The sequence below is a fragment of the Eschrichtius robustus genome, chromosome 1 (genome assembly GCF_028021215.1).
Source record: "Eschrichtius robustus isolate mEscRob2 chromosome 1, mEscRob2.pri, whole genome shotgun sequence".
In the NCBI taxonomy this organism is placed as follows: Eukaryota; Metazoa; Chordata; class Mammalia; order Artiodactyla; family Eschrichtiidae; genus Eschrichtius; species Eschrichtius robustus.
This window is the reverse complement of record NC_090824.1, coordinates 122,067,307-122,211,485: the sequence shown is the minus strand read 5'-3', so window position 1 is coordinate 122,211,485 and position 144,179 is coordinate 122,067,307. Positions and strand designations below refer to the sequence as shown.

Sequence of the window (144,179 nt, the reverse complement as noted above, 5' to 3'; positions counted from 1 at the left end):
AGAACAATTAAGAACTAAGAAAAGAGGAAAGGAGAGACCATTAAAGAAAAATGGAAACATTTAAGACGGTAAAAGAGCACCAATTGTATCACAAAAAGGGAATTTACAAGGAAAAAAAATTGTAGCCAGTGAGTACTTACTCATAGTTCTGTACTTTTTAACATGCAAGATGTATCAATCCTTGGTTGTCAAGGAAAGAAAAAAAAAAAAAAAAGCTATTGCAAAAGAATTCCTATTAGCTTTAGAAACAGAAATTTTAAGAGGTAGTTTTTCATACCTTCTTCCAGTCCCCAGCCTCATTTTGGGTTAAATCTTATTCAGAGGAAAAGCACTTGGTTTAGAAATGTCCTTTCTCATTTTCTCAAAATCTCTTCTAATGAGATGAATTTTAGTGTTGCTGTGTCTATTAAGAAAAGAGGTGAAGAAATAGAAAATCCACTTTTGGTACCGTTGCACTTCTTGGGACTAAGGCTTCCAGTACTGTATTTTCAGAAGTTAATTAACAGAACATTATGAAGAAAAAAACTTTTATGCAATTTGGGAGGAAAATGCAAATGTAATGAAATTTAAAAAGAAAAAAGTCAACTATAACCCCATCATCCTAAGATACTCACCGTTAACAAGCCTTAAAAACAGAAAATTATTCGGCACATACCTCATAGAACCCTAGCAGGACCATGAGGCTTCCTCTCATTTTTCATTTTGTGACAGCTTCTGGAAATTTTCTACAGATACATGGGTTGAAATCTTTACTGGTGCCCTAGAAGGGGAGATGATCTTTCAACATTAAACATCTTAATCTCCTCACTGGAAATTTTCTTTTCTTGAGGTGAATAAAAAGATATGTAACTTTTCTTCTTTATATTACTGTTACTATGACTATCAAGAAACTAAGAAACTAAGAAAGTCCTTTTCTGATTTTCTGTGTCATAGCGGGAATCCCACCCTTCATAGACACAAGAAAAACTCACCTTAGGTGAAGCCTTAGGTGAACTGTATCTTGTTCACCTAAGACCCAAAACTATAAAGGCAGAGATTCTCTTTCTCCAATAATTTTAAACGATCTTCTTTCTACATAATCTTGGCCACCTTTTAAGTGGAAAGAATGCAATATAAGAGATAAAAGAACCTCTAAAAACAAAAATTAGGGGTGGAGAAACTACTGTTTAAAGAATAGGCAAAGAAATCAGTAGAAAACCCGGAAACATAATCTTGCATTTTTAAGAATAGTCTTGAATATGTTTATACAGAATACGTATAAAAACTGTGCAGAAAACAGTTGACAAGTGGTGCCAGGATAATTGATGGTTTATTAGGAAAAAATATATTTTTTCTCATACCATGTAACAAATTAAGTTCTAGGTAGATTCAAGAAATATTATTTTTGAAAAATCGATTAAATAACTAGAAGAATATATTTCTGCATATTTATCTAGTCTAGATGGGTAAAGATTTTCTATACATTAAAGCAATGGAAGAAATATCAGGGTAAAATGCCAATAAACTGAAATATAGAGAAATATAAAATTTTTATACCTCAAAAATAATCGTAACAAAATCAGAGGACAAAAGCAAACAGGCAAGAAGATGTATTTTTTTCAAAAACTGGGGCACAAAGAAAGCTAATGACTGTAGTTTATAAAGTGTTACTACAAATCAATGAGAAAATGGACAAAGGTCATGAACTGATCATTCATAGATGAGAAAATACAAATAGCTTATTATATACTAAACAATTTTTCAGCCTCACCCGTGAATACAGAGTTAAGTAACAGGGACCTGACAGAATAGCAGAGATTTTTAAATGACATCAATCAATGCAGCCAGAGCTTCAGGAAGACATTCATGTACTGTGTTAATGTAAATTGATACAACCTTCCTGGTAATATGTACTAAAGACCTGAAAAATGATGATATCCTTTGATCCCATATTTTTCTGCTTCTAGTAGATTATCCTAAGGAGATAATTTGAAATGCTAAGATTTATTCACATACACAAAGTATTTATTTAAGTATACCCTAGATGTCTAATATTAGGAAAATTATTAATAAATTATGGTATAGTCATATGGAAGATGATACTACCATTAAAATAATATTTAAAGAATTAATAATAGCATGAGAAAATATTTTTGGTTGATTGAACAAAAACATGGTATGTGAAATTCTGTGTTAAGAATGATCTTAATTATGTGAAGAAAAAAAGAGCATAGGAAAAAATACTGGAACCATTCCTAGATGTGATTGCATGTGACTAATAAGATAAGATTTAGTCATGTTTTTGCATGCTTCTTGTAACTTCTATATAAATTCCAAATTTTCTACCAAGTATATGTCTTATTTTTAGGAAGGAAAAATTAAACTTGAATGGGATTCAGAGTATGCCACCCCAAAATATGCCACTCTGGCATAAGGCTTATTTTGAGCTGAAAACACAATTGAGAAAAAGCAGACACAAGACAAACTCTATGGCCTCCCTCTCACTACCAGGAAGGGCAGGCCAATCCTTAACCACCGGAGACAGCTCTAGACTCTTAACCAGCCCAGAAACTGCACCAGAGGACTCTACTCTGCAATAGAGGACTCTATTGCTAAAACAATCCTTATTTTCCATTGGTTTTCCCCATATATTTACCTTCCTACAGTTTACCACCCTTGGAAGCCTAAAACCCTTCTCCTTTGTATTGTCACTTCTCCATAAGTTTATTGTTCTTTGCCAAGATGCCATAGAAGCCCAAGTTGTAAGCATTCCTTTGAGTTACTCATCACTGAGTATTCTATGTGTTGAGTTCATAAACTTGTTTTTCGCTCATTAATCTGCCTTTTATCAGTCTAATTTGCGGGACCCCAGCAACGAGCCCAAGATGGGTAGAGGAAAAAGAAATTTTTTCTTCCCCTACAAATTACCACAATAATAAAAAAAGAAGAACCGATGGTCGGCATCCTTCTTCAGCAATCTTAGATTGCGTTCTGCTTGAGAGTAGAGATAACTGGATACTTTCAAGCCCATAAAGGTACTCCTACCTCCTGTGAGTCAGTTTACTGCGAAGGGCAGATTGCTAGGTGACTTGGGGGGGTGGCTACTTTCCCTTCTTCTGCTTTGTCCAGGTTTAGTTTCTGCTTCTCTTTTACCCACACTTGATCCAAGTAAAAGCCAGGGAATATGAGCACCACACCCCTCCCCCTTTCCAAGAGTGGCGAGAGAGGGTTGTTTCCATCTGTCCTTCCCAGCCTGAGAAGAGAAAAGTGAAAAGGAGTGGTCTCTGTAAGGACCTGCACGAGCTTCTCTGCCCTCCTTCTTGTAGACCACTTCTAAGTATACAGGAACATGCTTCCTCAGGGAGTTTATTTGAGAAACAGGCACAGGGAATGTTTAACCTAAAAAAATATATATTTTGGTGTTTCAAAATGGTGACTCTTAAAGTGATAAACCCGATGATCACTACCGCTATTAACAGCATTACAACCACAGTGAGAGCCAGATCTGAAAATAAAGAAACTGAAAATGCAGTCAGTCATACCAGAGTTGACTTGGGTAGAGGAAGGGAGATGAAGAGGCTCAGGATTTTTCTCCAGACAAGTCCAAAGTGAATTGGGTTTATTTTTTTTAATAAATTGATTTATTGATTATTTATCTTTGGCTGCGTTGGGTCTTCGTTGCTGCGCAGGCTTTCTCTAGTTGCGGCGAGCGGGGTCTACTCTTCGTTGCGGTGCCCGGGCTCCTCGTTGGCGGTGGCTTCTCTTGTTGCGGAACATGGGCTCTAGGCGCGCGGGCTTCAGTAGTTGTGGCACGCGGGCTCAGCAGTTGTGGCTTGCGGGCTCTAGAGCACAGGCTCAGTAGTTGTGGCGCACGGGTTTAGTTGTTCCTGGACCAGGACTCAAACCCGTGTCCCCTGCATTGGCAGGCGGATTCTTAACCACTGCGCCACCAGGGAAGCCTGGGGTGTTTTTTTTTAGTTGAAATTAAAAGCAAAATGCAGATTGTTTCTGTTTCTAAGGAAATGGAGGGCCGAGTCTCTGATTCATTTCTGTGATGCCACGCCACATCCTTGAATGAAAGCATCGCTGCCCAAGAAGCCGTGAACGCTTTTGGAAAGCCTTTGAACCTGTTCTTTTCCCTCTAAATCTTGTCGTTGCATTCTGATTGCAGAAAACATATTTTAAATCAGTAGGGGCAAATGTAATTAAAATCTGAGTACACAGATTTTGGGTGTCTGGCCAGAAACACCTTGTCAATGATCACAACTTCCTACAGTTTGATTATATTATTCATCATGTTTTCTTTATGTCTAGAACCCAGGAATTAGGAAAACCTAGCTTTTTCATCTAATTTCTTTGGATTCAAAGCTCTCTTTTCCCCCCTCTCTCCAACAACAGCAACAAAAATCTGATTTATTCAAGTTGGACTAAAAGACATAAATTCAGCAATATGCCACCATCACCCTAAGGTTTAATGTTCTCTCCCCTGAAAATAAGTAAAAACAGCACATTATCCTCAAGCTTGGTGGTTAGGAAGAGAAAAATATGGGAAGAGTATAACCTAACAGCTACCCTTAAGTTGCAATTTGAGGGCCACACTCATTTGCATCCCTCCACCTGCCCTGAGGCAGCACCCCATGTGCAGAGTTCTGGACGTGGCAGCTTGGCTGGGATGACAGAAACCATTACACCATTACAGAGAAGCAGAGGGCCAGGCCGTGCTCCATGGGTTTCATTAGCTCACTTGTTGTGTAGGATGCAAACGATGTCTGAAGGGCTCTGGACTTGCTAACCAAAATGTTCATCGCTTAGAAACAGCGAGAAATTAGTTAGTGAGGTGTTTATCAAGTACCTGGAACCAGAGCTGACTTTCTGTGAAACGTCACTGTGGAATCCAAGCCAAAATCTCTCTCTTCTGTTCAGTTGAGCCTGAAATAAAACATCGTGTCAGAATTAGTAAGGCAAACAACAAAGAGAAGGGAATGAAAACAAGCTGATATTGAAAAGGGCTGCGGGGAAAATACCTGAGCTACAGTAATTACAGAAGATCTGAGATTCTGAGAGGTTAAAAAAAAAAATTGGTTGCACTGCTTCTTTCAGAAAGACAAATGTCTCAAATACAGAAGGGGTATTGAGTTTCTCAGGTGGGTCAGGGAGAGGACTGTGGTCAATAGGGTGTGATCATGAGGTGATGCTAAATGGTCTCCTTAAAATTCAGGTTGAAGTGAGTTTTAATGGGAGAGTACGTGTTTTGTATCTTTGTTTTTTACTTATTATGAAAGTAATAAACAATTACAATTATTTCAAAAATAAAATATATACTTTTATATATTTTATAAATGTATAAATAGAATAGAATAGAATAGAATCAAAAGACACCAAATAACCCTATAACTAGAAAAAAATAAAATTATATCAAAATTTTTTAAAAGTTAGGGGTATTTTTCATGTTTTTAAGCATATGCTAACATATATTTCAGTGTGTGTGTGTGTGTGTGTGTGTGTGTGTGTGTGCTGTGTGTTCAGTGACTACTTCTTTGCCTCTAAGAGCCCCTAGAAGTTTCCAACTTCCTAGCCATGGGGAGAAGGAAAGAATATCTGAAGATCATTGGTAAATAATACTTTGAATCTCTCTGCGGCTTATGAAATTGAATTTTAGTCCTATTTAAAGAAAAGTTCCTGTGGTAAAAAGTCTTTGTGTGTGTTTCTCAGGCAGGAGAAGGACAGAAGAAACTACCCACAAGACTTGGGTTAGGCAATGATTTTAATCGTGGTTTCTATTAATTACTCGGCAATTTCAGGCAATTCTCCACTTTCACACCATCGTTTTCCCTTGTGTAATGGGAAGGGTGATAGAAACTCTGAACTTGGGGACTCGGTCTCCCAGCACTGCTACAAGCTACACCTGTCTTTTGGCCAGCTCTTCTCAGCTGGGGTCTCACGTTCTGCCAGCTCACAGGAGCCAGGAGGCTTCATTACCCGTGGTTTCAAAGACCTCTGAACTCTCTTAGGAAGGGGGCTGTTGAAATGCAATGTCATATTATCCAGTTCCTGAAGCATTCATTTTAGAGAGAGAGAGGGAGAGAGGAAGAGTACAGAGATTGTGCTGTGCTCCAAAGGAAATTTAGGAAAAGGTTTTCTATAAGTTTTAAGTTGAAGAAATGCTTCCTGGTTTGAGAAAAGTCACAATAGACTCCCACACAAATGAGATGCTTCTCGGAAATTAAATCCTTAAATTAGCTATTAATTTAAGGTCATCGAAATTCAAGCTGGCGGTGTTCACCTTCTCTTCCCTTTACTAGAAGTTGCTCTGTGATTATCTGTTACCAGCACAAACCTGTAAGATGTGCAGCGTTGCTGCAGGGCTTATGCTGCTATGGCACACCCTGGCTGGGTGTGCTCAGATCCCAGGGCCAGCACCACACTTCGACAGTTTCCACAAAACTGAGAGTGGTACATTGGAAGGCTGCCAACTTTATTTAAGAAGTATTATTCTTTTTTCTAAGACTGTGTCCTTCCTACTTTGGGGATATTCAAATGTTATTTTCTTTTATGAATTAATGATCATTGAAGATGGCAGTTGTGGTATTTTTAACATTCTTATTTGATCGAATTTAAACTTGGCAACCATATATTGATCTTCTCACAATTTCACAATTTCCTTTTCTTTTTACATTTTACTGCTCTGCAAAATCCAAACTCTGGAAAACATCAGTCTGTGGCTAATTCTGTCTGTATGGTAATAGGGAGAATGCAGATAATCACCATTTTCAATCCAAAGTATCAAATTCTTCCCCTACTAAAACATGAGCTTCAGCTGATGGTAAGTAGGACACGCAATGTGCTTGAATTGTATTTCTCCCTGCACCCTCTAATAGGGTTCCTAAAATTAAGCCACCAAAAGGTCAAAAAAGAAGGAAGCAGAGGCAAAAATTATCTGAATAATAAATAAACCGGCTGAGTAACGGACCCAGTGTTGATTAAAAATGAATAAAAATATGTTCTATGTAATGTTTGGAACATACTTACACTAAAATTTTATTCACTGTTTATTTTTAATTCAGATCTAACTGAATATTCTGTATATTATCTGGCAGCCCTACACCCAACACTTTCTGACCCTTTAGAAAATACATAGATGGTAAAACATGACTTCAAGTAGCCTGTACATATAAATGGCTATTAATGAAATACACTTAAGTGGCTATTAATGACATACTCTTTTGGTTATCTTTATGTTGTCTAGTTTTCTCATCTATATGTGAAATATTTAGATGATTGGATTCTCATAAAACATAACAACCTTCAGGGCTTCCCTGGTGGTACAGTGGTTAAGAATTCGCCTGCCAATGCAGGGGACACGGGTTCGAGCCCTGGTCCGGGAAGATCCCACATGCAGCGGAGCAACTAAGCCTGTGCGCCACAACTACTGAGCCTGTGCTCTAGAGCCCGCGAGCCACAACTATGGAAGCCCACGTGCCACAACTACTGAAGCCTGCGCGCCTAGAGCCCGTGCTCTGCAACAAGAGAAGCCACCACAACGAGAAGCCTGTGCACCGCAATGAAGAGTAGCCCCCGCTCGCTGCAACTAGAGAAAGCCCGCACGCAGCAACGAAGACCCAACCACAGCCAAAAATTTAAAAAAATAAAAAAAATAACAACCTTCTATTAAATCCAGAGAGGAGTAAAACACGTTAACTTGCCCTCAACTGGCTTACCTTGCAATGAGCTGATAACCAGTGTTTACAGGCAGGTGCTGCTGAGTAATTCCCTTCAACCCGTGTGATGTTTCAGGATCTGAAAGTTTGTGTGTGGGAAGTGAGGTGGAAAGCCAGGATCCTGTGCGGTGCTCTTCCAAGTACTCAGCATGCAGCCAACACACTCGTTCTTTGTTTTGCCCTCTGATGTTAAAACTAATACAAAGTTAAAAACTCTGCCTTTTGAAATAATGCCATTTGCAGCAACATGGACAGACCTAGAGATTATCATACTAAATGCAGTAAATCAGACAAAGAAAGACGAATACCATATGATATCACTTATATGTGGAGTCTAAAAAAAAAAAAAAAAACGGATACAAATGAACTTATATACAAAACAGAAATAGACCCACAGATATAGAAAACAAACTTACCGTTAGCAAAGGGGAAAGGGAGGGGAGGGATAAATTGGGAATTTGGGATTAACATATACACAATACAATATATAAAATAGATAACCAACAAAGACCTACTGTATAGCACAGGGAACTATACTCTATATTCTGTAATAACCTATAAGGGAAAAGAATCTGAAAAAGAAATATATATATTTCTTTGCTGTATGCCTGAAACTAACACAACGTTGTAAATCCACTATACTTCAATAAAAAAATAAAATTAAAAAAATTAAACTCTACCTTTTTTCACCAGACTACCTGGCAAATGTAGAGTTCCACACCTCAGCCTGAAACAAAAGTAATAATAAAACTGTCCAGTAGTACTAGTAACCTGTCTGGTAATATTTGCAGGGAAATTGCTTTCCATCTGCAAAGTTGACACCTATTTTCTGTTAGGGAAATAAATTGATATGAGCTGGAGATTGGCACTGAAGTAAGAGTCCAGGTCAGATACCTGGTGTATACATTTCATTTAAACGAGTGTGAATGTGGGTAGTATTTTCTTTTGTTTTTCCCCCCGGCCACCTCAAGTTTATTGTGGAAGTAATGTGAGGGAAAGAAAATATATGGTGAACGGTGCTTGATATATTTGAATATATTCAAATGAATGTAGAGTCAGAGCCAATTTTGTGGTCAGTCTCCAGGTGAGTTGCTGAGGACTGGGAAAGGAAAGCTGGGTTAGAAGGCCCCATCCTGGCTCCAAAGCCATCTACCCAGGTGACTCTGGGCATATCACGTTGTCCTCTGGGCATTAGTTTCCTCCGTTCTCAAATGAAGGGATCACAGAGGTTAATACCTGCTGTCCCTTTTAGGCCTGATCTAAGGAGGTACAGAAGAGAGAAGGAATTCCTACGTTACAAGTCAGTGAATAGGACTCACCTGCTTACCTTCTGGGGGTTCAAAGGCTGTAGATTTAAAATAGCAAAGACACATTGCTTGATCTCATGTTCTGACCTTCAGATGTAGAAGTGCAGCCATTCTTCATGCCTTCCTCTGCCCACTCTTACCTTGTCAGAGGACGATTGGTTGGACCGTGTTCTTGGTCCTCCTGGGGAACCCTGTGAGCTCTGTCACTGACGGTCCCTCTTGACTCCCAAACACACAGGCCATTGTTATCTTTCTTTTTCAGGGCTGTTACTTGGGTTGGATGAGAAATAGGCAGAGTTCAACCATTGTAATTATTTATATAGATATACACAGATGACACATGCCACTTCAGTTTCTAAATCATACTCTGGATTCAGAGTTTCTTTGCCATATGCTTTCCAGGCCTTTTCCCACTGGGCTTGTTCCAGTCAGAATCTATGAAACACTGCCCTTTGGTCAGCATTTTTAAGCTGGACTCAGATGGGAATATATATATATATACTTTTGGAGGTAATCAGCATATACTACAATTCTGTCCTTTGTAACCATGTAGAAAACATGGTGGATATTATCCAAGATTTCAGTGGGGTCCTTTCCATTCTGAGCCCAGAAGCTCATTTTTCTTCCTGCTTCCAAAGATCGCTGTCCTTTCCTAGTACTAAATCCTAGAGCAAAAATCACATGTCTTCATCTTCCATTTTATATTTCTCACTGAGGAGCATTGACTTGAGTGCCCTTTCTTCTCCTTGGGTTTATGCCAACACCAGAGAAGTTAAACTGGGAACCCCCTTTACTTCCAGGAGCTTTTGTGTTATTCTCATTCATGGGGTACATTCTCAACTTAAAAAGACGTTCCTATGGCCCCCAGCCCTCCCTTGACTCCACTTATTCCTTATCCCCCACTTTTTGACTATGAACCCTTTTTGGCCTTCCCAAGGTGGAAAACTACTGGATCGCCTCTACCTCTGTGCAGCCCACACCTAGTACATTGCTGGCGTTTGCCCAAATTATGCCACCCTGTTTGGGATCAGCTGACACCATTGTGATCAGTCTCATGACCTGGCAGCATTCCACTGCCTGCCCGGGCCATTGCTCCATCCCAGTGCCTCTTCCAGGGCTCATGGATTTTCTCGCTGTCTCATGTCTTGTCAGGCTCATCCAACATCAACCCTTTTACTTATTCAGCAAGATAACTTGAGTACCATTATGTGTGGGTCATGTGCTCTGCCGGGGTGAATTAAAAAATACAGTCCTTGTCCTCAAGGAGCTGAGACTCTAGTGAGAGAGACAGACAATAAAGAAATAAACAATCAGTATAAACGTTGACAAAGGCTATGAAGAAAACAAACAAGGTTGCTGAGAGTGACAGGTGGAGCCTATTTTTAACAGTGTGGTCTACAGGGAGAAGCCAGCCCTGAGAAGAGAGGGGTTGGAAATGCCTTCCAGACCTTGGGCTCAGCAGGTAAGCAGACCCTAAGGCAGGAAGGAGCTGGGTGAGTTTGAGAACTGAAAAGGGCCTCTCTAAATCCTCCCTGCTTTTCCAGTCCTTTCTTTCACATAGACGTTGCTGACTTCACCCACTCACGCTGATTAATCCATCTCCTAAGCTGCCACAGGTCATTCTCCTGGCTCCCCTTATTTGACACATGCCGTCTTTTGTTATTTAACAGTGTGGAAGATCTTTACAAGGCTTGGGTTCCATACTTTATCTCTCCAAGAGCATCGATCGGGGTTCTATTTGTATCGAAGGTGCTAAAGAAACACTTGAATTCTGGTCAGTTCATTAACCATTCAATCAAAAGCCTGGTCTATGCTAGGTGGTACATGCTAGGTATTTTGCTCAGTGCTGGTGTTTAAAAATGAAGAAACCCCAGTCTAACATGATAGAAACCCCAAATTGAACAACATTCTACAGCATACCTTACCAGTATGCCTCAAAACTGTCAAGGTCATCAAAAACAAGGAAAGTTAAAGGAACTGTCACAGACCAGAGGAGGCTAAGGAGACATAATGACTAAACATAATGTGGTACTTGGATGACATCTAGAATAGGGAAGGACATTAGGGAAAAACTAGTGAAATCTGAATAAACTGTGAAAATTAGTTAATAGTAACAACCTAGTGTTGTTTCCTTAGTTGTAACAGATATACCATTGTAAAGCCAGATGTTACAACCAGGCAAGGGGTATAGAACAACTCTCTGTATTATCTTTGTATCTTTCTTTATAAATCTAAAACTATTCTAAAATAGTTTATTTAAATTCAAAATAAATAAATAATTAAGACATAGAACCTGCCTTCTGTGAGTTTACGCTCCCGTCAAGAAAACACACATCTAAATAAACATCTGCAATACAGCATGTTAAGAGCAACAACAAAATTATGTACCAAGTACAGAAGTAGCCCAAATGAGGCCATGATTGTCACTAAGAATTTAAGGAAGGATTCACTGAGGAGGGAAATGCCTGGAGCTGGGTTTTGAAGGATTATTAAGAGTTTGAAGAATGTGGAAGACAAGCCTGGAAAGGTTTGTTCAGGTCAACTCCTTGACAAGGCATGGAATCCTTTCAAGCAGTTTGGCATTGACAGAAGAGAAATAAGGAAGAAAAGGGAAGAGCACCACTTGGGTATTTGCTGACCAGTTTTGGTAAAATGGTTGGTAACCTCATTATTTGTGGCTGGGGCTTGAGCTCTGTCCACCAGAATTCCCTCCCATCACTCTCCACCCTACTGTGAAGGCCACCTGCTTGGTCACCTTGGACTCTGTAGTACACTGGGCCAAGTTTCTGGAGGTGGCTAGAAAACCAGGAAAAGGCATGAGTGCAGGGAACCACAGGTGCGGTGATGCAGGGACTGAGACAAGAGCTCAGTGGTCAGTCATGGTCATTGTCTCCAAAGTGGACGGGCCAGAATGTCTGCCACCCCCATCACTGCAGGTCAAGGAGGTAGAAGGTGAATGCACGGAGAGCAAGGGCTTTGTGCTCTGTTGGTGCTGCACCCCCAGCGTCCCAGTGCCTGGTTTGAGGTCAGTGCTCAGAAACAAGTTTCAATGAGTGAAGGAGAAGACTTAACCCCAAGAGGCCTGGTAGCCCTCAGCCACAGGGCAATGAAACAGAACGGGAACCTGACCTGGGACAGCCCACCCTCGGGTCCGGAAGTGGCTGGCCACCAGTAGGGATGACCTCTCACGTTCTCTCTCATCGGAATAGACGGGACGTCTGAAGAGGAGGAGGCCATTAGGAGGCAGCTGAAGCCCAGAGGAGAACTTGAGGTGGAGGAGGGTCTCCAAGGACCGCCCTTGAAGGACTTGAGCAAGCAAAATCAATGAGTGATCCCAGTGGGCAGTGAATAAGCCAACTGGTATCAGAGAAGCAAACATACAGGGAGAAGCTGCAGCCCTGAGGGATACCATGTTGCCCAGGGGAGTGAGACTGAGGGAGAGGCACGTTTTCCATTTACAAGGGCCCCGTCGCTCCGTGGCACCCGGGACCTCTGCAATGTTCTGTAAAATGGGGGTAATGGCAGCGACAGCGTCATGGGTTTGTGGTGGGACTGAAGTGACATTATCCGAGCAAAGCACTTGGCACAAGGCTTAGCACCTAAGTGCTCCATGTTGTTACTTTTGAGATTGTTGCTTTATTATTCTTATTAGATTCTCATGAGAAATAGTCTTATCACTCCACATATAACCTTGTGATGAGCATCCCATAGCTCGGTGGGTCTTTGTTCCTTGCAACCCCCAGAAAACACAAAACCTAATTCCAAAATTATCACTGGTCAGACTTGCAGCAAACGTTTGGCATAGCCCAGTGGGGGTCCTAATCCCTAGGGATCATTTCCCCTGTCAGTCCTACAGGGAGGGTCCCTGCATCCTCAGATCTATGTTTGATGGATCTGGTGCAGATCAGGTACTTCCGGGTTTGGGGACTGTTAGCTCAAACAGGTGCCAGGCTGACCCACCCTGAATTGAGCTGTGGGCAACCAGGGAAGTCAGAGACTGGGAAGCCAGGTGTTGAGAGGAACATGGGAGAGCTCTGAAGACACACCTCATCCAGCCCCACAACCCCCAAAATGGTAAAAGTTTCATTATTTTACTTTGGCATTTGATCAGTGGTTTCACACACATTAACATTATTTGTTTAGTTTTTTTTGAAAAGGTCACATGGGTACATGATACAGCATTCAAAAGGATATAAAGTAGAGGTAAACCCTATCCTTTGGCCAGTTGCCAGTTTCTTATGCAGCCTTCTAGAAATCATTCATTCTATGGGACTTCCCTGGTGGTGCAGTGGTTAAGAATCCGCCTGCCAGTGCAGGGGACGTGGGTTCGAGCCCTGGTCCAGGAAGATCCCACATGCCGCGGAGCAACTAAGCCCGTGCACCACAACTACTGACGCCGGAGAGCCTAGAGCCCGTGCTCCGCAACAAGAGAAGCCACCGCAATGAGAAGCCCACGCACCGCAACGAAGAGTAGCCCCTGCTCGCTGCAACTAGAAAAAGCCTGCACACAGCAATGAAGACCCAACACAGCCAAAGATAAAAATAGTTAATTAATTAATTTTTTTTTAAAAAGAAATCATCCATTCAATGAATATATGAGCATGATGAATCCAAACATACATATTCAAATATATTTATACATATATACACACACACACTGTTCTGTGTATTGGTCCTTTTCAATTAACACTGTATCTTTAGAGCTAATTCTGTACAGTGCATACAGAGCTGCCTTATTCTTTTTAACAACTGTGTGATACTCCATTTTATGGATACACTAGCAGTTATGTAATCCCCTACTAATCAACTTTTAAGTTGTTTTCAGACTTGACTGATACAAACAGTGTTGCAGTGAATAGCCTCGAGCATATACCATTTTGTACATATGCAAATAGATGTACAGGATAAATTCCTGGATATGGAATTGTTAAGATAATGGGAAAGATGCATTTGTAATGTCAATAGATACTGCAAAGTGGTCCTCCATAGAGATTTTACCAGTTTACGTGCCCACCAAGAATGTATGTGAGTGCCTGTTGCCCTGCATCCTCACCAACCCAGAATGCATAAGTTTTTCATTTAGAAAAAAAGAAGATTTGGTTTTGCAGCAAATATAAACATATGGGCAAAAGCCTTTTGCCCAGTTTTTTTCTGAAGCCCAGTCTATCTCTCTGAATGTCTGTCTCTCTGTTCTCACCTCCTGTGCAGGTATGTGCACTGACACAATACCTTGCCCTCACCCTGCTGCAGTTTGATTTTAAAAGCTTTAATTCTTTCTTTTTCATATTGCAGTGGGTTTTCATCTTTGGTGGTTTCCATTTGCAAGAAAAAGAGAAAAGTAATTCTTGGGTGAGTGTTTTCACTGAGTCCTACATTTCCCAATGCAGAGGGTCTCTTAATTTTTCCAGAAGCGACTGCTGCTGCCAGTATGCCAGGACCCATTTCTTCATTAATTTTTCCAAAGCCCTGATAATACTGAGGAGACAGATACTGGGGCCGATAATGCCCAGTAATTCTCAGTAGTTACAGAGCTTCTTTGTCGGAGATCTCAAAGCACTTGACAGCATCAAATCATCATTCCCTTGGCTCTCTCAAAAGCATCTTTGAACCTAAATGGGTGATGCACAGAAATGAAAACTCTGCTTTCTAGTCAGATTGTCTGAAAGGTGACCAGGAAGAGAATACAAACGAACCAGTATAGTTTCTACCATAGCAGCATGTGATTTTGGTTACTCTAATGTTTTTTACCTTTTGTGGAAGCTCTTTCAGTGAATCGCCTGTGTATAAGCAGCAAATAGAAAAGTCTCTCTTCCATGCATGTGGTAAAGGGGTTAAATGATATCTGGGGGGTGAGTCCCTGCATGCAAAGAGAGGTGTGCTCAGGCCTTCAAGCCACTCACATTCCCTCTGGTCTGAGTCTCTGCTTGTCTTTTCTATCTGAGAAAATGTGTAAACATGACAGAACCCAACTTCCACTGGCCCAGAAAAAGAAAGAAAGAAGAGAGAGACGGAGGGGGGAAAAGAGGAGTCAGGCAAGGTGAGGTGAGGGCCTAATTCAGATCTGATGTTTTCATTGAATGTTGGACTGTCCCTTACGAACAGAAAGCCCAGCCTGGCCTCATGCATTACATTGGATCCCACAAGTGAGTAATCGTCCTCAGAAAGAGATTTGCCGTCACCCCACCATACCCCTCCCCACCTTTTCCCACCCCCTAGTCTCCACAATCTCCATATCCTACACACATCACACACAGAATATCAATCATAGAGCAAGTAGTTTAGTGGGAAAATGTTAGCAAATATCATATTTCAGATACAGAAACCAAGGCACAGAGAAGCTGTAATTTACTTAGTGACAAAGATTCTATGTTAGGCACACATACCCCAAACTGCATCTACTGAGTCAGGAATTATCCATCGATAGGGTTAACTTTTTAAAAATTAGTACACAAATAACACTGAACATGGAAATGAAAGTAAACATCACTGCAATCTCACCACCTCCAACCAATCATACTGCTTTCATCCCCCCTCCGTGTCCTTTGAAATTCTTAGTCCACATGCACATAAAGTAGTAACCAGAACCTAGAGAGTATAAAATTGTGGGCAAGAGCCCAGGCACTGGAGCCACGCTACTTGTGCTTATATCCAACTCCCCTGTTGAGTCGCTGGGCCTTAGTTCCCCTGTCTGTAAAATGGGAATTTTAATAGTACCCACCTCATGGACCTGTTATGGGGAATCTACGAGATGCTCATGTTGGGTAGTTAGCAAAGTGCCTAGAAATATCGTCTGCACCTGGTAAATCTTAGCTGCCGCTGCTGCCGCTGTTATTATTAAATTTTGCTTTCTGCTTTTTAAAATGTATTAAAAACAACTACAACAAAATTGTTGGATAGATCACAAACCCTTACTAAGCTGACTGCCCACTCCTGGTGGCACTGCTTCCTCTAGGTTCCTGCGGGTGGGCCCTTCCACTGCAGAGAGACAGGCAGCATCTTTTAGCCCCTTTCCTTTCAGACCCTCTGCAGACCACACCTGCTATGAGCTTCACTGCTATCCTGACCCTCTCACCCTACAAATCTCAAGGTTTTAAGAAAAAAGAATAGGGTACGGATATTGTACATCAACTATACACCAATTTTAAAAAAGAACAGGGTGGGGAAGTGAAGAAGGAACCACAGAAGACACTGCACTCCTCCACACTGTTCTCCATAGTGGCTGTGTCAATTTACATTCCCACCAACAGTGCAAGAGGGTTCCCTTTTCTCCACATCCTCTCCAGCATTTGTTGTTTGTAGATTTTCCTTAAAAAACTAAAAATAGAATTACCATATGACCCAGCAATCCCACTACTGGTCATATACCCAGAGAAAACCATAATTGAAAAAGACACATGCACCCCAATGTTCATTGAAGCACTATTTACAATAGCCAGGTCACAGAAGCAACCTAAATGCCCACCGACAGACGAACAGATAAAGAAGATGTGGTACATATGTACAATGGAATATTACTCAGCCATAAAAAGGAACGAAATTGGGTCATTTGTAGAGATGTGGATGGACCTAGAGACTGTCATACAGAGTGAAGTAAGTCAGAAAGAGAAAAACAAATACCGTATACTAACACATATATGTGGAATCTAGAAAAATGGTACAGATGAACCAGTTAGCAAGGCAGAAATAGAGACACAGACGTAGAGAACAAACATATGGACACCAAGGGGGGAAAATGAGGGGGAGGGAGGAATTGGGAGATTGGGATTGATATATATACACTAATATGTATAAAATAGATAACTAATAAGAACCTGCTGTATAAAAAATAAATTAATTAAATTAAATTAAAAAAAAAAAAAAAAAAGAAGACACTGCACTCCTCAGAGTTCCCAAGGCCTAGGTGGGTCGCTGCATCAATCTGACCAAATTGTGTTCTGAATATTGCTTTTTGGAATGATGGTAATAAAAGGCTTTGTCATTCTGGTAGTTTTAAAACTAATTTAGTATTTTTTGTACTTTAAATTTTTTAAAAACTTTTTGTGTTGGTGTAATTTCAAAGTTATAGAAACTTGCAAGTGTAGCACAAATGCCCTTTATCCAGATTCACCAGTTGTTAACATTTTGTCTTCTTTGCTTTATCATTCTCATTCTCTCTCTGTCTCTGCCCCCCCATATACGTGTGTGTGTATATATATATGCCCCCCATATACAAGTGTGTGTGTATATATATATATATACAAATATATATATGCATATATGTGTGTGTGTGTATATATAGAGAGAAAGAGAGAGAGGGGGTATTCCTCTTTATGCTTTCTCAGACTAGATTTCCTCGGAACATGGTCTTTCTCTTCCGTGACCACAGTACAGTGATCATAATCAGGGAGGGTAATGTTCATACAATAACTGTTCTCCAACCCACAGTCTGTTTTTGTATTTTTAAAACCTCACTTGAAAAAGCAGGTATGGGACAAAGAGGGTAAATGTACATCACAGCCTAATTAGGCCACTTGCTCAGCTGGTGACCTTCTCGCTGGAGTCATTCTTCAAAGCCCAGCTCTAACAAGACTCCCCAGCAAGCCTTTGTGGCTTCTCTCCCACCTGGCAGAAAAAAACTTCTCTGCCGGGGGGCCCTCTGTGCAGCCACAGCGATAGCCCTTCATAACACATAGCTACCGTTTATACTGTCTGTCTCCACACCAGACTATGAGCTTCTCAGGGTTCCCAGGGCCCCCTTGTGTAACTGACAGATAATCGATGCTTAGGAAATGTTTGTTTAGGGGATATATGTATACATGCAGCTGATTCACTTTGTTGTACAGCAGAAACTAACACAACATTGTGAAGCAATTATACTCCAATAAAAATAAATAAATAAATATTAAAAAATAAAATAAAAAAATGAAGGAGCAAATAGACAAAATGGAAGCCTCCGGTGAGTTGAACTTGTTAAAAGAGTTAGATTATTTCTTTAAATGTGTGAGCTGAAAATTCAGCTGTACGCGATACCGTGGGTGAGATTATTCATTGATCTTAGGAACATCTTAGGGCAAGCAGAAAAAAGCATACATGGGATCTTGGCTCATGGCCTTACTGCCACTCCCTCAAACTTTTTTCTCCTCCCTCTGCTCCAAAATATAGTATCTGCTGAAAAGAATACAGTTATGTGCCGGGGACGTGTATAGACTAGACTCTCCGAAGAGCCGTGCCTGTGAGCATAAGAAACGCAGCCCAGGATTTCAGCACTTGGCAGCCCTGGGCTTTCCATCGTTCCTGCCACGTTAGCACGCAGTAACTTTCCGTGCCGGCTCCGGGCCGGGGAGGCGGGGGCGGGGCTCCGGGCCGTCCCCCTCGCCGCGGGAGCCACCATCAGCGGGCGCCAGGGTGCCCGGCAACCCCTCCTCCTCGGGCTATCCCGAAAAACCACATGTCCCCATCCAGGGAGCGCTCCAGCTGAGTTTGTGGCAAAACCTGGGAACTTCCAGGGCCCTTGAACTGGAGCATGGAGCTTGCTGTGTTCGCAAGAGCTGCTCCTTCTGGAAGATGCTGTCACCAACCAGCCCATTGGTCCTGGCAGCCGCTCCATCCCAGGCCCGTGCTGGTTCAAGTGTCTCAAAACAAAGACCTTGGTTGAGTTCAGCCTTTACTGAGCAGGCACTGTGGTAGGTTTTGGCATTGTGATGGTATTTCATTTTCATTTTCATGTTAACAAATGCCTCTGTGGCGTTTGCTGCATGCCTGGCACTTGTTTTACAAATATGAACTCATTTAATCCTCATGACGGTCTATGAAGTTGGTACTATTATTGTTTCAATTCGGGGGCACACAGAGAGGTTAAGTAACATAAGAGGATAGGACTGGGTTTCTGCCTTTGTTTAAACTAATACTGTGATGTCTTTTTTCTCTTTCACATTTTCTACACTGTTTTCACTTACCTCCTTTTCCATTTGAGAATGATCTCATCAACCTTGTTGTTTGAATCAATCTATAAATATACGTTAATACTTCCCATGCACTCCAGAGAAGTCTGAAGGATATTCCTCACTTTAAATGCAATAGAGTTTGGTTAGGGAGGTGAAAGAAACATCTACACTTTAGCAACAAAGGGAGAGGGTGAGAGATGCTGACCGTGGAGCTGAAAGGAAGGGGAGAGTCCTCCCATAGGCAGGAATGGTTGGGAAAGGCCTTTGAGAAGGTGGATGGAACTCTTTGAAATCAGATCAGCTTTGGATAAATGGAACCGAGAGGATCAGCCTTGGGTGGACCATGGCTTCCTGGGCTTTGACACCTGAAAATACAGGCAAAGATGCTATGTACCGTCTGCAGAAAGCGTCTCAAGTAATGTCTGTGGTTCTACACCTGAAAATCGTAAAGCCCTAAAATCTTGGGTAGTTTGCTTGTTCTGCCAGCTCCCGAGCCCTAGTGAAGTGTTGAAGATGGCTGATCCCTGTGCTACAATCCATCGCGATTCATATGATGAGGTGATGATACAGAGAAGCGTGGGTGAGAGCAGAGCTCCAACTTGAATGTAGACAGATTTCAATGCTATGAGACCCATGAAGTAGGAAAGCAGTTAATGTGTTTAAGTTTCCAGGATTGTGACTTTCTCAGTTTCTTTATACGTTGTGGTATTCTTAGGCAGTAAAATTTAAATTTGTTAGCAATTAAAGCAAAAACAAATATTTTTCAAACCCGCTAATTACAAATGCACCCAAAAGGAATCATCATGATACATCATTTGTGATATGGGGTGGCCATATTGGTAGCCCCAAGATACCTTACACCAGAATTGGTCAAAAGAAGCTGAAATGACTGCTGACAATGCAAAACACTAAATTCGATCCTCTATAATCAGAGGACTCAGAACTTACCTTTGTCTCCAAAGAAAGATAATCTACTGAAGAAGATGTGTCAGTTTTTGTAGTGGTCTTATTACCATAATCATGGTTTAAATCAAAGAAGCCATTACTGTGTATTAAATTCTGGAGAGTGCACTTTTCATTATGAAACGTTACGGTAAGCAGCATATGTCCGACATGATTGCAATTAGAGTTTAGTGAACCACAAGAAGGGACAATCCATGTAGGATACATCCGTGTAAACTCCTTTGCCAGGAGCAAGTTTTAACCTTCGTACAGCTGTTGAGGGAAAGTTTTCCCTGTGAGAATATCTGTCAAGTTTTCATTTGAACAGGGAACACCTAGTTTATGTTTTCAAAGACCACTCCCTTCTTAAGCTGAGCGCCTTTGGGTGTGTGTCAGCAGGAGGTGTTGGGAAAGAAAAAACAAAAATTGCACGAGCTTCAAACCCAGCAGAGTAGCAAGACTTGGGGAAATGGCAAGACAGAAAAAAAATCCAAAGATTTTGTCCATTCCAATCTCATATATGTAAATTTGGGGAAGTGGTATTTGGAGAGTTATTACAGGGGCAGTGAGGAAGGGATTGTGTTTAAAAACTAAAATTCACAAGAAAGATGACTTTCTGTTCTCTTGAAATGAGAGAGTAAATTATTTTTATTTTTGTCACCAAGGTACGAAGAACATATTACCTATGTATCCTGACTTTCATAAAGCTCTTTTATGGACAATAAATACGTGAAAAAAGTTTTGTCCACATAATTTTATAGTGAGTTAAAGCTTGGTAGGGTCAAATGTAGCATGAGTGGGTACCCTGCCTCCTAATATTTTAATCCAGTCATTCAACATTTGACATACAGTTGGCCCTCCGTATCTGCAGTTTCCGCCTGCACGGATTCCACCAACCATCGATTGAAAATATGTGGGGGAAAAAAATTCCAGAAAGTTCCAAAAAGGAAAACTTGAATTTGCCTTGGACCCAGCAACTATTTACATGGCATTTATATCGTATTAAGTATTATAAGTAACTTAGAGATGATTTAATGTATATGGGATGATGTACATACATTATATGCAAATACTATGCCATAGTGTATAAGGGACTTGAGCATCCTTGGATTTTGGTATCTTGGGGGTCCTTGAACCAATCCCCCACAGATGCTGAGGAACACCTGTACTTATTGGGCACTGCTGTGTGCCAGGTGCCTGTAGTGCACAGAACACAACATGCTTCAGGATGTGTATTTGTATGTGTGTGTGGGCTCTGTGTCAGCCTGTACTCGGAGTGTTTGTGGGGGGCTGTGTGGGTAGGTGGGGGGCAGCAAAGGGAGGAAGGTAGCAGCGGTCATCTCTTGGCCTTGGTCAGAGTTGGGAGAGGCTTGAGTCCTGCCACCCAGGCATTGCTCCATTGCTATTCCTGAGCGTGGCATTACCATCACATTCTTGGAGTTCTCATTTACATGTGCCTCACCTCCAGGAACACAAGAGGGAAAATCCAGCCAAGCTAAGTGTTAATGGCCAAGAAAAGAAAAATATGTGATAATAATCAGAAGGATGTTTAACAACTTATCTGTGGCCTATAATTGTCATGTCCCAATCGGATCATTAAAAACTGCCCTCAAATACAAACCCCAGTCACTTCTCTATGACTTAGTAGTTTTAAGAAGCAGAGTTTGACTTACCATCATCGCTCTTAAGAGCACAACACCCTTTCCAGGGATCTCTCATTCCCAACTGCCTCCCTCTTTCCCCCATGCACACAGGGCCACCCCAGTCCCTAACACAACAGGGCCCTGCCTCTGAAACAGCTCCGTCCCAAGTTAGGCTTAGCAACTGTTGTCAAGGACCAGAGGAAGCCAGGCTTTCTGCCCTCCATGGGGCCGATCTGCCCATCACCAGGTATGAAGACTGGGCTGTGGAGAAGCTCGCGGTTACGGGTTTTTCTGTATGAGTGTATATATTTTTTTGCTTTATTCTTTCTTCCTGATTAATAGGGCTCGTCACCCACTGTGTTAGGAAACTGTAACAGGCATTGAAATTGGTGCATGGCAGCTCTACTGCCATTCCCTCTGAGGGAGCCTGTGAACAGGGTGTTCTCTGAGAGGGCGTCTCACTGTCACTGTTGTGCTTCTTGCTGAGTTGCCACCTCAGACCTTGCTGCCATTCAAGACTCCATACCGAGTTCAGCTTTTGCTCCTGTATTTCCGAGGTAAAAATAGAGACCCCACATTTCACTGGCACCAGGTATAATATTTTTTTGCTTCAATTAGTGGGCAAGCACTTATTGGGAAGCCACTGGATTCCCCACGCTGCCTGATTGATTGATTGATTAAGTCAACAATTGTAAGCAACAAAAATGGCACCCATTGTGTGCCTAGCACTGCAGTGGGCTCTGAGACCTTCTCACTGAGCCAGAGACAGTCCCTGTCCCAATGGGCTCACCAGCAAAGACTCTATATAGCCCCTGCCTTTGATAAGTCATGGTAAGATTGAAAGGAAAGAACACGGGGCTGCTGGTGGTTTTTGTTTTTTTGGTTTTCGATTTTTTGTTTTGAAGCATTTCTATATTGTAGAAGTTTTCCCCCAAATGCATTGTCTTTTTAAATGAAGTTTGTCTGTCACAGTAAGAGCATTTCCATCATATCTTTTAAGTTGTTTTCTTAGAGAACTGCTCCAGAGGTGTGTGTGTGTGTGACACTGGGCTGAGAACAAGGGGTTTCCTACAGCCTTGCCGTGGACTCAGCAAACCTTTGAGCTAGCTGGGCTTACCCTGGATCTGTCCCAGCCATAGAATGGAGGTGTGGTCATTTTTATTTGTGCAAAGTACAAGATTATTCAGGGAAAATCAGTTTATTTTTACCTGACAGGCTTCCTTTTCCCAAGCTGTTTTCCTGGAACGTAGTTCTGACATATTCGGGGTCTGTTTTGGTTCCAAGATCAGAATCTCTTAAACCCTGTGACCACGGGAATTCCTTGAGACTTCCCCTAAACACTCCTCTGGGGCTCTTCCAGACTCTTGATTTCTTTCTGAACCTTTCTAAGGACTACAGGGGATATTTTCTAACTTTTGGTTAACACCAGATACCAGTAAAACAACAAACAGAAGTCGAAATTTCTCAATCACCGCCAACCAGCAACAGTCCCCGTGCAACTGGGAGGGTGCCTGGCAAGTATGGGAGACAGATTTTACTAGGCAAAAAGGGGAGAGAGAGGAGAGAGCACGTGCATGTGCTGGCATCCGTCTCATACGCACTGAAGACACGTCCCCGCACCGCCCTGGAGAAACACACACCCTTCTGGGGTTTGATCACCACTTGTACTTAATTAACACTATCAAGACACATGTTCTCGAATTGACCTCACTCTTGTTGATCCCCAAACCACAGATACCTATGTGTTTATGTATATATGCACCCATACATTAAAGAGGATATAAACTGTATTGTGTATGTAAGTGTGTATGGATTTACAAAACTTTCTGTATTTTCTAATCCTCTTCATACTGAGTCTTATCAGTCAAATGGAGTTGCATTTGCTTTCCCTGGAGCCGTGACACTATAGGGATGAAATAAATGCAGCTCACCCGAATGAGACAGAGCCATACCCAATGCTTCTGGGTTGCCCACGTGTAAAGGACTAGGATGGAGAGTGAGAAAACAAACTCCCTCCCAAAGCAGCCCTCTCACCCTCGGTCCACCAGGCTCCAGGCAGCTAAGGGTTTTCACAGCAGCAGGGCTTCATCAGTCCTTCTTTACTCATTAACAAAAGGACTTGTCATCTGGAGAACTGGTTGCCATGTGTTTATTATTGGGAGTTCAGGACAAACAGGTTCAACAACGCACCAAGGCTTTTTGGCAAACAGAAAACATAAACGGTTTCTGTATGAGCTGGATTGGGAGGGAGCAACTTCCCCAGACCCTGGTTCTCGTGCGCTCACATTCTGCCCATGCCCACCAGACGCTGCCTGTCGTGGGTTTTACTGGGTAAACTCACGTGCCATCGTTAGCCTTCTCTTCCCCAGCTGCTGACGGGAGCTCAGGTACAGAGTCACCTGCCAGCTCCCAGTAAGTCCTCAGAGCCCTCATCCCATGAGACTTCGGGCAGAATCTTCCCTCCCTTTCTCATTTTCTACATGTTGCAAGGTGCAGGTTAGAGATACCGGCCGGGGTGTTATTCTTTTCTATTGCCGGCCTCCCAGATAGGCAAACCTTCACAACTTAGAAACAGTCTGTGTCGGGGCTCAGTAGAGAACAGAAGTCACCCTCTGCCCCTTTATCTGTATCCCCTGACCCCAAGCGTGGGGTATTACAGGATTCAAAATACAGGAATCAGAGCAATCAGCTCAGCCAAGTGCTCCAGCCCCAAGACGAAGAAGCACGAAAGAGCATTAGGACTTTTGACTGTGGATAATGGCAGCTAATCCACCACCACGGAAGCAGAGTGGGTGCCTGCGGGGTGGTGCTGCCTCTTTTCACTGGCAGCTCTTAAACCATGGCTCCCTGAGAAAGCTGTCCTGGTCCCTCCTTGTGCATAGAAGCCTGCATAGAGGCACAACCTTAACCTTATTAATTTTCTTATTATCTCAGGATGGGAGTTCTTATTTTTTTTCCTCATCCCTGTAGCAAGAATAGGTAAGTAATTTGGGAGCTTACTGTGTTCCAGGCATTTTATATGTATGTAAGTGTGTGTGTGTGTAATCTCATGTAAACCTTATGATAACTATGACTATTAAGTATAACTATGAATATTAATTGAGGAAGCGAGTTTCAGATGTTAAGCAACTTGCCCAACCCAAACCCACAGAGCTAGTGAGTGGCAGAGGTGGTAGCTACTTCTGTCAAGCGCCGAAGCCCTTGTCCTTCCTACTGTGCCAGGCTGCCCTACACTTCCCAAGGGTTGTAGGACTAAAGCCAGAGTGTCAGTGAGCTATATTCTGTTTTTTTTGTTTGTTTGTTTGTTTGTTTGCCCACGCTGCACAGCATGTGGGATCTTTGTTTCCTGACCAGGGATCGAACCCATGCCCCCTGCATTGGAAGCACAGAGTCTTAACCACTGGACTGCCAGGGAAGTCCCAATGTGAGCTATATTCTAAACTCTTGAATACTTGGGGCTTTCTCCAGAGGTACTGAGCTCATCAGTGCACTTTATGGATGCCTCTTTTCTTCAAAAATATACACACACCGCCCAAAATAATCAACCCCTTAATGTTCCTCCCCGTATTACTTGCCTTACCTCTATAACTTTCTCATTTCCATTTTCCACCGACTCGTGCTTCTATTTAGAGCCCACTTTCTCTAAGTCTGCTCCCCTCAGCAGGTGGCCATCCTCCAAAATTGTCCTTCCTTCCTCTCCCTCAACTCCATCAAAACTCGCATTCACTCCATGCTCTTAGGAGGAAAGTATTCCATGAAGCCAAACTTGATTTAAGTTCCATTTCTGAGATATTTACTTTTTGACCAGATAGCCCACCAACCTAAATGGGTGAATCGCCAATCATAGGATACTCTATTTTTCACCTAAATGTCTAACCTCATTATACAAATGATAAAGCATATTATAGAGGAGAAAAAACGTACCCATTTTTCTCAATAACCTACCAAAAAAGTTTCCAGTTTTCCTTTTTCATGTTTTATCATACACATAGGTCATTTTTATGTTTTTGTGGTTATAGTATAGATTCAAAGTGCTATTATTTTTTTCCTATATAATTTCTCTATATCAGGCATCACCTATTTGAAGGAAAGGCTGACTGAGGTGGCAGCAGCAAATTTTTGTCCCCTGGTGCTGCCTTTTCATGAGTTATTAACATGGGAATTTGAGGGTGCCCCTTTACTAAACAGTAAAGATAAAGGGAGAAAGTCCTTCTCTTTGACACCCCCTTTTCAGGTGAGTTTGGGGACCCTGATCCTACCACAAAAACCAGACGTCAGATTTGAAATGTTATAAGTAATAATCCTCTCTTACATACTAATGATTTTTAGGATTTTCAAAGATCAGAAAGAGACATTCATTGAACGCCACGTGCCTGGCACCCTGGTGGGCACGTTACAGTGAGTTGTCGCATTTCAATCGTATAGCAATCCTGGGGGGAAGGTACTATTACTCTCATTTACAGATAAGGAAACCAAGGTTCAGAAGGATGAAACTCCCTGCCCCGGTGACAAGTGACAGGACAAGATTCAAAGCTCTTTTCAACTTGCCACCTGACTTTCCTCTTAGAAGAACCTTCACTAAATAAATAAGTGTTAGTCCATGTGACATTTCCAAGACACACCAGAGCAAACGTAACGAAGAAAAGGAAATGGACAAGGTTTTACAGTCAGTGACACACACATATATTACAGGCGCACAGAGAATATGAAACAAATGTAAATTTATTCAAAAATTATGAGAGAGGCAGCTGTAGTGATACATGTTAACAGGAGACCTATTACTCATAATTGATTTTACTAATATTTTAGCATCTGACCTGTTTCTCTTAATTGAATTGAAATGTCTTATGCAACACATTTGTTTTACTGACTTTGGAAAGATATAGTCACCTTCACCTACACTTTTCATTTTAAAATAGAGGTCTTTGAAAAAAATAATAATTCCTGAACAGTGGCCTTAAAGATAAGTAAAATGCAATTAGAGTTTTCTTCGCTAAGAAATGCCTAGAAAATGGCAGTGACTTTGTTTCAAAGGGAAAAAATAAAGAAACGGCATTTTGCACAAAGATCAGTGAGGTCACCCTGAACGAAAATAAAATACGTCCATTAAACTCTTCCCAGGAATCACAGATCAAGTCACTTGGAGTCACTACTCTGCCCTGTTTAACTTAGTCAAAATTAGTCATGCCAAAGCCCTTAAATTACAAACTAATTTCATGTTTGCAGAAAATACTTTACCACCGGGAACAGGGTAAATCAGAGAGGCACAGAGAGATTCTTACAGGAGCAGAGGCGTCTCAGATCGTGGCTTCTCAGGACAGATGACTTGCTCTGCCACACTGCAGAGAATGCCAGTCTGCTGGGTTTGCTAATGCCTGGGCTGGCACTGTACCAAGGATGAGAATTCAAGAACATACCAGGAGATTGTTCACGAAAGCAAGTAAAAAATGATGGCTCTCACCTCAGGCTTCAACTGGGCTCACGTCCACCAGTCTCTGCCCTGGGTTAGCTGAGGCTTGGAGAAACATGCCAACACTAGGGGAGGTTCATTTTTGTTTTTCAAGTTGGCAGGTCTTGTCTTGGAAAAGAAACCGAATTGGTATACTAGCTTTAATGGATTATAAGATGATTGAGCGTTGGCCGAGAGCAGAGGGGGGATAAAGGCAAGCCAAAAAAAAAATTTTTTTTGAGAACTTGCAAGTAAGAGGTCTTGCTGGCCAACAGTGGCCCTAGGTTTACATCTGTTGTGTGTTAGTTTCAAATGCGTCTGTTTCTTAGTAAATGATCTCAGAACTTCAGTGATAGCATCCAAGGGAATATTACAAAATGAGCTTGAGGAAACATTTTTCTGGGTTCCTTCTCCCTGTGCCCAACAGGGAAAGAGCAGAGAGAAGCCCTGCCTAGTCTAACTTGAGGCCACCCATTGGCTGGTAGGACTAGGATGAAACATCAGCACCTTTAATGTGGGGTTGAAAAACGGAATGCCAGGAAGTTAAAAGGACTTAGGGGAAAATGTCCTTTGGCCTTCCGCTGCGTGACAGGATTCTGAAGTGACAGCTAGTGAGCAGAGTAGACTCAGTTAGTCCAGTCAGAGGAAAAAAGCAGCAAAACCAGAGGACCAACATCAGTAATATCTTTGAGTACAGTGATGAAAGAGTGAGGATGGCTCTGCCAGAAAGGCGGGCCTCTTCATCAGGTTTCCCAAAGCAGTTTGTGTCTCTGGGCAGCTGTCGGAGGAAATGAGCCCTGCCTATTGGCTGGTATTTATTGAGCACCTACTAGGTGCTCAGAGTAGTCTAGACCCATCGTGCAAAGAAGACTTCATCCTTCTTTGTTGTTGCCAAGCTTAAGATTGTTTGAGATGGAGACAAGTGGTGATTTTGTTTCCTACTGGGACAAAGAAAGTAAAATGTAGAATGGAATAACGAAAAAAAAAACATATTCTTGTATTGATAGGAATCTAGTAGTGTACAAACACCAAAATCTTTGAGGAGGGTTAAAGCTATGGTAAACTGAATCCGTTTTTCCCTCCATCTGTGTCCTATTCTCATGCTGATTCAGTGCTGGATGCCTGGTGGGGTATGGGATGAAGAGCCAAAGGTAACAGACAGAAGAAATCAGAATCAGGCTCCAGCCACTCCTGTTCTAGAGACTCGCTTGGGGATTTTTGAGATCTGAGAGATTGAACCCATTCGAGAGTAAAGAATTCTCCGTTCCCTGCTGCCTATGTAATAATACTCAGCCCGACAGAGTGAAGATAATCAAGTGGGAAGAGATGGTTTATTTCCCTTCGTATGCAAACTCCCTTTGACTTATCCCTACTAAGGAATACCTCCTCCCTCCCTTTTGTCCAAAATTAGGTTAATAGTTAGCACAGGAAAAACCACTGGCCCATAAACTTTTGATGATGCGACTTCTTAGCTTTACTACAAATACACACATCACTTTTGATCATCTGAAGATTTTGTACCTTACATGAACCAATACACTCTCAATCCAGAGGTGTTATAGACAATTATCTGCATGAAAAACAGAATAATTTTTAAGTCTATATATTATATCTTCACAGTGCAATTTATCTGCATTGTCTTTGAGTGAAACTGTTAGTTTTTATTCGGATGATTGCCCTGGATTGGACACAGTCTTAAAGAGTCTCTCTGATCCTTGAATTTTCGCTTTCACTCTCTCCCTTTCTCTCTGATCTGGGTGTGCTTGCTCGATTGTGCTGTTTCTATCATTGCCTACTTAGTAACAGCAATGGGAAATGAGCCGTAAAAGTGATAACCCATCGTATTTCTTTTATTCTGCTGGTCTCATAAAAAAACTACCAGTCACTTATTTTATCTCACTTATGGTCGATCAGTCCCGCATTTTTCACCTCCTTACCGTGATTTTCTTTGTGCTGTGGTTCCCAGCCATGGCCCGCTTCCTGCTGAATTAAACTGCAACCCACACAAAACCAAAGAGCATATCTCTCCCCAAGTTCACTCAGAAGGTCACCCCTGGTGAGATGGACATTGCAGATGTGCTGGAAAGATTAGAAGCTGCTTTGATAAAACCCACGTCTGTTCTCTGCTCCAGGTCCTCAGAGTGGAAGATCGGATGGATTCCCATCGCCTTGCATTATTTAAGAGTTTTGATGAGCAACTCCCGTCAAAATTCCCCACAGACTCTGGACCGTGCATGCGTGTGTGTGCGTGTGTGTGTGTGTGTGTGTGTGTGTGTGTGTGTTTTAAATAGCACTTTAGAATGATTGAGATGTTCAAAAGGACATTGCCGTGTGAGCTCTTTGCAGGGCTCATGTTCTATTAGGTTATCCTTCCTTGAGGTCTCTTGGTGGCCCTTCTGTTCTATTTGATGGCAAATTCTGTTCATTCCAGATTGTATTAAATCCCTTTAGCAGCTTCAAACAGCTCTATGTGCTGCAGTTTTAGCATGTGGGTGCTGATCACTCCAGCCCCTGAACTTTTGTTATTTTCCACACCTTTGATGGTTTTCCTTCGTTCTTCTGTTTTCATTGGTTTCCACTTTCATCTCTACTGTCTGTTCGTGATGGTGTTATCTATTCATCCGAGCAAGTCCAGCCATTCAGCCCTCTGAAGAAAAGGCTATTTTCTCCCCTCTCTGGCCTGGCTGCCCCAGTGGGTAGTCCATGATTTGTGCCTTTCATCACACAACTGTGGAGGCCCCCTCTTTGGGCAACCACTTTGGTGATAGGATAAGGATGAATGTATCATGATTTCATTTTTATCAACCTCTTCTGTGTCTTCCCAGTTTTAGTAGAGATGCAGCGGTTTCTGTTAAGGCAGGTATTTTATAAATGGCTTCAGCTCCGATCATTGCAAATGATGAAAGTTAGGCCACCTCATTTCCATCTCTGGACTTTTCACAGATGTATATTTATTGTCTCTTCCTGGAGTGTGACTGAATGATCAGAACATTGAATAGGAATGAGACCTTGAGGATTTTATTCCTGGGTCTGTCAGTATCTCTACCTGAGACTTTTACCCCTAGAGCTACCACATTTTTGTTCTGTCTAAAATCCTTGCCATAAATATTGCATGCTATTTTGCCTAATTAAAATTTTCACATTTTACTTCAAAAGCCCTACTATCAAGTAATATAACTTTTAAAGGTAATATAACCTGTTGTGGTTCTTTAATAAACTAATTCAGTATTTTATACCAAGCAAACGCTGGTAAGAACAAAGTTATGGGGGGCAGGATGCCAACTGAGCACCCCTTCAATGTGGAAGAAGTTTTGGAATTAATCATAGGAATCACTCCCTTATGCTATTGGAAGACACGTGTGATACAGCTTGCCTGGACCCCCCTCCCCAACCTGAATGGATAAAATGTTAAATGGTACCAGAAAAGTTTAAGTTAATTAATGAGAAAGAGATCCATAAAAAAGGAGAGACATAACTTCAATGCATACTATTCTTAACTTCTGAGGCCATTGTAGTGATGGGCACCGGGGCCCCTTGCAAGCACTCCGTGTATCTCTTTCACTCTGAAAGGGCAGAAACTGTGAAACAACCATCATATGACCAGGCTTGGTTTGTAACTTGCATCATATGAGCTAGTTTTCTTTGGATTGTCGTGAGATCCAATAATTAACATTTAATTGGTGATTTATTGGTGGCATATCGTTGAAGAGCCATGTAAATTATCTCTTGTGGCAGGAATGAATAGATAACACAAACATGTATGAACTGAAAGGAAGATACAATTAGTGACAAAAGTCTTCTGAAAAAATATGACAGACTCGGGTTTCATTTTCAGAAATCCTACAGTGGAAAATTTTCCTTATACTTGCCAATCTGAGTTTCTCAGAATATAAATTCTTAAAGAATAGGAAATCAGTTTTCAATATCTAGCAAGTGGCAACATTTATTGAGCACTGGACTGAAAGTCAGAAGCCCGCACTCAAGTCCCAGCTCTCCCTTTCTCGATGTCCCAGGCTAAGCTGGAAAATCTCTCCAAGCTTCATTTACCCAATCTGCAAGTGGGGATATTGACTCTGCCTGCTGTCTTCCTGGGCATTGGTGAATGCCGAACGGTAGCCTTTAAACTGTGTTCTCACTAATGAGGACAACAATAGTGATGAAGATAATAACACATTTAATAGCAATTTAGAGGTAGCCATGGTGATTTTAATGCAAAAAAGCATTACTCTGGAGCCTGGACAATAGGTGGAGTGAAAGAGGCAAAAATCCAAAAGTATGGTCCAGGCAGTTCCGAGAGGTGGCTTCCCTTTCCTCCATCTAGCTTGGAGCGGAGAGAATTCATCTCGGGACCTTCGGCTCCCGCATCGTAGAGTCTGTACAATGTGGATCTAGCTGGCAGGTATAGAGGCAGCAGTTTCCATGACTCCAATAAATTAACTAGTGTTCACGGATGTTTTGCAGCTGCCCTGGAAACAGGCTAGCAGTTTTGAAAAAGGATTATTGCAGCCGTGAAGAAGGGTGTTGGTGTCATGAGTGTGCATGTAAAAAGCATACTTTTAAAAACCTATCACTTCATCTGCCCTGAATGAAAACAATGCCAAGTTGTGCCGATGTTTTTCTTTTTTTTTTTTTCCCCATTGAACTTATTGTACTAACTTTTCCTTCTTCAGAATTCCGGCAGGTTAAATATTATTATATAAATAGCCTTTACGATTATATAAATAGCAAGTATCTTAATATAATGATATATATTTAAACCTCAGCCCTGAACACTCATAATTCAAGTAAACATTTACAAAAACATTGTCGCTTTAAAAATGGGGTATTTGAACAGTTTTTATTTTATTGATATTTGGCTAATAATGAAATTGAATGAAATACTGGGGTACAAAACAGTTATTCCTACTATGGAAGCCCTTTACGTTTCCAGCCGGCTTCAGAGTATTGCTTACTGAAACTGGAATAACCTAGACCCTAATTGTAAGGTCTGAAGTAATTAGGGTTATTATTTGAAGTATGTATATCAATGCCAGATTCACAAACATTATTAGAAAATGAGATATTCCATGTAAATTAATTTTCTGGAATGTATCTGTCTAAGTGCCTAGACTACTTCACTCTGTTTGGCGGTGGGGGAAGCCTTTCAAAATATATTATGTAAGTCCCTGGCTTCTTAGAGTTCATGGGCTAATCCATTCTTAATGTTTCAAAGTCATTATAAACACTAATTATGATGGTGTGTACAGTATGCTGTAATACAGGATGTCCTCGGAGACTTTGCAGGTGTGGCTTATTGTTTGCCCCTATGCTAAGTAGTCCCAAGCTGCTATAATTTTTGAGTTCTTATGTCTAACTTTTTATCATTTTTTATCTCTTCCTTCAGTATTTATTGTTTCTCCTTGCTCCTATGAGCAGAACTCTCTATTCCTTTCTGCTGGGCTTTTTTTTTTTTTTTCTAATATATTCTGTATACTGGAAAATCAGATATCAAGGTTGTCAGAACTGTCTTACATAAGAGTAAATAGTCTCTGAGCGAATGCCTGAGGGATTTGTTTAAGCTCAGACACGAACTTTAGTTATTGGAATTTTAGTGGTATCTTTGTGGATCTTTCTTTCTGTTTTGTTTTCTTCCATGTTGCATTTCATAAGGTTTTTGAATGACAGTGCTCTAATTATGAAAAGTGTGATAGCAATTATTTATACTACTTTGATAACTGTTCTAACTTAGTGTCACTTAGATAAACATTTGCCTCACCTGTGGATATTCTGGAACCTGCACACCTTCTACTATTCTTAATGACAATTCTTGGTGCGTCAGCATGGGTAGGATGTTTTTAACTTTATTTTTCAAATATCTCACACAGTACCTCGCCCACAGTCTGTTCTCAGAAAACATCTGGTGATTATCTGAGATTTAAAAATAATTATCATGCACAAGCTACATACAAATGAAACTTTCAAAGAACTGTACTTGTCTTTCATGTTCTGGAAAACGCTCCAGTGCCTTTGACACCTTAGTTTAAAAAAAAAAAAAAAATCAAGAAAGACCAAGTTGAGCATATCATTGAGAAACGATAAAAAAAATTGTAAAGGGGCTGAAAATAGAACTCTTCAGAGATATGAATTCCAAGTACATTGCTGCTTTCCTATGGGATTATTTTGTTGATGGAAGAATTTGTAGCTCATAATTAGAAACTCATTAATTCATTCATTTGTTCCAACAATAGCATTTATTGAATGCCTTCTGGGCCCACCAGGGATGCGCAGACCTATCAGACACAATCTCAGGAAACATATTTTGGCCAGAATTTGAAGGTTGCTGTGAGTCAGAGCCCAGCGGCCATATGTTAGAAGCATCTCCCCCAGTTAAAACTGACGCTTAATATGAAACTAGCCTTGATTACATTAGAATGATCCCAAGTATTTCATGTTCTGGGAAGAAATCTGGAGAAGTGGTGTCATAACGTTTTCCTGTTCCCTGACAAGTCATTCAGTAGCCCTGTCCAAGATCATTTAAAATAACATGGAAATAATCGGAAGTGATGTCCCTCTGTGGAAAACACTTGGAGGATGCCTGTCAGCAAATAATGTTTTAAACTCTAGGTTTAATTTAGGCCTGTGGTTAGGTTCCTTATAAGAATTTATGTGTTGAAAAAATGTCGTCTCAAGAAAAGTTAATATGAATCTAATTTAGGAAACAATGAAAGTTTCATATAAAATAATGATTATTGATTCTGAGGTTTTACTATCTGTTCTGCTTTGTAATCAAATACACAAAGTTAACATCTCTCCCTCCCTACCATTAGCTTGCTTTGCCAGTGAATCATCATGCTTTGCATCTACTAAAGACCAACAATCTTAAATAGTGTCACTTAGTCATATCTGATCATCATAATTTTGTAAGGCAATCCTCTGTATAAATTTTGAGTGATGTAACCATTGTATTGTTTATGCAATTTCTTTTCCACAGGACCTGAGCATTTACTTTGTTAGCCTTAGTTACACACAAAAGGATTGTGATGATTTTATAGAAATTATGGATTTTTATTGCCTTGAAATCTTAAGGGAGGTAACAGATCTTTGCAAGAAAACATTTCAGGCAGAATCATGGTATGGTTATTAATTAAATTTAATTCTTTGTTTTTTCAGTAGTGTTTGAAAGAGAAAAAAATCTTGTTTCCAAAGAATACAAACTCTATGTTATTGCAGAGTGACTTTCAAATGTTCAGAAAATATTTTTGAAATGGAGTACATAAATCATCAGTTGCTATGAAGATATATTCATAGTATATAGTGTACATAACCTTTGATCTTAAAGAGTGTGGCTTGATGGAGTGCCAAAACTTCTAAAGTGAAAAATTATCTTAACTATTGGAGTCCCCTGAGTTCATAAATCCAAATACATGAAAAGTTGGTAGTATGTGGATGGCTAAATAAACTTGCTGTTCATAGTGTTCATCAGTATATTTTATACGGCTCATATAGTTATAAAAGTCTAGTCGTGGTTCATAAACCATTCCAATCCAGTGACTTGGATATCAACAGATACTAACGTCTTCAGGTTTATTGTCTGACTTCGAAGGCTTAAATTTTTTTTTGAAATATGGGTATTGTTTTTCCAATTTTACAGGTGAGAAAACTGAGGCTCAAGGAATATAAGTAACTTGTCACCAGTTACACAACCACTAGGTATTAGAACTGGGATGGTAAGACAGATTTTCCAACTCCAATTCTAGTGCTCTTTCCACCATACATGCTGCTTTCAAAGAAGCATTCATTTATTCAACAAATATTTATCCAACGTGTAGTGTATACCAGGCAGTGTGCTCAGCCTTCATGTTACAAGAGGTACAAAGGCGAATCCCTGCCTCTTAGAGTGTAAAGTCCAGTGAAGAAGACAGAAAAGAGAACAAATGATTACAAAAAACAAAAACAAAACAGTGTGAAGAATCAGGTTTACAGAAAGGGAAGAACAGGATGCCAATGGGAGCCCAAAGCTCATCTGATGGAGGCTAGCAGTTTGGACAAGACATCCTCAAGCCTGTGACATTTAAACTGAAACTGTAGGATGGCAAGATAGATAGATAGATAGATAGATAGATAGATAGATAGATAGATAGATAGATAGATAGATAGATGATGGTAGAGTTGATTCACATGATTGGCAGATTCTGTATTTGCATATTTGCCTGCTCACCAAAATTTATTTATAACCCCCAAATCAATACTTGCTGCCATTAACATTACTCAGCCATGAAAAGAATGAAATAATGCCATTTGCAGCAGCATGAATGGACCTAGAGAATATTATACTTAGTGAAGTAAGTCAGACAAAGACAAATACTTTATGATATCACTTATATGTGGAATCTAAATAAAACAAATTAAACTATATACAAAACATAAACAGACTCACAGACATAGTAAACAAACTTTCCCAAAGGGGAAAGGGAGGGGGGGATTAGGAGTATGGGATTAACAGAAACTGCTATACATAAAATCGGTAAGCAACAAGTATTTACTGTATAGCACAGGGAACTATATTCAAGACCTTGTAATAATCTATAATGGAAAAATAATCCAAAATAATATATAACTGAATCACTTTGCTATACACCTGAAACTAACACAATATTGTAAATCAACTATAATGTAAATCGATTGTACTTCAACTATAAAAAAAAATTACTGGCTGCCTTTCTCACACTTAGGCAAGCGCAAAGCATCCTGACACACATGTTCCCAGCTGAGGTTGGTTGAGGCAACGTTCTGCCTTCTTGTTTCAGCTCTCATACTGTAAACAAGTGTCCTTTTCACAGTCTATTTAGTGCCACATTTTTCTAATTTGTGTGCTTTTTGTTGGTAATATTGCTGTTTAAAGTAGCCCCCAAGCATAGTGCTGAAGTGCTGGCTAGTGTTCCTAAGTGTGATGTGCCTTACAGAGAAAATACATGTTAGGTAAGCTTTGCTCATTGCTGTTGGCTGTCGGTTCAGTGTTTTGTTTGTTTGTTTGTTTGTTTGTTTTGGCTGCGTTGGGTCTTCGTTCCCATTACTAGATATTTACCCAAGTAAAATAAAAACATATGTTCACACAAAAAACCTGTACATGAATGTTCATAGCCACTTGGTTTGTGATTGCTGAGAAATGGAAACAACCTAAATGTCCTTCAATCAGGGAATGAGTAAACTGCAGACTGGAATACTACTGAACTATAGAAAGTAACAAATTATTGATTTGCTCTTGGAGTGTATCTGAAATGCATTGTGCTAAGTAAAGAAACCAGAGTCAAAGGGCTACATTAACATATTTTTCCATTTAAATGATATTCTTTAAAGGCTAAACTATAGGGATAGAAGAGACAGATCTGTGGTTACCAGGGTTTGGAGAAGGCGAATAAGTTGGCTACAGAAGGACACAAAAGAATTTGGGAGGAGAGGGAGATGGAACTCTTTCATATCTTGATTGTGTTGGTCATTATGAAATTAAAAACCTTTGTCAAAATTCGCAGAACTGTTCACTAAGAAGAGTGAGTTTTGCTGTGTGTAAATTATAGTTTGATAAGAAATTTTAAAAAACTGAGGTCTGAAGGATGAATCAAAATACAATTCCTCTAGTTTGCCACAGCAACATCAGAAAATACTATTAAAACGTATTTTACTACAGTTCTCACTGACAAAACACTGTTAGTGTAAAATAAACACTATGTAGTAATTTATGTTACACCATAATTGAGCAGTGGATACAATGGACATAAAAAACATGTTTTCTTTTCTGCTGTTTTGTAGTGCTTAAATTTAATGTGGTTCTTACTGGTTTACAGGAAGTATTTTCTTACTGGTTTTTTTTTTTTTTTTTTTTGGCTGTGTTGGGTCTTCGTTTCGTGCGAGGTCTTTCTCTAGTTGCGGCAAGTGGGGGCCACTCTTCATCGCGGTGCGCGGGCCTCTCACTATCGCTGCCTCTCTTGTTGCGGAGCACAGGCTCCAGACACGCGGGCTCAGTAGTTGTGGCTCGCGGGCTCCAGACGCGCAGGCTTAGTAGTTGTGGCTCATGGGCCTAGTTGCTCCGCGGCATGTGGGATCCTCCCAGAGCAGGGCTCGAACCCGTGTCCCCTGCACTGGCAGGCAGATTCTCAACCACTGTGCCACCAGGGAAGCCCCTTACTGGTTTTTGACAAGCGGTGAAATCTGCAAACTATACTGTAACTCTAATATTCAGTATATGCATTACTCATAAGAGAACAAAACTTTCCTTTGACTTGAATTACCCAGTGAAATGGCATATCGTCCCTGGGATAATAGAGAAAATACGAAAAGAGAAAAAATATAATATCACTTATCTTGCTTATATATGATTATTTAATGATAGGCAACTGTCAGACATGGACGGTTTAGCTGCTTACATCCTTGGAAGCAGGAAGACCTACCACATGACCTCTCTGAGTGTCTCGCAATTCTGATATGTCCTTTTAAAAATTTTTCCTTGTTTACCATGGCTCTGCCACATTATCTCTGTTACATTTCAAGGAGTAAAGATGTGGTAAAGTAAAAAAAATTACTTTATATTTTACTTAAGATGTGTTGTCAAAACATCTTGAGGCTATGTATGTACTATGTCTTTGTATAAATAACGAGGCCATGCATGAGTATAGTCACTTTAAAAATGTAGACAATGATTTATTGAAAGTGTATTGAAAATTAAGTAGCTCTGCTTATTATACTATGGAAGCCATTTATTGGGTGATTAAAATAGGTGAAAGAAATGCTATATTATATGACATGTTGCAAAAACTATTTATGAAAAGAGCAGCCGTGATACAATTTGGAAAAGTAAAAACAGTAACTATCTCTATCTTGTGCTTTTCCTGTAGAAGAGGATGAAGTATAAAATTATTTTTTGTGTTTCTAACAGATTTGTTACTTTGTTTGGAGTCTTTTAGAAACACCAGCTTTGGCTTTTGTAAGTTGTTAGTTTCCTTCTATTCCTATGTCACATTCTATTGCCAGTATTTAGAGTTGTTTATTCCAAAAGTGCAAAGAATTCCCCTCAAGAGTTAATGTGTAGCAAGTGTTTATTAAATGGACAAATGACAACATTGTTTTCAAACAGGATAATTACAAACCTGTACAGTATGTTTCTTCATTAGTAAGTAATTAAGTAATTTACTAAATTGTGCAATAATTCATAATGACACATGCTAACCCCGCTCAATTATGAGAGCTAGTGATAAAAGAATTTCTTGCACGCATGCCTAAATTTTATTAGAGTAGTCAACTTTGATTCCTGAAGAAGTCAGCTTGCCTTTTTCAAAATACTGAGTAGTGCACACAATTCAAGGAAAATTCAGAAAATGTTTGAGAGTCATAACGTAGTTGTTAAGAGTGCATACCCTAGATTCAGTTCACCTGGGTTTTCCTTATGGTTCCTTGTGTTCTTGGACAAGTTACTTAATTTATCTGTGCGTCAGTTTCCTCACCTACAAAAGCCCCTTTCGAGTGAATTCAGTGTTAAAAAGCACCTGCCACAGAGTAAGTTCCAAGGAGTTGTGAAGCAATGGGTGAGGTAAAAGCAAGAACAGCAGCAGTGTGATATAAGTATTGGAAAGCCATTTTGATTTCAGAAAATCATCTCTGTGGAACACAAGGTTTAACTGGAATACTCAAAATCTCATGTGAATTTTGGAGCCTCTGAATGGAATGCCTAATTTAATGAACCTCCATCTTACAAAATGCAGGAATCGTTTTTTTAATTCCAGAGAAAAGTGTTGATTTTTTACTGTGAATCTAATATATTTAGAAGAAATTAACATTTTTTATGAAAACAGAAAGACACACCCAAGTCTGTTCTTGTTTCAGTCCTCACAGCATACTTCCTCAGTGCAGGACTGGACATAAATAATAAGTGCACTTCTGAGGGCAGAGAATAGACTTCTGACCCAACATTGTCAGCCCAGTGAATTCCATCCTATGAGCTGGAGCTTAAATGTGAGCCTCAAAACCATTATTGACATGTGGCACAACTGTCTGAAATGTCAATAGTTATAAAATGAGTATTTCATAATGCATAATAATTGATTACTTGGCTTGGCTGAACAGAAGCATATTTTCTCTGCGAAAGCAAAATAATGCCAGCATTTTCTCCTGGGACGCTGCTAGCTGCGAGACTCGGATTTCCCAGTGAAACCCACGTTACACTGTGGTCCTTGATCATGCGTGACAAAAATAGGGAAAACCATCTGTAACTGCTTATCTTCTCCCCATTATTTGAAAATATATATTTTAAGAGTCCTTAAAAAATAACATATCACCTCTATATGAAGCATCTGTATTGATAGAACTGTCTCAGATCATTTTCAGAACTGAAATGGATGAGATACGAAATCAAATAACATTCAGTTTACCTAGTTCCTCTTAAAATGCTCTGCTTAGCTTTTCACTCTGATGAAATAACACCCATTTCCAGTTTTATTCTTCCTGGGTGTGCTGTGATGTGGAACTCTTTTGCTCTATGTGTTTTATTAAGTGCAATTTAACTTTATGACTATCAAACCAGCTATTAATCCTTAGAATAAGACTATGAAATAGGCAAGCTGCAAAGAGATTTACTTTCTAAAGCACAGTTCCCTTCTTCTGCCCTCAATTCTTTTTTCAAAACTCATTCTCTGACTGTGTATACTTTGCAAAGCTCTGTACTAGGCACGTCGAAGGAAAGTGAAAGAAATAGCTACAACCTATATTCTGAGCTTTCTCCCCTCCTTATCTATATGTACTTCATGATACTCTAAACCGTCACTACTAGTTGTTCCTTAAGTTAAAAATGCATTTTCTATCTCTGTTCTTTTACCTGTGTTCTGCCCTCCTTCTAAGATGTCCTTTTGCCCTTTATTCCTTTTTCTATCCCCTAAAATTTGATTTGTCTTTCAAGGTCTGGTTCAAGTGGTACCTCCTCCATGAAGTCCTTCTGCTTATAAAGTATAAGATTAACCCTGCGCAGAGTAATCTCTCTTACTCTTGGCTCACATAGCACCTTACTTAGAGTATGTGTCACACATTCGGCCTTACATTATAAGCATTGAATTCATTTTCCTACTAGATTGCAAACTCCTTGAGGGAAGGTCTGACATCTTACTCTTTTTCCTTTCCTCTCCATGTCCCAGCACAGTGTAATGCACAGATGTTTATCATTGTTCATTGGATGGGAACTTGCATTCTTACAGGAAACAAGACATAAAAAAGCCTGCACTCTTATAGAAAATAATACATTTTAAAAAGAGGCCCCTTATGCCAAGGGGTAATTTAATATTTATTCATCTTTGTATTCCCAGTACCTAGCAGGTACTTAATAAATGCTTGCTACACACACACACACACACACACACGCACACACACACACATTTCAAAATTGTAGAAAGCTTATCAAAAGTGCGTGCTGATAATCGTGTCAACACATCTTTATTAAGGTCAATAATTTTTGCCAGGCACAGGACCTGCGTGTATAACAATGTGGGAATGGTGATGGTATTTCCACTTGTAAGTCTACTAAGAGATAATCGCTGGGTCCTTTCTTTAAATTGTTTCATTTAATCCTCCCAGTGTGCTACAAGTTTCTACTATCCTTCTTTCACATATGAGGAAACAAAGATTTGCTCAAGATCATTCAGCTAGTGAGTAGGATGAAGGTTGGTTTGGAGCCCAGTTTTGTCTAATGCCAGAGCTCATGGTACCCTACCGTGGGGTTCAGTGAAACAAGGAAGGCTCCTTGGAGAAGGAAGTGGACATGGCGCCCCAAAGAGGAAGGGATGAAGGTGTTTCTGAGAAGGGGCTAGGACATGGTCCTGAAAGTAGTCACGGGATGTTTGAGTTGCAGGAACCCTTTGAGGTCTGTTCCCATTTCTTCATTCTACAGGTCAGGGGCCTGACGGCCTGAGAGGGGAAATAACTTGCCCAAGGTGACGTAGAACGCTAGTGACAAGTGTGAAATTTGAACCCAGGGTTCCAGGTTCTGAGTTCACTTCTGCTACCCATATTCCTTTAACTTAAAAAAGAAAAGAAAAGAAAAGAAGAGAAACATCATTTCCTACGCTCTTTACAACAGCCAAGACACAGAAACAACCTAAATGTCCATCAACAGATGAATGGATAAAGAAGATGTGGTGTATATATATATGATGGACTATTACTCAGCCATAAAAAAGAATGAAATACTGTCATTTGCAGCAACATGGATGGACCTAGAGATTATCATACTAAGTGAAGTAAGTCAGACAGAGAAAGACAAAAATACAATATCACTTACATGTGGAATCTAAAATATGAAACAAATGAACTTATCTACAAAATAGAAGCAGACACAGATAGAGAACAGATTTGCAGTTGCCAAGGGGCAAAGGGGTGGAGGAGGGATGGATTGGGAGTTTGGGATGAGCAGATGCAAATTATTATACATGGAATAGATAAACAACAAGGCCCTACTTTATAGCACAGGGAACTATATTCAATATCCTGTAATAAACCATAATGGAAAAGAATATGAAAAAGAATATATATTGTGTATCTATATATATATACACATATATATATGACTGAATCACTTTGCTGTACGGCAGAAATTAACACATTGTAAATCAACTATACTTCAGTAAAATAAATGAAAATCATCATTTCCCGAATGCCTGTTCCACTGCCAGCTGTAGGAGTGGGTTGAGGACATCTCATGGGAACACCAGGGATGGCGGTTCCTCTGGCCTCTGAGGTGAGTCTCCTTCCCTGCCGCCTTGGCAGGTGTGTGTGTAGTGAGGCACCTCCCACCTACCCATTCTGTGGGGGTTGCTTGGGTCTGAATGCCTGTGAACTTTACCCTTTCCCTCCTTGTGATGGTTACAACGCATCTGCCAGTTCTTGAATTTCCTAATAGATGTATGAGATATGTGGTTCCAGAAACTCAGAATCCCTTCACCATTGTCTCAATGCAGCCAAATCTTTCACCTCTAACATCCCATTACACTAACAGCCACACTAATGATTTGCAGCCATCTATCAACTGTGAGGGGTGAAGTGCTGTACAAACATCTTTTCAATGGGTGACCGACCAGACACTGCCTTTCTTTAGGAAAGTTCAGACTCAGGGAACTGACTTCTATATAGAGTTTTCAGAGTCAAGGTCAGCTGATTAGGGAGCTTCTCAAGATCAGAGGTATTGTCTTGTTCTTGTTTGATTCTCCAGTATAGGGCCAGGAGCATAATAAGTATTCAGTAAATGTGCTTGGTAAAGTGAAATATGTATGTGTGTGTGAGTGTGTGTGTAAAATTGAAGATGTCTCTTGCTATCAAAATATCATTCATTTCACTATATTTCATGGACTATGTATGTGCATACATACATGTACATTTAAATCTGGCATCTATATTTGCTTTAAAATCATGAATAAAACAGGTTATATTAATCTGTTCATCCCCTCCCCCTTAACACACATAAATAGGGGGACCCCTCTGTCACCTTGGTCTTACCAGTATTATTCCATTTATAAATGTTTCTTTATGAGACATTGGCTCCTTCCAGACTCAAAACTAAGCAAGGCTGTGATCTACTGTAGGCAAGTTTGTGTCTACTCTGGAGCTTCCCAAGCAGTCTTGCTCAGAACTCTCTAAGTCTGACCCTGTTTGGTCTGTAGGAGACCCGGTCCCCTGGCTTTATGTCGGCCTGAATGGCCCAGCTCCTACAGATCACAATGCCATGGAGGCTAAGGATTCAGCTGAATCAAGCTGCCTAAGACCACATTAACCTTTCACTGATCCCTTTCTTGTTCAGCTAGGAAGAAGTTAGTTGAATTAGCAAGCTGCCACACACTGGAAAAAGAGAATCAGGGCCCAGGCAAGACAGAAGCTCAGAGCCAAAATGCTCCCTCTCACGTGCATCAGCCAACTTTGAAAACATCTTTGTACTGCAAGCCACTTGCCGATTCTGGAAAAGTTTGTCAACCCATTGTTTTGCCATTCTCCCCAATAGCACTCAGTGTGTGAGTCGGTGTGGTATACCGTGAGATCAGATTCCGTTTGGTAGAAAACCAAATGTACTTTCCTAAAGTCAAGGATCATTTCTTTATTTAACCTCTGAAAGTGGGAAGACAGACACCAATTTACTGATTATACTCCAGTCTAGACCCCTGCAGAAATCCAGCAGGCTTTCCTCATAGGCATTTTGGAACAACCTGACATCGGTCATGTCCCTCCAATTCCTTGCTAAGTAACAGATCCAATGTGAAACCCAGTACATAGGGACACCATGTGGGGCTTTCTCTAGAGGACTCCGAGTTGAATTACATGTGTTTTAAGTATGCAGCGTGTGCCTTCTTCTTCTGAGATTAGCCAACAGAAATATTTGACTTGAGAATGCATGTATGATATAATCCCATTCATGGTAAAGAGTTCCCATCCTGTTTAATTATCTTCATGTAAGCAATATTCTATTTATGGGTTTTTTTTTTTTCAGAACGCTTGGTAAAAATTTTTCAGATGGAAAGAGTATACTGCTTAACACTGTTTTTCCCCCATAGCAGGCACTCCAGGAGTGTGTATTTAATGGAATCCAAATAATTATTCCTGCATTTTAATATTTAGCTGGTAAAATTTTGCACTGAAATGTGCATCTTTTTTGGCTCCAGTTTAGTAGTATTGAAGGGAAATACAGATCGTTTCATTCCTGACTGATTTACTTGGTTGAGGACGTATAACTCTGTAGAAAAGTTGTATTTCAAGAGGTTTTTAAAAAACCTCTCATTTTTACTTTTGAAGTTTCACGAGAGCTTTGTGTTAATATAAAGAACACTAATATAACCTGGGTTAAAAGCTGTGTTGAAAATAAAAGAATACATTTAGTAGAGGCATGTATTACAAATAGCATCTAGCCACACAGGAAGGTTACGACTTAATATCTGAAATTCTGTTGCTCATTAGTTGCAGGGTGAGAATGGAATACATTTCTAAAGGGCAAGGTCAATATTACATTATCCTGGAAATGTCTTTGTTGAATAAATGTGTAAATACTTCAAATAAGTATTGTGAGAATATATTTCTATTGGGGACATATCTATAGGATGAATGATTCTTCTTGTAATTGCAGGAGCACATGTCATGTTACATGTCATTCCCGATTACCGATTTCATTTGAAATGGTCTGGAAATAAATACCAATTACTAGTAATGTAAGACTATTTACCTTGGAGTCAGATGTCTGACAGGCAGACCAAATGGATTTGGTCATTTTCAAAGCATTATTTTCTAAAGCAGCATGCTGTTTTAAAGTAACACTGAATTTTCAGAGTGGTATATCTGGATTTGTTTGCAGCGAGTATGGACAAACACCCCTATGAGCACGCACTCTCTGATGTTTTTCCATCCTTTAACAATACAAAGGAAAGAAAATCGTATCCAGGACCTACCAACAGGACAGCTTGGCATTACCCATCCTTGTTAAAGTCGTTAGGACGAGGGAAATCAAGAACCAAATATGAAGTATAGTGTCAGTGTAACTGAGGGGTGTTGCCTCACTGGGAGATGCAGTTGCATCATGGGAACGTGGTGTGACTTAATTTCATCATTATAAACATCACAGTGGGTATGGTTGATTCATTTGAAACCCTTGTCCACTTCGCTATGGCTGCACAGCTGAGTTAACATGGGTAGATCTTGACTCCACGCTTTTAGGATTTCTTATTTTTGTGGTTTTATTTGGGAAAAACTCTAAAGAAAAAAAACTGTGTTAGGATGACTTTAGTTGAAGTCAAACTTTTGTAAAGCTACAGCTTGATTTAATGTACGATGAATTTTTTTTTGACCTTCTAAATCAGAGCGCTCTGTAAATTTTGCCTTGAAGGGGGATGCGGGGGTGGGAGTGTATGAATCCTAGTTTTTCCAGTGTTGATTGTCTGCATGTGTTTTAAATTATGGCCCAACTCAGAGTCAAGGACAACTCAGTTATATGGGAAAAAATGTTAGGACTCTCCTTGTTTAATAACTACCATGAATGCAACAACTAATAACCATCTAATATTTGAGTTGTAAATGGAGACACAGACCATCAGAAAAGAAAGCAGAGTTGAAATTGTGTGAAGGAACTGGAGTAGGTAACAAACTTGGCTTTTGATAATTTTTTCTGCTACACTCAATACTGTTGACAAGCCTGCCGAAATTTTAAATAACACAGACTATGGGTATGTAGCATCTGAAATTCATAGTAAAGAGATTCATCTGATAATAATATCAAGATTTAAGTTTCCACAAGACCAGTAAAAAGGATTAAGTATGGAAGGAATTAGGTCTTAGCTGCAAGTTAAAATTCACAAAGTTGACCTTTAGAGGTTGTTTGCTTTTTTGTTGCTGTTAGTTTTTTGTTTTTTCTGTCAAAGTACCACAACATCTCATTTTTAGGGTATGACAACTAGAACCTTTTCCACTTGTGATGGGTTCTCTGGAGAGAATGGTGAATATGGAAGAGCCTGGGAAATTAGTGGCTCAAATCGGCTGGCGACGAGTTCATTTAGGTGATTCACACAGAGTTTTCTGCTCTCCTTCCAGGTATCAGTGGTCCTGGGGGAAGGGCGAGGTGTAAACCAGGACCTTAGGTGTCGGTGTAATGAGAAACATCATCGTCTGGGTGGGCGGAGTTCCCCCTTCCCAGGCCGAGCCTCCCAGGCTCTTACTGAGGAGGCGCTTCCTCCACTCTCCACGGCCCCGGAGGGGGCTCTACCTTCCCAATAAAGCTGGGGCGATCTGGGAAATTGGAAGTGAGGGTGACTACAACACCACCTCCCCCGCCAGACGGAACAAACCCCTCTTTTCCGCCAACGAGTTGGCACAGTTATCACCCCTGGGAGATCCGGAAAGAGAGCAGGAAAGTAGCGTCGGGTTGAGCCCCTCTAGCCCAAGGGGTGCGGGAGAAAGTAGACGCGCGATATTCCGGGCGCTGCACGCAGAAAGCGCCCGGGCGGCCACAGGTGCCCAGGGAGGCGAGCAGAAGGCCGGGGGCCCGGGTGCGGGCCGGGGGCGCGGGAGGGCGGCGCCAACGCGGGTGCGCCCGGGAGCCGCCGCCGCCGCCGCCGCCGCCGCCGCGCTCACCTGCCCGGGGGGGCGGGGCGGGGCGGGGCGCGGCGCGGCGCTGGGGCGCCCCCGCCTCGCGCCGCCCGCCTCCCGCCCGGGGAGGAAGCGGAGGGGCGCGGTGTAAACAGAGCGGCGGCCGTGATGTCAGCCGGTCACATGGAGCCTCTTATGGCTCGGGATGGCTCTCGGCGGACGGGCAGCTGCGGCAGCTGCTGCTGTGGCTCAGGCGGCGGCGGCGCGGCGGCGGCGGCAGAGGGGGCTCCGGGGTCGGACCATCCGCTCTCCCTGCGCTCTCCGCACCGCGGCTTAAATGATGTATTTTGTGATCGCAGCGATGAAAGGTGAGCCCGGGCGCCCCGCCAGGGCCGGGTGGGCTGGCTGCTCCGGGGGGCGGGGAGGCGGGCGGGCGGGCGGGCGGGCAGGGGGAGGGGTGGGCGCGCCTGCCCGAGCGCACGTACTGCCCGGGGCTGGGCGCTGGAGCCCCGCCAGGGCTTTTTGGGCCCCTGCAGGGCGCCCCCTGAGCCCGGCCGCGGGATCTGCCTGCCTCCTGTCGGGGGCAAAGGCGCAGGGGCTGGACCCCCCCCTCTTCTGTCCCCTCCGGCTCCTGTCAGTCGCCCGGGTCCGCCTGGCACCCGGCGGGGCTCCCGGAAGAAAGTTTGCTGGGAGTCGCCGCGCTTTTGGCAGGGAGGGGAGGGTCTGAGGAGCTCGGAGGAAGCCAAGGGGCGCCCGCGACGGGTCCCCAGGGCCCGAACCCCGGACAGCTCCGGCCTACGTAGGGAAGGCGCCGCGGCCGGGCCGGGCCGAGCGTGCGCCCGGGCGCGGTGTCATCCCTGGGGACTGGTCAGCGCCCCGGGCCTTGCGCCCTTCCCCTCCCCCGCCCCCTCCGCCGCCCGGCGGCCCCGAGCGCCCGGGCGGCTGCTTGCAGGGGTAGTGCGGCCGGTCCGCGCTGCGTGCCCGCCGCGGCCGCTTCCGAAAGCGCGCAGGCCCGAGCGAGACGGGCTTCTGGAGCGTGCCAAGACTCCCTGGCGGCAGCCGCAGCGCACCCTCACTTGATACTTTGCGTTGTGGATGGATGTGGGGAGGCAACTCCTCCCCCCACCCCCCCACAGGATTCGCGGGCAGTGGTGGAGGTGAGACGGCGGCGAGGGCCGACGGGCGCGGGTTAGTCGCGGCCAAACCTCCTCGCCCGGCCTTCCGCCCTAATCCGAAGTCCTTTGCCGGGCTGGTGGCGGGATGGCAGCGGGGACTGGTTGCAGAGAGGACTGGCTTCAGGTCCTCTCAGGTGAGGAGGAAAGAAACCGTGGGAAGTCAGGGAAATTTCTAATGGGAAAGCCAAAGTTTGGAGGTGCGCAGCAACTCGCCTGCGCGGTCCGGACAAGCCGAGACACGCAAACAGCCCGAGAGAAAACTCAGCCCGCAGCCCTCCGCCGGCTTGTGCGCCAGCAGGTTCTTCGGGGCCGATAATCTGCCCGCAGACCCGGCCGCTGTGAGTGGGGATTTAGAGCCCCATCTGTTTGCGGCGGACAGGGCTCCCCTCATACGCAGCAGTTTTGCAGACGCAGACTGTACTGCGGGTTCTGCCCATCCGTGCGGGCGCGGGGCGCTCGTTAAACGTTTGCTAAGGTTGAGGTTTTGTTGCAATCCTAGACGAAGGACACCAGTTCGGTATCTGCACTGGGTTTACTTTCGGATCACCGAGCTTTGCCTTTCTTCACTAGAGATTGGGTGGCATCTCTTTTATTAATTATTAACAGGCCGAAACGTACTGGACGCTAAGATGAGCAGCTTGAGACGAAATCTTTCTATACGACGTGCCCAGAACAATTTTTTTGTCTTTTCCCCGGTGGCTTGCGGGAAATGAAATTTAATCATTTTTAGAATATGCAACAGATAAAGGAAAGGGTAGGAGACCTCCACTTTCTTAAGCACTTAACTTTTTTTTTTCTTCCCACAATGATTTGAAGATTTTCTTACCGACTTCTTATGTAGACGAAACGTATGCTCCTCCCCTCCCCCTCAAAAAAACTTTTATGCTATTTCCAGCGGTTCATTAATCCTGTAAGAGTAAAACGATTCAGATAGCCTTTGTAGTTAAGACATTTTCCGTTGTTTTCTTTAAGGCGTGAAATAGATTTGGGGAGGTGTCAAGGTTAGTCCTTATCTATTTTATTTAGTATGATTGGTGTCGATTGGGGAAGGGTGAGAAGCTGATACTATTTCCCCTAATGAACAGTAACCACCGAACAATAAGGAAAGTGCGTTTGAATATTTTAACTTAATTTTGATGTTTCTGAGTACATAGGCTTTTGCTTTTGTAGTTCTAGCACAAAATGAAGTTCCATACTATCCCTTAGTGATATAATCATGGGAATCACACCACCACCATATCCCCCAAAAGCTCTAGCCCACACATTTGTCTTGGAGTGACCTCTGGCTGCCAGAAGATAATAGATGCATAGTATTGTGCTTTGCGAAAAGTAGCTCAGATGTACTGGCAATTCAGTTTTTCTATAAGCTCAGCTGCGGGGGGGGGGGGGGGGGCGGGGAGGGGGGGAGGTGTAGAAATAAAATGCATCTAGACAATTAGAATATTTCATTCCCAATATCATAATATCCTGTGTCTTAATGGGATTATCTTGCTTTGGAGCATATTTAAACTGAAGGAAAATAGTTTGTGGGAAAATAAGGAATGCTGTAAATGTTTCCGTATCAGATTTAAGGGGAAAAAAACTGGCCCGGAGTCATATTAAATACTTCCCTACTGCCTCTCAGTTTTAATAGTTAAATTGGTCCCATATGTAAGAGAGTTTGTGTAATTAGGTTTTTTATACAAAACAGAAACACTCTTTACAATATAGTTTTTTGGTATGTGTATGCATGTGGCCGGGGGAGGAGAGAACAAGCCACCATAAAAGAGAAACGTTCTCTTTGTTGGCTGATTTACTGATGTTTTTAAAACATCATTAAAGCAGGCCTTTTGAACTCGCCAAAGAAGAAAATCCTTCCTCTGCGTTAGTTGTCAAATAAGTTTAGGCTTAAAGTGGGCTCATGCTTAGAAGTAATAAATCTTCATTTGAGCAACTCGAGTCTCATCCTTCAGTTTTGTTTTTGTTTAATTAACAACAGAATTCCAGTACCATTTGGATTGCTTCTTGAGCAAATGGAGAGAGCCAGAGATAACATTTATAATCAGGGGAGCACTTGTTCCACTCATCATAAAAGTGCTTTGGCCAAATGTCAGGCAGCAGCCAGTGCTGAAGGGAAATGCGAGCACTTCATCAGTTTTAGTAGATTATACCACCTGTGCTTCCTAGGAGCGGAGCACTCAGCCTGTGTACATGTAAATGGAGTTAAGGGAGTGAAGGGAGGCTTAAGGGGAATGTCTGTCCCGTCATAGATTCTTCCCTCAGCACAATCCATGTGCAAACACAAGGCATGTTACCGCCTTGAAAATACTGTATATGTGGGTGATAAGGGGTATTTCCAACTCTAGTAAATGTGATTTTATAGTTTTAAAGAATTTGGCCTTTGTCTTTCGCAAATGAAATTTGAATTTTATCCCTCGTCTTATTTTAAGTACTGTGTCAGTGGTATCCCTTAGCTGGGATTTTTGTTCCATTTTCATGACCTTTGATGGGTAGGATTGGGAGAGGGTGATGGCTGGATCTTGGAAAGAGAAAACTCAAATGGCTATTTCAGCCCCCAGAGTGCTTAGCAGGCAAGGAGAGGTCAGTTCTTTTAAAGAAAAAGGATCTCTGAGTCCATTTGTCCACTGGGCGAGGAGGGAGCTCGGACCTTCTGTGAAGTAGAGAATATTTTAGAAGCACCATTTTCGTGAGTAGTCTCTTGATTTTACATATTTCAATCACATCACTTTCAATTTATCATACTCAAGTAAACCACTTTGCCCTCGATTTGAATTGAGTACCATATAATTTCTTTAATGCTGCCCAGTTATAAAATAAGACAATTTCTAAACAGACTTAGTCCTTTAAATATATATATGATTTAAATATTAGGGTTGTTTTTTTTTTTTTTTTTTTTACTATCTAGTAGATACATTAGTAAATATATTAATAGTTCTTCCTAGACTCCTTTTTCTCCCAACCTTTCCCTCCCAGCCAAGTGAATCACAATAAAATGGATGAGGTCAGCAAGTAGATAATTGCAAAGCATCAGCAGTAGCACCTAGCTACTTCGTAATTTGCTCTGGGGCACCTAAGAAAATAATATTCACAAATGACCATTTACTGGGAGAAAAAGTTACTGGATGGTTAGATACATAGATAGATAGCTAGATCTGCAGAGGTAGAGTTGAGTTTTCTTAAAATTTTCTCAGCTTATTTTAGTGATCAATAAACCCCTTGTGTTGAACAAATCTATGAATACTTTGTCATAGAAATTTTCTGCATGGATTCTAAGTATTAACAGTGTTTATTAATAAGAAATCAAACCTGCCTTAACCTATGTATTTCATATTTATTAATTTTAAGAAACCATAATTAGATGCTCAGAGTTAGCATTTATGTTTCTCTGCTTTAAAAATAATAATAATTTGGAGGGGTCCACCAGTGACAACACAGGTGTGAATTCACATTTGGTATTATCTCCAAGACCACATATTGACCCTTTGAGGAATGATTTACTTGTTCTCTCTCCCTCCTCTAGCTCCTCCACTGACGATACCTCCCTTCCACACCAGCCCTTGAGTCATGGCCTTAGAGATTTGCAATCAGAGATTTTTGTATCTGTCAGTATTGTCTGTGACATGATGGATCATGGGTTTTCTGTTTCTTGTCAGAGCGTTATATCCAGAAATAAGAGGTCTAAGTAGACAGATACTAGCATATATTAGCCAACAGGCAAAACGCAAGAAAGCAGTTGAAATCTTTTGTTTCTGGATTTTCTAAGTGGCATTTGTTAGCCCTCATCATAATATAGGGAAGAAATATGATGACTTTAAAATCTTTGTATAAAAATTAATGTCAAACCTATTCCCCAGGTTTGCCAGCGATTTCATTTTTTGCTTTTGATTTCATTGCCTCTGAAATTTACTAAGCATTTCATAAACAAATAGCAGTTTGATGTTAATCTATATTTGTTTTTTGCTTTATGGTTTGCAGCCATTCTTGTCTCATTTAATCCTCCCTGGGAAGTCACTGACACTGTCGTGGTTTCAAGTCAAAGAAACTGAGGCTCACAGAGGTTATATGTTGGTTAGCCAAGCTTGACAAGTGAAGCGAGGACTAGAGCCCTAATTTCTACTGTCTTCACGCTGCCTCCCCTGGAGGAAGCTGTGAAAGTGTCCTGGATATAACTTTGTCTCTAGTTAGTGGAAATTATAACTCTGGCGTTTATAAGGGAAAAAAATAGATTCAATTATGTAATGCTTTGCTGAGCCTAATATCTTTAAATTACTATTTAATAAAATCAATTTGATACAAATAGGGTTATTCTTATTTGCTTACCATTAGCTCTGTTCATCCACGATTTTCATTAAGTCTGCTTGTTGTAAGAGGATCTGAGTGAAATGTAAGCACTACTTTCCTAAAGAATATGGAATACTATGAAATGCAGCTAACCTGTGTAACCTAACTCCATTATGAGAGAATCGAGCTGGACATTTATCTATATGGTCCACTTAGCTTTAGGCAAAGGGAGCATTCACAAACGCATCTTCTAAATTTCATCTCCCTTTATGGAGTAGAAAACTCATGAATCCTTGGGCTTGTGAGTGCTGTCCTGGTTGTTTCCATGACAGCTAACGGGCATGATCATGGGCGTATTCTTGAGAAATCTGTTGTCTTTTAGAAAATCAGAGTCAAAGTTTCCAAGTAGATAGATCTGCAAAAGCTCATTTCTCACTTGATGGGGGTTTATTTCTCTGGCAACTGGATTGAGTGGTCTTTGCCTGAAAGCAAATAAGCATCATTTCATAGAGTCTCAGGGAGAGCAGAAACCTAAAATGTCATTCAGATACACACCCTCTTGGCATTTGGTTCCTCTCCACAGCGTTCCTGGCAAATTGTCTGGTTATGCTTGAACACCTCCTATGATGGGGAGCTCACTATCGTTAGAGGAAGCTTATTCCATCTTGAATAAGAAAATTCTTTTTATTTCAAGCATAAGTCTCTCTTTTGTACTTTTAATCCCTTCATTCTGATCCTTTCTTTTGGGGCTGTGTACAATACATTTAATCCATCTTTCATATGAAAGATTGAAAGATTGTCAGTTATTTGAAGACTAAGTATGAAACATACACACACACACACACACACACACACACACACACACACACACACACACACACACACACACACACACACACACACACACACACACACACACCCTCCCTCCCTCCCTCCCTCCCTCAATCTTTGCTGTGCCTCTCCACTGCATTCTGTTCACAGTCAGCCTTCTAGCAACCTTGGTCATTTTTTTCCTCAAACACATCTCAGTTTGACTAGAACCTCTTGAATTTTTGTACTACAACCCGAGTCCTAGTTGTGCTTTGATTGACTCAGCACTTAACCCATCAGGTAGTAAAGAGAAAAGAGTTTAAATTTTGTTTTTAATTTTTTAAGATTCATAAGCTAGGCTGTATCTTTTGAACGTCATGACTAGCCTTTGTGCTACCGTTGTAATTTGTGAAAGTGGACCTTTGACCTACTTAGAAATACTCTTGGATGAACTGAAGTTGATCTTAAATATCCAAGAAAATCAAAGATATTGAAAAAATAATTAAAGGAACATTAGAAGCATTTCTGAGGTGCGTTTCGCCAAAGTAGTGTGTCAGAGCTGAAATAAGGCTGCCCTCTAGTGGTTACTTTCTCATGGAATGCTAAAAGCGGTAACAGTGCCAATGAATTTCCCATCAGGCTAGTGGAGAAGGTCAAAGGTTGAAGTTATTTTCTCGATTGCTGTGGGACTTTATACATCAGATTCAAAAGTGTAATTTATTGTTTTGCATGGTTATTAGAAATGCGTCTGTGGGAGAGATAATGAATGTTAAAAGTTTGCTTGGAAGGAAGGGAATTTTTTTTTAAACTTAAAGTTGATTTATAAAATTCTGTCTGGCTCCATATTAAAGTTAAATATTTAAGTGAGATTTGGTTTGTGAGTAAACAGTTATGACCTTTGTGGTAATCCTTGGTTTTTTTTGTTGTTGTTGTTTGGTTGTTTGTTTTTAGAATTTCAACCTCAATTCTATTCCCATACCCTCGAATATTTTTTAAAAAGAGATTGTCAGTCATTTTGATCAGAGAAATCCAGCATTTTCCCTTTTTAAATCTAAAGCTTTTTTTTTTTTTTCAAAAAAGGGAAACATTTAGAAAGAAGTAAACTATTGTAGATCTTTTTGGCAATAAAGCAATTTTTCAATGGATGCAAAACTATTAACCCGCTGGTTTCTGAAGACTTAGGGGTAGAGCATTTTGTTCACTTAAGTATATACGATTTGCCAAAGAAATTGAGTATATGTTACACAGGTTTTTAGAACGTTATATCATTTATGCTTTAAAACAGTGCACAAAGCAGATAAGCATTCGTTTGTGTAATTTTTAGGATAATAGATAATACAAGTGAAATGTGTGCTTAGATTTCAGTGGTGTATCGAGTGTGAAACAATTATGAAACAATCTGGTTTCTGTATTGGAATCAAAGAAATTATTATTGACCTTCCTATTTCCTTAAATATCTTTTGTTACTGATGCTACGGGGAGAGATGAGAATTCAAGTTTACGTGAATTTTGCGTTGCTCAAGTAGTCGAGGCTTCTGAGCTGAGCTAGAATAACCAGGGTGATCTTAATGACAGATAATCACCAGGATTTTAAAGGACGACAGTGCTTACTTGTTCCTACCGGAAAGATTAAATTGCATCTTTACATGAAAAAAGAAGGGAATAAAAAAAAAGCCAGGAAAACCTGCTGTTTAAACCTTTTCATCATAGAAATAAGGTAGTGGTTCAGAAGTGAAGACTTGTGGTTAAGTTTCAGATCAGTTATTGAAGCAAACCGTTTTTCAAACTGCGCCACCCAGAAGTGTGATTCTTTCACCACATGAGAAATACTCTCTTTTTCACAGAATGTTATTTTCATTTTGCAGTCGTTGGGTTTTTTTCTTCTTTTCTTTATCTCATGTCAAATCTTCGGTAGAACCCTGGATATAAATAACGAAATAAAGTTGTTTCAGCAAATACTTATTAAGTGCCTATTGTGTGCTGCGTTGTTTAGGCGCCACCTGTGTGCTTTTATAATAGAACAAGGACACCTTCCTCCCTATCGTGTATCTTAAGCCATGAATCAGCGTTTAAAGACATGCACTGAGAAATTGCCTGCCACGCTTAACTAGAGAAAGCTGCTTTAAGACTTTTGAGCTTATAGGTTTGTAGTTTCTATGAAGTCCGTGCCATTTAAAACAAAGATTTTGCAACACGCAATGAAACATTAATGTAATTGGATAAAGTTAATCCTTCTATTTATGTGTGAACATGATTCCCTTCCAAATAAGCCATAAGTTAGCTCTAAAATCCTGCCTAAGCAGTGGCTCTGAAACTTTGGAGAGCAACCCATAACCCGAAGAGTTACAAAGGCAGATTTCTGGGTCCCACCCAGGGAGACCCTGTCAGCCTGTCAGATTCTGTCAGCCTGGTCTTCCCAACCCAGGAAGGTGAGTATTTAAAAGGTGTCTCAGGTGTTGCCAGTTCAGATGGTCCTCCTCACTCCCTCTGTGAAACCTCGCCCTTGCCTGTCAGAGCTCAGATGGGCAGCAGAATCCTCCAACCCTTCATTGGTTCCCAAATATCATTGATCTTCACGGTTAGCTGAGCAGCATTTAAAAAAAATAAGGGTCCGGTCTCTTATCCCCACCTATATGGATCCTGATTCCGATGGTCTGGGGAGAGGCCAAGGAATTTGAATTTGTGAAAGCTCCCCTTGGTGACTGAGGATCTGACAGGTTTGGGAACTACTGCTCGGGTCTAACCCTCTCCTCTTACTAGTGAGGAAAGGATGCTCAGAATGTCAGTGATGTTGAATAAGCATAAACTTTCCTTTGAGGCCACTGAAATCTCCTTTCAGAGTGGGCGAGGTGCACACCGTGAGCAGTTTCTGCCACTGTGTGGATGTTATTAACACATTTGAGATATTCTTCTGATTATTTCTGGCCTTTCTATCAACCAGTGTGTAGGAAAAAAGTGGGCAGGCTCCCAGTCTGTTACCCCAAATGATCCAAACAGGAGAGGCCCCTGTGATACTTTCCCAACCCTGTATTCCTTTTCTGCATAAACCTTTCCTGGGAGCTCTGGCCTTCTAGCCCTCAGTGAGCCCCGGGGCTGGGTCTTGCCACCATTGTGACCACTCAGTGGGGCAGGCTGAGGATTGTGCCTCAAAAGTCAAGGCCAACTCCAGTGGCAACAGTGATGCCTTTTCTATGTTGCTTTTTTTTCAGCAACAAAGTACAGGTTTTAGAGCCCTGCAAGTTGTGAATGCTTCCTATTTATAAGGTGGTGTTTCTGAGGCCCTAAGCACCTGGCGTGTTATCTGCCCCCTTCCAGGCACTGGAATGGCGAAGTTTGAATGACACAGACACCACACTGCCTTTGTGCAACTTAGATTCTAGTCTGGTGACACAGAAAAGTGGAACTACTCTGGCTGATGTGGAGGAAGGCCGACCCCCTTCTGCACCAACTGCAGCCCCTCCTTCTTTGGAAAATGGCGGTGCCATAGCCCATCGTGTGGCATATGTGATGTTGCCATGGGGGCAACAGCAAACACAGCAGGCTTCACCTCTGGTCTCTTCGAGTGTATGTTCTCATGGGAAGAGGTAGATAATACCTAAGTAAACATATAAATGAACTAGATAAATACAGATAGTGACAACAGCTCGGCCAACATAGAAATTGTAATGGCTTAGAATTGCTTATGGCCTCAGGGATGAACAGCAGGGAATGAAATCCAAGAATTTTTTCTAACCAGTGATGAATGTTCCGCCGTAGACCCAAGAGGGAGTTTAGAGGTCATCTGGTCTCTTAGTTCTCAGCCTTGTCTGCCCACTAGACTGTCTAGAGAGCTTTTTGAAACACACCAGCCCAGGCTCCACTCCTGGAGGCTCTGATTTTATTGGTCTGAGGTGGGTCTCAAGTATTGATAATTTGTTAAAGCTGTCCAGATGATTCTGGTCGAGAAACCTCTGAGGTCCAACACCCTTATTTGACATGCGAGTCATCCGTCCCCAGTGCAGGGCAGTAGTGTTGGATGGTGGAAACCCCCCCATGCAGGGTGGGAGAAGACATGGGTTCTCCTGCCAGGTCAGGCTACCTCAATTGCTCACTTTCCCCATTTGTAAAATTAGGGAAAATTGATAGCCATCAAGAGCTTTTCCAGCTCTCTCATTGTGTGAAAATGTTTCTCTTAAAACAGAAGGAAAGGTCTGGTTTCTCATCCAAGACTGGGAGGAAGAAAACAAATGCACTCTAGTTTCCTTATTCCTTGTCTCAACCCCTAATTGCTAGAGGTGCCTTCATCAGCTGATTAGTTCCTTTGGGGAGTGAAAATTTAAGGTAGAAAGAGGTAATTACTTTCTGCCAATTATTTAAATAAATTTAAGAATAAGCAAGCTTTCATTAATATTTATGCCCTGACTTAGTTCTGGTAAATTAGTCATACCTTATTTATCAAATTCTAACCCAAAGCCTTTTTTTTTTTTTTTTTTTTTTTGGTGATTAATGCATTGACTTTATTTTTTTTTTATTTTTTTACCAAAGCCTTTTTTGATGGTTGAGTTAAAACCGAGGAGGGTCAGGGTAGGGAGTTTGCTTAAAAATGGAAGCCCTGGAATAGTCTTAACCATCACACACCACAGTATTTTTATTCCTTACCAAATATTCCAGGCCAGAAACCCAAAGACATTGAGCCTCTCCCAATATATTGTTTGCAGTTTTTTAACAAGCAGAAACAGTGTATCTCCTGTGTTGCCAGCTTAATAAAAGAAAACTACAAAACTAAGTTCTGTCATGAAAAATATCATTGTACTTCCTCATCTGTGACCCTGTATCTCTAAGAACTTGGGTTTCGTTGAAACATTTATTCAGAAAGATACCAGTTCATTATAAACCAGGATGGTGTGATGTAAGCACCTTAACTTTATTTCCTTTTTGTGTGGAATCTCCCAGTGGGGTTTGATGATATTCGGCAGTTGCACAAATGATAAAGGAGTTTGAAAAGTAAATCTGATGGGAGCCGGTAAATGAAATTAGAGCCGTGTCTTTTTCAACAGAGATTTTTTGAGGATGAGCACATTGCCTGTTTTGCATGTATATATTTAAGAAATTGGACACATGTTGATATACATCCATATGTTCTCCTTAGACAGAAAATTATAGAAAGCCATCTTCCTGTAACTTAAGTTACATCCACAATAGCAAGCACCTTCTGAAAATGATACCGTTTGACAAAATAATTGGCAGAAATCTATTTCAAAAGCAATGTTTCTATCACAGGCATAATCATGTAGAACAGAAGTGTTTTGTTTCCCCCACTGCAGAGAAACAAAGTCATTTAATATGAGTCAAGACGTCCCAAAGTTTTGGCAGACTTTCTAAGCCCCCTGTTGCTGTTGCATTCAGAATCCCTTTTAAAGTGGCTTGGAAGTTTCTGTGTGATTTCAATGGCTGCTTAGGGGAAATATTGGCTAAACTCCTCATTTCGACTGTTAAGATGGCTTGAGTGTTTTCAGAATGTTTTCATTTGCTAGAAATATGTTTTGCGCTCAGGCTTCTCTTGTTGCAGAAGGTTGGTTACCAGCCATCTGATGACGCCTCAGGGTGTTTACAGAAGATGTGGGTGCTGTAGTTATATTTGAGCACAGCCCTCCTCCAACGAAGAGTGTGGTAGTCAGCAGAAATGCGAAAACATGTACTTAAGGATTGATGCTTGTAAAAAGACGTGCCGTAAAGAAAAATGGTTGTTCAGATGTACGACATGACTGACAGCTCTCCTTGTAGGCATGCTAGTAACAATAAAGTCTAGAAGTTCAACATCAAAGCGATCACAGCTTACTCCACCAGTGACTTACACATCAAAGAGGGAGCGCAAAGACAAAGGAAGTGCACTGAGGTATGTTTCTGCCTCAGAGCCAGATGCTCAGGGGGGGCTCCCAGAGCTCCCTTCTTGAATGCAAAGTGATTCTTTTGCAGATCAGCGCCTTCATTTCATAAATGACCAGGAATATAAAAGGAGGGCAAATGAGCTCTATAATTGCTCCCCATCACTCTAAGTTTGGTTAGGAGAGACTCATCGCAGGAGAGATTGGTCTCTGGTTTCCTTAAGAAGCGAATTGTGTACCGGTGTGGGCAGCTCTAACTTCACCTAATAGGGTCCAGGGAGTTATTCACAAAATAAGAGAGTACAAATTGGATACATTTCAAGTTGGTTGTTTTGAATTATGCTTGACATAAAACTGGACCTAAGTTTCTGGAGTTGTCCCCACCGGCACCCCCCGCCTCCACCTTGCTTTAAAATTTTTTAACATTCGCCTTGTGGGTGGATTTTTTGCTGAATCAGGTGTGCGTTACCTAACAGGTGTGTGTGATAATGAAATTTAGACCTGTTAAACCGGCTCTTAATTAATCGCCAGATCGGTGCCTCAGTTCTATCAAGCAAATGGTGTGTACTCCAGAATGCTAAAGGTAGAACGGGAAGAAGAGTCTGGATTTGACTCCCCCCCCCCCCCCACCACCACTTCTTGTTATTAAATTGAAAATAAAATTAACCATGCAAGCATTATGGGTGGTTTGAAATAATGTGCTTGTTTTTTTTTTTTTTGCTTGCCTTTGACATTTGAAGTTCTTTTATAGTTCATCTTCAGTAATTTACTCATTTTCAAATGCTATCGAAAAATAGTAGCGCTCTGTGTAGTCATTAATAAATACAAAGCAGCTTTCTCAAGGCTCTAGGGAGACCTAATAAACAACTGTGTTACTAATTGATGCTATACTGAGCTGACAAAAGTAGTGCATCGGTAAACAGAAGTTAGAAAGCAAGAAGTTAAAGAACTATAGGGGATTATGTAGACATCAAGGGTTGGAAATTATAATAAGGCCTCTTTAGGGGAGCATTAATTTGCATGTGGCTGAATTAGGACACCCAATTATTTCTGAGGACACTATGAAGAGCTCATCCAGAATACCCCCGAAGTGAAAGGTTTGGGAGGGTTGGGAGTTAGATGGGATAGAGGAGGGACTGAGCATGTCATATTTCCTATAACTCACAATAGTTTTCCCAGTAGCTTGTTAGAGTAGCTTTCTTTGTTAGGGAGAAAAATGCTGATGAACTCAAGAGTACTGCAATTTCTTTGTTCTATACACACTATTTATGTTGGATTGCCACAATGGAATTTTTTTTGAGCAGGGAGGGCAGGAATGTGGAGACAGAAATAAACCTTTTAAATCTTCTTTCTGTGAACCCCACAAGGACATAAGCATTGAGCAGATTAGAGAGTGGATTTATACTGGTACTATCCACCACAGCAGTGGTCCTCAACGTGTGATCCAGGCACCCCTGGGGGTCCCCAAGGCCCTTTCAGGGGTTCCAAGAGATTAAAACACTTTGCATAATAACACTAAGACATTATTTGCCCTTTTGACTGTACTGGTCATTTGCATTGATAGTGCCAAAGCGCTGGCGGGTAAAACTCCTAATACCTTTGCAGGAATCAAGGCAATAGTCATTTTTGCTATTACTGTGGACTTGCTGGTAAGAAAACATTACCAAGTTCATTTGAGACTGTCCTGATGAAGCAGTAAAAATTATTAAGCTTATTAAATTTTGACCCTTGAGTACAAGTCTTTCTGACAAAATGGAAAGTACACATAAAGTACAGAGCACTTCTGCTCTGTACCGAAGAAGGATGTTGATCTCCAGGGAAAAGTACTTGTGCCATTGTTTGAGTTAAGAGCTGAACTCACTGCTTTTTGAATGGAATGCCATTTTCTTACTAGAACCACTGACGGCAGTTCTTCAAACTTAGGTGTATGTCCTACATTTTCTCAAAAATGAACCAATTAAGCTCATCATTTCAAGAAAAATAGTTGACAGTATTTATTACTAATAGATTCAAGCTTTCAGGCAAATATTAGAATTTTGGAACACTTGTACCCAACACTGTGAACTTGACAGCATCCTAATATATAAAAAATTTTCTGATGATATAGGTGGTGATATCAGTAAATGTGATTACTTGATATAATCCCATTTGGTAATGAACTTTGGTAATGCAACATGTCAACATCTGGAAGAGCTACATAACTCATTGAACTAATAGCTTCCAAGTGACCAAATGCATGCCATTATAAAAATATGCATGGGTGTAAAAGAGTCATTCAAAGTACAAAATATACCAATGTATTTGAATTTAACAGAATACAGAAAATTACTGGTACGGTTTCAGGTTCCATATTCCAACTAACCTTTAAGAAACTACCACTTGTTGAGTTTTGGTGTAGTATCAAAGAAGAAAATCCAGAATTATTTGAAAAGCCCAGTAAAATGCTCCTCCCTTTTCTAGCTGCATATCTGTGTGAGGCCAGAATTTCTTCACATACTTCAACCAAAAGAACACAACAGATTGAATGCAGAAGCAGATATGAGAATCTACCTGTCTTCTCTTAAGCCAGAGATTCAAGATGCAAAAATAATGGCAGTTTTTACTAACTTTTTTGTTTTGTAAATATATATTTAAATACTTTATGTCAATATGTAATGAATTTATTCCTGTTATTTTCAAATTAATTATAGATAAATATTGTTAAATGTTCTCAATTTTAATTCCTTGTATGGTAATTACTGATATCTAGCCCACATAAACAAAAGCACTCTTAAGAGCATGAAATGATCCAGACACCAAAAGTTTGAGAACTCTTTACAATTTACTCTAGGAGACACAGAAGATTTTGTGACAAAGCACAAGGTAACAATAGAAGGGGCTTTAAATTTATACAGATTTAGCAGATAAACCCCCAGTTATATATTAAACAAAGCACTTTCAAACATGAATTCAAGAACAAATTTTCTAATCCCCATTTTCTTTATAATGTATTTCCTCTTTATTGGCCGTGGAAGACCATTGCTGATGGTTACCTTTTTGTTGTTTCCTTTTTTAATAAAACAGAGGTTTGGCATAAAATTGTGGTTTATGGAGGCTTTACGATTTATCTTTAATCATCTGCACCCTATGTTAGCAAACGTAGTAGTAAATGACTGCCATTTGTCTTTTCAGTTTGGACTTGTACCGAGAAAAAAATATTTTGTACAATTAGTACAACTTCAGGAGGGATCCCAGCTCCTGGTAGATGTGAGATTTTGGTCACTAATGTGGGCGCTTTGGGGAATCTTATTGCTGTGTGTAGTGATGGAAAGGTCTCGAGGTCCTGCTACCGCTCAAGTGATGGGTACCTTCCCCTGAGGTTCATCAGTCACACTTCCCTCAGACCTTCTCCGAGAGAGAAGAGTTTGCCCAGATATCCATTGGCACCTGGAGTGACAAGGAGGCTGAGCCTTCGACTGGCTTCCGACACACCTGGCAGAATCAGTTCCGCTAAACTAATGAAATGTATGAAAGTCCATCCTTCCCCGAAATTTCTTGTGAAAAATAATGGGCAGTTAGAAAGCAATGCTCAGATACTTGTTCTTAACTTTATAATTGCTTTGTTGGCATCTAACATATAGACATTGACACTGCCCTTTGTAGCTGGGCCATCGGCCTCTTTGTTGTTTCCAAATTAAGAGGCATGCAGGTCTTGGTTCCATTTGGTTACCTACCAACAGACCATCAGTTGACTGGGAGCAAATGTATTTTGGCACATTGTGCATTGCCAGGGTCTTGCTCCTGACTTCTCTTGCTAAGAGAAGAGTTGGTGCCCCTAGAGCCAGCTCAGCAGCAGAGTATCGGGTTACCTCGCTCCCCACATGGTTTTATTAGCCAATTAAAGGTTAGGCTGAAACACACTCACTGTGTAAACAGTGGTTGTGCAATGGCCCAGACTGAGGCTGGCCAGGAGAAAGAGCGCCTCATTTCCTCTTGGATCTGCCCAAAAGCAGGAGGGCTAAGGCGAGTGAGAGAGTGAGATGGTCTCGCTTCAGAACAACACGCAATGATGACGTGAGGGAAGGATGGGAGTGGAGAGGAAGGGAACAAAGATAGCGTCCTCTCTCCTTAGAAAGGCTGTGGGGAAGGCGAAGCCCTCACCTTTGCCAAAACGGTTAGAGAATGAACTGCATGCCTACTCATGGTTACAAAGAAAACCAAACTTCCTCCAAATTTCCGAGATAGTTAATTCTCTTTGAAGGAAAATGGCTCTTCTTAGGCATTGTATTTTATTAAATTTCTAATATTTTCCTGCTAACTGAACTTAAAATAATACATTTTATACCTTCAGTTTTGCATTAGTCGGTGGTTTTGACCCAAGCATAGAAAAACTAAAAACCAAAAGGCATTTTTTTTTCTTGATCTGGAAGTGTTTACTGTGAAAATTCGTCAAGCTTACATTTGTGAGTTGGGCCTATTTCTGTGTATGTTGCACTTCGACAAAAAGCTTACTAAAGGGTGGGGGCATTCTAGTACCCTTTGTGTAAATAAGACACTCAGAGTACTGAAAATATTCTCTGGACTCCAGGCTTTGGAATTTTTCACTGTCATTTAACACACATTGCGTTTATCCTCAATTTCTTCGTACCACTGCTTCACAAACAGAAGACTGAATCTGTGACCTGACGAAAGGGAAACTAAAGGCATTTGTATACTTCAAATATGTGTACAAAGCCATAAACTATATCACAATAGCCACCTTTACATTTTTCTTTTCTTTTCTTTTCTTTTTTTTAATGTTGGCTTTTGAATGATCCAGGAGGAAGGTAGGAGGAGAAAGTGAATCAGAAGACGCGGTGATATTGTTATGGGTACAGGAGGTTCTTCTAAGACTTAATGCTTTCTGTGTACTTTTTAGCTCTTTGCTAAGGGTTCTGGTTCTAGGTAAGGATGGCTCAGCACACTGGCTGTGTTTTCAAAGTCCGTCATCTCCTATCTCAGCACTCCCAGTGGTCTCCTGGCTTAGCAGCCCAGGGCTGAGTTGCACCACCCCCTCTCCCCCGCCCGGCTACATAAAGATCAGTAGTGCCTCTTTTCCAGACCACCTCCTCTTCCCTCTCCCCAAACTCAGGGTTTCCGTCTTGTGCCCCATTCTCTCCCAGCTCTTCCAGGTGACATGAGGGAAATGAATAAGGAAGGAATGTAAGAAATTCGGCACAAGTATAAGAGCATGGATGGATCTGAAAATTTTTCCAGATAGGTTTAAATCCCATAAATACTGCATGCCAGCTGAAGGATCTTAGGCAAATCATATAACCTCTCTACACCTCAGTTTTATCAACTGTAAAATTTAAAAATAATAATAACATGGACCTCATATGGGTTTTGGAAAGTAGGAAGTAACACATCCAAGGTGCTTTCTACAGTGTCTCACCAGTAAGAGGTGCTTAGCCCATCTTAGGCAGTGAACAAGCATTATGATGAATACGGTCCTCATCATGTTCATGTGGGGAATGGGGCACACGCCATGTACACAGATTTGAAGTCGGGGTAGTGGCTTCATCGAATCTTATCTCAGCTGATGCACACTGGCATTTTAACCGGGGCCTTTGCCGGTGCCCAAAGACGTGAGTTATGTGGTTTGGTCACAGAGGGGCTGGTAGAATGGGCACTTGGATGATATTTCTCATCATACAACCTAAGAGGCTTCCAATTCTGCACGATCCAAGCCCTACCGCTGTGAACAGTAATACAAGTCCTAAGCCTGTCATTTTTAAAGTGCTTCCCCTGTGTGCCAAGTACTGTGAAGTGGATTCCCACATTTCATACTCCTGTGAGCCTTTCACCGCCACCCCTCGGAGGCAGGGACCTGCCCAACGGCCACAGAGCTAGCACGGAGCTGCCCTTGGAGGCCAAGCCTGTCTGACCCCCAAGCCCATGTTTCGAACCTCCTTGCTGCTCTGACCCAACAGCGCAGCACCATGGGAGTCTCACAAAGATACATTGTTCCAGACTCTGAGCTTGGGTGCAAACTGGGGTGGCAGGCTCCTTCGGAGCACTTTCGTGGAGTGAGAGGTAGCCAAAATATGCGCGGATATTTATTGAGCATCTGCTGTGTGGCAGGAACTGTACAAAGTGCTAGAAGCAGAGAGAAGGGAAGATGTAGTCCCTGCCTTCGAGTAGCTCACAGGCCAGTGAGGACCCGAGGCGGAAATAAAACCATGACACAGTGTCCGTGCCAGATTGGAGGAATGGGGGGTTTGTTGGGAGCACAGAGGAGGAGCCCGAATCAGACTGAGGGCTTAGGAACAGCTTTCTGAGGGAGGCAAAAGCTTAGCTGAGCTTTGAAGCGAAGGAAGGTCTTCCCAACAAAGAGTAGAGCTTGGGAAAATTCTCAAAGGCTAGACAGGGAAGGAGGCGAGTTTGGGGCTGGCAAGTACTTGAGTGTGGCCTGTAGGGATTGCAGGAGATGAGGCAGCTAGAGGAGGCCGGTGGAGTTCAGACCATGAAAGGTCCCAGCTGTCGCTCTAAGGGAGTTGTTCTTTAGCAAGGTGATGGTAAGCCCCTGGGGGAGGTCGCCAAACATTTTCAAGGCACATGGAATTCATTAGGAACAATCAGGTGTTCTCAGTATCGTCCTTTCCCTTAATCATTTCAGGGAAAGAAAAAAAAAAAAATGCTTTTTGGATGTTGCAAAAGACCCTTCTATGGTATGATTTGGGTTTCTGTGCAGACACTTTGCCTCTCGTATGCTGTTGAGAGATATATGAAAGGCATCAGCCACGAGACTCCTTCAATGGATTTTTGCACTTTGCTTGTTAGAAATTGATTCCGGGACTTCATTTTGATGTCGCGAAGATGAATGGGGCAGTAGTGTTTTGGCTTGCGCTGCCAGGAGGAGGGAAAACAAGGTTCTGTGGTGCCGCAGTTCAATCACGCTGCTTACAGAAGTAGGGCCATGAAAGGATGCAGGAGTGTGTCTTTGATACTGGAAGCCCTGTAGCCCTGTTGGTGCTACAAGCGAATGCTTAAATTAAAGGTTGGAGCCCGCTTTCAAGTACTGACTAGCAAGCAAAAAGCTCAGCCCACACTCATGCACCTACTCAAGCTTGTTAAAATAAAAATCCACTCTCGGCTAGGCTCGTGTCACAGCCAGCGTAATTATGACATGGAAGACTACTGTTTAAATTTGAGAGGCTGGAGCACACGTTTATTTAAAGCTACACTTGGTAATTGAATACGTGTTAGTCAGGACGTAGGCCCAAACTGCGAAGAAGTAAATATCATTGCCAGCTGCCTCTCAGGTTGTTTCTCCTTCATGTATTCAAGATCAACACTCGGCACTGGGCAGATTCATCCAGAAGAGAGGTGGTTTGACTCCCTTACCTTAGGACGGGTTACTTACCTCTCTCAGCTCTCACCCACCAACGGGGATAATCATGGCATCACCTCAGTGGATTGTTTTGAGGACTAAATGAGATAATACATTTAAGGTGCTTGGCAACCATCACTGAGTGCTTCATGATGTAGTTTTTTTGTTTGTTTGTTTTTTAAGGTTGTAACTCTATGTACTGACATATAGTTGATTTACAATGTTGTGTTAATTTCTGTTGTACAGCAAAGTGATTCAGTCATATATATATACACACACACACACACACACACACACACACACACATTCTTTTTTTTTATATTCTTTTCCATTATGGTTTAATCTCAGGATATTGAATATAGTTCCCTGTGCTGTACAGTAAGACCTTGTTGTTTATCCATAATGTAGTTTTATTATCAGTATCATTTATAGATTTTTTTTTTTTAAACAATGGGCAGGAGTATGACTTAAATGCCCCTCTTTTTGTCTGGCTACCAAAGATAAAGGCAGAACAATGCAGCTATCTGTAATAGCCATGACCTTATTAGGCCCGTTGAATTAGAGTCCCTGCATTTCTGGTGGTTAGATAACATGCTCAAATTATCCATGTGTTTGGGGAAGCCGTGGTATCATGCTCATTTTGAGAGCATGAGGTATCATGCTCATTTTGTGATTGGTTTCTCATGGGTTCTTCCCCTTGCCATATATATATTTCGAAGTCATTCTCCCTCCTTGCCTTGTATGGACCATGTGAAATGCAGGGTAGCATGTTCTCCAACCAGTGAATCCCCTTTATACCCACTTTGTACTGAGCTACTTTCTACATTTAAGGTATTCAACCTTGCTATGTCATTTTAAGACCCCAAAATTCAGATTACAGATACTGAGGAACAGAGGAGGGTGTGCCTCGTATCTTTTCTGCAGAATCTATGGAATCTCATGCATGGTACTTAGAGGTTAGGCCTCCGTCTCCCCATCTCAGAGTGCTGGGATTTATGACCTCTGCAGCATGCTCTGGTATCTTTAAGTTAGGGCATTATTCTATTTATATAACTCACACTCTGCACTTTTGTGTGGATTATTACATTTTTTAAAATTTATTTATTTAATTTATTTTTTGTCTGTGTTGGGTCTTCACTGCTGCGCGCCGGCTTTCCCTGGTTGCGGCGAGCGGGGGCCACTCTCCTCCTTGCAGTGAGCGGGCTTCCCACCTCAGTGGCTCCTCCCACTGTGGAGCATGGGCTCCAGGCACTCGGGCTTCAGTAGGTGTGGCACGCAGGCTCAGTAGTTGTGGCTCGTGGGCTCTAGAGCACAGGCTCAGCAGTTGTGGCACATGGGCTTAGTTGCTCCACGGCATGTGGGATCTTCCCGGACCAGGGCTCGAACCCGTGTCCCCTGCACTGGCAGGCGGACTCCCAACCACTGTGCCACCAGGGAAGTCCCGATTATTACATTTTAATGAGAAAAGTAGTGAGGTCAGTTTATGAGTTGGCACAGTGTTCTGATGAGTGAATTTTGATAACTCCCCAGCTGGGAGCAGGATTTTGATTGTGGAAGATGACATAGCTAAAAACAACAGTCCCTTAGCTAGTCAGGCATTTTATAGGATATTTGACCTATAGCAACTTCAGAAGTCATCTAATCCAATCTGTGTGCTTTGCACAGCAAGTACCTGGGAGATGAAATGCCCTGCCCGGGCTAAGCTAGTGGCAGGGTAAGGACTAGAATCAGAGTCTCCTTACTCCTCTTCTGGAATTGTTTTCACTGATCATGTTTCATCTGAGAGCTGCAAAGAGTTTACAGCTGCAAAGAGTTTACAGTGGAATATTCTAATTTCAGAGAGGGCTGTAAGTGATGTGTTAGGTCTGTTTAACTCTTTAGTAACAAGGCCATTCATTTTTATCAAAACGTCTGATTGCATCATTATTTGTATTTTCATAGAAAATGGACAAAAATTAATTCCAGCTAAGCGTAACAGCGCAGAGAAGACCTGGGCTTTAATGTAGTCTCTAAAACATGGAAAAACACAGGAAACCACTTCAAATATACCATCACAATGGGTTCAGACTGTGTCAGAGAAGCCAGCAGAATGGTGTCCCTTCCTGCTGAGTATTGTGAAAATCTATCCTCGTTGTTTGCTGTGGTCTCCCTGCGAGGGACACGTCGAAATTCCTCTCCAAGGAAAAAAAAAAAAAATAGCAGGAACAGTAAATAACAACCCTCAGATAATACAGATGGGTAAACATTTCCAGCATTGATTATATAAAGTACTGTTGACAAGCCACGAGCAGGCAAAATGAGAAGGGAGTGGAAAAGAGGACTTTTATCTGCCATTCAACTCTGGGCTTCTGAGGCAGGAAAGAGACAGAGCAAAAGACGTGATTAACATGGTAATGTACATCATTGCCTGCGTAGGATCACAAGAGGGTCCTGAGAGTTATCTGGTCTGGGCCACTCCTGTTACTCCAGAGGAAACAGAAACTCAAAAAGGTTAAGTGGCTGGCCCAGTGTCACACGCTTCACAGCAAAGCCAGTTTTGGAACCCTGGTCTCCTGCCTGTCAGTCCAGTGTTCCAACTGCTGTAGCATGACCCCCTCACTGAATCTATGACAGGAGCTGCATCAGGGGTACAAGATGAGGCTCATAGAGATTTCTCTAAATAGATAGATGTTTTAAAGTCATCCCCAAAGGGCAAAAACTTGTTAATTCAATATTGTATAAAATCGTAAGCTGTCATCAGATACAGAAAAGAAGGGACTTTTCATGTATATTTAGTTATGCAACAAATATTTACTGAGTGCCTGTGCTGTATTTGTGTGACCTGTGGTCCATGCTCAATTATCCTCTCTCTTTTCTTGGAGCCTGATACGCAGGGGGATCACTGGATCTGTCCGCTTCACCTCCCTTCTGTCTAAGGATGTCACGCTCACATCGTTCTCTACTTTTTCCTATCCTTTTAATCTAGTCTTTAAATGTCAGTCTCTGTTCTCGTCTCCTTTTCTAGCCAGTGTGGGTTTCTCCTGTTTCTCTTACTCTCCATTCGCTGACGTATTTGCATCACTTTAGCTGCAGTTAATATCTGCTAAATCAAACCATATTGGATTGAATAGCTTCCATTGATTTGTGAACAAAAGGATGCTTCAGCTGCCCAGCCCTGCTCTCTGTCCCTTCTTTGTTACCAGCAGGGTTAACTTACTCAAAACCCTCCTTGTTCTTGTCCCTCTGTTACCCCTGTATTGTTCATCCTCCCCCTGTTCAAGCCACCTCATCCTTTTGGACTGTCGTTACTATCAACATTATCTCTGTTGGCGGAGGTGCCTGCTATTTCATTTACTCATTATTTACTGAACGAGAAGACCAGTTGTCATTTTTCTTTGCTGGTGTCCTGTTTTTACTTTTACCCATCACCCCTCCCCCAAATGATCGTGAGGACCACAATCCTTATTGTCATGGGCTAAGCCATATTGAGCATCTACTCCCTATGTGCTAAACATCGGAAGACTTGAATTTTGTAAAAAATGGAGCCTTTGGTTTCTTTTGAGAAGGGGTGCACAACGAACAAGCCACTTTCACTGATTAATTTAATTCAACCAATTTTCTCTACATAACGCCTCTCCCCAGAGGGAAATGATTAGATTCTATATGCCGAAAGAAGGAAATGTGAAAAGCACTAACCACAAAAATACGATTTTGTAAGTCGTATCATCAGCCTATCTATTTTACACTCCAGGAAATGCCATAATCTTGATATTTCTTTCTTAGTTCAAAACCAATCCAACCTGAAATCCATATGAAAAATATCAACACTCTTCCATCAACTTTTACCTACTTCTTGCCTTTGTCACTCAACAGTTGCCCACTCTTCACCTGCAGGAGAAGCTCATCTTTTTTACTTATACCAGGAAAGCATACAAAATCACACTGACAGGTTGCTGATAGAACAATAATGCGTAGATTCAAGAGAAACTTATATTCCTGGAAAAATGAAGGAAGCTCTCAGATAAGTGAGCTCTGTGTTGGAGGCCTTAGAGTTGGAGGACCGGGAGGCCCTGGATGTGGTCTGATGTGTTCCGAGGTCTGCACCTGGCCTCTCCCAGGTGTTAGCGCAGCAAGCCCTGCTCTCCCCAGTGACACCCAGAGTGGACCTCGCCACTGCCTCGTTGGGGTGCAGAGGCTTTATCTGTCCTCAGAGACATTCTGACGCCACACTTGGCCAGGGTATGTGAATGCGGAGGTTTGGGTCTTGAGTAAATCATGCAAGTTCCTGTCTTCTTTCCCTCAACTACATCAGTAATTAAGAGCATAGAAGGAGGGGCTCTTGGTACAAATGAACTTATTTACAAAAACAGAAATAGAGTCACAGATGTAGAAAACAATCTTATGGTTACCAGGGGGAAAAGGGGGGGGAGGGATAAATTGGGAGATTGGGATTGACATATACACACTACTATATGTAACATAGACAACTAATAAGGACCTACTGTATAGCACAGGGAACTGTGCTCAGTACTCTGTAATGACCTTATTGTCCTGGAAACCCTCCTCCCCATAGAGCAGCCGTTCTCAACAGGGAGTGATTCTAACTCCTCGGGGACATTTGTCAATGTCTGGAGACCCGTTTAATTATCACAACTGGAGAGAGGTAGTAGCATCCAGTGGGCGGAGGCCAGGGAAGCTGCTGAACATTCTACAGTGTCCAGGGAAGCTTCCCAAAATAAAGAATTATCCAGCCTTAAATGTCAATAGTGCTGAGGTTGAGAAATCCTGCTATAGAGCGTGTTCTTTACCCCATGTTCACTGTGGGCCCCTCACATATGACATCTGCCTTTTCAACCCACATACATTTTATTTAAAAGTACTTATCTTCACTTTTAAATAAAGGTATAAATGGAAAACCTCATTGGCAGGAGGGGCCCAAAAAAGGGGTAAAGGGATGTACTGGCCAAAGAAGCCAGAGATCATCAGTATAAATTAACTCATTGAAGTTAATTTATGCTGCTTGCAGTGGTAGAAAGACACGTACTGTTGAAAGAGGACATCTCCTTAAAAGAGAAGTCACAGGACTTCCCTGGTGGCGCAGTGATTAAGAATCCGCCTTTCAATGCAAGGGACACAGGTTCGAGCCCTGGTCTGGGAAGATCCCACATGCTGCAGAGCAACTAAGCCCGTGCGCCACAACTACTGAGCCTGCGCTCTAGAGCCCGTGTGCCACAACTACTGACCATGCATGCTGCAACTACTGAAGCCCACGCACCTAGAGCCTGTGCTCTGCAACAAGAGAAACTACCGCAATGAGAAGCCCGCGCACCGCAACGAAGAGTAGCCCCTGCTCGCCGCAACTGGAGGAAGCCCGCGCGCAGCAACGAAGACCCAACAGATCCAAAAACAAATAAAATAAATTTATAAAAAAAAAGAGAAGGCACAAACCCAAATGTTTAGTGCCCCTGGGCAGGTGGTATGAGTGTGGCAGAGAGAAGAGGCACCTGGGCCACTGGACAGCACATGTACCATCTGGAGCAAGCCACCTCCCTTGGCTCTGACCAACTGTCCCCATTTAGAATAACGGGTCCACCATTGCCAAGCCTTTTGATTTTTTTCAAGAAAATCTGGTTGATCTGAGCTTTTATTGAAATTCCCTGGTTATTAACTGTTAGAAACAAATTTTAAAACTCATAAGCTTTGTGCCGTTGAACATGGATCAAAATCTCTTCTAATACATGGATCTGAATAGGCTGCCCACCCCCTCCGTTCGAAATCTCTCAGTGACTTAGAAAATAAGTCCAAATTCCTTTGCAAAGTATTCGAGACCCTTTAAGATTAGGTCTCACCAAGCTGGCTACCTACTTTCCATCCGTTAGCTCCTCTCCACCCTCCTTTGAACACACCACGCATGCGTATGCGGGGACCTCAGCCTGGCTTTTTCCCTCTTGGCCATCGCAACTTTCTCTGCCTATTGAACTGTGATACTCATTCTTCATGGCCCAGATCAAATGACAAAGGATCTTCCTGAATTCCCTCAAAAAAATCTGGTTTGGTGTTTTATGTTATCGTGATCTTTACAACTTACCCTGCATTCATCTAGTCATCTCCCCAGCTCAAGGAAAATATAAGACTTGGAGGCTGGGAACCCATTTTATTTACTGTTCTCTCCTGCATGTAAACTTAGGTTTCAGTATATTTCAATCACCTTCTCCTTAACCATCCACTAGTATGCACTGTGATTAATATGGCAGTTTCTGTATGTAACACGAAACTCTCTCTCTTTCATTTCTATGGCCAAATTCTCGCCCCAAATTACAGTAACATTGAAATAAAGTTATTAACGGCAATAAGGGAATTGTGAAATTTTTTGCATCATCTAGGACCTTTTATCAAGAGAAAAAAAGTAAAACTTCAGAGATGAGCAATACTTACTAGACACTTGGAATAGCATTAAAATAACTACTTTTACATAGTTAAATATTTGCGTCTATACTTAGATATATAAATTACTATTCTTTGAACTTGAAGTGGATTTTGAACTGTACTCGCCACAGTTGTAATCATCATACAGTTTATTTGTTGGGCTATATAGACATTAACCAATTAATTCTTGGTCACATTGCCTAATAAGGAGACTTTCCTTGGGTACCCTCTTTTTAGAGTACGCATAGGAGTGTGTGTTAATTATAGACCTCTGTTACTAACTTTGCATTATATTACCCAAATGCTTACTTAATAATTTACCAATGTCGAGGGGTAGGTGGGCAAGAAGCTTGTATCCGACTTAACTTCTGTTTTCAAGCCAGGAGGCAAGTGACATTTATAAATCCATCAAGTACTTGGCCTGAGTTCAAGGACAATTTATTTTCTTTAAGTGTTTGAGTGGTTGTTCAAGGGGATGTGTTGACTTTCGCAATTCAGGTCACATCACAATTAGCTAATTTTTGTTGGAAAAAACAGGGATGATAGATATATGTGTCTGAGCCAAATTGAGTTTTATTATGGTCCTGGTTCTGTGTAGAGGATATAGCTAATAATTAAGTTATCCCCATTCGGTTATGCTTTCAGAAGTTGCTGTCACCTGCTGCCTATGTCATTTAAAAAACTACCTTCCTTATTAATTTTAACATGAAACAGATCCATTTGGAGAAAATCCATTATGAAGGAGACAGTGTTGTTTGTTCAATAACATAGGTTCAGGCTCAAGGCTAAACATAAACGTGGTACAAATGGGAAGATATTGGACAAATGCGATTTATCTCATTATTCAGCAGCGAGGTATTCCAAATGCCTAATGAATGCATAAAAACAGATTGCATATAACATGCACACTGTGAGTCTCATTTGCAGAATTATTTTTGCCACCTCTATCACTGTCTGAAACCAATCCTGTTTGAATAGCAACAGTTCTTGAGCTTCTCAAGATTACAAGAAGCAGCTCCTTTAAAGAGAAAAAAGAAAACTCAGTGTCTTATCTGTGGAATTTACCTTTATGGAAGAATTCTTGGGAATCCATCAGTTTTATCTAAGTCCGATTGTGTTGTCCCCTGTTAAACCTCTATTGTCCCTTGAAATCGGCCCACATGAAAAGAAGACAGTGTTCTTCTTCAAAGCTCTGGTGGACGAATGCAGAGACTGAGGTTTCTGGAACACTCAGTCTCTTTGCTGAGATATTGTTAGAACACAATAGATAATATTCACCGAGCTCACGGCGAGGACACTGCTTGCCCATAGCAGTTTGTGAGCAGTTGGTTGTGGCATTGAATTTAAAAGCCCCAAAGAGTGAAGCAAAAATGTGTAATGATGCTGTTATTGCCCTGGTTACAGGGTTCTAACTCAGGTGTTATTCGGGTACTGAGTGATTTAAATATCACTATATACTCTCCTATAATTGTCTGAGAATAAGCATTATTTTATTTTTTTAATTAGTTTATCTATTTACTTATTTATTTATCTGGCTGTGTTGGGTCTTCGTTGCTGTGCGTGGGCTTTCTCTAGTTGCAGCGAGCGGGGGCTACTCTTCGTTGCAGTGCACGGGCTTCTCACTGCGGTGGCTTCTCTTGCTGCGGAGCACGGGCTCTAGGCGCACGGGCTTCAGTAGTTGTGGCTCGCGGGCTCTAGAGCGCAGGCTCAGTAGTTGTAGCGCATGGGCTTAGTTACTCCGGGGCATGCGGGATCTTCCTGGACCAGGGTTCAAACCTGTGTCCCATGCATTGGCAGGCGGATTCTTAACCACTGCGCCACCAGGGAAGTCCCAGCATTATTTTACTTTGAGAAAATAGTGTTTACTCTAGAATTCTCTCTGATTCCCATTCCCCCAAATATGTTTGAACAATACATCTGTTGAAAGTTCAACAAGTCGAAGATGACTTGCTCTTGTGGCCCCCCATCTTTCATGGTTAGAGGATTGTCCTAATGAGACCGAAAGATCAGATTTACGACAGCCTAGGAGACTTCAAACACAGGAAAACAATTTTTTGCAGCCCTCCATTGTACTCTTAACCCTAGCCAGCTCTCTCCTAAGTGGAAGTAAAAGTAACCAGATGAGAGAGTGTGGATAATTCTCAGCAAGTTATCGTCCCTGCATGTTAAAAAACAGCTCCAGAAGAAGATCCTAGTTGGAGGGCCAGATGTATTACCATGTTAGGATAAAGTCAGCAACAGTAACAACACAAGCTGTCATTTATTGAATCTTTTCTATCTGCCAGGCCCTGGGCTCAGCAGTCAACATGCATGGTCACACTTCACTTCTAACAGCTCCCTAAGTAGGAACCATGGTTACTCTCCTTTTACAGATGAGGGAAGCTGAGGGTGGGAGAGGTCAAAGTGACTTGCACGAAGCCGCATGGTGCTGTCAGCTGGGATTTGCATTTAGGGGTCTAACCCCGAGGCCTCTCAACCATGTCTCCACAGCCATGCTGTGTACCGATTGTTAAGTGTGCACATTTCTCAGATGTCAGAGTCATTGTCTGGACATATAGTTCACAGGCTAAAGGAATGAAGTGTGTGGTGACAAGCAGGCTTAAGTTAGAAGGCCTGTGGAAGGCTGTACTGAGAGGACAAAGTGAAGGCTGGATATACTTCAAGCCCACAGAATACTGTGAGAGCATTTTACCCAATCCTGAGGGCGTGATCGCTGTTCAATAAATATATAGGCCATTGTTATCAATGTGTGTACTCGCCGTATTGGAAGCAATTTCCCGATGACAACTCAAGAGTGAACCACAGTGAATTAAAACCGATGTCCTCTGATAAACAATGTCTGTGATGTTGCCACACAGGAAAAGCCACGGTTTGAACCTCTGGGAAGCCAGTTTACTACATTTACTGAGAGTCCTGTATCCCCCAAGCACTGTAGTATCTCATTTCGTTTTTAGGACACCATGAGATGAGGTGAGTGGTAAGATCCCCTGTAAATAAAATTTTTAAAGATTAGAAAAAAATGAAGCCTCTTAATTTGTTAAATTTTCTTTTTGCTTTTCCACTGTTTGTACAATTTTCCCTAGGCCATGGGATATGGTAAAGAAGAAAAATATATATGAAAATATCAACTTAAAAAACTCTTCTTATGATGTGCCATTTATATTTACAGAGAATTTTTGTAAAGAAAAATCTTGAATATTGGTATAATTCGCATCTGCATCATTCTTTGAAAAACATGAATTAAGGTGTTTTTAAAAAAAAAAAAAAAAAGATCCCCATACTACAAGTGAAGAAACCGAAGCTGAAGGAAATTTTCCTAAGATCTATTTATGTAAGTGGCAGGAGAGAAATCCTAAGTGTTCTTTAGCACTGCAGTAGATGAAAATATACACAGGGGCTAAAATCTCATGAAGCTTCCCTAATCAAACTCACAAGGTAGACTTCATTTTGAAGTGAAGTGAGACACCTTCTAAATCAAAGCCTGTTTAATATCTTCTATCCATTAGAATAAATGTACACTTCAGCCAAAATACAAGAAGTGGAATCCCACATGGAAAACCGCAGGCATATCCAGTTAGGCAGAGACGCACAAAAGGCTGGGCAGTTGTCTGGCACACCTGGTATTTGCATAATCAGGATCTTGCACATAGTAGGTATTCAGCAAGTATTTGTGGTTTGTTTCAGGAACAGGGATTTTTGTCTGAATATTTGAATACTCACCTCATTTTCGATTTGCTTCGGTAGACTGACTCTGTACTCACTTTGGGAGAATTTCAACTTCTATGGACATAGTTTTGGATTGACATTTACTTTCCTTCCGTTTTTTTTTTGACCCTTTTTAAAAATGCATTGGTATTTTACGATTTGGAATCTATGGAAGGGGGTCCAAAACCTTGGGGGCCATCTTGTGGTTAAAGCATCTTCCTTAAGTTTTCCTGCATCTACAGCACTGGGTGAAATTCTTGTGTTCATTTCAAAGTTAAAGAGTTTAAAATTTTTTTTATTACTTTTTTTTATCACAATTGCAATTATGTCTCAATTATTTATAAATATTTGCATTTTCTAATATTATAAAAGTACAAATTAAAATCCTGTGTATGGAAGCACTTGTATTTTAAAACATTAAATGTTTTAAAACGTGTGTGAGGATGTATGTATAAAGGCATGTACATATTTAAAACTTTATGTCTAGGAGTGAAGACTGTGAAAACATATTTTTTATACTTTTATTTTCTAAATTCTGTCCAATAAGCCTGTGTAACTTTTAAACAGAAAAAATATTTAGCCTAAAATTACAGTTAAATATTAGCAGCTGCTGCTAAGGGCAAATCAACAGATTGTCCAAGCAGCCACATTAGAGGGAGAATAACTACTTGAATCCAGTTATTAAGCACAAATATTAAAAAAATGGAATAGCAGCTCAGTTCCTGTGTCAATAAAATATTAAGGGTGTGACTGGGGCAAGTTGACCCTGGTTGGGTCACATGATTTTTGATTGTTTCAGAAAGCACTTTTGGAAACAAAAAGAAAACCGAAAGAAGAGAAAAGAAAAAATAATTTTTAAGTACTCTTGTTACTCGGTGTTTTTTAAGTGACATACATCGTAACATACAGCCAGAGTGCACTTCGTGGCTGTATAATCATTTTCAACCTAAATCTCCTTAAGAAGTGAGTCAAATTCTCTAGAGAGATTTAAAATTAATACAGTCTCATAGGAAACATAATAAAGACTTGCTCTGATAAACTTCTTGCTTTGCCAGATATGAATGACACATGATTGGTTGATGGGGTCCAAAATGAACTCAAGCCACACATTCAAGTCATTCACAGACATCTTGTTATAACTTAACCCCTTAAGAAAAATCAACTATAGTAACTTTTGACTATCTGTAACAAAGAAGAAAAGACAGTAGCCAGAATTTATAAAGTCTATATATTTGGCTTGGAATATTTGGGGGGGAATCATAAAATTTGTCTTGCTAAAGTAATATCGAATCAGTTTGCTGTTCCTTAAAACATATCTACTTGAAGGCATTGAGAAGGGTCTGAGAAACTTTCTCAAACTTAATGTGCTTTCGAAAATTATCAAGCCCTAATGCCAATAACAGAAAGGTGAGAGTCACACTCTCTGCACACACTTTCTCTGGGTAACTTGAAGAACATGGTCTTACAGTCACTTTGTTTGCCTTCCTACGGTAGCAATACTTCACCTATGATAAATCTGTCCTCTGGCAACCTCTTTTATCAGGAACCATCTGAGGGCTTAGGCGGTAAGCAAACAGGCCTTTGGGTTGCCAAAACAAGAGTCCCAAAGTTCAGGCACAACAGCTCATGCACTTGACCCAGAGGAAATCCCTGTAGACCCGATACATCCTATTTATAATTGGTCTTTATACAGGTCCTCTGACAAGTTTGGGTGTCTGGCTGGGTTCCAAGCACATAGTGGATTCTAAGATGAAATATTAGTTATAAGTAAGAGGGCCTCATGACATGTAGCATATGGCTACAGATGGAAGGAAAACAACTGATAAAGGGGAAAAAACTGTAAAAGGGACAAGAGACTAGGGCATTTAGCTTTGGGGCAAAATGTCATATAAACCTTAGAAGGCCCTCAGAGTATTACAGCATATAAAATAATTTTGTACTGTTTTGATAAGTTTCTATTTTGTACTGTTTTGATAAGTTTCTAATAAGTTTTAAAAATAAGTTTTGAAATACTACTTCATCATCAGGAAAGAGTAAAATTATGTTCCAAATACTCTAAGAAGAAGAAAAATATATCATGATTTTAGAAATATTCCATAAAAAAGATTTACGATTAACTACCCCCTTTGTTTTGGTGTGCTTGCTTGGATAAAAACTCCAGCTATGAGAAAATTTAGCTTTACTTAGTAAAGCTCTTATCAGCTGAGATTCATTGCCGTTTGCTCTGGTGATGCTCTAAAATACATGATGTTCACAAAAGTTTTCTGCAGGGAGGAGAATTTACTTCGTTGAATTCTTTGAGAGAACTATCTAGAAAATGACTGTTTGTTTCCAGTTTGCAAGATGTTTCTCTTTTAGCCCAAGGGAATATGCTCCCGATGAATGGTGGGCCTGACAGACTGGAGGACGGAGGACAGAATTTCCTGTGTTTATCCTCCCATCCCAGAGTTTTAACAGTTGACTTTGGTTATTTAAACTCAAGCAAGGCTGAGCTTGTACTTCATTACATAATAGTACAAAGTTAGTTACTTAGCCAAAACACAGTGTTCACTTCCCTGGCCCTTCCTGTCATGTAACCACGACCCCTGTGATTTTTGCTGCTTCCAAATGAAGGCCAAACCACATCTTACACATTCTCTTCTAGGGCCAAAAAGCCCCACTCTCTAGTTCCCAGGTAACCATAACGGTTGTGTGCAATTTAGATCTTACTTAATTAAGAAAGTGGGTTAATTTTAGGTATGACTATAGAGGAACAATGCAAATTCTTCCATGGCAACTTGAACTTCAGCCTTCCCAGAATCAAAGAGTACTGGCCAGAAAGAATACAGGTAGCAAAAAAATTATTCCTGCCAGCAAGGAGAAGGAGGAGGAGGAATTTCTTTAGAAAAAAGGAGGAAAAGACATCCAGTGACAGTGGGAGTAAATCAGAGAGTCGTCAGAGTTGGCTATTTAAAGGGTATTTATGAGGTACTTATTGCTGTTCAAGCATCTGGGGATGTTCATTTGGAGATGATACAGAAATATATGCTCCAATAAATCTGTTCCTTGTCATTTATCATTGAATTAGGGTGGACATACAAATGTTCCTGGGGGGAAGGTGGGAAGGCAACATGTTCACAAAAGGAGGGTAAGGAAGTTCACACTGGCTACATGAATGGTGGTGGGAAACATCTGTTGTAATTTACAAGGTTTCTTCATTTTACAAGACTTGCAGGAGGAAGTAAGGTTTGAATCAAACATAGTCTATGGTAGAACCTGAAATGATGGGTAGAGAGGGGAAGCCATGAACTTCTAGGCGTAGAGGACCTCATTAGTGGCCAGTGGATTTGTGGATGCTGTCTTGGCCCACAGCACTTTCTCCTACCCCACCTTCTCAGAGTGCGGGCAGTAGTCAATGGCACTGTCTTCACCTACAGAGTAAATGGAACCAAGACGATAGCCTGGATCCTCAGAGTAGGAAAAACATTTCCCTAAAATATTTAGATGAGTAATACAGAACTTGTTTTCAGATAACTGCCTTAGGTCTCTATTTTTGCATGATGTGCTCGTGAAAGAAGAGGGGCATGGGAAGAGGAGAGGATCAATGGTAGAAATTCAGAAGTTATTACTTAGGCCAGATTTTTTTTCCTCCCTGTTCCTATTCATGAAACTATCCATAGCACCTTCAGTTTTGAGGATGGATTTCATCTGGAGATGGTGAGGGAATGGAGAGCCTCCCACCCACAATTGGATGCATCTAAAGGAGAGAGAGCATGAAATAAAGATGAGAGACACCCAAGAGGTATCCCATTTTTTTTTCCCCCTAAACACTCACCTGAGATGCCAGATGCTCTAAAAGCGTTCATTACAGATAGTGCGAAACCTCTCTGTTGTCTGTGCTTCTTGGGAACATAGATGGACCCCTCCTTCAAGTGGGAGAGATTTGTGTAACAGAAAGAAATAGCAGAAAATAGGTCAACAAAGTCAAGTGACCCACACAGATGGGTGCTTTGAGATGTGTAAGCTGTGGTTCCAGAGTCACTACCCAGATTCACTTAAAGTAAAGGCCGGAAGTGGAAAAATATTCTCTGGGCAGGTGGGAGAGGGGAATATGGAGAAGTGGGTTATCATTCTTCTTTCAAGTAACTACTACTTGAAACATTTTTTTAAAGTCATTTTGCTCAACAGACGACAGTATTTCTCAGAAAAGAAGCAGAAGAAAATGTCAAGCAATGTGAGTGTTCTCCCAGCCTTCCCTCTCTTCCCACCTGTGAACACAGAACAATTCCTTTGTCCTTTATTGGCCCCGGTCTGCTTGAATATCGCAAAGTCGTGCAATCACTTCTTGTCTGAAACAGTAACCTAATACCAAACAGAATTTAAACACAGCCACTAATCCTTTCGAACAAGGCTGTGTTGGCAATTATGAAACAGGGCAGACGTTGGCAAGCGCTTTCGGAATAATTATAGGGTTCCTTGAGTAGTACAGTATAAATAATTGCGGGTTTAAAAGCGGTATTGTGAGCAGCAATTTATACTAAAATTTATATTTGCTCCTTGAAACCAATATACGTCAAGAGTGCCTCACTCCCACCCCCACGTCTCCACCTTGAGATCTCAAGGGCTTTGGAAGCTTTTGATTCCATTGCACTTTTCACTCAGCAAGGCAACAACTACAGGGCACATCTGGGCTGTAGTGAACAAGGGTAAGAGTGATGCATTTAATAAACGGGCATGAATGAAGTAATGAAACTCTTCCAGCTCTGGCCACCCGGCCTGCTCCCAGGATACTGGCATGCAGAAAGGCCATTTTGGTACAGAGAGAAGCTAAGAAGTGCAGTGGTATCACTTTTGCCTGGCAAGTAGGGCACACCGGAGAAGATTATCGCCTCCTCTTTGGCTGATGATGGTGTGGCTGCAAGGCACAGAGGACAGAGACATGTCCACTGCGGAAACTCGTGGAGATAATGCAGCTCTAAAATAGCCACAGAGACTTATTAAAATATCTGTTTTCCTCTCTGTGGAAATTTCTCATTTTATCCTACAGCACAGGAAAGATGGGTAGGGATGTCAGGAAAGTAGGGGGTGGGGCTGGGACGGGGGTGGGAGAAAGCCTGGGTGATGGAGGGAGCTGTTTTTAAAGGGCTCTGCTATTGGGGTGAATGCTGAATAGAGGCCTTTCTTTTTCCAAGTAGGTGACTGTACGTGGCATCTTCTTGTCTTTCTCTTGATCCTGGTGGCTTCTCTTACCCAGTCTGAGAACTCCCCTGAGATGTTCACATCCTGAATGTTTCTCACCAAGCTAGCTAGTGTCCTCAGATAATGTGGTTTTTGTTTCAATTGCTGTTCCTGGTTTCTGCTCTCTAAAACCCTTTTAAACCATATTTTCCATTGATTGTTCAGTGCTGGCTTTGGTATTTAAATAAGCCTTTCAATGGGTCATTAGCTCTGTAATTAATTCCAGCTATTTTTAAATGGTGCCTTGGTTATTAAAGAGCTGCCATATTCTCAACAGCCTTGCCTTTCCTGAAGCATCCCTAAGCATTAGCTAATCTTTCCCTTTTTTTAGTGCCAAAAATATGGTAATTTTTTTTTCTCCTTTCAAATATATTCTTCATGGGTAGGAAGAGTCAAACTTTTTGAAGGAGGACAGAAAATATTGAGCTGTTACACTTCTGCATGACAGCCTTGGGCTTTTATTTTTCTTTCAAATGATCTCAGCAGATAACCATCAAGGACTTCCTGTAGGCCAGGCCCTGCCTTATGTATTTTTCACTTATGTTTTTAAAATCAAGATTGGTAAATCACAGGATTTGAATAGAAAGTGATCTTATGGAGAAGTGGTGACTGGAACAAAATCACTTTAGCCAGTTAGTTACAGAGCTAGAGTTAGAACCCAGACCACCTGACCCTTAGCCCCTTCTTTCCGTTTCTTTGTGCTTTGTTGTATAATATTAACATAGCTGTTAGTCTCTGTGACACTAGGAGAGGCTTACCAATTCTAATATTAGCACCAATGAGCCTGGCCGCATACCCTTGGCAGACATCACAATCAACCACAGCACAATGCATCGCATCCAACATCCCAGGGATCCACTAGAAATCCATCTGACTTGGAAAATGAGCTGAAACCCACTTGCCACCTTGACCTTATAGTAATCCCAGGATAAAGCAGTAATGCCTGGTTCAGAAAAGCAGATGGAGATTAACTTTGATTATTGAGTATTATCTGAGATCAGATAAAAATACCAATAGCTCATATAATAATAGTTAATAGGGCTACCATTGTGTGCCAGGCACTGAGCTAGTTGTTTAGATGTCTTCTTGCATTGAGCCTCCTAACAATCCTGTGAAATCGTTACTATTACCTCCGTAGTACAAATTACACAATAGAGGATTGGAGAAGTTAAATAACTTGCCCCTGATCACTGATCTAATAAGTGGCCAGCTCAGCTTTTGGACCCAGATCTCTCTATCTCTAAAGCTACTCCTTGCCTTCTGACAGCCCACACAGGGTATCCATGTGCTGACCACTTGTGGACCAGCCCTCGATGTCAGAAGAATATTCCTACATTTCTCATCCTGAGAGTCCCCCTTGCCTCCACCCCCAGCCCCAGCCTTTTTTCTTTCAATCCTGTGAGGTTCTAGTAAATGTAGTTCCGAAAAGAATGCTTGCCCCAAGTGATTTATGTTTGTTTCGTCTTTTGCGGTAAATTAGGGATCCTTTCAATTTATTTTGGTTCTTGCCACGGTTTCCACTGCTAGAAGGAAATGCCTAGGGCTGTCTAGGATAGCTTTAACAACCCTTTCATTCCCTCTAGGGTACCAGAGAGTACATGCTAGAAGCAGGTGATAGAATCTCTAATTTTTTCATTTTTTTGGAGCCCCTGCTGTGTGTCAGGCACTGAACTAGGCACTGGGGATATTGGATAAGGAAGAAAGACTCATCCCTGCTCTGTACCCCTTCCATTCTCAACGTGTGGAGACAGCTAATAATTATGTAGCATTCCAGGGAGTGATAAATGCTATGAAGAATGAATCCAAGTATTATAATGGCAGATGACTTGGGGGTAGAAGGCTAGGAATGCCTCTGGTTTTTTATTTCCTGTGGACCCTAGCACAAATATTAAGGGAGACTTTAAAAGGCAAGTTAAGCTTCTGTATCTCTAGATATGTCTGCAGTGCACGGTGGCCAGGACTGAGACTGGGGGAAAATGTCCAGTGGACACAGTTTTATTTCGATATAATCTTCCTCTTTGGTACCACCATCATTTTTTCAATCTGCCGGGACCGTATCTCCCTGATAGCTCTCTCCACCCTCAGCTGCCCGGCATTGTGTGTGTGATGCGAAAGCTCTTTGCGTCTCCCTACCACCACCACGGTGAACCATGGACTGTCCTGTGTTTCGTGTCGTCAAGGTCAGGCCCCATGCGGCTGCCAAGCCCTCGACTAGCCACCCTGATAAATTAACCTCTGCTCACTCCTCCCAAGTGAGTGATTTCTGTTGACACTGGTTCTGTTTATTCATCTGTGAAATGGGGAGGTTGGGGTAAACCTAGTTGGAAAGATGGCAGGAGAGTGAGCACATGTGGGTGGAAATCTCTCCTGGGTTTCCCACCAACTTGGTAATCTCGGGATGGTCATTGTACCTCTCCGAGCCCCGGTTGTCTTGGCTAAAAAGTCAGGGGTGTGATTGGGTGATCTCAGAGGTCTTTACCGCCTGGAATTCTGTAATCTGAAACGTTAGGTTTAGCTCTTTAGAACACGCTAAACAAAACAAAAACTATGATTCACGAGAGGCGAATCATACCTTTATTGTCTAACCCAGAGAAGGAGTTTCAGACAGGGAAGGGGGCCAGCCAAGGTATCATTGCAAGGGCAGTAGGAGAAATTATTCGGGGTTTTCTAACTTACCTCCCTGACAACAGTTAGTGTGATGGACTCTTATTGAGATTGTTAATGTAATGAGAATTGAGATGACTCTTCATATACCCAAACTATGTTTAATATATTAAACCTTGGGAATAGGTTTTAATTAAGTCTGCCACATCTGCTGACCAAGGTGTGGGAACTGAGCAGAGACCGGAATGAGCCAAAGCATCAAAATCACTTACTTGTGTAAGTGACCAGCTTCTGCTTCCTTGGTATCTGTCATTGTACTCCACATTGAGATCAGAGTGGTAAAGCCCTTAGGCAGTATACGTCTCCTTTTGCAGTATACGTTTCCTTTTGCCTAAAAGATATGAGATTATCAAGACAACAGGCAAGGGCACTGAATCACACTTACCAGTCATTTCCAAATGCTGAAGATAAATGCGTCGTGAATCTAGTCTACATGGGTATATCAATGTATTGCTTATGCCTTGTATAGCTATAATTATCACTCAATTGATATCACTTGTGGAATCCTGAGACATCTCCTTGGAGAAATCTGAAAGATGAAAAGATGCAACTTAATTCACAGCTGTCTTGTCTTCTTCTAAAAGTGTTGGTTTAGTGTGATAAAGAACAAGTGGTCCACACAGCGCATCTTCTGCACAAACTAAATTAGCAGAAAGAGCAGCAAAAGCAGTGTGGTTCTGCAGAGTGCTTCTCTTGTTTTCTGTAAGTGTGGTAATGATTTCACACAACTGAAAACTTATTTTTGTAAGCCTGTGTTTGGGGTAATATTGAGGTGTTAATTCAGTCATTCATTGCTTGAACTGTTATTGTTTCAGAATTAAAGCAGCATTATTTAGATTCCTTCTTCATCTCTTTTGAGAGTCACCATTTACCTGATAATATATACCTCTATTTACATCTTTTTCTGACTGTCCTTGAGAAAAACAAACAACGTCAAGAAAAAGATTAATTCTTTTCCAATGAAAGCTTATTATACACTGACATTGACTTTAATCTCCTTAATGTCCAAATGAAGAGGATTGATAACTGGTAACACTTTCATTGATGTTTTCCAGAAATGATTCTATGGCAAAAAAAAAATTTTTTTTAATGCCTTTTTGGTGAGCACTAAAGGAAGAAACCATTGATACACAGATTATAAATTCTTAGCCTTTAAATGTTATTTTTTGAAATGAATGTGTTGTGAATTTTGAAACTTTAAAATGCCCATCCAGATTTCAAGCCTTAGATGTTCCTTGCCTATACTTTTTACTAGGTCAAAAGCAGCTCAAATATAAACAGTTATGTCCTTTGGTCATTTAGTTTTCAAATATCAGTTATATTTTGTTTTATAAAGTGATCTACGTTGTCCTTGTGAGTTCATTCATGGCTGGAAGAAAATCAGACACTTTGTATAAAGCAAAACTTGCAAAACCCTGGAGTCCTATTTGTGGCTGTTTCATGGTACAAGTGATAAAATATAAATTTTTGTTTTGTAGATTAGAAAGGACATGGGAGAGGATGGAGAGTGACACTGTAGTTTGAATTTATAATTTGAAAGCATAGAAAATAAGTGATATAAAATGATTACCATAAAAGTATCACCATTTTGCCACCCACCCTGCCTCCAACACCCAGGCGATCTGTGAGAATTCACCTTCGCTGTTTAAAACTCATTGCAATAAAAAAGTGATATTAAAAATAGTATACTACCACTTTAGCCAGTACAACACATATGTGATATCCCGGGAAATCGCAAAACATCTTCTTATCCAAAGTTTGGTACCTCGCTCTTAGAGTTTTGCAACCAAGGAATATAGCAAATACGGTTTTACATTTCACCTATTCCCTGATGCTTTGCTTGTTTCTTAAATTAATTCACGGGCAATGCATGGCGGGAGGAAAATAACGAAAGCAAAATACACTGATGATATGATAGCAAATACCACTTCCTAACACTACCAACCTAAGAAAATAGCTTTATTTTCTTCTCTCTTGTGCCCAACTTGATTGCATAGAGCAAAAAAATAGATGGCAACTGTTTTTTAATGTACTGTTAATTCCCTCCCAACCCGATATGCTTAATTCCTCATTCCTCATACCTTTGGGATGAAGTATAGTGTTTTGTTGCTTGTTTACAGTATAGTCAGGCAACAGACACCGTACATAAAAGGTGCTACATATCATCAAACATATCAGGAATGCCAGAGAGTTTTCTGCTTTCACCAATAAGACTGTTCCACTGTACATATCAAGAAGTTCAGGGGGAGCAGTGTAAAGCTACTCTGCTGTTGTAATATTTTTATCCACTACATTATTTTTGAACCAACCCTATTTACCTTTAAATGTAGTATTCATACTTCTTGCCTTCCAAAGTTTGAGGATTTCATCATTCACTTACGGTATTCCTCAGAAAGGAACACGTTCTCTCGTGGAAATTAGTGGCTAACATTAGCAAATTCAGGCCACCTGTTCATTGAAGAGTGTTGTATTTATTTGAGCACCTAGAATGGATTGCCCAGAGGTTGTCTTTTGGAAAAGTGCCAGCACAGTGCCCGAAATACCAGAGAGTGGAAAGTCGTGGTCTGGACGGGGAGTGACTGCTGCACTCATGAAAACAGTGTTTGCGCGTGGCTGACATTAATGACAACCCAGGGCTGTGCGCTCACCAAACGTTTTCATTTCAGAAGAGCATCAAAACCACCGAGTCCTTTCAAGTCATCTTCTTTTACTGCGAAACCAGAAACCATGCCGACGGCGACTTCCAGTAATAACCTGGGTCCCAGCTGCAGGCTGGATTGAACTGCTTGTCGTATAATTTTCTAATTTGTGTGTAGGTAGTTGTAGCAAACAACTTAGTTTATTTCAGAGCTTGACATCAGAAAGCATATTTTAATGCAGCAGTGATGGGTCATGAAGTCAGAATTTCCACAAAATCTGCTCGAATTGAACAGTAACATAAGGAGGAGGAAACGGGAGACTCAGAGGTTCCTCCCGAAGTCAGTTACATTATTAGGTAAGGAGGCTGATTTTAGTTTAACAAATGTACTAGAAGGTATGCTTCCACGGGAACATTGCCCCGTCAAAGCAGTCAACCGGAGAGGCTAAACCTCTGTACCTAAAACACTGTCACGGCCCAAAAACTAATACGTGATTTCTCTTCTGGAACCGCTTTCAACTCCTTTAGCAAAGTTTTAATATTCTCCATAGTGACCACTGTTCCTCTGAAAAAGTGAATTTGATTTTTGAAAACAACCAACAGTTAACTGCGATGAATAAAGAGAAGAAGCCAAGCAAGGCTGTTTTCCTTTAAAAAAAAAAAAAAAGTGACTCTGAAGTGACAAAGGTGTCTTTCTCATCTCATCTCATTGGCACTGAGAGCAGTTGCCAAAGAAGGGACTCAAAGTAGTCCTGTGGCAATGACAACATCACTACTTTGAAGATCAGTCCTTATTCTGGGGTAGAGGCTGGTGCCAGTGATTTTGCTGGAAGAAAATACTGGCCGTTCATTTTCTTCTTCCAGAATATTAATATGGTAGATAATGGCCACAACAGAAATAAAGGATGGTCAAAAGCCATCCTCTGCCACAGCACAGGAGCACCTCCACGCATCCAGTATGTGCCCAGGATCCAGACGACCTTACCCTGATCGTACGTGTTTTCGGTTGTGTCAGAATTACTATTCCCCTGACTAACAGAATTGTACAGCAAGTGGCAAGGGTGGGAAGTCGAATGGAGGAAAAACAAAAGGGAAACTCCTGCCCAGGAGGACCATGGAATGGTGACTTTCATTGTCATAATCTGATGGTGGTCACAGGAGAATTCTGACGCAGCCACCAGTTGAGAAATCACTAAGATGAAGCAGGGTTTGGTTGTGGGGCAGCTCGGTGCTTTTACTGCAGTCAACATAGAGTTCCCTGGTTCTGGGCTGGGCGAACCTCACCTACGCGGCAGGGTTCAAGACAAGGGCACCCTGGGGAATTTGATGGAAACGTGAGTTGTGGCATTGAAGTTTTCTCCATGAGAAGTCCTTTGGAACTGCCCATGTTTTATCCTGTTTTGCAGTTTGATGTGTTTGGGGGTATAAAAATGGGCTTTCTTAAAGTTTCCTTTCTTTTAATGTCTATGAAATGCTACTGGATGATGTGCAGAAATGCTACCTATCTTCTTGTCCCTAGGCCTTTCTCGCAGGGGTTGTTTTGACTTGTTGCAGATGGAGAAAAACAACCACACGGGAGTGAAGTGAGCGGCAGCAGAGTCCTGGAGGAAGCACTCTTACATCTGCCCCTCATGATCTCAAACCCCTAGGCCCACTAAGCCCACTGCTAAAGTCTTTGTGACTAATCTCCCCCAGTTTAGCAATTACTCTCTCCATAGACTGACCAAACATTAATTCAAATAACAATTAATACGAATTTAAATTCCTAGAATATTAAAATACATCATTCGTTTAGGAACTAAAACTGTCGGGGTTTTTAGCTTTCTCCTATATCATCCTTTCTTCCTCCCCGTCTCGCGATTGTAGTTGAATAGAATGTGGGCCTGATAAAGTCAGCAGGGATGGAGAAACCACACAGCTGTTTATCAGGTTAGAAGAGGAGTGAAAAAACGTGGTATCCGGTGGGGTGAAGGCTCCCCAGCCCTTTGACCCCTTGACGTACGTTAGGCTAAAGGCAGCCTGATCACCACTTTCAAATTTTGGTTTTCTCCATTTTAATCTCTTCCTGAAAGCCCCTTTAAGGAAAGCCCCTGGAATGACGCAATATAAAAGTCACACAGACCTTTTTTTTTTTTTTTTAAACATCTTTATTGGAGTATAATTGCTTTACAATGGTGTGTTAGTTTCTGCTTTATAACAAAGTGAATCAGTTATACATATACATATGTCCCCATATCTCTTCCCTCTTGCGTCTCCCTCCCTCCCACCCTCCCTATCCCACCCCTCTAGGTGGTCACACAGCATCGAGCTGATCTCCCTGTGCTATGCGGCTGCTTCCCACTAGCTCTCTATTTTACATTTGGTAGTGTATATATGTTCATGCCACTCTCTCACTTTGTCCCAACTTTTACCCTTCCCCCTCCCCGTATCCTCAAGTCCATTCTCTAGTAGGTCTGTGTCTTTATTCCCGTCTTGCTCCTGGGTTCTTCATGACCATTTTTTTTTTTTTTTTTAGGTTCCATATATATGTGTTAGCATACGGTATTTGTTTTGCTCTTTCTGACTTACTTCACTCTGTATGACAGACTCTAGGTCCATCCACCTCACTACAAATAACTCAATTTTGTTTCTTTTTATGTGAGTAATATTCCATTGTATATATGTGCCACATCTTTATCCATTCATCTGTTGATGGACACTTAGGTTGCTTCCATGTCCTGGCTATTGTAAATAGAGCTGCAATGAACATTTTGGTACATGACTCTTTTTGAATTATGGTTTTCTCAGGGTATATGCCCAGTAGTGGGATTGCTGGGTCGTATGGTAGTTCTATTTTTAGTTTTTTAAGGAACCTCCATACTGTTCTCCATAGTGGCTATATGAATTTACATTCCCACCAACAGTGCAAGAGGGTTCCCTTTTCTCCACACCCTCTCCAGCATTTATTGTTTGTAGATTTTTTGATGATGGCCATTCTGACAAGTGTGAGATGATATCTCATTGTAGTTTTGATTTGCATTTCTCTAAAGATTAATGATGTTGAGCATTCTTTCATGTGTTTGCTGGCAATCTGTATATCTTCTTTGGAGAAATGTCTATTGAGGTCTTCTGCCCATTTTTGGATTGGGTTGTTTTTTGGATATTGAGCTGCATGAGCTGCTTGTAAATTTTGGAGATTAATCCTTTGTCAGTTGCTTCATTTGCAAATATTTTCTCCCATTCTGAGGGTTGTCTTTTCGTCTTGTTTATGGTTTCCTTTGCTGTGCAAAAGCTTTGAAGTTTCATTAGGTCCCATTTGTTTATTTTTGTTTTTATTTCCATTTCTCTAGGAGGTGGGTCAAAAAGGATCTTGCTGTGATTTATATCATAGACTGTTCTGCCTATGTTTTCCTCTAAGAGTTTGATAGTGTCTGGCCTTACATTTAGGTCTTTAATCCATTTTGAGTTTATTTTTGTGTATGGTGTTAGGGAGTGTTCTAATTTCATTCTTTCACATGTAGCTGTCCAGTTTTCCCAGCACCACTTATTGAAGAGGCTGTCTTTTCTCCACTGTATATTCTTGCCTCCTTTATCAAAGATAAGGTGACCATATGTGTGTGGGTTTATCTCTGGGCTTCTATCCTGTTCCATTGATCTATATTTCTGTTTTTGTGCCAGTACCATACTGTCTTGATTACTGTAGCTTTGTAGTATAGACACAGACCTTTTTAAATCATTGCACTCTCTATGCCTGAGAACTCCCTGCCTTACTGATGACATTATGTTTTTGCAAAGTGCCCTGAACTTTGGTATAGGTTCTCAAAGAATATCTGTAAAATTATGCCCGAAGAAAACATTCTTTGAAATGAATTAGTAATGTCCAAAAGTCAAGAAAGAAAGGAAGGAAGGGAAGAAAGGAAAATAATAAATTCACTTTAAAATGAACTGTACTGTCTAATTGGGCAATGAAGTGTATCTCTTGAGCACCATTTAGCTCGACAGACCAGAAGAGGGGAAAGGATTGTTCTTTCATAGTTGAAGTAATTCACTCTCAAGAAACATTTTGAAATGGACTGATATTTCTCTGGTAGAGTTACCTGCTTTGGTAAATTTTATGGTAAAGTAATCAGTTCATCTTGTCTAACTGACAACTCAAAAAGCTGATTCCAAGAACAGGAAATTGGCTTCAATAGAAATACTATTTGTTTATTTTAGAGGGTGGGGATGGGTAAGGACCTGGTCAAGCTTATTCTCCTGACTTATTTTAAAGGATGTTTTAAATGAATAATAACTCCCCGTAAGTCATCCTTTTGATTATTGGTGGGTGTGTTTGAGGTGTGACTGATTTTTTAAACCTACCAAGGTTATGCACCTAAAAGAATCCTATTCCATTCAGAATTTCAATTTGAAAGTCTGTACACTTATTCAACTTATTTTTTTCTAAGCCTTAATTTTTTTTGAGCTCCATTTTTTGGAATTGCTTTCAGTGACTGGTTTGGTTTCCCTTTAAATAACAGGGAAGGCAAGATCAGGGCAGGTCATGGTGAGTAGTTAGGTTGATTTTCCTGGAGCACTGGAATGACTCCAGTCACCCCTCTGGGCATTGGTTCCTCAACATCTCACAGGGAAGGCTCTTGTCTGATGAGTACATTTTGGTGTTACCACCAGACCTCGCTTCAGAATTTACTTCTCTGTGTCCTAATGGTCCCTGACATGGCCTTGGACTTGGTCCTTGACATTTAATGCCTTAGACAGTTATAGCTGGGAACCATGTAGCTTGAGAGCCTAAAATGCTTCATTGGTGGAGATGGTTTTGTTTTGAAAAACACATATCAATGGGAAATAGATTTGCATTACTGATGCTACCTGCCAAGGGCTTTGCCTCTATGGATTTAAAGCAAAAGCGTACCTATTGTGGGCTTGGACGAGAGAGAAAAAAATAAAAAGCAACTAAGCCCCTGCACAACCAAATAAATAAATAAATATGTGAAAAAAAACCCCACCTAATTTGGTCCCAGAACCGTCAATTGGAATTGTTTACCTTGAAAGGAGAAAAAAATACTTTATTTTCCATTCACACCATTTTAGCATTGTGCTGCCCTGTCTCTTCTGTCAATATATGGCAGGGTGTGGTATTGAAAGGAATTCTCTTAGATAGTAATAAACACTATTTTTTTTTTTAGTAAGGCCAAAAAAGGAGGGGGCAGGTGTGTAGAAACAGAGTGTTCTAGCTCCAATGGGTATTCTGCCAGAGCTTTTACTCTGGACCTTGACGAGAACATTTCAGTGTGTTCCCTTGTCTAAACCAAAATGCAATTAAAATGGACAAAGTGGTTGCCAGATGGGCTTCTCTTCCACATTCTATGACAACTTTTCCTGACTAGTGACACCTGGTGGGTTTCGCCATTGACGAGATCCCAACTGTTGGGGAAATGACTGTTCAGCTCACTCGCAATCATCATATCACTGTGTAACATAGCAGGACCGGATCTGGCGGTTTATCTCGTGCAACACTACACCTAAGGGCAGGGAGTATCTACAGTATTCCCTAAGAGGGAAGCTGAGCCCTGGAGAAAGAAGGTCACAAAGTTTCACGTGTGTCTGGTAAATTTCACTTGTTAGCAGGTAGATTTAGAAGCTTCCGAACCCTGCAGCTGAGTCCCTTCCCTACTTCACCACACAGCTTTTAGAAGCCTGGCTCCCACTTCCTCTGCTTGCCACCTCTTCAATATGCCAGCCTTGCTGTGGGCTTTACTTAGAAAGTGGGGAGCTGCTTAATACCCAGTGGTTTCTTTCCATCATGCTTTGTACCTGCTTAGTGTTACTTCTCATATTAGACCTCGGCATTAGAAACAAAGCCGCTGGGACTTCCCTGGTGGTGCACTGGTTAAGAATCCACCTGCCAGTGCAGGGGACACAGGTTCAAGCCCTGGTCCGGGAAGATCCCACATGCCGCGGAGCAACTAAGCCCGTGAGCCACAACTACTGAGCCTGCGCTCTAGAGCCCGCGAGCCACAACTACTGAAGCCCGCGCACCTAGAGCCTGTGCTCTGCAACAAGAGAAGCCACCGCACTGAGAAGCCCGCGCACCGCAACAAAGAGTAGCCCCCGCTGCTAGAGAAAACCCACACGCAGCAGTGAAGCCCCAACACAGCCAAAAATAAAATAAATTTTAAAAAATAAATTAATTTAAAAAAATTTAAAAAAGAAAGCCACTGAACTCCATGTCTTTATCTGAAAGGAATATAATGACCTATCCCTCTTCAATCTTCTTGCTCATTCCCGCAACTCCAGTAGCAGCTCTTGCCAAATACTACTGTCCTTGAAAGATAGGTAGTGATGGTGATGATGATGATAGCTAATATTTATTGACCCCTTACTATGTGCTATGCACTGATTCTATAAGCACTTAGTTACCCTATAATAAGGACGTAGGGGTCATTTTAAAGGCTAGGAAGATAAGGCACAGAGATTAAGAAAGCTGTCCAAGTTCACATAGCTAGTAAGTGACAGGGCAGGGATTCAACCCCAGCCTCTAGCACTTGCAAAGTGATCCTCTCCACTTTACTTCAAGGTTGTACTTTTCTTTCTTCTTTAAAAAAAGTGTCCACTCTCATCCTTAATTCACATACAGTGAAGCTAATGTAACAAGATGACGTGGGCCAGTGGGTTCTGTGTACCCTCTTGGCATCCCTGGTACCTAGTCGTGCAGGCTCCCAGCAAGTGGTGGTAGGACTTACAGCTGGAGAGACCTGTGTGTAAGGGTGTGGAACGTGTGTGTGTGTGTGTGTGTGTGGTGATTTAAGATGGTAGCAGCCATTGGCATTAAAAAGGACCTGCTATTCTGAGCTCCGGCTGTGACAGTAAGATGTGCCTGTAGCAGCTGTTAGCAATCAGAGTGTGTTTCCATCTGATGTGAAATGTGCTGCCATCACTTGTGAAGTGGATTTCAAAACCTCGCCGTCCTGAAGTACCAAAGTGTGTGAATGGTGCGCTTTTACTGCAAATTAGAAAGATTCACTTATGCCAGTGATAGTGTCACACTCACTCAAGCTCTCTTTAAGTGACAAAGACGCACATTGCCAAGTGCTGGCTAGCTGATAGGCGTATGTGCAGGACAGTCATAAAATGTCATCTGAAATGTTTGTCTGCAGGCAAAAGAAGCTCCTCAGATTGGAGGAGCAGAAACTGAAAATGGAAGAGGAAGGACAGTGTTGTGAACCTTATTTTGCTATCTTTCCACGGCTGTGGCGTTCTTACCCCACCCCTAGTGCATGACTTACATAAAGATAGTTTCAAGGTAAACCCCCAAGATATACATTTTCTTTTGTAGGGAAGAATGACATTTATTAGGTGTTAACGGTCTGGGAATTGATGCTTAGATGTCAGACCTTCTTAAAATAAATCTGACAATCTCTAAGCTTGGGCCAGAGCATCCCTTCTCCTCCTGTCTCACAACTACTTAATATCCTCAAGGCTCTGCTGCCTTTTTCTGTATTTCCCTTTCCAATGAAGAAATAGCTAGAAGCTCCTGCTTTCCCCCCTTGGGAATAGACATAGAAAACAACCCTACTTAAGCTATCAGCCCATATTGTTATCCATTGTCTAGTTGATGTTATATATTATAACTAAGAATGGAAACATTTCTTTAATAAGCAATTTTAAAGAACACGCATTTAGATAGTCAGAAAAAACTCCTCCGGGCATTTGTCTGGTCATTCCTGTGTCCGGCTGAACTGGTTGTCTTAGAAAAGCATTATAAAAGAGAATTTTTAAAAAATTACCATTGACCTGCAGTCCAGAAATACATCTCTGATGTTTTCGAAGGCTGAGAACTTGCCATATCTGTTGTTTAGACATCATTGGCTATGTCCTGGAAATTGGAGGTGGAGAACCTAGTAGAATTTGTCTTCTAGGAATTGGTCACTCATCCTTCAAGATCTTAGAATCTTAAAACGATTAGTATGACAACATCTACACTTCTGCTTCTGGCAAGTCTAAATAATTTGCTTGTGATTTTTAATAAAAAGCAGACCTTTCCCTGGTCTCTTGCCCAGAGTTCCATTCTGCCTATTAATTCTAGGGAGACTTTGTGAAGTGGGAAACAGCACAAAGGTAGAATGGGGATCTGGGCTGTGAGATAATCCTCTTAGCCATCCTCACCCACTAAAATGATCTGTGGACCAAGAAATTTTTGGTATCACCAGTCTGTGTTCCTGTGGCTGTGGACGTGTTGTCATCTTAGTCCTCAGTGGCTTAACGTAGAGGAAAGCAAATGTGTTTTCAAGGTTTAAAGTTACAAGTTATTTCCAATTTTTTTGCCATGAATCCAAACAGTTTGGTTAGGGAATATTTCTTAAATGACATGGTCTAATATTCAATGAACGGTAATTGATCTTCACAAAAACTACCTAAGCTAATGGAAAGAAGCAATAGGTTCCTTTGCCTGGTGAGCTATGATGACTTAACCTGGATTCTTGTTATTTTGACCCACTTCTGCACATCTTCGGCAGGTGATGTCACCGTTAAGGAGTATAGAAATTGTGCAGTTAGAATTAGCAATCAGTAGCTGACTTTTTAGGCAGGAGACTCTGGCCCTTTAAAGAGAATTCTGAGACAAACAGAATATTTTGACTGATTTATTCAGTGAACTATGATGCTATGTGCTAAGCATACAATGGACCAGACTCATAGGAAGCCATAGAACAAATAGATTTAAACAGATATCCTACTTGTTTTTTTGTTTGTTTGTTTGTTTATTTATGGCTGTGTTGGGTCTTCGTTTCTGTGCGAGGGCTTTCTCCAGTTGCGGCAAGTGGGGACCACTCTTCATCGCGGTGCGCGGGCCTCTCACTATCGCGGCCTCTCCTGTTGCGGAGCACAGGCTCCAGACGCGCAGGCTCAGTGATTGTGGCTCACGGGCCTAGTCGCTCCGCGGCATGCGGGATCCTCCCAGACCAGGGCTCGAACCCGTGTCCCCTGCATTGGCAGGCAGATTCTCAACCACGGCGCCACCAGGGAAGCCCTCCTACTTGTTTTAAGACCCACTTCTGTGTCAATGGATTTTTCTGTCTTTGGACTTTGTAATTGAATCACCAGATTTGTTTCTTTTTGTAACATTCTGTGTATCCATTGAAAAACTACAATCTTGTAAATTGAAGTACCAAGATCATACAATACCTATAAGTTGAGGTGTGCATAGGCAGGTGCAAAGTTAAGAGGGCTGTAAAATGGAGTGCTTATCTTTTGGGCTTAGGTGTGAGAATTTGGGGGTAATGGTGTAAAGTAAGGTTATTTCATAAAACGCAGTAAGAGTAATTTTGATGTTTTTGGTAAAGCAGAAACTAGATAAGATCTCCAGATTTGGTTTGGTTTTAAAGATGTTCTTTTCTGTTGTTGTGAAAAACAGACTTTGAATGATGAAAGCAAAGAGCTGACCCCATTGCTCTCAACTGTGAGCAAAGGAAGACGTAACCTAAGTGTGGCACAATTGCTCTTGTTAAGGGGAAAAAAGGGATTGGTATCTAGAGTGAGGTTGATCGCTAGAAAAGATTAGCTGCAGTTCTGTGAGTCAGATGACATCTTTTTGGGTCTAGTATTATCCAGAATTATATAAGGGACACATACCTATTGTTGGAAAAGATGTTTTTAAGAAACTCTCTTGATCATAATCTAACAACTTAGTAAGATAAGATGGATTCTTTTTCCTGCTGATATGAAATGGCTTAAGCCACCCTGAGAGATTCAAGAGAAAGATTAGCCATTTCTGATTTCAAGGTTCAAGAAAATCTGCAAGAACTTCATATTGAAAAAATGTAGTCAATTCTAGAATCTTAGAAGGACCTTGAGAATAATTGAGAATAATTGGCTGAATGGCCAGTTTACCTTTGTCTTAGTCCCTGATTTCACATAACCCCAGAAATCCTCAACAACAAGGATGCTCCGTTGTTCACAAAAGTGAGAGAGATTAGATTAGGAAAGACCCAAAAAAATAAAAAAAGAATATGTTGCCTTAAATTGAGGTCTTTTGTGCGTGACTGTGTCGTAGGAGAATTCTGGAGAGAACTGGATCTAAAAATCAAAGCCATCCACTGTTCCTCTATATGAAAAATCTGTTTCTTCTCTGATTTGACAGAATTTCCCCATCTAGGGACAAAAGTACTCATTTGGATTTGGCTTTTAGCAGAGATACATGTGCATCAGGGAATGCGAGTCAGTTTCCCTGGAAAGCTTACTCCAGTAGAGAGAGAAACATAATACAAAGGATTAATATTCAGTTCCCATTGTCAGAACTACCTGCACATTCACAGAAAGCCACATGACGACACATACCTGTCTTCCTCATTCTTCAGGTATTTCCTGCATACACAGCTCAGCTTTCTCTGAATTCATATGGGCTTTAACTCTTAGGCTCCTAAGTCTTACATGTGTAAAGACTGAAGGAAATAAAGTTTCAAAAATCTAATTTTGTCATATTTTAGCTTTAGTTTGCAAATGCTTGATCTCTTGAAGAGTTTGAGGTGTGTTCATGTGTATGTATTTGGCAAGTATATGTAACACTTTTTATTTGAAACAATGATTTCTAAAAAGCTGTTACATTTTCAGCAGAAACCACAATCAAGTTAAAGCTTTTAAGAAGTGGCTTTAAATAGTATGTAAGGTGTAGGACTTTGGTGGGGGGTAGGCAGAGTAAGGTACAGGACCTTTTTTTGGATGGCTATAATTTGACAGGGTCCTTTGAGTCAGACATGAACTTAATACCAAGGGTCAGAATGTTGGAGGGCAACATGTGTTTTTATTGTGTATAACAAGTGGGAATCATACCATTTCCATGATACTTCTGCAAGACAACTGAAGCCCTGGTGAAGGGCTCAGTTCAGTGACTTTGCTTGTGACAGTGTTACAGAGCACATTCTCCATCTATGTGCTTTTTCTCTCAAGCTGAGACAAAGATTGTAACATCTGGACCCATTAGTCCCTCAGGAAGGCATTTTGGAAACCAACAATTAAAAAAAAACTTTGAGTCTAGTTAGCAGATGAAAATTACAGTTCTGTGGACTTTTCTTTATTCTCTTTGTGGCAGAGCCTGTAGTGGGAAGTAAGGGCACAGCATCCTGGTCCTTGCCAAGAATGATATGCCAAGCTTCCTAAAGCTTCCCATCTATATAGGTCTTTTCATCTTCAAAGAGCTTTGTGAGCATTCGTTTACCACCACCTGCCTGGGAGGTAGGAGTTATCCCCATTTTATAGATGGAGGGAGTGGAGGTGTAAGTGACTTGCTTGAGGCCACTCAGGGCGTTGAGTATCAGAGGGAAATGCAGGAGTGCCAACTCCACTTTTTAGCTGGATCAACCTCCAGCTCTTTCTCTCTCATGGCATTTCCCCTTGAGAGCCCCAGATTGATGATAACATAAATCTAAAGGCATCAAATAATCCTGAGCAGGAAAGAGACACCAAGTCTGTCTTTTTTTTTTTTTTTCTTTGGTGGCTGCTTCTACAATTAAACCCTGGGAAACCTAGACATAGAGAAGAAGCCATTCAACCCTCCTGAGGTTCACTTTCCACATCTGTAGAATGGGGCTAATAAGACCCATCTGCCTACTTCAGAGTTGTTGTGAACACCAAAATCAAAACAAGCTAGTGAGGACAAAAACTTTGAAAACCGTTACAGAGCTCTGCAAATATCAAGCATTATTGTTGTTGCCAGAAATGACCACAAGACTGCTCTACCAAAGGGGTAGGACTTTTCTAATTAGGGGGCTAACTGCTTTGCTGACGTTCAGCTAGGATCAAGTACTATCATGAACAAATCCAAAAATCAGTAGAAGAAAAGACTGTACTGGGGACACATACCAGTATTATATTTAGTAGAAAAAATGGCGGAACAAGTTGATTTTTAGTTTGCAGAGTGTGTAGCTGGAACTCGGCCCTCCCCGCCCAGGATGCCTATTGAACATGCCTGCACTGTGAAACAAATCCATGTTATACTCCAAGCCTTAGGTCCAGGGACAGAGTGTGCCAAACTGTTTAAATCCCACAGTCTGTTCTTCCACCATGAAGATGTATCGCGAGTTCTCTGCAAACCCTGATGGTGGCCTGGGGCCTCCAGCGGCAGCGCTGAGAGAGTGGAGAGAGAAAAAGCCTCCCTCCCTCCAAGCTGTTCCAGCCACTCTGCAGCAGGGCTCACAGGCAGGCGAATTTCAGCCCCTATTTTTGCCGCCTCGGCTGAGCCCCGTGGGGCAGAGTCCTTGGAGACCCTGGAACTAGAGGTGGCCAGACCCAGAGGGGCTACAAAACTCTCGAAGTCAGGAGTTGCCAAAGTCCCTCCTCCAGGAAACCAGGTGAAGACTCCCTACTCCCCCCCAGCCCCCCCGCCCCCAGCTGGCCTTGACATACAGGCCAGACTGCCATCCAGGCAGCTGCAGAAGCCTTTAATACCCCAGCAGTTTTAAACAGGGGATAAAATAAAGTGACTAATCCATAAAGGACTCAAGCCATTTTGCTGAAAATAAAATCAAATGCCTTAGGGTTTTTCTTTTTAATCTTTATTGGTTTTTCTGCTTACAAAAGTAATACATGCTGGTTGTAAAAAATTCAAACGTTAGAGAAATATGTAACATAGCAGGGGAAAAGTCCTCCATATTCTCAGCCTTCCAGGAAAATCACGGTCAACAGATTGGTATAAAGATAGCTTTTTTTTTGTTTTTTGTTTGTTTGTTTGTTTGTTTTTAGCAGCAGTTCTTGACAGTTTTTGCAAGACACACAAAATTGCTTGGCATTCGTATGTGTGACATAGTGTCATGGGTGTACCCAAGGTTTGACCATTTCCTGGCAAGCCAGCAGTAACCCCACCCTGTTCCGTCCAATTTGAGAAAGCATATGGTTGTGCAGGTGAGCGAGAGTGAAAGATCTTATGGGGGTGATCTTAGGTCCATGTTAGTTTATTTTTTTATATGAACCAGTAAAAAACTTTATTTTTTTTTTACTATTATTAGCAACAAATGCCTTGTGACACATCCCACACTGATTACAACATGCTGCTATGTTGTAGCAGTTAAGTGCCAACGTTGTAAAGGATCGCTGTGGTAGCTGGTATGAACTGCCTGTCATATTAGCTGGAGGCTAAGCCGCTTTTCTCTATCCCCGCTTTGGAAAGAGCTTAAAGTCTGCAGAAAAGAATTTCATTTCGCTATAAGGCAGGATTTCTTATCAACAATAACAATAATAATAACTGTGTTTTGAGTGCCAACTCTTTCTAAGGATTGTGTGTGATGTGCATATATATAGAGTACATGTATAAAATAATCATATGTGCTGTGTCATCTATACATTATATCATTGAATCTTCAAATAGAAAACTGAGACTCAGAGAGGTAAGTGAAGTAATTTGCCCAGCCCTAAGAATTGTTAAACATTGGTATTGGGCAGGCTAAGGTCAAGAACTCGGAATTTTATAAAATTGAGAATGGTCTTAGAAGGTTGATGATTATTTCCAGTTATAAACTAGTCAGGTAACTCCCAGAAAGACCTCTTGACGTCAGTTCTGAGTAGTATTAAGATTAACCAGATTACTTGTGAGATGCCTTTTGATCCTTGGTTAATGGTTTCCTACCAAGAGCAGTATATTCCCGATGTTTGTTATTGGAGTGATTTAGCTCGGCTATTCAGTATGATGAGAAGGGGGGTAGGGTGGAGAGGGAATAAGCTTTTGAGTTAGAGAAAAAGACCAAAATGTGTCCAAATTCCAACCTTACCTCTTCCAAGCTCTCTGACTTTGGGCAAGTTATTTAGCCTTTCTGAGCTTCAGTTTTCTCATCTAACAAAAATGCAGATAATGATGATAATGATAATAATACCACCTACCTCACAGAGTTGTTGGAGCAGCAAATTAGATAATGCCTGAGACTTTATAAGCCCAAATACATGTTAAATATTATTGATTATTAATCAATCTATTTAGATTATCGTCGAGACATCACTATTCACCCACAGAATGAAGTGATGGGTACAACTCTTGGGCAATTATATATTTTAATACTTGGGCAGAATGGGCATTTTTCTCTGGACCACGATAAATCCAGAAATAGGTCCTGAGGAACAAGTGAGGTGTTAAGAATGCCAGTGTCTTGTTACCTTTTATAATGAAAAGTAAAAAGCAAACTTTTTTACAGAGGTGCAACGCTATATGACCGCCCAGCCTAAGGACCACTTGGCTAATTAGCACACCTGCTTTCCAGGATTTCCTGACGCCCCGCTGCCACTTGTTGTCAGCTCCTTGAAACTGCAGAAATTTGCCTGTGCAGGTGTGGAGAGCCTGCTTGAATTATTTAGGGTGCATGAAAGAGCAAATTATTTAGGCAATAGAGCTGAAAATGTGGGCAAATTAGAATTTTTCATAGCAAGATTGTTCATTGTTAAGCCAATTCATGATTATATGTGTGCGTGCATCTTGCTTCAGATATTCCGCTACAAAATAAACCTCTTTGCTGCAATGAATATGGATGTGGACTAATTTAATCAATATACTTGTGACAGTAGTGGTGTCTGACAGATTTCATCCTTTGAAATACTGGCTGAGTCAATGTGTGAAGTATATATATGGGCCAAGACTCATAATTTTTGTTACAAGAAGATTATTTTGAAAAGACACAATGCTGCCTGTCAGAAAATGGAAAAGCCTGAGGGATAGAAAGCAAAGGGCAAGGGGATTTTTGTCCTGTTCCCTCTTATTGGTCTGAAAACTCAAATTTGTGAAACTAAACTGCTTTCCTTTTGAAAAATTTGTAAGGCATTGACTGTGTTTCTTCTCCTTGATACGTTTGAATTCTGTAAATTGACTAAAAGGTGAAGGGAGGTGGATTTTGTGCATTGTTGGATTAAATGGAAGATTGAGTAAGTGCCCTGCTCCGATCTGCAAATGTTTACTTTCTGGAAAGATCAACACATGTGATAGATCACTTTCAGAGAATCTGCTTTTTGGAGCAAGTGTATTTTAGTCATTTCCTAAAGAGCACTTGCACCTGAAATTGTCTTCTGAGATAAGAGAGCCACCCAAGGGGGAAGGCTAGTAGAACAGTTTAATCCAACCAATCAGAATATCGGAACCTGGCTTTGGAGAACCCTCCCATCACCTTGCCATGAGATTCCTAGGGAAGCTTGTTCTAACTAATTTGGACTCTTTGGCCAGCATTGCCCACTGGAGCCAAGCACAAACACAGTGCGGCAGGGGGCAAAGTTCTAGGCAAATGGCCCCTCGCTTGAAAATGCAGGTCAGTCTACAGCGAGTCCATTCATACTAAGCATCTTGGCCTCCATAAAGTCTCGTAAAATATGTCTCAGCTTGAGTGCCCTCCAGATCTGAAAGACCCTGAGAACTGAAGGAAGGCTGAAGACCAAGAGTTTGGGAGCCTGACTCAGGCCAGTCAGTGGTCCTATGCAGTAGTGGCACCAAACTCTGGATTTATGCTACGGTGACTTTCCCAACCCTCACACCCACCCTCTCCCCAGCCGGCTGAGAGCCATTCCAAGGGTGGAAGTGCTGGGCCAGGATGTCAATCCCAGGGGCACCCCCATCATGATCAGACCCCTCCCTGCCAGACCTCCAGATCACTTGCAAGATTACAGGAGCCTTTAGTAGGCATTTTGGTCACTGCCTTAAACATCATGATGTCACTTCTCGTGGGTCATCCACTAGGAGTCCAGGCAGAGTGAACAACAATACACCATTTTCCATTTGATCCAGATACATACAGTTTTACTCAGTGTTCCCTGTCTGGCCTGCCCAGAGCTTTCCTATCTTACAAAGGACTAAATAGATTTGCTTGATCTCTCCATTACTAAGATGGAATGAAAATAACTCTTGAGAGGCCCGAGTTTAGTGTTAGAGTTGCTTTTAGTTTTGACACTGACTTAAACTATAGGGCCTAATGAGGTTTGTCTAGTTTCTGTGACTACAACTTGAGGTGAGACATAAGCAGAAGCAGCTCAGTGTCTGTCTTCTTTATTTCTTGTATGAGTTTTATTTAATAGATTGTCCAAGTCCTTTGTGTTGTCTAATTCTTCTCTTCCTTAGGGGTTGCGGTAGGGGAGGCCGGTTCTCATTACAGACTAGTTAATTCCTATGGGAAAATCCTTTCAGCTGATATCACCTTTCAGAATTTCTCTACTACCACTTGGCTTTTATGAGTCTATGAAAAACGTGGGGCATAACCATCTCTCTCTAGAGCTGCAGACAATCTGTGGCACAAAACTTTGCCTTAACTATGTATTAAAAATATTGGAGGAGCCATAAGTGTGAAACATTATTAGAGTTTAGATTTCATAAAGAATTTTCCTTGAAGAAATCAAGCTAGGCTCTAAGATGAGGAGGCCGACTTGAAGATGACAGTTTTTGTTATGCATGATCTTATAACGTATTAAGTTGCATAACTCAGAATAGACATATTAGATAGTGTACAAAGATGCCACTATTGGAGTATTAGAAGGCTTCAGGATTATGGCACATTTATTGGAGGTGAGATTTTGAACAGTCTCTAACTCTGGATAGTGAAACTCAGGATATCAACCCTAAAAGTGACTGATAGGCAAAGGACTCACTAAAGGCACTGCAGTAGTTTTAGTCCCCTTGAAAGGAAGTTAGCAAGGACACATGGTTTATAATGAGGTTAAGTCCAGTAATTTAATGTGTCCTCTTTTGAAGTATTGAATACAATTTTGTATCAAATCCAGAGTAGGTGGCTGTGGAATTTACCCCAGGATATGAGATTACATTGGAAGAAAGAGTGGGCTCTGTGTATGTGTGTTACTTACGTCGTGCAATACGTTCGTTAGACTAGTCATTGCTTTGTGTGAGGCATGGCACTAGGTAGGGGCTTTATGAAAATGAAATATACTTGGGCACTTGCAACTGCCTTTGTGTGTGTGACTTAGTAGGTAATCTGACATGATATCCAGTAGTGAAAACCATGGAAAATAAATTGAGTGTAATGGAGCATTCCAGGTAAACTGGTGAAAGTTGTCATCCTGTATATGCAGCTCAGTGTTGGTTCTTTATTTCACATATAAATTGTATTTAATAGGTGGTCCAAGTACTTTGTTTTGCCTAATTATTCTGTTCCTTAGGGGTTTTTTTAATCCTTAATTATGCTCTTTCCAGCTCTGCTCAAGATATAATGTGTTTGCTTAGAAATGTGCTTTAACATATTTGAGAACTTTGGTGTAATATGTATGAATTATTTGGTTATTCTTCCAGTATGAGGCAACTGTAAGTAATCAGTTAGACAGAAACACATGCACGCTGTACCAGAAAATCAATTTCCAATGTAAAGAACTCTGAAGCTACATATTCTATTTGTCCGGATTCATCATTATTAAATTCAAATAGGATATGAACTTTATGGTTGAAAGGTTTTGATCGTACACAAGTGGACTAATTTTTTAACACATGGCAGGTACATTAATTTAAAAAAGATGAGTAAGGAATTCTTACCATCATATGTAACTTATTAATATTTAGAATTGAATCATTTTCCTAAGTAGTCTTGGCTTTTTGGAGTCTACTTTTCTCCACCAGCCGAGCTACAATGCTCAGCCAAGACAGGTTTATGACCTTTTAAAAATAATGATGGAAAATGAGATCGGAGGAAACATTTTAGTATCTGCTTTGCTCTGAGGCCTAAACTGCGAACTCTCCAGTTCTTGAAGGCTTTGAAATGCTGATTCCAGTCTTCTTGTGGGTTCTTAAACACCTCCTCAAATGACCCATTTTAATAACCCGAAAGCTATTATATAACGAGCAGCCATAATTTAGTCCAGGGCTCTAGGGGGACCCTCACAGTTCAGCAATGAATAGTTAATGCAGTATAATGTTTAGCAGGTTATTAGTTTTCACTATACAAATGCTGATCAGGGAACGCTTTTATAAGGTGTTTAAAAGAAAATGTAATTAACTGGTTGCGTGCTTCTGTTGCAGCTCAAATTGAAATTATTCCATGCAAGATCTGTGGAGACAAATCATCGGGAATCCATTATGGTGTCATTACATGTGAAGGCTGCAAGGTAAGCCTTTTTAATTGTTGTTGTTGTTTCTATTAACGTTAGGATGTATCTTTGTGACTTCTATTTTTTACTTCTACTATGCCTAAAAATTCACCTCCTTGGCATTCTGAGTGACGAGAAACGACAGGACAGAATAAATATTTGGGTGTTCATTACAATCAAGGAAGTTATATATATTTTTATGCCTCCCATCACAATAATGAGAGCCTGGAGAAAAGTATTCGAGCATGGCTTGTTTGTCACTTCCAATCCCAGAACTGATTGAACTGATGAAAAACTCTCTTTGGTTATCTTTTTTCAAAAAAGAGATGACTCTAGACTTCTGTAAGGTCCCTGTTATAAGCTTTATAAGAAGGCGTTTCCAAGAAGTTTAATGGGAATGTGATAGAAAGTCTTATTGCTGGCACACAGATGTTGACACATCTGGCCAAATCACGGCAAGGTTTTTAGAAAGCACTGAGTTCTGGTCCTGGGGCCGCCATTTGTCCCTATTGTTTTGGACATGTCTTCATCTTTTAGTGACTCTGTTTCTTCATCTGTAAAGTGGCATTCTTCCTACCTTTTAGAACTATTCCAAGAATAGAAATGATAACTGTAAATAAAAGTCCTTATAAACTGAAAAGTGCTGTTTAAATCTAATAGTCTTACTGCTGTTGTTACTATTTTAATTATTACTGATGCTGATCTCAGGGCAACATGGACAGCACATGCATAATGTGGGAATGGAAAATAGAGATGTTTTTCCTAATCATTCAAGACCCCCCGAACCTAGATTGCCTCCGTTATTCAAATTTCAATTTATTAAGATTTAAATCCTCCTGCTTGTCTTGGAAGGGCCTTGAGGCAGCTTATAGGATAAAACAGTGCAAAAGAAACAGGAGAGAAGATATTTAGACATGCAGGAGGCCTCTGAGATAGTTGTTTGCCACTGAACCAGGCCTGAATTAGCCCTAAAGCGTTTGGAGGCTGAAGCAAAAAATAAAATCCACAAATTTGGTTAGCTTTCGTTTAGTGAAATTAGAAAAATACAATGTCATAAAATACAAAACCACCTTCAGACACAAATAACTACTGGGAGACTTCAGGGAAATTCGCCTTGTAATTTCCTTATGTCTTTGTTTTACTGTTAATCATCATAACACTTGCCACTTTGTACCTATACAAATGCTTCATATGGATCCTATCTTGGGGAAGCTTGAGATTTTTGCACACCACCTACCATACTTCATTATCCAGAAATCCATCTCGGAACAGAAAAAGGACATTGTCAGAAAAACTGATGAAATCCAAATAAAGTCGGTGGTTTAGTTAGTAGCACTGCACCAATGTTAATTTCTTAGTTTTAATAAATATAGCATAATTACATAAGGTGTTAACATCAAGGGATGCTGGATGAAGGGTATAATGGAAATCTCTGTGCAATCTTTGCAACTTATTACTAAATTTAAAATTATTTCAAATTAAACAGTTTAACAAAATAAAAAAAAAAATTCACCCACCTTTAGGAATAGAGAGCTTTCTACTCAAAGGGGATTTTGAATTATTCACCTCTTTGGTACCCTCAAGACCTCAAGGTTCCGGATTACCAAGGAAAAAAATTATTTCCTCAATTTGTCCTCCCTCCAAATTAATTAATGAATTAAAATTAAACAAAATAAAATCAACTGCCTGGCCTATGTTATCCCAAGATGTAAGCAAGAGAGGTACCTGCCTGTGACAACTGTCCCTCCATTGATTTGGGGGGGGGTTAATTCGGCTGATGTGGCTGGGCAGCTGTCACACTGCACCCTCACCCACTCTGTGTACGCACCTTCTTATCACTGGTAGAGGATGGCATGGTCTTTCTTGCTGAAGGGTATATAGACAGCAGTGCTCCCCTACCAGGAGTTCCAAGCAGACTTGATTTTTGTGCATTGCCTATCACCTAGGTATTTTCTTAAGTGGTCTGGGTCCCAGGGATTAACCACGTGTGTACCTTCATGCTGTTCACGAAACTGATCGCTCTCTCTGTGTCTGTCAGTAATGCCACATGTAGTTTTATGTGGCAAATTGAATACGATACCTAGGAATGGCGCGCAGGGCAGGACCAGGGAGAAGATGGGGGCTACTTCATAGGAAACACCTCAACAATTCAGAAGATTAATTAACAACACGCTATTCAATAAAATCTGAATTCTCTGAGTACCACTGTGTTTACTGAGGCATAAACAATGTGTGTTTTCTTTTTAACCCAATGTTTATTTATGACAAAAATAAAAGCAATAAGAAAACAAAGGGCAGCAATTATTTCACTGTTGTCATTTTTCTAGATTCCCTTCCAGATCTTGTACAGCCTCAGTGCCAGCGTGTTTTTCGGTCATCTGCAGTTCTGCTTCTCTTTCCTATTGACTTTATACAATGAAAATCACAAAAACAATCAATTAAAACTTCATTTTATTAACAGATTGGGCCTGTACCCAGCCTGGGACCTATACGGTAGTATGTGTTTATATTCAATGCATATAGTATTTGCCCTGCGTCATAGTTTCTGCTACAACTAACATTTTTTTTTTATTGAAGTATAGTTGATTTACAACGTCATGGTAGTTTCAGGTGTACAGCACAGTGATTCAGAATCTTTTTCAGATTGTTTTCCCTTACAGGTTATTACAAAATAATGAGTAGAGTTCCCTGTGCTATACAGTAGGTCCTTGTTGGTTATCTATTTTATATATAGTAGTGTGTACATTACAACTAACATTTTTATCTCTAGTTGTGGTGAAGTCAAGAGACTTCTTTTGCCACTGATGTTAATGATTTATCATGTTCTAACCAGGTGAAGGTGGTTGTATCATGACAAATTATAAATAATTTGTCTCTGTAATAGTATCATTAGACTTAAGGAAAATTTCTGATTAGATATATAAATAGAAATCTAATGAGAGAGAAAAAGTGACTCAGTCATTTTCTGAGCTAATCGCCTTGTGAATGTATTTTAAATTGCATTTTAAAATCAACAACCTGAAACCACAAGAAACCAGAGAACCTATTTAATTGTTGAAATGATTCTCTTTCACCACATACTTGCTCAAGTAAGCATTGCACATGAACGGCAAAAGTGGTGGACGTTTTGGTAGCTCTTTTTCTGGTTCCTGAGTATTCCCAGCTCACCCTCTCCAAATCCCTTTGGCCCTGTGTAGAGAGACAGTATAGTGTCAGGCTTATGCTCTGACTCTGGAACCAGACTGCCTGGGTTCAAACTCCAGTTCTGCTATTTACCAATTTGAGCAAATACCCAACCTCTCTGTGCCTCTGTTTCCTCATCTGTAAAATGAGGACAGAAATTGTAGTTACTTCATATGGTTATTACGTGCATATAGGTAAAGCACTTACACGAGTGCCAGGCACGTAACAAGCACACATTGAGTGTTGGCTCTTGTTATTATCATTCCTGGGCAAACTCCTCATGTCTGAGTAATGTGCTCTGTAGAGTCAGATACTATTTCCAGGATATCTGTGGGTCCAGTCTTGATTTTGTGAACATTTGTGATTTGTAATGTAGACTCTGCCAATAAAAACAGCGAACATAGGAGCACCCCCTTGGGTGTTCTATAAGCACTATTTGGAGTCCAAAGACATAGAAGACCGAATCCTTCCCTCGAGCAGCTTACAGTCTAGTTGTAGAGATGAGGCCTTCATAGCAAACGAAGAACTAGATACTAGAGTAAGGCCGCAGTCTGTGATGTGACCCAAGAAGCACACATCCACTAGGCAGCCAGAGCCTAAAAATGGGGAAGTCTTGGTTGTATAACCCGGTTTGACTGGAGCAGAGAATCACTTTCTGCAGATAGTGGAAGATAAGGATAGACAGGTATGCCATTCCCAAATTTTTAAGAACTCTGTTATGCCAAGGTTTTCACTGTAAAATTAGTTTCCTTGTTCTTTGGAGATCATGAAGGAACAGTGTACGAGCACTGGGCCAGCCCTGAATATTGCATTTCAGAAGACCGCTGAATCCAGGCCTGCAAGGGCTTAGTTCTGCCAGTAAAGACGTTCCTGAGCTCTTGGAACAGAATTTAGTCCCAGCCCTGAGTGAGCGCTAGCAGGGGTGTAAGGTAAGCTGGGTAGGCCTGCCAGGGAGGAGGGGCCGGGTCACGGAGCACGGGGACAGCAGAAAAGGCCAGAAATAAAATGAAAGGCTGCAGATGTTAGGGTTAAGGTTCGATCTTCAGAGTGAATACAAGTGCTGAAGTGTTTATAGAAAAACGACGACTGGTTGAGGCTTTCTTTCGAGAAACGGTTCTGTTTATCATTCAACTTCATTTCCTAGCTTCAGTATTAGATACAGTGGCTGCTTAGAGGAGGAGGATGAAAAATGTATCTCAAGATTAAAAAAACACACACACACAGAATTTTTAATCCATGTCTTTTTAGACTTTGGGCCTCTACCATAACTTTTTTCCCCAATTTTGTTGAGAAATAATTGACATACTTTACTGTATAAGTTTAAGGCGTTCAGCATGACGGTTTGATTTACGTATCTTGTGAAATGATTACCACAATAGTTTCAGCTAGCATCCATCTTCTCATGCACAGTTGACCCTTGAACAACACGGGTCTGAACTGCATAGGTCCACTTACGCTCACACGGATTTTTTTTTAATAAATATATTGGAAAAAATCGTAAATAAATATGAATTTCTTTTTAACATTATCTTTTCATTTTTGATGTCTAATGTCGGTAATACATATAACATCTCCTTTATCGTATATGACAGTATGGATGTAGATACTGACAGACAATTCACCTTGAAAACAAAGGACATAAACTTATGGTATTGGTAAATACAGTACAGTACTGTCAATGTATTTTCTCTTCCTTACGATTTTTTTAATAACATTTTCTTTTCTCTAGCTTACTTTATTGTAAGATTATGGTGTATAGCACATACAACATACAAAATTTTTGTTAATCAACTGTTTATGTTATCAGTAAGATTTCCGGTCAACTGTAGACTATTAGTAGTTAAGTTTGGGGGGAGTCAAAAGTCAAACTCGGATTTTTGACTGCATAGGGTTCTACAAACCCTAACTCCCGCATTGTTCAAGGGTCAACTCAGATACAATAAAAAGAAAAGAAGAAAGGGAAAGAAATATTCTCCTTGTGATGAAAACTCTTAGGATCTACTCTTGTAGCAGCTTTCCTTTATATCATAAAGCAGTGTTAGCTATGATTATCATTCAACTATAGCTTCTCAAATAATAATGTACAGTTGAGTACTGAAGTTAGTGAATTGATTTCTGATTACATATAAGACCCTTTGCCTCGTGATAAGTCTAAGAATAGAGTCCATTCATGTGTCAAATATTTATTCATCAATTAATACATTTAAGATGATGTCTTATGCAAAGCTTCCTCTTCCACCCAGGAAAGGGAGAACTTGGAATAGTTTCTTCACATTAACAAATATGCTCTCTGAAATTAACAATAAAAAGTCTTTTCAAAGATATCGAGAATGTATAATTGGTACTTTTTCTTTTCCTGAAAGAGTTAAAGCATTTTCTGGAGCTTTTTATGTATTAGGTTAAAAACCATATCCATAAATGTTCCTTTTAGGCCCAAATTGTTTTTTAAAGGATTCTAATATTTTTATTTCAGTTGTAAAATATCACTAGCCCTGGATCAACTTGTCTACTTTTCAGCATTGGTACATTCATGCTCAACATTTTTACTTTAATATTTTATAACACTTGGCCCCAGTATTAGAGCTAGCCATTTAAAATGAAAATCAGACTTGGCTTTTATTACATCCTGTGACATCAGAGTTTCATTTCTGTTATATACAGGTGATAAGAACAAATTTTTTATTGAGCAAAATCTTCCAGGCCTGTGATGAAATAAATGCACAAGTGGTAGAATGTGTTAAACCCCAATTTGCATCAAGATGATTTGAGGGTTTTTTTTTTGTATTTTTCTAGTTTCTTTGGTTTGGTCTTAATCGTGCCTCAGCTCACAGAAGATGCTGGGCTTCTGACCTTGTCATAGATAGGGTCTAACGTGGTGTCTGGCTCAGAGTAGGGCCCCTCGTGCTTGCTTGGGAATCACTGTTGCTGAATGTGCCCACTGGATTGGATCTGAGGATGGCAAATCACCGTATGGCAGAGCAGACATCTCCACTTACCAAATATAACACACGAGGTCAGCTTTAATCAGAGATCATTTGCATATACAGTTCTACGGGGAGGCCAGTCACTACTGAACAGGAAAGTAGTTGAGGAGCTCCACATTTCCATGACTTATTGCTGCCCGATGCCTGAGTGTGGGACCATACCAGCTCACTTTGGAGAATGAGGTTTCCTGTTTTTTTTTTTTCTAAAGAACAAATTTCCTTCTTACTTGCTTCCTTGGGGACTGTTATTCCTGTCTCCTCCCCCCATTTTAATTTTATCATTTCTTCTGCCTCTTCCTCTCTCTGATTTTAATCTATGCATGCCCTCTCTTGCCCCCTCAATAAAATTAAGTTGCCAGTTACCTTCCTTCTTAACTTTAAATCCTTAACTTTCTGCCCACGTTTATCCAAAGATATTTCTTGTTCCTCACCCCCATACTTCCGAACATTCCAACAGAAACTTCCCAAAATAAATAAAATTGAAACAGAGTTCATGCCTCCCCAACTAGGATTCTCAGCTCATCTCAGCCACAGAAATGGAATGAGAGGGATTCCCACATCCACAGTCCCCCAAATACCAACATTTCCGTTGGATTGGAAAATACAATAATCCGCTCAGGCATATGAGCATTCACCATAAATCATAGAGTTATGAATAAATCTTGGTTGTCAAAAGCAAATGTGTAGCCGTTCCAACGCGTCTGCCATTAGAATTCAGCAAGGCAGCTGTCAGCTGTTTTCTTGTAATTAAACAGCCAATGAGCAGCTAATTAAGACATATGTGTATACAGAAGTGGAAGTGGGTATGTTAATGAACTGTAGGAATCAATTCATTAAGTGAAAATTGTCAAAAGACCAAACATCAGATCAGCATTTCAGCCTGTGCCTCACTGGGAAGGAGCCCCGAGCCGGAGGGGAGCCCCTCAGAGCTCTACCCCACTCCACCCCAGCACCTTTCCAACCACACCCACAGGTCTCTGTGCAGCCAACACCCTCCTGGGGGCAAAACTGTTAATAACCCCAATAGGAAATGCCATGTCTATTTCAAAGCTTTTTATCAAGGAGACCTAGCAAAGGAGAGCGTTTTCCTACTTGTGTAAACCTGGTATTCGATACCCTATAAAATGCCATCTCCCTCACCTTGTGTTTGAACCATTACATGGAACTTTGTACAACTGAAAAGTGGGGCATTTTTACTTGTTTGTTTTGTTGTTTATCTGTTTCTGTTTGGTCTGCCCCACATGTTTGTCTGGATGCCTTTTTGGATAGTGTATTAAAAAGTTTCTGGCCTTTGGGTTAAGATGCACCCAGGGTTCAGGGATTCAAATCCTGGCTCCTCTCCTTACATGCTGTGTGACTTTGGATACGTGGTTTAACCCCTCTGAACTGTCATTTTCTTATTTGTAAACAGATATAAAAATACCTACTTTGCAATGTTGTTGTGAATTGCAAATAAATCATGGTTGTGAAGTGTCCTCCACGGTGCCAGGTATAGAATAGGAGCTCAGCATATGATTGTCACCACTGTTTTTATCACTGGCATCATTTTTCCTCTGGTCATTCATTTCACAAGTGTTTGTTGACTGCTCCAAGTACTAAGTTAGCTCCTGGAAACAAAGAAACAAAACTGTCAGTGAGGGAGACAAATTAGTAATACAGCAAGTTAAGGACTATGAGAGGGATAGCTACAGGGCTCTAGGGGTGTACATGGGAGGGAACCCTCAACCAGCCTTGGGAAGGGCAAGGTCAGAGAAAGTGAATCCTCAAGAGAAGAGGAGAACTTCCAGGAAGGTTGCGGGGCCGGGGTTGGGGGTGTGTGTGTGGAATCCTTTGAGGAACTGTGGACACAGTGGTTTAGGTTTGGCCAGAGTGTGACTTTGAGAAGAGGAGAGAGCTGCCTGGACGGGTGGTCATAGCCAGGTCATCAGTGAGGAGCCATTGAGGGCTCATAAGCAGGGAAGGGACTTGATCAGGGTTCTGTTTTTAGAAACAGAACATCTTCGGTGACTGTGTGAGGATGGATTGGAGGGAGTGAGGATGGAAGCAGGGAGCAGTGAGGAGGCTGTGTAATAACCCATTCAGGAGATGGTAGATGTGGGAACCTGAGAAAATTGCAGTAAAGATGGAGAAAGGTAGATGGATTGGGGAAACATGAAAGTGACCAGAAACAGCCTAACTTAGTGAGTGCATGGATGTGGGTGACAAGGAGGCAGGGAAGCCCATCTTTGTGCCTCGAGTATCTGGGTGATGGTGGTACCCTTGACTGAACAAGAAAACACTGGAGGAGAAGAGGCTGGGAAAATGGTCAGTGGGTGGGGAAATGTTCTGTACAGAATGAAGATCAAGCCATTCAGTATGTATTGAATGGGTAAACAACAAGGTCTTACTGTATAGCACAGAGAAAAACTCTACAGTATTTAGTATCCTATGATGAACCATAATGGAAAAGAATATTTAAAAAGGAGGTATATATATATATATATATATATATATATGTGAATCGCTTTGCTGTACAGCAGAAATTAACACAACATTGTAAATCAACTCTACTTCAAAGAATAATAAAGCCATTCAGCTGAAGTTTCTGGAGAGTGTGTGTTGGTGATGGGGGTGACAGGGCTGTAGAAGGCCAGGCCACGACTTTGAGTGTGTGCCTGTCCAGAATACGGGGGAGCCACTCAGACAGCCTGGTGGGAAGCGAGGGGTCCAGCCAGGACTGGGCTCAGTCCAGTCACGTGCTGGTTAGTTTTTAGCAGCCAACAGTGTCTATATGTATGTCCATAACTTTAGTGTATATGTCACTGATGTAATTTCATACATTTTATAAATAGTAAAATCGACAATATTATAAACAGAGAATATAGTATATAGTATATATATATATATATATATATATATATATACTCTATATTATATATATATACTATATTATATATATATATACTCTATATTATATATATATATACTATAGTATATATATATATATATACACACACACTATATAGTATATATATAGATGGCCGATTCTCACGGAATGTGCTCATTGATTTTTGCTGAACTCTCACATCCATACCTGTGGTTGCAGCTGACGAAAGATTGTAGCACCAACGTGATTTTTCGTTTACATTAATGAATAAGAGGAAAGTAAAACATGTTTTGGAACTTCACTCATTCGTCAGTGATGACGTGAGCAACTTCTTTGCTGCATCAGATAATAGTTTTTAAAAACTGGAAGAATATTTCTTTACATTCTTTTTTTGTGCTCTTCACAATGTGATGGCTACAGACATGACATATTTTTAAATTGAACCCACATCATTATCATTTTCTTCATCACTTTTTAAAAATTTTTATTGAATTATAGTTGATTTACAATGTTGTGTTAGTTTCAGGTGTACAACAAAGTGATTCAGTTATATATATATGTACATATATCTATTCTTTTTCAGATTCTCTTCTCATATAGGTTATTACAGTGTATCGCGTAGAGTTCCCTGTGCTATACAGTAGGTCCTTGTTGGTTATCTATTTTTATATAGTAGTATGTATATGTTAATCCCAAACTCCTAATTTATCTTCATCACTTTTTAAATCTAGACATAAAGCAAAGCCATAAATCAAGCCCGGATCCATAGCACTTGTCAATTTCTGTGGCGGAAATACTCTCAGCACATGGTCAATTTCAAACCTCCCCACACGACATCTCACTGCACGCAGGATAAGGAAGAGGTGCACAGTAGCACACCGTTATGCAGTGAGCTACCATTCAGATATAATTGATGTAAATAACCTCAAAAACAGGGACAGTAGCAAAATAGTAATAAAATAATAAGTTAATGTTTAATAATGGTGATGTTTAACAGTTGGTTCACGAAATTCCTGAAATGTTAACATTCAACTCTTGCAACCCCGTATCAGCCTTCTCCCACACCCATGGCCTCAGTCTCTGTCCTGGGGAGCTCCAATCTAGTGGAATCGATGAAAAATTTCATAGTATACAGCCAGATTGTTTTTTAAAAAAAATTAGGCAATAAAATTTTCCAGGGCTTCCCTGGTGGCACAGTGGTTAAGAATCCGCCTGCCAATGCAGGGGACACGGGTTCGAGCCCTGGTCCGAGAAGATCCCACATGCTGCGGAGCAACTAAGCCCGTGCACCACAACTACTGAGCCTGTGCTCTAGAGCCCGCGAGCCACAACTATTGAAGCCTGCGTGCCACAACTACTGAAGCCTGCGCGCCTAGAGCCCGTGCTCTGCAACAGGAGAAGCCACCGCAATGAGAAGCCCGTGCACCGCAACGAAGAGTAGCCCCCGCTCACCACAACTAGAGAAAGCCCGCGTGCAGCAACGAAGACCCAATGCAGCCAAAAATAAATAAATAAATAAATTTTTAAAAAAATTTTTTTTTCCAGAGAATAGAGGCAGAAATCAGAAATAAAACTCAAGGAAAGGCACTTTGAAAGACTTGGTGAAATAAGGGGAGATACACTTGAGAGTTCTCTTTGAGGCAGCAGGAATGGGGGCAGAAGGCTGACGTGTGTGAGGAAATCAAGACTGTGTGACATCGGTTTTGTTAGCCCAGCACTGCAGGAGAGATGCTTACGTGGGAGGACACTGCACTTAAAATTAGGGCACTGGAGTTTTGAGTCCCAGCACTAACACGTAGCCATGGGACAGCCTTGGACAAGTCACTTACGATTCTGAGCTTCATTTTTGTTACCTGCAAAATCAGAAAACTAGAGTATAGACCTTAACAAAGGGAAGGCAGCAGAGTCTTCGGAAAGCTTTGTTAAATTGTTTGCCATACAAAATGACATTTCTTCTTTTTTGACCTATAAAAATGGTGCTTTCACATTGTTCAAACTAGTTTGTATGTCTGTGACTATACTCCCAAAGGTTGTAGTTCAATAGATCTCATGTGTATTTTATAAAAGCTCCATGGGTGATTCTCATACACCGTCAGTTTAAGAACTACTGAATCTGATAATCTCTCTACTTGGTTTCATCTCTAAAGGCCTGTTTGTATTATTCTAATGTATTGCAACAACTGCATGTGAGTATGCTGCCACTAGGTGGTGGTAGTGTGCCGCAGTCACACCAGGTGCTGTATCCTACCCTGCAATTCATCATGGTGGCCCTCTCTGCTCAAGCCCACCATGTTTATAATGGCACATCTCTGTGTATCTTGACATCCATAAAAAGTGAACTTTTAAGAAAGCCAAAGAAGTCATTTATTAGCTCAGCTTTTAGAAATAGAACTCCAAAACTGTGTACTTAATATCTTTGCCAGCTGACTCACAGCTTCAGCACTTTCTCCTTTATGTATACCTCCTCAGTTCCACCCCAGAACTCCAAGTGCTGCCTTGTGCTGTCACTGCTCTTTGTGTGGCCTCAAGCTTCCTAGCCCCTAGAACTGGTGTCTCAGCTTACTCATTTCTCAGTGTGACCCTCTCCAGGATTGCACCCCAGTCAGTCAAGATCCTGCTTCTACATTTATGAGCATACTTCTCGCTTGAGGAAGTAAGGTACCTACCATACCTTCTCCCTTTCTTCCTCTTCTTTCTTGCTCTTCTAATCCTTCTCCTCTTATGTGTTCATCAGCTTTAAATACTTTATCAGTAATACTGCCCAAATCCTCTGAGAAACCCCAAGGAATACTGAAATGAAAAGTTTTTTTGTTTGTTTGTTTTTAAGGGAAAAAAGGGGGCAGGAAAGGAAGACCAAGCCCTCATTCTGTCTGAAATGCAAAGTTTAGTGTGTCTGAGTCACCCAGGCTTACCCTCTTTCTCCCTTCACAGCCTTCTCACCTTATAACCCCACCTGACCCCTCCCACTTGGTATTTGATAGCTAGCCTTGTGGGCATGACTCTGTCGATTTAATCCAAAAGAAAGGTCTCTTCTCTGGGTCTCAGCACTGCCACTCCCTGAACTTCCCACAGGCATTTGCTCAAATGACTCAGTGAGAAATAAATGGTGTTGTAAAGAGTAAGGTGAAGCATCCATGCACAGGGAACTATATTCAATATCCTGTGATGAACCATAATGGAAAAGAATATTTAAATAAAGGATGTGTGTATGTATATATATATATATATATATATATGTATATATATATATATATATATATATATATATGTAAAACTGAATCACTTTGCTGTACAGCAGAAATTAACGCAACATCGTGAATCAACTGTACATCAATAAAAAACAAACAAAAAACAAAGCTGAGGGATCCGAAGAAGTGTAGTCCTTTTCCAAACGTTGGTTCCAGCCTCAGTGCTGTCGCTCCAAGAGCATGTAGAAAGCCTCGTGGATTTGCCTTGCAACTGATGGCATAATTTCTCAGACATCTTTAATGATAGTGACTGTGTGTCCTTGAAGTCAGTTTGTTGTTGTTATTGTTTTGTTTGTTTTCTAAACGAGCCAGAGTAATTTAGAAATAAGTAACGTGAATAAAAGGGGACATAGTCCTCCCGGTCAGAAATGAGGGAAAATCACGAAATCGTGAGACTGGTTTCCTCATGTGAATAACCCACATCAGGAGGTGGCAGTAGAAGAGGAATCTGTAAAATGCCTGGACATTGGCGCCGTGACCAGCCAAAGGGGCTAACCTGAAGGAAAACGCTAATTTCAGAGCAGATCAGTCTCGCTCTTTTGTCATGCATACCTTGTGCCTTGCCGCTGCCTCCTTTCAGGACTGCCTTCTGTAAGAACCCCCAAGTGGGAATCCTTCTGACACTCAAAGGAAGCAGAAAAACAACAAAAGGGATAAACGTGTGAGTTCTGGAATTAAACCACCTAAATTCAGATCCTGGCTTTACCCCCATGCTGGGGGGTAGGGGGGAAGGGGGTGGGGGGGTTCTGAGCTAGTGCCTCTCTAAGCCTCAGGTACTTTGACCTAAAAACCAGGAAAATGATAGCACCTGCCTCGTGTTGCCCTTGTCAAGATTACGTGATGGAATCCATATGAAGCACAAGGTGCCTAGCAAGTAATAAGCACTGTTTTAACGATTCCTGGGATTGGTTTTAATAAAGTAGGTGAGACATATAGACAAAAAATGACTGCTGTGAAGAGAGAAGTTTGTCAGATTCACAGACTTAGAGAGTGAACTTGTGGTTACCAAGGGGGAAGGGTTGGTGGGGGGGGGGATAGATTGGGAGTTTGGGATTGACATGTACACACTGCTATATTTAAAATGGATAACCAACAAGGACCTACTGTATAGCACAGGGAACTCTGCTCAATATTATGTAACAACTTAAATGGGAAAAGAATTGGAAAAAGAATAGATACATGTATATGTATAACTGAATCACTTTGCTGTACACCTGAAACTAACACAACATTGTAAATCAACTATACTCCACTATAAAATAAAAATTTTTAAAAAGAGAGAGAGAAGTTGCTTATAACATAGGTCCCTTGAAACAGGAGGCACAGCATGCCACACAGAGGACCACAGTGGGAAGCACCAGGGTCAGTCAGGAGGCAGGTGGAATGAGGGGGAAACATGGGAGGAGGTGGCTGGATGTTAGGGCTCTGGATCGGTTGGTCTGCATATAAAAGGTGTGCTCCCAGGCAAGTTGTTTGCTATTTCTAGGAATTAGGTAGTCCTGGGAAGCATAATCTCTCCTGGGTTATCAAGACCTCAAGATGTCAAAGCATTAAAAATACAGAATAAAAAGGTATGATTAATACAGACGCTCATTAAGATCTCTCTCATCATCACCATCATCATCATGATCATTATGCCCTCCCAGAATTCTCTTGTAGCAGAGCAAACTGGTGGTTGTATATAGCGTCTGTGCTAACATCCTGGAATTTCATTTAGTGGTGGTTTGATGTTAACTTGAGTTTAATAGGTGAAAACTAAAGAGTAGCCTTTTTTTTCCTTTGAGAATGATCCAAGCATTATTCAAGAGCTGTGTCTAGTCCTGGATTTCAGATTTTTTAAGAAAGTGGAGAAACTGGAAAGGATCCTAAGAAGAAATACTAAAGGTACAAAAGAACCTAGAAAGGAAGCTGACAGATGCTGTGATTTGGTCTACAGACAAGGTACTGGGAGATAACTTGGCAGCCTGCAAGTACTGGTTCCATTTAAAGAAAAAAGAGAGATTGTGTAGACATTCTCCATATTCGACGATTATAGAATGAAATGCAGCAGGCTCATTGAGCCTCAGCTAAGGGAAAAGCAAATAATTCCTGATCCTAGGCACCTGCAGTGACAGCAAACATGGAGGGTCTGAAGGTGGTAGAGTCTCAAGAAAGTAATAAACACCTTTCAGCCTTGACAGAGATGATGTGTCTCAGACTCAACTGAATACCTAGACAGGTGGCCTCTTGGTATCTCTTTCTAAGGATTATCTGCCTCTGTTACCATTTATATTTTCTTGAGTTCTCTCCACTAAGCCCCAAAGAAAGCTTTACTTCTCACTTTCTTGTCAACAGAGGGGAAAAAAAAAAAAAACAAAAAAAAAACCCCAGAGCTTTTTAGATATTTTGAGAAGAGAGAGATTGCCTCACAGAAGAGGCCAGACTTGGTATCAGGGAGATTTGAAGTACAGTAGAGAGACAGTCTGAAACCCTGGGCCCCCAGCCTTGCCCATGTTGGTCAGTGAGCAGCCTGGCAGAGAGGTGGTAAGAGGTCAGTGCCTGTCCCTCCCATCCTAAGTTGGTTTCCAAAAGGAAAGAACTGGGAACTGAGGTCATATCCATCATAACCATGACTTAATCCACAAAGTCCCCAGCCATCACAGAAGAAAGCAGATGTACTGAATAGTTCTTCCTGAGTAGCCCACATACCTTTCTACCCACATATTGTAGAAAAATCAGAAAGCACGGATGAACAGAAAGAAAATTAAGATCACTCATGCCCCCACCAACCAGTGCCAGCTGTTCTTTTCATTCGAGGGCATAATTTTCCAAAGTTTCTTCCATGTTAAATATATGGATTTGGGGCTTCCCTGGTGGTGCAGTGGTTGAGAATCTGCCTGCCAATGCAGGGGACACGGGTTCGAGCCCTGGGCTGGGAAGATCCCACATGCCGCGGAGCAACTAGGCCCGTGAGCCACAGCTGCTGAGCCTGCGCGTCTGGAGCCCGTGCCCCGCAACAAGAGAGGCCGCGACACTGAAAGGCCCGCGCACCGCAATGAAGAGTGGCCCCGACTCGCCACAACTAGAGAAAGCCCTCGCACAGAAACGAAGACCCAACACAGCTAAAAATAAATAAATAAATAAAAAATTAAAAAATAAATAAATAAATAAATATATGGATTTTCCCTACAAAATTGGATTATATTGTGTTCAGTTCTTTAGCTGTTTTTTTTTATTCAACAGTATATTTTTAATAACCTTTTTATGTCAATAATTGTATTTCTAAAACACCATTTTTAAAGGTTGCTGAATGTATAGATATCCAGTATGACTCTTCCAATTCACTACTGTTGGACATTTAGCGTCTTTCTAAATTTTTTTTTTTTACCTTACCGATAGTGCTGGGATGAACATCCCTGTAGGTAAATCTTTGTACCATTCTTAACATTCCTTTAAAATATATTCCTTAAAGGGTAATTACTGGTTCAATGGATAGGCATGTTTTTAAGGATTTTGATAGAACTGCCAAGTTGGCCTCCAGAAAAATCTGGTGAGAGAGTGCTCTTATCAGTTTGCCCAGCACTCTGTCGCTCTGTTAGTTCTTCAGGATTTTACCTTACCTTCTCCACTAGTGTCCCCTTGGTTGGGATCATCTGTCTTTGCCATTAAAGATTTGAAGGTGACTGTACTCTTTTGTACCTTCCATGGCTCTGCTTCATAGAAATGACTGGTTACCTTCTTTTTTTTTTTCCAGAGTACATCCCTAGTTTGAAAAACCACTGAGAGATAAGTAAACAATCAAAACATAACCAGAAACAAACCCCCCATACGTTTGGAAATTAAGAAATGTGCTTGTATAGATAAACAACAATATCCTACTGTATAGAGCAGGGAACTATATATATATATATATATATATATATATATATATATATATATACACACACACACACATACACACACACATACATATATATGTAACTGAATCACTTTGCTGTACACCAGAAACTAATACAACATTGTAAATCAACTACACTTCAACTTTTAAAAATGTGCTTCTCAAGAACATATGGATTAAAGGAGAAAGCTGTTGAAAACTAGAGCATGTTTCAGGTTGAATAATCATGAAAATACTACATAGCAGAACCTGTGGGTTGCTACCAAAACGTAACTAAAAGGAACCCTTGCAGCTTTAATAAAAGAAACAGCAGTGAAAATTAATGAGCTAATGAGAATCCAGCTCAAGAAGTTAGCAAAAATGAATGAGTCAGTGAGTGAATGAATTAATGAAATCCTTGAGGTCAGTGCTCCTTACGCATCTCAGTACAACTCCTCATTTCCAAAACAGTGCTTAACAAATAAGTGGAACTGGATGAACATCAGATTGGATTTGTTCAGTCTTCAAGGCCATGATTCTAAACACATGGTATTTCCAAACTGTCAAGGGTAGAGTATTCCCAGTCTGATTGATCTGCCAAGATAATCCTTCCAAGTGTCACTTAACTTCTTGGGGCAGTAGATTCTGACTTGAGGAATGGAAGACACCTAAAAGATGGTGGATTTACGTGGTCTGGTTGAGATGACCACAGTATACCAGGATTGCAGCCACCTGGCTTATGGTGAGGCTGCATTTTCTTATCTCTGGACACCCCAGAAGAGTGTTTTGTGTGTATTCTACTAAAAATGTTTTGGAGATATAGGTTAAAGATAAGTGCCTTTGTACCGTTTCATTAAGCACACAGCTTTTGATCATCAGAGACCAAGTAGAGGGCCCAATCCTGTGCCTTCTACATAGGCAGCCGTCTGCTGCAGTTAAAGAAAGTTTTGCATGTGTAAGGGACAGAGGATTGGGCTCTGGGGATCAATTTTACTAGAGGAAAACGAAGTGACTTTAATTTCATTAATGGTCTCCAGGATGATTGTGCTACAAGTTTAATTCTCCATTAAATATGCATGCTGCGTGGCACTCCGTTTCTTGCCTTCAGTATCATTCAGCCCCAGCTGACACTAACCTGTTTTCTATTTCATAACTGAATCACAGGGCTTTTTCAGGAGAAGTCAGCAAAGCAATGCCACCTACTCCTGTCCTCGTCAGAAGAACTGTTTGATTGATCGAACCAGTAGAAACCGCTGCCAACACTGTCGATTACAGAAATGCCTTGCCGTGGGGATGTCTCGAGATGGTGAGCGCCCGCAGCCTGCGTTGTACAGTAGCACGGGGTTGTGAAAGCGCCCTCGGAAGCCTGGACGCAGATCTGCCAGAATATGTCCCCTCTGTCCCCCCACCCCGTCCACCCCTCCCTCCTCTGGCGGCTTTGTGGGTGTCACAGCAGTTACTTCTCCTCCATAAACCATTCCAGTCAGTTCACTGGCTGATGGGGGGCGGGGGTGGCATGGAGGAGAAATGTCTGTGTGGTCAGAACACCTTCAGATTTTTGACGTTTAAAACAGGGGTCCCCAACCCCCAAGCCATGGACCACTACCAGTTAGGAGCTGGGCTGCACAGCAGGAGGTGAGCGGCGGGCCAGCAAGCTAGCAAAGCTTCATCTGCTGCTTGCCATCGCTCCCCGTGGCTCACATTACCGCCTGATCCCCCCCCCCCGCCAGCCCTGTCCGTGGAAAAATTTTCTTCTATGAAACCAGTCCCTGGTGCCAAAAAGGTTGGGGACTGCTGGTTTAAAACATTACATGTGGATGGATTGATGGAAGGTAAGTGTCACCTGAGGGTCTTAAAAAGGATACCTTCTAGAAGCATTTTTCCCCACAAAAAACACAAGCCAGAGCTAATTGTTACATGTCTTACACTAGTGAGGTTATTGGCAATTGGGATGAATTAGCTTTTATGCTAACTGGATCCAAAGTCAAACATTTGTACATACAGTATGTGTGAAAATAGTGCAAGGCATGCCCAAGTGACAAATGTTCTTTTCGTTAAGAGAAGCTATTTTAAGAACTAGAGACCATCTACCATTCATTTGCAAAACAGTTCAGGATCTTCCTGGAAAACTGTCTTAAGTGCACGGAATAATCAACACCAGACTTCAAGACTATTCTTATATAAGGAAATTGGGCAGATAGTGTAGTGGATACATTTTAAGGACTTTTCCGAATATACTGGCTGGCTGGTTCTCTTGAGAGATCCCTTTGAAGGAAACATCTCTTCCAATGGAGTTTCAGCCTGTGGAAAAATAACTTCAGACTGCTGGGCAGGCATTCTGAAGGTCTCCTTTCCCCATAATCAGATGTTCTTGGGGCCTGTGGACCCACCCAGGCACAAGTTGTACACAGGGTGACCTCTTAGAATTTGTAGGACCAAAGTGAAGTTTTGGGGATTGGAAGATGCAAGTCACAGAACTTACATTGTAGTCTCAGAAATTCCTGTGATATGCAGCTCTGCAGATTTCATCTTCCAATGGTGCTAAACACACAAAATTAGGTATATCTCTTATAAATCTGTAAGTTAAAAATCACAGGTTGTGTGTGCATTTTCTCAACACCCGATCCAGGGACTTCCCTGGCAGTCCCGTGGTTAGGGCTCTGGGCTTCCACTGCAGGGGACGTGGGTTCGATCCCTGGGCAGGGAACTAAGATCCCACCAGACGCACAGCACGGCCAAAAAAAAAAAAAAACACCTGATCCATTCATTTCACTTATGGGATAGTATGATTACTGTTGTTAATATTAAGAAAAGAGTTAAAACACAATTCAGAGTCATAGCAGAACAAGATTCCCGTATGGGTATTAATCCCCTTGGGGGTTCCAGAGTATTCTTTTCAAAAAAAATTAAGTACCTTCAGTATGCCTTGTGGAGATTTCTCGTATAAGTGACAGCACACGTTGTGGACTTGGAGTGAATCTGGGGAATTATACAATTATAGGCCTGAAATTCAGAGCTCACATCAGCCTGACTGCTATCTAACCAGCCCCACCCAAGTTTGTCACCTGAGTTGTGGAAACTGGAAATTGACCAGAATCCAGCTCACTTGTTTCCTCTGTGCAAAATGAAAGCACATCCTCCTTGGCAGGAAAAAGATCCACCAGCTGGCCTAGACGGTGGGCCCTGATTCCCAACTTCACTTCCATCTATCCTGCCTCCTGCCCCAAGACTCATAGAATTATGTTGATGGTCAGATGGGTGAATTCATCCACCTGGTCAGGTATCAATTTAACCATAATCAATTAGGAGGTCTTAATCCCTCCAGCAGCGGCTTTATCTATACATACAGAGTCAGGCTGAGAAATAAATGGGTTAGTGGGGGCTTCAGACCAGGAAATCATAGGATTTTTTTCCTCAGTTATCTGGGTGTTTTAGGAGAAATCATTTGGGATTCTAAATGAACTGGAAAATTACTCCAGTCAGTGTTCCACTTTAAATATGGGGACACATCACACGGAGAAGGGCTGCACACACAAATTCTCCCAATGGGGATCTTCCACAGTCTGCCCTTTCCAAAATTCTGATATTCTTTTTACTTGAGGCTAAATGAGAACAGCAGAAAGTGTCCTTTAAAGATGGGTCCAAGGCATGGAAGCAACCTAAGTGTCCATCGACAGATGAATGGATATAGAAGATGTGGCACATATATGCAGTGGAGTATTACTCAGCCATTATAAGAAACGAAATTGCTATTTGTAGTGAGGTGGATGGACCTAGAGTCTGTCATACAGAGTGAAGTAAGTCAGAAAGAGAAAAACAAATACCGTATGCTAACACATATATATGGAATCTAAAAAAAAAAAAAAAAAAAGGTTCTGAAGAAACTAGGGGCAGGACAGGAATAAAGACACAGACATAGAGAATGGACTTGAGGACACGGGGAGGGGGAAGGGTAAGCTGGGACGAAGTGAGAGAGTGGCATGGACATATATATACTACCAAATGTAAAATAGCTGGCTAGTGGGAAGCAGCTGCATAGCACAGGGAGATCAGCTCGGTGCTTTGTGACCACCTAGAGGGGTGGGATAGGGAGGGTGGGAGGGAGACGCAAGAGGGAGTAGATATGGGGATATATGTATATGTATAGCTGATTCACTTTGTTATACAGCAGAAACTAACACACCATTGTAAAGCAATTATACGCCAATAAAGATGTTAAAAGAATAATAATAATTTTAAAAAGACAGGTCCAAATGTCTCACAGGGACCCCAAGACCCAGGAGCAGGAGAGGGCATAGACTCAAGAGATGTAATTCATGGAATTGCAAATGCTTCGTCCAGTCTGTTGAGCTTTCTCAAGGAAGCCCCAGATTTGGCTGTTTGATCAGGAAGAAACTCATGTAAGCATACGGATTAGTGAAATGAGTGCAAGTTGAGGTTTGACTGCTTGTGCTCCGATAACACCTCTGTGAATCTGTGCGTCCCTGTGCTCTGGTCTGAACACTGGGAAGAGAAACGTCTAGACCAACTGCCTAGGTAGAGAGGGAACAAGCCCATTAAGTCGCATTTCAGTAGCTCCCACTGAGCCTAGGGTTATGTGACAGCACAAAAACGTAGGTGGTCATTGCTCTGGGTCTCTTGTACCAGCCCTGGGTCTGTTTCTGAAACGTAGCTCCTCTGGGATGTGTCTTTGCTGTTCGGGATGTGGAACAAGCCTGTGTGAGGTGGGACCATTTATTTTCACCTCGGGATCACATCCTTATTTTGTGGTTGTGTGGTTTTTGATGGAATTGTCTGCAACTTCAAAGGAACTCCTAAAGCACGCTAGAGAGGGTTATGGAGAAAAGTGTGTTGTATATGGTGTGCCTTGGCTTTTTTATTCCAGCTGTAAAATTTGGCCGCATGTCGAAAAAGCAACGAGACAGCTTGTACGCAGAAGTACAGAAACACCGGATGCAGCAGCAGCAGCGAGACCACCAACAGCAGCCTGGAGAGGCCGAGCCGCTGACTCCCACCTACAGCATCTCGGCCAACGGGCTCACGGAGCTTCACGACGACCTCAGCAGCTACATCGACGGGCACACCCCCGAGGGCAGCAAGGCAGACTCTGCCGTCAGCAGCTTCTACCTGGACATACAGCCTTCCCCGGACCAGTCAGGTCTTGATATCAACGGAATCAAACCAGAACCAATATGTGACTACACACCAGCATCAGGCTTCTTTCCCTACTGCTCTTTCACCAATGGAGAGACGTCCCCAACTGTGTCCATGGCAGAACTAGGTAATGGCTTCCATGTTTCCATTGGGATCGACTACTTGTGCCATTTGAAGGAAATGGGATTTGTCTGACTTTCCTCTAATGAGTTATGTTATTAAAATATAATGCATCTAGAAGGGCGAGTCACCTTTACCATTTGGACCACTTCATAATTCCAACCTGCCCCCTTGTTTTTGACTGTCCACTGTTTCCCATCATATATCCAAGAAACTCAGTGACCTCTCAGCATCAGAGCTGAGACAATATGAACTTAAAGCAATCTTTAAATTCCACAGAAAACTGTAAGTTCAGGGAATGGCCCCATTAACTCCATTGATTTAGTTATTTTCTAAGTATTGCTTTATACCCAAAGTTATAAAAATAGCAACCCACAGACTTAACCTGGCGCATAGACATGGTTTTTTGACCAGTGCAGAGCTTTACAGTTTTTGAATTGGTTGCTAAAATTTTAAACCTGGACAATTCCACCTGAAAGTTCAGATTTTCAGTTTCTTGTGGAAGGAAAAAAAAAAATGATCTAGTTGCACTGGACCAGCATTTGGGAATGGCAACAACCAACTGGTACCACTTAGGGCCTAACGCCTTGAAATGGGCGCATCCCACTCTCGGCATTTATATCACTGCCCAGTCCCTGTATGCATCGAAGTTTTGCAACTCTGACACATTCTATAATCGTTAAAGGGAAATTGGCTTCTTTATTTGCCAAAATGTTTTGGTGATGGATATTAATGCAAAACTGATGTACTTCATAGAAGACTCACCATGCCAAAAAAACCCCCACAAAAACCTGTCATTTCCTTATTCCTGTGACATTGGTGCTTCTTGGGAGATGTGACCTAGAAATGTTAACACAGACAATGGAAAACTTCTCATTTCAAGGAAGTTGTTATAGCATCCTCTGTTATATTTAATCGATTTTTAAGTACAGCACTATTATTAGAGAAACTTTGATAAGGACCTTTACTGTTTGAGAATTTGATCTGTTCCTCCCCATGGTTCCTCACACAAGGTTATAATCCTGTGGGATATTTCAATTAGTTGCTATGAAGATGACTAAGTTAAGACGAAGAGAGAATGAAGACTTCACGTGGAAAAGAACCAGCAGGTTCTGACTTGAGCACAGACGTCCTTAGTTCACAGAAATAACGGTTGTGTTCTTTAGATGGTTTCTCCACCTCTGTACCCCATAAAACATTTTTTAAGTGAAATTTATATTTCCAGTAAAATCTTTCTCCAAATAGAACAAACTGAATGTTCTTTACGGTTTTTACACAAGCACCTCTTTATGGGTCTAAATTTAAATCCACAAGAGCAGGGACATTTTAAGCCTGGTCTTTAACCACTGAACAGCATTAAAGGTGTATCACAGCTCTTTTGATTAACAGAGAAACCTCTGAACTAGAAGCCAAGCTGAGCAGAGCTAGGCTTGATTTTTTTTTTTTTTTTTTCTTGAACTAGAACAAAAACCTTCCGTTTTTGTCGTGAGATCTTGGTTGACTGAGCCTTAAGCAGAGCTGTAATGAAAGTAAAATTGTCAGAAATGAATAAGGATTTGATTGAAAACTGACATGATACAGTGAAAAATGACCTAGCTCGCTTTAGGTTTGCTTCTACTTTATCATAAATACTAGTGAAGCTATGCCATTTGCTTGTCGAGTGTTCAACCCAGAAATAAACTCCCACCGCTTGGCCTAAGTGTGTCGCTTGAACATGGCACTTGGGCTAAATGTGCACTAATACCTGAGTGGAGCCAGAAGTGGCTCAGCCGATTTCCCCAGCCCCTCCTTCACCCACAAATCCCTTTCCTCTTCTACAGCTGTCACCTCCCAGTGAGTCTGGGAGCCCTGTGCCCTCATCCATTCTCCATGTTCTCCTAAACTAGGGATTTTTCACACGTAATTGTGGCATTTTTTCCACGATGAATAAAACTAACTCATCACTAGGATTTGCCCCAAACCCAAAACTAAACAAAAATTTAGCTGAAAGGGATATAATGGAGCTCTGATTTTCTGTCCCATTTACAGGTGCAAAATAGTTTGAGGAGCTAAGAGTAGCGTAAAAGCAGCCAAAGACCTTGCTGCTACTTCTTCAAAGCTCTCTGAAGTTCCCTGACATTTCCTTGGGAGCTTAAGTCCGACTCTTTCTTTAACTAACTTGACTTCATTTTAGGCTAAACTTTATCATCAGATTTGAAACAAATGAAACCATTTGTGCAATTGGAAAATAAATTGTAAATTAACATATCCTAAGCTCAGTTCTATCTTTCAATAATAGTATCTACTAATCCATTACTGTTAGTGGAAATACATCTGCATTCCTGGCTACAGAATTTTGCCCTTGATGTACACTTAGTACCTGAATTATACATTCCAGATAAACTATCTAGGTTCCTTTTTTCAAAAAAGCTAACTGGGGAGTTCCCTGGCGGTCCAGCGTTAGGACTCGGTGCTTTCACTGCCATGGGCCCAGGTTCCATCCCTGGCTGGGGAACTAAGATCCCACAAGCCGAGCTGCACAGCCAAAAGAAATAAAAAATAAAAAAGCTAACTGCACTTATTAGTATAATTAATAACTAAAGCCTTGTACATAAGAGACAAATGATATGTTGGGCAAAGCATGAGACAAAAAGTCAGCTTATGCGGGTTGTGGTCCTAGCTTTGCTGTAGGTTGTACAACCTAGTATAAGTCATGTTACCTCTGCAAGCTGCAGTCTCCCTACCCATGAACTATAAAGATTCAGAGCATAGACTCTGGAGCCAAATTGTGTATGTTTGAATCACCGTGCACTTGCCAGCTATGACACCTTGAAAAGTCACTTAACCTCGCTGTGGCTTGGTTTTTTCATCTGTAAAATGGAGATAATACTAGTATCTTCCCCCTAGAGTTGTCATGAAGATTAAGAAAAAATATTTGTATATATACACAGTATATATATATATATATATATCTATATATATATATATATAGATATATATATATAGATGTAGGTAGGTATGTTATATGAGTCTGTTATGAGTCTATGTTATATAGAGTTTACATAGTAAACTCTACCTAAGTGTTAACTTTTATCATCATTGTTAATGTTATTATCTACAAAGTGATGAGAGTTTGGACCAGATGATATCTAAAGTTCCATGCCACTGTGAAAATCTGTGACTTTCTCAGAAGACAGGATTTTCCATCTGAAGTATCTAGACCTTGGCTGTCCTGATGAAGCCATCATGGTCGAGGAGGTGAACTGATTTGCCTGTCACAAAGTGAGTTATCCAGCTGAGCTCAGACCAGAAACCAGGTCTCCTAACTCCTAGTTCCAAGGTACTTCACTATTCCAGACTGTTTGTCTGAGAGACCACACTAACTTCTTAGCTTTTGCTCAGTCTGACCATATTCTCCTTTGCTGAAATGGAGACTTAAAAACAGCACAGTGTCTAAAATCTTACACTTGCCAAATCAAGTATGAATTTTGATCAAAGGCAGCTGGTGAGAATGCAGCCACTGCCCTCTACTGGTCATTGGACATGGCATCATTTGTTGTTGCTTCTGAAAGCTGGACTCAGATAGGTAGGGATGGATGGGGACAATTTTTAGGATGAAGTGAAACAAGAAGATGCGGACCATATTAACTGGAAACAAAGCATGATCTGGAAGAGAATACTGTGAGCTTCTTCCCATTCTTCCCTTCCTAGGATTCTCCCAGCTTCCCTGTGAACGCTTTGCCTTCATCATTTCTTTCATATTTACAAAAATTGAATTTACTATGTACACATTTATTTTCTTGTTTCTGATTCCCCATTATTTTGTCTTTATTCCCCTCTTCTCTTCACACACGTCACTGATTCTAAGACATAATTTCTCTTTCTCTCTCTCAGTTTCTGTCTCCTTTAAGTTTTTTTCTTTTGTTTATGTTTTGTTTTTTATGATATTTACTTATGTTGTTTTCATGTCTGTGTGTTGCCAAGTAGAGCTGTTAAGGTTTGTCGTGCTTCAGTGTTTCAGAATCTCTGAGGAGGTTCTAGTCTCGAGCTTTGTTTAGGTGAACCCGCTCTGTTTTCACACAAACAAATCTGATTCTGTTTGACGTAAGCAGCAACAAATTTCCAAACAAATAGACACTCTTACTAGTGTTGCTAAGTTTGCCCTCAGCACCACTGTTTTAAATAACTTTCCTATTAAATATTCAAGACCCTAGGAGGGGCATCAATTTGGGGTATGGTTTTGTATTCTTGGAGTCTTGTCAGTTCTTCTTCTTTTTTTTTTTTTTTTATTTATTTTATTTATTTATTTTTGGCTGCATTGGGTCTTCGTTGCTGCTCACAGGTTTTCTCTGCTTGTGGAGAGTGGGGTCTACTCTTCGTTGCGCTGCGCAGGTTTCTCATTGCAGTGGCTTCTCTTGTTGCGGAGCACGGGCTCTAGGTGTGCAGGCTTCTGTAGTTGTGGCTCGCGGGCTCTAGAGCGTAGGCTCAGTAGTTGTGGCTCACAGGCTTAGTTGCTCCGCGGCATGTGGGGTCTTCCCGGACCAGGGCTCGAACCCGTGTTCCCTTTATTGGCAGGCGGATTCTTAACCACTGTGCCACCAGGGAACCCGTCAGTTCTTCTTTTAAAACACTTCTTGAATTGTCCTTCCCTTCCATGACAATTATTAGCAGCCTGTTTCAAGCTCTTAGTCCCTTACGTCTAGATTTCAGCAGCCTTCTAATTGATCCTCCTGCCTCCAGTCTGCCAATGACAAAACTGCTTGTTCTGTTGCCCCGAATACAGTGTTCAGCATGTCAGCTCCCTCTTGAGAATCCTGCTGACGCCTTTTGTTAATCAAGTCCATACTCTCAATCTCAACCTTCAAGATCCTTCAGGATGTGGACTCTTCTCTACCCATATTTCTGTTTTGACACCATCACTTTATCACATCTTCCTGTCTCCTGTAGATGCCATAGCCATTCTTTCATCTACCATCCCTTGAACGTGGAACTGGTCCACTGCCTCACATACTGGCCTCTGCCTACCAAATCCTCCCCTTCCTTCAGGGTCCAATCCAAATGTTCCTCCTCTGTCAAGAAGCATCCCCTAATTCCCCTCACCTCTCCCTTCTCTGATAGCACCTAGTCTGTTTTTATTTTTCTTTCTCTTCTAGTAGAATTCAACTTCATGCTTTATTGTCTAGTGTCTTGAATTGTCCTTTCAGCATGTGTGTACATGTTCACCAGATTATAAGTCCCTAGAGAAACTTATTTGGCATCTATTTCTTTTAATATCTTCAAATTCGGTACACTTCAGGATAATAAGAACAAATGTTTATGTAGCAGATGCTGTGTTATCCTCTCTATTCTAAGTGCTCAACTCACTTAATTTTCACAGATGCCCTATGATAAATAGGAAATTAGGTACTATTTTCCTCATTTTACAAATAAAGAGACCAAAGCTCAGAGAGGTTAAGTAACTTACCCAAGATCACACAGCTACTAAGTAGCAGAGCTGAGATTCAAACCCAAGCAGTCTGGGTCCAGAGTCCATCTCATCTCTTAACCACCAGACTATATATATATATATATATATGTATATGTATATATAGTGACATGGTAGACTTCAGTAATGCTTGTTCTGCCATTTTTGCAGGAAAAACAAAAGAAATACGTTGTTGTTGTCCCCCAAAACATACCATTTTCTAATTCTTCAGGAGTAATCCTTCCCCAGTCAATGTATATGGCAGATCTGTCTTTATAAAAATACCAAGTACAGGTCGTGTCAGTCATTTTTCACACTTCTCTAGGTCAATATTTTCAACTCCAACATTCACTCCCAGACGCTGGTGTAAAGGCACAGAGAAGGTCAGGTCAGGAGGGTCTTTGAAGACGCCAAGCCTTATTGCTAAATGTTGGCTTTGCCTGTCCTTCATCCTCATGTCCCCAAATATAGAATAGTTCCAAATTGCTTACTTAAATATGTCGAGATCATTAAAAGTGGTTCAGCCGTGTTGCTTTATACTTGTTACTTTTTAAATCACATATTAGGTAGGGAAAACCCTGAAGAACTTGGCTTTTCATGTTGTGATCTCCTGTTTTCTCCTCAGAACACCTTGCACAGAATATATCTAAGTCACATCTGGAAACTTGCCAATACTTGAGAGAAGAGCTCCAGCAGATAACGTGGCAGACCTTTCTGCAGGAGGAGATTGAGAATTACCAAAACAAGGTAGACTGAAGAATTTTACCTAAGATTGAGGCAATGTTGGGAAGGGTGTCTGTGCCGGAGGCTTGAATACAAACAGACCAAGGAATGAATGTTTTTCATCAGATAGCAGATTTCTATTTAAAAATCTTTCTTCCAGAGCTGATCACGTTCTTGGGGCTTTGTCACCTTATTGAGATGTCAGTGTGTGAAATTTCAGAAGTAGCACTCAGATTCTATTGTTCCTATAACTATACACGTATGTCCTATCATTTGTCAACAGGGAGCTAGATTAAGGAGTTTCCAAAAGGCTCAAAGAATTGGGATTTGTCCCGATATCACAATGGAAGATTTCACAGTCCAGAAGTTGATGTAAAATAATCTCAGCCTCATGGTTCCGAAGTTAAAAAGAAGGAGTTTAGAGAATTTGTGTAAAAACAAGTTTGGAAGCTATGATTCTAATTCCAGTCTGAATCTAGCAATATGAGACTGACAAGTAGTGCTGCCAGTTTCCTTCTTCTATAAAACACTCTGATCAACAAATTACCTAAACGGAGGGCAGGGCTGGAGAAGGAGGGCTTTTAATTTTCCATTCTGCCTTTAGTAAAAGAAAATGCTGTGATTTTTCCCAATAATCATAGAAATTCAGGTTTAGGAGGTACCGTAGAGATTATCAAGGTTAATCCTCCCCTTCATTTTACACATGAGGAAACGAGCATCCCTCGGCACATGGCTGAGGGTGAAAACATCAGGACTAGACCATGAGTCCTGGTTCCTAATTCAGTGTTTCTTCCACCCTGTTGTATTGGTAGAAACAGTCTTAAACTAAGATTGGGGAAATAAGTGAGCAACAAGATGGATCCAGGTTGGCCTGTAACTAAATTGGAGAGTGGGTATATAAAAGGAATTAAACAGGACAGGTTGGGGGAATAGCAGTGCATCACCTTGTTTACCTTTGAGATAGCAGGTAACACCAGCAGCCAAAATTACAAAGGGAAGCAAGAAAGCAGTAAACAGCAGCAAGGTGTGTGAAATGGGATTCAGAGTCAGAAATGCTGGGATTTGAATCCCACCTCCAATACCTTTTAGCTGTGAAACCTCTGTGAGCATTTGTGTCCATTTATGGGAAATGGAAAAACGTTCTTGTGAAAATGAAATGAGACAAGGATGTCATAAAGCACCCAGCTCATAGCAGGTGCACAATAAATATAACTGACTCCCCTTTTCTTCCCTTACCCCAGTAAAGTGGTGTGAAATTCCCCAAGACAAAATAATTGCTTACAAGGAGATTCTACTTTGCTACTCTCCATGGCCCAGGGTTAAATCAGTGGCGTGGGTTGCTGTCTTGACTCCCGTTTTCATCTTCCGCTGCATATACGCTCATAATATCTTCCCCCTGTCCCTTTGCCACCAAAATGGTAAGAGAGGAATTGGAGGAGACCAGGAAGAGCTCGGAAGCAATCATTATAACCCAAGTAACTGGCCAACTGATTATTTTTAAATCCTCTAGCTTTTTTGGATCCATTTCCAAAGAAGGATTTTACACAATAGGAACAGTTAAAACAACTGTGTCAAGGGTATGGGTAATGCGGATGTTAATGCGTTTCCCTCTTCAACAGCAGCGGGAGGTAATGTGGCAATTGTGTGCCATCAAAATTACAGAAGCTATACAGTATGTGGTGGAGTTTGCCAAACGCATTGATGGATTTATGGAACTGTGTCAAAACGATCAAATTGTGCTTCTCAAAGCAGGTATGTGCTTTGCAAGTGAATTTTGAGATCTCTGACTAACCTGCTTTCACCAGCTTATTAAAGAAATGCTTGGTAAGGAAGGTGTCGAGAACAGTTTTTCTCCAAATGATAATAGCTCAGTTTCTCTTGGCAGAAACTGAGAGGTTTTTTTATTTTTTTAAGGTTTTTGAGCTATTTGCAGGAAACATTCCCTCCATTTTGCTTCTCCTCTGGGTGAAAAGATTAATTTGAAAGACACCTGCATTCCACAGTTTTAACCATCACCTGTGTTTTGTTTCTGTGCCCCAGGTCCTCAGGAGGTTTTGGTAAGCTGTTAGGAAGAAGGCTGTTTGTGGAACTCAGAGAGACATCCCTGGGTGTTTGTTTGTTTTAATAACAGGAGTCCATGTTTTTCTAGCAACTCTGAGATTCTGTATTATTGCAGGACAGAGAAGTGCCCAAGAAGTCATTCATAAATCAATCTCTCTTCAGTAATAGAGGCCTTAGCTTTGGCACAAGTCTTTAATTACTCTAATGAACTCTGCTCTTTTAAATAGAGAGCTAAGGTGACTGAGAGTCTGCTAGTTAAGCCCCGCCCCATTGACTCAGAAAGGGGTCTCTATGGTCAAAATCAACTCACCAAGACAATAACCCACCCCGTTTCTGCCTTTGCTCAGGTTCTCTGGAGGTGGTATTTATCAGAATGTGCCGTGCCTTTGACTCTCAGAACAATACCGTGTACTTTGATGGGAAATATGCTAGCCCCGACGTCTTCAAATCCTTAGGTAAGGAAATCTCTGGGTGCTTTGTCTTCAAATCAGGACTAGGGGAAAAGATGGGAGTTGGGTGAAAGCTCTTCTTGAACAAAATGGAGATTGGTTTTTTGGACACAAGAGTTAAAGGATTTTATACCTATGTTACTTTATAGTTAATCACCGTAGAAAATATACACAGCTCAAATGCTTTTTGTGTATATTACACGTAAGGGTCTAGAGTCTCATTTTATCTAATTGGTAATCGAAGAAATTTATGTTATATATCCTTCCAGTTCCCTTCTAGATTTTAAGAACCAAGTTTGCAGGGGATATATTACTCAATAAACTAGAGGATGTGATTTGCTACATAAAATCAAGCAAGGAGCTAAAAGTCTGCCCTTCCATACCCGTCAAATAACAACCGTTAATGGGATATTAAAGAAAGAAAGTATAGCTAAGTGAAACTGTGACATATACTTTAAAAATAAATTACTTTAGATTTCTGTAATTTAACTAAAGTAAGACAAAGTCATTAAGAAGAATGGGACGGTATCCAAGATATGTTGTTAAGTGATTTTAAAAACAATTAAATGATGGAAGGTATGTATACTTGAGAAGAGCCCGTTGACACTTTTTTTTTTAATTTATTTTTGGCTGCGTTGGGTCTTCGTTGCTGCACTCAGGCTTTCTCTAGTTGCGGGGAGCAGGGGCTACTCTTCCTTACGATGCACGGGCTTCTCATTGCAGTGGCTTCTCTTGTTGCAGAGCACAGGCTCTAGGCGCACGGGCTTCAGTAGTTGTGGCGCACGGGCTTAGTTGCTCCATGGCATGTGGGATCTTCCCAGACTAGGGCTCAAACCCATGTCCCCTGCATTGGCGGGCGGATTCTTAACCACTGTGCCACCAGGGAAGTCCCTAGCCTGTTGACATTTAACTATATGTACATAATATGGAAATCTGAAAGAACAGACCCCAACTTAACCAGCTTTGTGGGGGTGGGTTTTTATTTTATGGGACTTTCACATTCTATGTTTTCAGTTCTGTAATAGTTACAATAGGGACTTCCGTGGCGGTCCAGTGGTGAAAACTCTGTGCTTCCAATGCAGGGGGCATAGGTTCAATCCCTGGTCAGGGAAGTAAGATCCCACATGCCATGTGGCACGGCCAAAAACAAAAAAAAAAATTATAATGGTTTTACCACCATAATGTGTCATTTGTTTTCATTTTTAAGCATGTTGTACATAAAATAGAGTAGAAAACAAAAAAATGAGTGAAGTTAACATTTCAGTTAGATTATAGCTGTTAGACTCTATTGGTTAAGAGTGTGGACTCTGAAGCCGGGCAGCTGGCTTTGAATCTCAGGCTGTCACTTCCTACTTGTGGAATCTTCAGCACATTCCTTTTCTTTCCAAGTCCATTTCCTTGCCTTTAAAATGGGGATAGTAACAATAATACCTCCCTCATAGGGCTGTTGTGAAATAGTAGAATACCCAAAGAATCCTCTCAGAGCAGCACCTAACACAGTAATCACACAACAGAAGTTCACTATCATTATTGCAAATGATGATGATGGTGGTGATGTTGGTGGTAATGGTGATGGTGGCTAAACTGATTTTTCTTTTAACATTTGAAAGTATTAAACTATAGAAATGTTATTACTATTCCCTCTGATCTTCAACTGCTAGATCCCTCTTCACCTTCTTCCATATTTTTCTCCTAGGATAATAACCAAAGTCCTAACCTGTCTTTAATTTTGGCAGGTTGTGAAGACTTTATTAGCTTTGTATTTGAATTTGGAAAGAGTTTATGTTCTATGCACCTGACTGAAGATGAAATTGCATTGTTTTCTGCATTTGTCCTGATGTCAGCAGGTAAGATAACCAAATACAATGGTTTTTAAGTTGTCCAGGTAAAGAATTTCTACAAGTACATAACTTACAATGGCTATAGACTATTCAGAGGGACTGCCACCCTTACTAAGTCTAATTTTAAGTTTTTCAGACAACAGTCCCCTGCTACACACGTACATATACATGTACGCTTCTAAGAGGACCTCATGCCATTCTGATAAAATCTTAAGAAATGAGAAATGAATAAAATCCCGTCTACAATTAGCCTCCTGCTACCAAGAGAAATGCTGTGGTAGAGTAGGTGTGCCCTTCTCAACACCAATCTCCAAGATAACATGGTTTTTAGAACATTCTGCTTTTTAAAAAAAATCCATTTGGATGTCATCCACAAGCCTATCTGAATTTAATGTATGTTTTCAACCAGTACTGCCTCTTGGTGATCATCACTTTTGCAAATTTGCTATCTTCTTTTTGGAATTCTTAAACATAAAGCCTTTATCCTAAATTAACAATCCTTAATTCATTTGGCACTCTCTTGACAATTTTAGTTGCCTTGGACTATAAGGCAATTTTCATATTTTCCAGAAGGACTAGCAGGATTGATATGAGTATGTCATTCAGAAACATAACTATTAGAAAGGCTTAAGGGCCATGGTGGTTTCATTTGCACTCGTCCGAGCATGGCCTTAGATTTAAATGGCTGTCTTTTTGGAAAGGGTGGACCCTTCCTTCTTTCAAGTGTCAGTAAAGATGGAAAGGCTTAACACTCTGTTTTGTAACTGTCCTAGATCAGTTTTTCACTCCTTTAGGAGCAAATTTTGAAAGAGGGGTGAAAGTGGCCTGTTAGTCCCTGACTCTGCAGTGTGGTGTAATAATCTGTATCTAGGAGTCAGGAGGAGTTGGGGTGTTCTGACACCATGTTGGAAGAATACTCAGGAGTATGGTTTTTCATATTTAGATCGCTCATGGCTGCAGGAAAAGGTAAAAATTGAAAAGCTGCAACAGAAAATTCAGCTAGCTCTTCAACACGTCCTACAGAAGAATCACCGAGAAGATGGAATACTAACAAAGGTGAGAGCCAAAGGTTTCCAACTGACAAGCCGGAATTATCCCTTGCCCAGATCACGCCAGCCACGTTTATAAGTCATGCCACCAGACCCCAAAAGTATCAGTAAGCAACGGCCTACTGAGAAGAGAGAAGTATCCTCATTTCAAAAAATTATCTTGGGCCAAAATTCAGGTTAAATTCTATTTATCATCATTGGTTATAAAGTGTCCTGGAATAATAGAGCAATGATAGAATTTTTTTTAAAGCATTAATACATTCTGAAGAATCCTCCACTTATCCCATCAAAGATGGGCAGAAGGCAGAATTAATGTTCTGCCGTGATATAAACTAGAGAATTTAGAATTTAAATCTTTGATTTTAGAAAGACGAAGTTATGAAGGACTAAAACAATAGAATTAATCTATTCTAATATTAGTTCTAGTTCCATTAAAGTCATTAGTAATCAACAGTAAATGACTTTTGTATTTTCTTCATCAGTCTCTCATTACTACCCTGTATTCAAAGCATAGGGTTTCATTTTTGCTAATTATTATCTTTCACAATAAAAATATAATTAGGATGTCAATTTAAAATATGATAATATCCTTCAGTGTTAGTGCTAGTAGTATGTATTTGGTCTTAGAAAAATCAGCCCTATTCTTTCTTGGATTATTTTCTGTTTTCTTTCTTTTCTCCTGATAGCTAGGTTAGGTCAGAAAGGGGAAGTTGGGGGGTTAAATGTGGTTTGTTTTTTTTTTTAATAGTAATCTTTTATTTTATTTATTTATTTATTTATTTATTTATTTATTTATTTATTTATTTATGGCTGTGTTAGGTCTTCGTTTCTGTGCGAGGGCTTTCTCTAGTTGCGGCAAGCGGGGGCCACTCTTCATCGTGGTGCCCGGGCCTCTCACTATCACGGCCTCTCGTTGCAGAGCACAAGCTCCAGACGCTCAGGCTCAGTAGTTGTGGCTCACGGGCCTAGTTGCTCCGCGGCATGTGGGATCTTCCCAGACCAGGGCTCGAACCCATGTCCCCTGCATTAGCAGGCAGATTCTCAACTACTGCGCCACCAGGGAAGCCCTGTGGTTTTGTTTTTGACTTTGCATCTGTTAAATGAGACACTGAGGCAGGATTGGGAAAGAGAAGGAAGAAGAACTTTTTTCTCCATCTTCTTGCCCCAGTGCAAGGGTACCATTAGGGTCTTTGATTATAGAGAGCACTTAACACATGGCCAAGATCGATGCTCTGGTGAAAATGTTTTCTTAGGATTATTCTCGGTGGAGATAATAAATATTTTGTGCGGTACAGTGCTTTAGAGTTTAAAAAGCATTTTTGCAAGTCATGCTATTATACTCAACAGGTAAATAGTCAATGCTGAGACTTCCACCAGGCCTGCTGACTATTTTTTTTTGTTTTCCAGTCAGGGCCTCTTGCTCAGACCCAGAATTGCTTTGTTCTAGGCAGAGCTCTTTCTCCAGAAGAAACTTGTTGTCACTGGAGTTGACTAGTACTCATTTTGCATAAAATATGTAGGGGATGCCGTCATCTCTAGTTGCAGTGACCTCACCTACCGGTGGCTGTCCCCTTGCCCACTTCTCTGTTACCACATGTCTTCCTTTTCCCCAGTGGTAGAGGGCGGGGTTCAGGACGGTAGAGCAGAAAGCATGTTTGAATAGGAGGAGGAGGTGAGACACTTGGGTTCTTTTGCTTATGAACATCTTTTTGGGTTACAAATTATTTGTCTTCAAAATCATATTTGATGTATACCTGGTATTCTATGATATGACTATGTCATCATTTATTTTTACCCTCCCTCTATTACTAGACGTTTAAGTTGCTTCAAGTGTGTCTCACCATTGTAAACAATGTTGAAGATCATCCAGGTGCCCTGATTTTTGATTCTCACGTCTCTTCTCTCCTGACCCTATGTCGTTTCTTCCACTTACAGTTAATATGCAAGGTGTCTACATTAAGAGCCTTATGTGGACGACATACAGAAAAGCTAATGGCGTTTAAAGCAATATACCCAGACATTGTGCGACTTCATTTTCCTCCATTATACAAGGAATTGTTCACTTCAGAATTTGAGCCAGCAATGCAGATTGATGGGTAAATGTATCACCTAAGCACTTCTAGAATGTCTGAAGTCCAAACAATGAAAAACAAACAAACAAACAAACAAACAAATTAACCGAGACACTTTATATGGCCCTGCACAGACCTGGAGCGCCACCACACTGCACATCCTTTGGTGATCGGGGTCAGGCAAAGGAGGGGAAACAATGAAAACAAATAAAAGTTGAACTTGTTTTTCTCATGCATATGATTTCCATTATGCCTACAGATATGGACCCTTTTTCTGTCTCGACTTCTTGATCATTGACCTCTGTTTACAACAGAAGGCGGGTACTAAGGTCAGAGGATGTCCTTTTTTTGTAGCTCACTGCCCACAGACTTTCTACATCTGTCGGTAACAACAGAGAGTCCAGCACTAATCGGTGACTGGTGTGCATAGCGGAGGTTGCGGCATTACTCTGCACAACTTGCTGTTTGTCTCATGAAGGAAGTTTTTATTTTTTCACCGATTATTGCCAGTCAGCAGGATGGCACGAAAAGGGTCCATAGCACTAGCAACAATAGCATTATAATATATTACAGGGTAAATGGGCATGAAGACTATATATAGCTAAAAGAGATATTGTTTATATATTGTTTTAATTAATATAAAATGTAGTTACTGGTGTAGCTTTTCCTGTTGAATTGATAAGGCACTTTCATTTTGCACCTTTTTTCTTTAAATTAAATGCTGGCGTGTTCACTGTCGTGTCGCATGTGCACCAGAAACACAAGTTTAACTGAGAAGGCTTGGAAGGTACGTCGGGAGGTATTTATGCTGCTGTTTACACAATTACTTTTAAAAGACTGGCTGGTCATATCTAGAAATCACGCTGTTGGATTAATTTTTTTTTTTTTTTTTACACATGAATTTGGAATTAGAAACAGAACTCTCCCTAAATTGTACTTTGCTTTTGGGTCAGTGTAAGGATAGATGTGTTTATGCTTCATACAAAGTTGAGTGATTGATTGATTGGTGCTGGGGACTTACACCCTCGTGCACAGTATTTTTTCAAAGCTTTTGAAAATGCCACCTCATTGAGGCAGGGGAAGGGAGGCTCATTTTGCACAGCTGCGTAGTTGTATGGACTCAGCCTCAACTTGGAGTTCTTATGCTTTAAGAACAGATCAGTAACCAGAATATTTATCAGAATCTAGCTTTTATTAGAAGAAGGACCCAAAGATTATATCTGGAGCAAATGCACACTCCCCATGTGAAAACATGAAGCATTTACTTTGTGAATGTTTATGTTCTTGGTATAATCTAGGAACCCTGAGAGTTTATCTCAGAGTGAATGGTTTCTAGACTAACTGCCTCTAGATGGTGTCATTCTAGAACACTGTGTTCTCCATATTTCATAGTCAATGGATAGGAGGGCAAAGGAGGCGTGCGATGTTGAACCAGTTTCTCTTATTTAAGTATTAAATATTTTAAGCCTTTAAAGTGAAGTCGATGCAAGCTGCAAACATTTACTTTTGTATTTATCTTCACTAGAAAACTGTGGACTGTAATTTATTTTATTAAGTCTTTAGAAGATTGTTTGGCTTTTGTGTTCAGGTGAGAAATATTGAGTTGTTTTTGTTTAATTTTGTGGCTTTTTTTTTTTTTTTTTTAATAATTCCCAGCGGGGGAAGGGAGAAGGAACAGTCTGATAGACAAGTGTGCATATTTTAAAATAAGTGACCTTTGGGAATGTAGGCATTTAGATGATGATTTTAGTCACACTCGGAGTGGGATTCAAACTTCTGGTCTGCCATCGAAGACCATGTTTGTACAGAAAAGAGAACATTTCCCATAGTGTAAAGGTGGGAGTTTCCAAGCAGCCCTTTACAGTGAAGAAAGCATCTCCCCTACCTCCAGGGTCCCTCCCAAATCTTCTGCAGGAATTCGGCTCCTGCTGTCGTGCTGGGTCATCAAGCACGAGTTTCCCAGAGCCTTCTACTCTGTTTTTAACTGCACTGGCTTTCTGACTTGTTTCCTGAGGGACTTGGAAACGGGGAAGGAATTATTCACACCGAAGTGTGTATGAAGCCTAAATGACATCTAAAAAATTGTTTTTTCAAAAATATAGTAAGGGTTTCGCCATAAATAGAAGACGAGAGTAATACTTACTTAAATTTCTTACAAGCATATAAAACTTTATGTGACTTTATATAGAGAGGTAACTATCAGCATATAGTATTTATATTTGGGCAAGAAGGGTTAAATCAAATTTTTTATTTAAATAAGCATAGTTCCTTGAAAGATCAATAGTATTTATACTCTGAAAAGAGTACCAAGCTTAGTTCGGTTATTTATTTATCCATTTTTTTTTTTTTTTTCCTGTTGTTTCTCCTTTGGGGGGAAATGGTGTGTTTTTATTTTGGTTTTGGTTTGTTTTTTGTTTTTGTTTTTTGGTCATTCTGATTCACTAAATTTGGGGATGGTTTTATTAAAGTCTATTAACTTCTTTTTAACCAAAGCTTTCTGAATATGACCAGCCTCAGGTGCTAGCGCGTTAAAGAGCAACTAAACCTAATTCCAGTGTCCATTTGTGAAATGATGAGAGCTAATTGAACTTCTCTGAGGGTGAGAGAGAACGCAACGTTGAACTTAAATTCCTTTTCCCCGGAAAGGATTTTGCATGTACCTAATGCAAAAAAAAAAAAGCTCTAATCTCAGTAATAGTCACACCACGGTGACATTGCTTTTAGAGTAAACCAAGATACATTGACATGATGCTGCTACTAGGTCTTTGTGAAAGAAAAACAGGGTGTGAGACTTTAAGACTAAGTACATCGACGGTGTAGGAACAGAGTAGAGAGTAATAGAGGCGTGCTAGGTGAAATGAGGGAACAACTATTATTCGGATCGAAGTTGGGATCTGAAGTTAAACAATAATCTCTGTTGAAAAAAATATGAGGTACAGAGAAGGATGTGAAAAACTTCGTATTTTTATTTTCTTCCTTATTATAGAAACACCTGTGTGATGACACAAAACACTTGGTGATATAGAACAATTATTAGTAATCGTTCTTGTAATTAAAATTTCCTAACCTTAAATGTCCAACAGTCTTTTAAAGATTGGAATCACATCATTGTTATCCCGGCTGCTGTAATGCCTTTTATACATTTTTTAACATAGGGTAAATAAGGCTTTTGCACAGAGCCTGAATACCTTCGGTTACAGTGGTGTCCAAATGATTGCATTATATTGTGAAGAAACTGGCCGTGGTCACAATGAAATCAAAAGTGCAGATGAAAGTGCTTTTGGGGGCAGTTTGCAAATTGTGGTTAAAGCTACGGATTTTTTTTTTTAAGTGTTCAGCATCCCAGTTTGCTTTAAAGGTGTGGGTTTTTATTTTAAGTCTTCAGCATCCTAATTCACCCTTTCTAACTTAAAGAAAACATGACTTAAGACACTGCTTCTAAGTTTGGTTGTTCTTTATAGTGTGGATATTCAGATCTCTGTGAGTGTATGGGGGTGGGCTGAGGGTCAGATGAGGAGGGAGCGTGTGTGTGTGTGTGTGTGTGTGTGTGTTTATGTCTGTGTGTATGGTTTTCGTGTGTATGATGTGTGTGTGTCGAACCGCTTCTAGGCTACTAAGTGTCAATGGAAAAGAAAATGTATTCAAAATACTTAAATCAAAACTAGAAGATGGGAAAAAAAAGATTTATTCTATACAAAGCCTTGTCTGGACCACTTTAGAGAGACTTCTATTTTTTTAACCCTTCTATAAATATTTGATGGCACTTGAAATATTCCTGCAATAAAATGTGATTTGTGTAAAGAAAAAAAAAAAAGATTTTGTAATGTGAAACAAAGAAAGAAAGTAATGTAATTTTCTAAAAAAAAAAATACAAACAAACAAACTTTGTATTATTTTCTTGATGGAATTTGTCTATCTGTCTTTGGAAAACTTTTTATTTCATTGAATGTGCCATAGTAGAAATACGTGTTTTTAGTTTTAGACTTAAGGAATAACTGTTTGTGTTCCGACATTCCAAAATGCAAAACAACCTAGTAGAATCTTTAATGAAAAGGTTTAAGTAGGATGTAAGCTTCTCTCATTGTTGCTTTTTTGCACATGTTCTTCATTCCTCTCTAGTGCAATATGTACATAGAGCACTTGCGGGTGTACCTTGATCCCTCAGGGAAAAATACATATTTGTACAGTTTTTTTTTGGTTTTGTTTCTTGTTTTGTTTTTTTGTGGTTTTTTTGCCTTTTGTTTTTGGCTAAGGAATGTCGACTGAATCACTTGTTATTGTTGAGGGGCAGCCAGATAATAATCCTAAAGCCACTGTTTCAAACATTGATTGTTTAAATCATGTGTCCTTCCAGTGCTATTATTTGAAGATAATAATAATAAAAAGTTATTTTCTGACAGTTCTTTGTGCTGATTGGTGAAAAAAAAGGGTAAATAAGCACCTTAAAATTGACTTACTGTGAATGACAATCCACCTTGATATCAACAATAGAAGCCCTATCACTTTGGAGTTGGGGTTAAGAGTCAGAAATAATGTGCTCAGGGATCTTCTAAAACTCTTAAAACAGGGTGGCCAGTACTACTGGGACAAAATTGTGTTTTGTATTGTTAATAATAATGATAATACTATCCCTCCAAGGCACAAGTGAACTGTGTAGAACTGCGCGTGTGTATGAACTTCACTGTTGTTCATTTGGTTTTGTTCAAAATGTATGCGTTCTTCAGTCTTGTATGCTTAAAAACATTGAATAACTTCCAGAGCAGTACAAAGTGATGCCAGTATGTTCCAAAGATAAATTAATAGGTCATATATCAACAAAGAGCATCATTCGAAGTACAGTCCTGCCTACTCCACTTACCATTTCTCTAATAATTAAAATATTCTTGATAAGTATATTTATAGCATTATATGTTAAAAACTATTCTTCCAAATCCTATATAGCATGGATAAAAAATTTTTAAAGCAGTAATGAGATG

The 144,179-nt window shown here is 40.9% G+C and overlaps 1 protein-coding gene across 1 annotated transcript; it reads left to right on the top strand.

Annotated features, from left to right (window-relative positions):
* The first annotated feature begins 46,265 nt into the window (after positions 1-46,265).
* Positions 46,266-142,958, top strand: RORA (RAR related orphan receptor A). The gene is made up of 10 exons (XM_068552834.1): positions 46,266-46,394; positions 104,087-104,172; positions 121,456-121,597; positions 125,177-125,572; positions 131,634-131,755; positions 133,351-133,483; positions 134,140-134,247; positions 135,978-136,088; positions 137,026-137,138; positions 139,067-142,958. Exons 1-10 carry the CDS (start codon positions 46,364-46,366, stop codon positions 139,229-139,231), a joined length of 1,407 nt encoding a protein of 468 aa, XP_068408935.1. The 5' UTR covers positions 46,266-46,363; the 3' UTR covers positions 139,232-142,958.
* Positions 142,959-144,179: the final 1,221 nt, after the last annotated feature.

Coding starts and splice junctions, on each gene's coding strand:
- RORA (XM_068552834.1), top strand. CDS start 46,364: ATGATGTATTTTGTGATCGCAGCGATGAAAG. Junction 121,598..125,176: donor CGTGGGGATGTCTCGAGATG/GTGAGCGCCCGC, acceptor TTTTTATTCCAG/CTGTAAAATTTGGCCGCATG. Junction 137,139..139,066: donor AAGATGGAATACTAACAAAG/GTGAGAGCCAAA, acceptor TTCCACTTACAG/TTAATATGCAAGGTGTCTAC.